The sequence below is a fragment of the Larus michahellis genome, chromosome 1 (assembly GCF_964199755.1).
Source record: "Larus michahellis chromosome 1, bLarMic1.1, whole genome shotgun sequence".
Classification (NCBI taxonomy): domain Eukaryota; kingdom Metazoa; phylum Chordata; class Aves; order Charadriiformes; family Laridae; genus Larus; species Larus michahellis.
Genome location: NC_133896.1, coordinates 153,977,931 through 154,122,109, shown reverse-complemented (window position 1 = coordinate 154,122,109; position 144,179 = coordinate 153,977,931). Strand labels below are relative to the sequence as shown.

General features: G+C 42.3%; 3 protein-coding genes across 5 annotated transcripts; 2 read left to right on the top strand and 1 right to left on the bottom strand.

Moving 5' to 3' along the window:
• Nucleotides 1-25,645: 25,645 nt before the first annotated feature.
• On the top strand, nucleotides 25,646-69,342 carry FHL2 (four and a half LIM domains 2). Of its 2 annotated transcripts, none has more exons than XM_074560296.1 (6): nucleotides 25,646-25,974; nucleotides 53,809-53,988; nucleotides 62,320-62,494; nucleotides 65,397-65,566; nucleotides 66,767-66,953; nucleotides 68,459-69,342. In XM_074560296.1, exons 2-6 carry the CDS (start codon nucleotides 53,833-53,835, stop codon nucleotides 68,608-68,610), a joined length of 840 nt encoding a protein of 279 aa, XP_074416397.1. In that variant the 5' UTR covers nucleotides 25,646-25,974; nucleotides 53,809-53,832; the 3' UTR covers nucleotides 68,611-69,342. The 2 variants fall into 2 exon arrangements, with proteins under 2 accessions (XP_074416397.1, XP_074416407.1); XM_074560306.1 differs by lacking the exon at nucleotides 25,646-25,974 and adding an exon at nucleotides 42,103-42,483.
• A 155-nt stretch (nucleotides 69,343-69,497) lies between these two features.
• C1H2orf49 (chromosome 1 C2orf49 homolog) lies at nucleotides 69,498-84,621 on the bottom strand. The gene is made up of 4 exons (XM_074560320.1): nucleotides 84,285-84,621; nucleotides 82,274-82,440; nucleotides 76,232-76,604; nucleotides 69,498-72,526 (listed from the first exon to the last, which is right to left on the bottom strand). The coding sequence occupies exons 1-4, from the start codon at nucleotides 84,423-84,425 to the stop codon at nucleotides 72,470-72,472; spliced, it is 738 nt and encodes a 245-aa protein (XP_074416421.1). The 5' UTR covers nucleotides 84,426-84,621; the 3' UTR covers nucleotides 69,498-72,469.
• A 1,520-nt stretch (nucleotides 84,622-86,141) lies between these two features.
• Nucleotides 86,142-124,487, top strand: TGFBRAP1 (transforming growth factor beta receptor associated protein 1). 2 transcript variants are annotated; one of them, XM_074560274.1, is made up of 12 exons: nucleotides 86,142-86,333; nucleotides 89,260-89,961; nucleotides 98,549-98,743; nucleotides 99,726-99,880; nucleotides 105,493-105,575; nucleotides 111,717-112,058; nucleotides 113,025-113,082; nucleotides 114,436-114,579; nucleotides 115,585-115,731; nucleotides 117,298-117,457; nucleotides 118,535-118,968; nucleotides 119,830-124,487. In XM_074560274.1, the coding sequence occupies exons 2-12, from the start codon at nucleotides 89,277-89,279 to the stop codon at nucleotides 120,016-120,018; spliced, it is 2,592 nt and encodes an 863-aa protein (XP_074416375.1). In that variant the 5' UTR covers nucleotides 86,142-86,333; nucleotides 89,260-89,276; the 3' UTR covers nucleotides 120,019-124,487. The 2 variants fall into 2 exon arrangements, with proteins under 2 accessions (XP_074416375.1, XP_074416385.1); XM_074560284.1 differs by having other exon boundaries at nucleotides 86,194-86,349.
• Nucleotides 124,488-144,179: the final 19,692 nt, after the last annotated feature.

The window sequence follows — 144,179 nt, the reverse complement described above, 5'->3', positions numbered from 1 at the left end:
AATTTCCCAAGAATGCCTATATCAAAAATAAACTCTAAACTCAACTAACACTTGCTGAGGCTGCTGTCTGAACAGCAAATAACAGGAGATGTTCCTGCTTCTGGGGACAAGATCCCTCTCCTCCCTGCCTGCCTTTGATGCTGATGTCTCAGTGAAGAGGAACAGCATGGCCCGAAAAGAGATGCTTGACTTTTAGACATTAGAGTAATGGTCACTGGTACTAGAAGAGACCCTGCTGACACAGCAGCAGAAAGCCAGAGAAAGACAGACCCTCTGGTAGGGACCGAGTAGGGATACTTCTCCATGTCTGGACACAAGCAGATGGATCATGTGGTGATGGCTCACCTGCAAAAATACTCAACCATCCTCTGACTCCTGGAATGGATGGGCAGAGACATTGGAACATTAGCAGAGGTCTGAGTGAGAACCAGGCTAGAAAGCAAAATCCATGCAGTGCCAGCACTGCCACCCACATATCCTGGCTCAGTCTCTGCTGCCATGGGCACCTCCGCACTCAGGGACTGGAGGCAACGGGTGAGGATCAGAGTAACAAGCAGCTCAGCTGGAAGGTTCTCCTGTGGGCATGTGCCTATGTCCAGTCTGTTCCCAAAGGGTTCCTGCAGCCTAGGAACCCCTGAGAGCCATCACAGGTGCTGCAGGAGGGGTGAGGAGCAGCGGCTGTGGGGTAAGCCCCATGCCGGCCAAAATATGCATTTGGCTTCAGGGCCGAGAAGATTGGCCAGCACTGATACAAATAATGCACTGTATCAACCTACAAAGGGTTTTCCTGGAAATCCTTTTCAGACCCTCAGATGACTCCCAGATGACTCCCAGACAACTTTAGTTGCCATTATTGGTGTAGACTGACAGTAGGCAGGTTTCTAAATATTGGACACAGCATAAAATTTCGGCCGTGCCAGAAGCACAACGACATTCTCCAAATTAAGAGCAAATACTGTTTGACACATATAGCCAAGACACTAAGAGCTACTTAACTTGCTTTCTGCAGATGCTGGGGTATGGATATACATTAAGAGCAAATTCTTAATGCCTGGGGATGGCTCCTAAAGCCAATGTTTATCTTTAACTTAGCTTAATTAATAGCTAATGACAGACACATGATGACAGATAACCACGGTGTGTCTTAATCAATGTCAAAGCCTTACACAGCTCCTCCTTGTTTGTTTGGCTGACTTGAAGAGGACTATCAGCAGCAACTCATCGCCTCTGAAGAGGGTCTGATAGGCAGCAGTGAGCGTTCTCAGAAACTCGGCTCCTGGGGAGGGACAGCAAAATTTGGCTCTGCATGAGCAGCCCTGAGGTCAGGAGCAGTAGTCAGGGGGGCATTTCGGAGGCCAATGCTGTCACGCTGGGGGAGCCGCTGTAAGATACAGGGGAATAGCACGGCAGAGCCTGTCTCCAGGATGAACTCAGTGAAAAGGTACCACTTCACTCTCCTGATCTTTCACACAGGATTCCAGGCACTTCAGGAGGATATTCACCATTCTGGACTCGTCTTTTATTTGATTCAAGTTTACCAATAAGAGATCTTGCCTTCTTGACCCTTTGGAGGCCTTCAAGACTCGACCATGAGAAGAAGTAATAGCCAGCTGTTCAGAGACCCTGATGGTAACCAGAAGAATAGGCTGGGCCCAAAGTGGTGTGCTTCCCTGGACTGAACTGGTCAGGACGTGAAAGGGGATAGCAATCCCCTGATGCCAGAGGTTTGGAATGGCAGACCCTGCTCTGCACAAAGCCATTTCGCAGTTTAATGGTAGCCCCCTACATTTGCCGATGTATGAAAGCATGAGGTATCGAAGGCGTAAATAAGGAGAATTAACATTCTTTAACTATCTAACAGGGAAATTTTTAAGCAAGGATTCATTTTCACTAATAAGTGTGATAATAATTCTTCAGCATAAAAAAAAAGAAATATTTCAGGAGCTTTTCCACAGTACATGAGACTATGCTGAAATAATTTATGCTAACTGGAATCCTCTTAAAAGCAATAGCCACATACATTTTTAAACAAATATTTTTAATTACTGCAGCAGTCGTGAACTGGCCAGGTCAATGGCTCAGTAGTGCTGCGTGCTGTGTAAAAACAAATCTAAAAGGAGTATTTAAAATCCCATCGCACAGTTCAATGCCAGCCTGTTTAGCGTTTTAAGCTAGGGATAACCATCCCTCTGTAGTAATCCTGTGGTTTGCATTCATTTAAAAAATATCTCCTGTTATGTGCCTTGGTTAAAATTATGAAGGAAAGACTTTAGAGGAAAGACTCCTGTATTCTTTTTCGGGGTTTCCTTCCTCCATACACCTCCTGATTCTCTTCTGAAGAATGAATCAAATCTTCATCTGAAAGCTTCTTCACCGACTGACTTATCTCTTAACTGAACAAGCACTCTCCCACACTGTGCTCAACATAGTATTGTTCCCCATACACAGATTATTCCCAAGACTTTGCTCCCCTTAATCATGAAACTAAACTCTTCTTGTTACTTGCGTCTCTCAGGCGGATTACATGTCCTCTTATCAAGAGAAAAAAAAAAGTGGAATAAGGATCATGTTACAACCCAAATGTAGCAGGAGGCTTCCGTTGAGCTCTTCTGTTTACTGTAGTCATTTGGCCACCTTCCCACACCAGATAATGCTGATCTGAGGTGTAAGCTGTGGGCTCTGTGTGGTGTTAGAGAGACACTAGACAAGAAACTCTTTTTGGGGAAAAGCCCACAGATACAAATCATGCAGAAAATTCTCTGGCCACCTCCGTTAACCTGTGCTGCTGCTTTTGCCTTCTGATCTCTTGGGAGTGGATGGTTGCAAACACAGAGACTTAGCCTGAAACCTTCTGACCATGGCAGCTTCCCACAGTGCAGGCAGCTTTCTGTGATACCACGGACTTTCATTCTGTGGCCACTTCAGCCAGAAGATCCTCTGCCAACCTCCCCACCTCCACCAATGGTTTCCAATGCCATGTCCCCACGTTACTTGCACTGCTAGGTTTGCTTGTGGGGAGCGCACGCTGAACCAAGCAGGGGAACTGCTTGAGGACTGTATTTTTTTAAGAGTATTTTTAGGTGGCTCAGTTCTCTCAGTACAGACTCAGGCGGAGCTGTATCAGCCCAGCTGAGCCAGCTGTGCTCTGTGTTGGGGTAGGGGAGGGTGAGCATTTGGGGGGCTCAAGCAGAGGGAGAAATAGAGTGGGTTTTGCTGACAGTGGCATGGCCATGGGGAGAGTTATCTGTGGAAACACACCAGACTGAAGAGATCAGCTAGATTTGCCACCTGCGAATGTTGCTTTCTGAAGGGAAATGAATGTGAATGGATTTAGGAGACTGGAAAAATGCAAACGAATTACCTCAGGAAAACCTCCTCAAAGCTTTGCTTTTCGGAAATCTAGATTTACCAAGTAGGGGTGTCTAGGCTTGCACAAATAATAGGTACAAGCCTTTGAGGTAGCGAGCCCTAGCAGTATGTCTTCATGCAAGGGCAAGGTGTGATGCTGACATGAGCCTGTATACCTGTACTTGCTTAATCCAGCCAGCTTCCTACACAGAGTCAGGGGAGACTGTGATGTACAGCTTCATCTAGAGCACATCCCTGGAGAAATTAAGCACTGGCACTCCATCTAACCTTCAGGCTACCTTGTACCTACACTGCTTATCTCCACATGGGACAGAGTGAGCTGACAAACGCCACAGTCACACCTTCACTGCATTTTTTAATGACAATTTGGCCCATTCCTTTTTCTTGATTTGATAGTCATGGAAAGTGCTTGATGCCTCAGGCACTTGGTCACTAGGAGGGCTCAAGGCTGCATTTCTGGATGCAGAAGGCAGGGCAACTGAGGCAGCTAGACAGTATGGCAGATTACTGCAGACAGACTAGGTTACAGCTGCCTTAAGAGACAGTACCCGTTGGCCCCAGATAAGACAGATGAAGCCTGACAGGTTAGACCAGGGTCACAAGTTGCTGCTACAAACTCTTTCATTTGTCTGTGGGGGTGAAGTCGTGCTATCATAATTTACAAATGCCATATGTGACCTGCTATATATCTCAAGTCTCCTCACACTCTTGCTCCCCGTCACGTGCCTGTAGCTATAACTTCAGTTTTAAAGTGCTGAAGAGCTGTAACAGGCATTTCTGTGACACATACATATGTCTGAAAGCCTGGGCCCCAAAGTTGTTTATTTATAGGCTACTAGACATGGTCGACTCCTATTTCTGAATTAGGCACTTCCCCGTCACATTTGTGACCATCGTGATCCATGCTCAGCTCACACAGCTTAGGTTTTCTGCTCTCTTGTGCCACCCCTTAATATAAGGCCTAAGGTAGTGGAACAAAAATGAGCTTCTCCAGCAGAGGAAAACCTTGAGCAGAGGGTTAGCTCTCATACAGGAGAGAGAGTTGTAAGGGCAGGGACTCAGCCATCAACAGTAGGTGGCTGAGCCTAATGCCAAGGCTTAAGCTCTGGGAAAGGAGGGGCCTTTGCAGGCAGGAGCAGAGCTATAAAGTGCACAGCAAAGTAATAGATCAAGGAAAGGTATGTAAGGCAGTCCCTGAGCAGAGGCTTTGTGGGTTTTTTGGATCACTGTTTTGAACCGATTGTATGGACAGCGTGTCTCCGGATCAAAAGGGACTGAAAAACACACCAAAACCAGCTCCAAACCTCTCTCAGGTACTCCAGTATTTTCAATGGCCTTCTGTGAAATGAAGTAAAAAAGCAAAAAATAAAATACAGAGAGCCAAAACGGAGGGTCCACATAATTCTCCAAATATGGGCTGCCTCACGGATGGCATTTCCCAAGCCAACCCATGTTTCACTAGCAAAAACACGAGTGAGCAACAGTGGCCTCTTTGCAAGTGTGTGGGTGAAAATCCTGCTGCCTCTTCTCTCTCTGCCTAGCAGGCCAGGCGGTGGGATCACCCCTGTGAACACTGGAGTCACTTCACCCAGACCTGTCAGGGGTGGCCCCAGCCATAACCTTTGTTCCCTGCCTGCACACGGCCATGCCTTCACGGGGTCACAGGGGAGAGGGGTGCAGGCAGCTCCCTCTGCAAGAGCCTGGCTTGCCACCCTGCTGTGTGCTTATAAAATGGTATCGCGGCTACAGGCAGCTAGTCATTGCAGGGCTAATGGCTGGTGAAAAATGCAGACTTTTTTCCTAGAATAGGAAATCTTGTACAGTATTAACTGACTGTTCAGATAACGTAAAAACACATTTTAAAACCACCTAAGCATATAGGTGGAAGTGTTTTAATTTCTTTCAAAATAAAATGCACTGAAGGTTGCTAACATTCCCCGGTAAAAGGCTAAAACCACCGGCAGAGGCCTGAGGGTTGTTAAATCACCTTTAAAGGTGATGTGTGCCCATGGGTGAGGGGTTGACATGGCGGTGCTGCTGTGAGTGGGGCAGCAGGATGATGTCCTCTCGAGCTGGGCTGAAGACCTCCTGCCAGGAGACACCTTGCTGTGGAGAGACACCTCCCTCTGCTCTGAAAGGAAAAGGGCTGCAAGCCAAATATGAACATCCCAGTGCCTGCTGCCCCCCCACCCCACCCCACCCCCAGTTGCATCTTTCATACTTCCCCAAACTTGTACCTGACAGTCCTCATCAGGCTGGGTATTGATAACTCAGGGAGAACAAATATCCAAGTTGTTCTGGGAAGCGGCTTCCAGATTATGAAACTGATTGCCCTGGAACCGATCCCTAAACACTAAGCATGTGCTTAAGACGCTTGGCTCAGAAAAAGATTTAAATGGGTGCAAATGTCCATCCTCCCTGAGACATGCCACAAGCATGTACAGTTCTCATGGCTGAGCAGAGGTTTAGGTGTCTTCCTGGAGCTGTGGATCTTGAAAGCCAGGGTTGGGAGCTCGTCCAAGAGGGGCAAGTGGGGTGGGCATGGTTCCAGGTACCGAGAATATAGTGTGCCCCTTGTCCTGCAAACAGTAGATGTTTCCTCCCACCTCCCTCACCCCTCTGGGCTGATCCCTGGCACCTCTTGCCCACTGTAACAGGGGGAAGACGCAGATTTAATCTTGGAGAGGGTGGAGGAGAAGGAAGACCCATGAGAGCAATGGACTCTCTGGGGCAACAACGCCTGTTCACAGCACAGACTGCCCATCTGATATCTACATTGACATTTACCAAAGCCCCATTGCACGTGGCTGCATAACACAAAACGCAGCTCCAGCTTGAGGGAGATGAGCTGAAGAAGAGGATGGCACCCAGAGCAGCCTTACCATGACTCCCAAAGCGATGCACCTGGCTTCCATCCAGACCTGGCTTCGCGAGCTGCCTTCCCCAAAGGCAGGGCCTTCTCCTGCCCCAGAGATGGGGCCCGGCCACCCTTGCAGAAGGAGAAACCACAGGCGAGTCACAGGGCACCTGGCTGGGGCCGGTTGAGCCCTATGTGGTAAAGGAGGCCACCACCGTCCGCAGGGACAGCAGTGACGCAGATGGAGAAGGAGGGCGTCCTTGCAGGGAGATGTGCCTGCCGGTCTGGTAAGCTTGTGGCAGTGCTTTCCTGTTAAATCCTGATTAACTCAGCCTTAAAGGCTCAGCCCAGGCAAGAGTGTGATATAGAAGGACTCCTCGAGGCAGCTCAGGTAAACTATATGCTTTATAACCTCTGCTGTTACTGTCTTATTTTAGAGTCTGTTAACTTAGTGTATAAATCACATCTTTTAATACAGAGAAGTGAGATAGGTTTGAATTGGAAAATGCCTGGAAATTTGGGTTTTGATTACTATTTTTCCTCTGTACTTCAAATTTAGAGTGGGCTATTAATGGCAACATGGAAGTTCCTGAGTAATGCAGTTTAAGACGGATGCTTTAAACCACTTAAACATAAAGGACCAGATTCTTCTTTATACAAAGGCCCTAAAGTGATAGAAAATAATATTTAAATCCTCTTTCAGACCTAAACATTTTCATTAAGAGTAATTTTTACAGTATGTGTCTAATCCAATCTAATCTTGCAAAAGCTGGTTTAGTGCATTTAGTACAAAGTATTTACATGATAACAGATAAAGTGAATACATCATTTTGCCAGCTATTAAAAAATACTTAATAATTCCAGTTGGAGCACTCAGCTGTAAGAGCTGCTTTCCATTTCAGTGAACTTTCTGCTACGGAGAGGAAAGAAATGACTCCTCCACATGGCTGAGCATCAGGTTTCTTTGAGCATGAAAGCAGGCTTGTAAACAGTTGGTGTTTATGGCTGCTTGTTTCCACCAGGAGTGGTTTCTGACATGCAAATAACCTGCCATCCGCTAGCACGCTCCGCTTTAAAACCTTCTTCTGTAAGCCTGTGTCAGCCCAGCCCAGCCTGTGCATGGATTATCTTCATTTTAGGAGGTAGTGTAGTAGTTCCTTTGGTGCTGTGCTGCTGCAGCTGCTACAGCTGTGTGAAAAGCACTCAGTGGCAAAAGGGAAAAAATTGACAAAAGGTATTCGTGGATCACAGGAGGGCCCTCCTGCCCTTCTCCCTCTCTGAATCCAGCTCTCAAGACAATCTTTGCTAACTCGGGACAACACCAGGGGCTGATTTCCGACTGGAGGTTGACTTGGAGCAGCTCTTTTTCTGAACTAGTCTGTACAGCTAATAGCTGGGGTTTTGTCTTGTTTTGTTTTAGCAGTGCTCGCTGTTTAAACAAGTGAGGATGTTTAAAAAAGTGAGGATGTTTAAACAAATGAGGATGTCCTCCTACTTTTGGGTAAGCTGAATGGTGCTCTGGGCTCCACAGGCTGAACGTGGTGCCTAAGGAGGCTCACTCCGATGTAGGTATTTAAGCTGTAGCATCCACGTGCCTTCAGCTGGTACCCTGCCTTCTGTATATATGTGCCTTTGACTTTACATCGCAGGAAATAAACCGACTGCATTGCACAACTAAACCTATGCCATGCAAAATCCACTTTTGTGTCTGGTATCTCAAGCTGAAGCCAGAGCCTCCCTACGTGTTTGACATACTTAGGTACAACACTGCTTTTACGCTCGGTCAGCAGAGAGGGGTGGGCGAAGGGGTCCCCTCAGCCCATCACGTTGCTGACCAGGGCAATGCTTTCCACATGTGGCAGCCCTGTCTCTCCCTGTTCCCACAGCTCTGCTGCTGCTGTCATGCCAGACCAAGCAACAAATCTGGATGGAAAAAACAAACAAACAAACAAACAAACAAAAAAAACTAGAAAATTTTTTTTAAAAAGCCACTTTATTTCATCCTAGCCCGGGAAGTAGTTTGTGGGTAAGAATGAGCAGCCAAGACCAGGGCAAGGCAATAGTTGTCTAAGTCATCTGATAACAGTAAGCTAAAAGGTGCCTGGCAGATGACACATTAAAACTGGCCAGACTGTAGCCTGGAGTGAAGGGCGAGGGAGGAGAGAAAGGCCAAAAGCAAGGGCAGGAAGGAGAGGAATTGTACCCATCTGGAGTTTCGCCCTGGGTGGAGGACCATGGCCGAGACCCTCTTTCTTAGGCAGCCACATGCATCCCTGCTCCGTGGAGGCTCTGCAGTAAAACATGACTTACCCGGGGCACATGGGGAGCAGCCCCCAGATGCCCTGCACTCCGGTCACACCTGCAGTACTTCTGCCATGTCACTATTCATCCATGCAAAAATAACTGAGTGGAGGTTTTTGGGGGCAGCTAATGTCACGGCACTTTTCTGAAAGGCAATCTACCCACGGCAGCGTTGCATAGTTGAACATCAGGCTCCCATAAATAATTAGTATCGCAAATCTTCGCCTTGCCTTTTATCTTTGTCACAGCGACTGGAATGCACCCCACTACCATCTGTGATTATAATTCATGCGTCACTAAAACCACAAGGTATGCTTTTTGCACGCCTAATGTCCACCCTTCCACCCACCAGCACTGCCCATAAATCTCCTTTTTTTTCCCGAAGATGCTAGGACCTGCTGGCAAAATCTGAAGACTTGCCAAGTATTTGCTTGAAATATTAATATATTGTTAAAAACAGGAGCTCTTCAGAAAAGACATATCTGACATTTCCAAGGAGTGTCTGATGAGCTAGAATATCTGGAAAGTGTCTGTTGTGAGCGTAATGGAAGAAGCGGTTCAGAATAATCTTTTGCAGCAGGGACCTTGTTTCACTAAGAAGGGAGATGCTGATAGAAGCTAACCTGAAACAGCTACTATATTTATTGCCATTGTTAAAAGTATTGATAATAATAGTAAAAACAACAACAACAATAATAATAACAGTAATTAATCAATGCAGAATGGGGTGCACAGGGCAGTCTCACCGCCCCACAGCCTTACCTGCTTGTTTACTGTGCTGTGTGATCCCTGAAAGTGGCTGCATATTAAAGAAAAAAAAAGAAAAAAATAAAAAAACAGCTCTGCATATTTTTAAGATCCACTGCAAAGTCTGTGTAGGCTATGAAAACATGTACAGCCTAAGTAGTGAAATCATAATTGAAAAAAATAAACCCCCTCAGACAATGCAAACCAAGAGCCTTTCCCTGAGTACACAGAAATGATCCTAAACAAAGCCAGAGACACCACTTAGGGCAGAGGCTTTTTGTGCCATGGCACTATGGAGAAACAGACCATTCCCCAAGGGATTGACACCATTTCCACAGATAGCTCACTTGTCTGGGTACACCTACAGGCTGACAAAATGTTTTATTCTGAAAATTATTTCACATTATGAAATATTTAGCTCAGTGTGGTCCTCTACGATGCTGCCAACTTGTTGGAAAAACATGGTACCCCAGCAAGTAGTTTGCAAAATCATTGCCTAGGAGTTTTTTTTTTTTTTCGCCTCTGCCACAATGATGCAGCTGTAGTTAACCCATCCACCAAGAAGTCACGGTTACTTTGTCTGAAATGGTCAGCATTAGCACTGTAACGAGAAAAGGACAATCATTCTTCTGCCATACGATGCAGCCCCGAGTTTGATAGCAGGGAAGGGAAGATGTAAGGTGACTGAGGAAGAGCCCTAGATGAGACTCTCACTTTCTTGTGTGCTGTGGTATGTGTGTATGGGCAGCTTTCATAATAACTGTTACCAAGAACAGGAATTTTGACAAACAGCTTTCAAAAAAAAAAAACAACTCTTCTTACTTATCTTTGCATGTCTCCACCTGTGGTGCCACCACTGGTCACCCTCTCTGAGCACCCACGGCACAGCTGGCAGATGTGCTTCACCCCTTCGGCCTTTACCACACCATGGGGATTGGGAGAAGATCCTTAGAAGAGTTTAATTCCAAATCAGTCTGGTACACTACAGAAATGCACATAGCTGGGTATTCACATTGCCTAACCTCACCTGCCCAAGACACTTGTACCACCACCTGAACCACCTCTGGTCAGCAGCCTCCAGGGCCTCCACTGACCACAGGAGAACTCAGGAGTTTTTATTGATGGGTTGATCTAAAGGCTGGAGTCAGGCACGAGTAAAAAAGGCTGAAGCACTTCAGGAAGGCTGCTGAATATCGCACAGGTGCTATTGGTGTTTAAGAATGAGCTAACATTGTGTCAGAAACGACACGTCTGCAGCTGATCGTGCCCAGGGGCAGAGGATTCAGCCCTGCTCTTCTGTGGCTCTGTGGTATTCAGTGAGTCCCACGGTCAGGAGAAGGGAAGCTGGAGGAAGCCACAGAGACCCCAAATTTCTCAGGAAGCTGTAACAGCTTAGAAAAAAAAGTTTGGGGAAATGTGAGCAGTATCGGAAATTTAAATTTTGAAACTTGCCTGAGGCATCGCTTCTGGAAAAATCAAGCTACTATAACAAGTAGTGGCTTGACGTGGAATTTTCCTTACAGCTACGTGATGTTAATTTTCATTAGAAAATGGTGCTAAGTGAGGAAGGGAGAGTGTGGTTTTTGCTACAAGATTCAGAGCCTTTGTGAAAGAGCCTGGTGAGAGGCTTTGGCTAATGTTGTCCCAAGCTGGGTGCACAAACTGTACCAAACAGAGCTTATAAAGTCACTGGTAAGTCTTTAGCCTCCACCTCAGTTGTTCGCAAAGTAAGCTCTGGGAAGCAGAGCTGGTCTAACTCATAGTAGTTCGAATGAATCAGAGGGTTTAAAGCAGTTCTCACCATCTCAGCCTCTACCCTTCTGCCTGTCTGCCTGTGGGACTATTTGTATGGCAAAATTCTCATCTGGCCTCTTTAATAGCTTTGGTACAAGAGCTCACATCAGTAGGCTCTCAAATCTACAAGTTTATCTGTCTGTGGCACCAGCCAATGTCTCGTCTATTAGGCTGACTCTGAAAATTTTCGATCTAAGGTTGTTTTCATATCAGAGAGTATAATTTAAAGGCTGACCATTAAAACACAAATGTCCTGAGCCAAATGGATAGTTTGGTGACTATTTGCAGAAATCGTGTAGAGTTCTTCAGCCCAACCTGAAGCAGACGGTGCGTCTTCCGGAGACCTACAGTGTTACTAGGTAAAAGTGTCATTGGACACAAAAGTGTCAAGGACCAGGAGAAGGACCTCTCCTGTGGCGTGCAGCTCAATTGTTAATGGCAACTCCATTGCTAGAAGGGAGCCAGGCCTGTCCTTTCTAAGAGGTTCAACTACCATATCACCAGAGACCTGTTCGTGTGCTGGAGAAACAGGGAAAGGGAGAGGACCGCTTACAGAGCACTAACATGTGACACCTGTAGGACATGTGTGTTTTCGCCCTGAGTGTAAGGCAGGATGCTCACACTTTCTACCACCCTGCATTTGGGGCCTGATTCAGAGACCTTGAAAACTTCCCATTGACTACAGTGGAGTTTGGATCATGCCTTAAAGCCACCCCACAGCCTGGAAGGGGGAAAAGATAAATGGACTTTTTTCCCTGGAAAGATCCAGGAAGACAGTTCAGGCAGAGAGAAGTAGGATATTGTGGGGTTTGGGGTTTTGTTGGGTTTTTTTTGTTGTTTGGTTGGGTTTTTCTTCCCTACAGCAACTCAATCTAATGCCAGGATTATTTGTAATGTTACATTCTTCTTGGTTTTGTAGTTTCTAAAGAGAACAGCCTGCAGGGCCTTTGGCTGCAAGGCCCGGCAGGCAGCTGAAACAGAGCGTCAGGAGCTCCTGCAGGGAAACATGGTCCACGACCCATCTGGCAGCCGGGGCTCCCAAAGGGACGGGGAACGGGGGGACACCAGGGCAGGATGAGGTTGCAGAGCCACGTTCAGATGTCCTCTCCCCAGAGCTGTGCTGGGCAGATGCTGCTGTGTGGGGCAGAAGGTGACCAGCGGCCGCTGCAGCAGCACCAGGTAACGGGGTGACCCCTGAGCCCATGGATTCAACAGCAGAGTTTACAAACCCATCGCAGCCCTTGTGACTGTCCCAGGGGCTGGTGAACAAGCTCCGGAAAAGACAGGTTTGATTTGGGCTAACGTGAGCCATGCTCTTGTTTAGTTTGGGCCTGGTCCAAAGTCAGTCTTAATGCTCTGGTTTGTGTTCTGGCTGAACTAAGTTTCGCTTTTCCATTTTTGAGAGATCCTGGAGAGCGGGCTCCCAGTGTGAAAGCCCTATCAGCCAGGCTGCTGATGTGAAACAAAAGTCTCACATTTGTTTCCTTTCACAACCTTTTGGTTTAGGAGCACGTAGATATATTTAACAGAAACACACACCCTAAAAATAACGTCTTCAGAGCAGTTGGAAAATCAAGGTTTTTACTTTTTCATGATTACCTTAAGCAGCTCCGCTTTACAATCTGGCCTTGGAACTGACATGGTGCAACCGATCAGCCTTACAAACAAAAACAGTTTTCACACCTTGCTACTTTTAAGATAAAATGCCTTTTAATGGCTTTTCTACTAATTAGCTGCCATAACTCCCAATCTCTTGGCACAGGCTCTTTTTAATGTGTGTCAATAAACCCACCAAGGATTATGGTCTTTTATCCAAAGTATGTCGATAAGGGATAAACCAGCATAACAGCGCTGCTTTCTCCCCACTAATGGCCACCTCCAGCTGTGTCCCTCCAAACATCAGACCTCCTGCACCACCCACCTGCCTGGGCAGGACTCGCCAGGAGAGGTTGAGGATGGGGAGATCCCTCAGTAGGGCTGAAGTGGCGAGGAGGACAGAGCAGAAGGCTATCACTGCAGCCCTGTCACAGGTTTCTCTGCTGCTAAAGCAAAGTGCAAACCCCAGAGGAAACCACACAGAGCAGCCCCCTGACCCGGGATACAGGGGATTGAGAAACCTGGTGGCTTTTTCACAGGCGGAGAGTGTTGTGCAGCTGCTGCGATGCTCCCTTACAGCTCTCCTCTTTCTCACGGGAGAGCTCTTCAGTCTGAGCGATGTGCCAATAAACATAATGTCAGTAAAGAAAAAAGCCACCTGAGTATAAATAAAAGGGGCCAAAGCCTCCTGAGCTGTGGTTAGTCTCTAATCATCTCCGTGATCTAGATGCTGCCAACAGTAAGTCCAGCTCTTGTGCTCTCCCTCTTACAAATGGCTTTGCTCAAGCAGTATCAAGCGCTGGCTGGGCTAATATCAATAGCAGATATTAAGGGAATACACACAATCACACTAAGGAGTAACAAATGATCCGGAACACGCCCTTGGATGCCCATTTTAAAATAAACATTTACAGTCTCAGTTCTTCAGCAGTCCTCAACAGGAGGAGCCTAATGCCATAATCTCAGGATTTGTCAGCTTGGATCACACTGAACATTGGCCTTTCTAGTCTTACACTGCCAGCTGTTTTGTTACTCCTAGCTAACACAATTATCTGGGCTCATATTTTCCACATAATCTCAATACAACACTCAGCCATTTCAAACCGATAGCTTAATTAAATTACGACAACTGGGGTTATTTTAGTTCCAGGAATACCTGAGGCAGAGATGCTGAGGGTAAACATGGCACTTGTGCTTTCAGAGAAGGGGATACACTCTGTTCTGGGTGAAGATGAAGCTTTCAAAGGACTGAATTTCATTAGCACCTGAATCCTCTAGAAATCATGCTCCTTTCACGGATTTCAAGTTGGATGCTCCAAGATGGAAGCCATCAAGATCACTTCTGGAAATTTTGTCTCATGCATGCAGGGAGAATTGCAGATCCAGATATTCCTCTGTGCTAAAGAAGAATTTTTAAGTGGTTTAGACGTCTTCCATGCAGCCAGGCTTGCCAAGAGACCATGGCTCCCTATGGGAAGCTCTGATCATCCTCTACTTTTACCAGCCACCCAAAGAGCAACGTTAGGTTTCTATGTGTTAAGTTATGTGACTAAAGGGCAACCATAGCACGCAGTAAGACTAGCAAGGATCAATGGCAAATGGAGGCAGCCTAGTGACCTGAGCAGTGAATATAGGGCCTACTGAATTGGCAACTCCCCATGACCATCAATGGAGAAGGATTAGACCATTACCAGCATGAAACCCCCCATGACGGGACAGCCAAATGGGTCAGACGGCCACACACAGGAAAGGGAGATACTGCCTAAGAGGATGCAGGATGCACAGGAAGGAGAATTTGAGGATTGTATTAAATTCTTATGGGAGGTTTTCAGGGGACTGTGGGAACGTGTGGGTCTCAGTAAGGGATGCTTACAGGAAGGACCAGAGTTGGAAAAATGGAGGCATCAAGGTGAACTGGGGGATAACAAACATGAGACAATGGAGAGGAAAAGGAGACTAGAAGACCCAGTGGAGCATACACTTGACCGACTGAGTCCTGCTCTTCATCGCCACCATCTATCCTATATTATCACTATATCCGATTTCTAACTGGCTTCTGTGAGGGTGCATTCTCTGTCCTGAGTCATGTTGTGTGAGTGCTACCAAGCTGCAAAACAGACTATTAGGATTAGAGACTACCAGCACCCAGAGGGGGACCACAAATATCTGTGGCTCATAGGCCCAAGTGCCAGAAGCTGGAGGAGACCAGGAGGTAGGTGCCAACTAGAGGACAGAGTGTCTCTGACCACACATTATGTGTATATCCCAGTGGCGGATTTCAATCCTGATCCCTCAGAGAGGGGGAACAGGATCGGGCTGTCTGTGTTGTTCATGTTTGTGTGAGAGCTGGCTGTGTTGATAAGGGCACTGATTCCTCTTTGTCCTGATCCAGGTGACCAGTGATGGGCATGTGTGTGTGTTTGTGTGTGTTTGCCTATCAGGAATACATGCTCAGCCTTGCTACAGGCTGGACCCCTGAGCATGGAGCTGCAGCAGCTTCACCTATATCCCAAAGTTCACCAGATTCAGCCACCACTAGCACCATGAACTTGCTGGAGATTCCATGTTGAGGCACTCTCCTAGCTTTCCAGAGGCAGATGCTGTCCCAAGAAAACTTCATTTCCAAGCCTCATTATCAACTTTCAAAATGTCCTATGCAAGTCAGGGAGAAACATCTGGCTACCTCTGGCTTTGTATCTTTTGTAGGGGCACAGTCCAACACCCCTCTTTACTGAACAGTCGCTTCTTTGGGAATGGAATGACAGTCGTTTGCCAGTTATCCTTAAATCACTCCTACCACCAGACAGGCTTGAAGATAAAGTAAGGAATGAATTTATTCAGGAATCCAAAGATCAGCAGCACAATCTCCTTATTTAGAGGCAGCTGTGCAGAAATAAAAGAAAACTTACAGCTGCAGACAGATTACTCTAACTCTGTTCTCTGTTTTATCCAGCTAAAACGCTTTCAGCATGCTTACATACCTTTCAGCTAGAAACTTGTCTTTAAGCAAGACCCAGTCCAGAGCATGTATTTTATTGAAGGGATGTTGATTCAGGGGTATGTATGTTCTTGCACATCTCTTTTCTTCCCTGGTATGTTTCAGATCCCCTCACACCTCTCCCATTCATGCCATCACCTGACCTGAGAAGTGTTGGTGCCTGCTGGATAGGTGGGATCTTCTGTCTTGACCGGGAAAAAATATCACCATCCTGGTCCTTACCTTACCATGCTGTGCATGTCAAGGAAAGCTCCTCGAAGGCAAAGGATTCAAGTCTCCTTGCATTAATTCTTTATACACTCAAAACACCAGCTCATATATATGCATAAGCTAACAATCATAGTAGATATAAACATGAAAACAGTGATAATGTAGGTAGTTAATTAGATCTTGGCTGCATCGAGACAAGAATTAATGGTAACCAAATTATTTCAGGCTGACAATTACATGAACATGCTTGGCATGAACAACACCCCTGCAATACCCCATGAGGGCATTCTCCTTCTTTGAAGATATGGATGTAGTGGATGAGAGATTTTTGGAAAACATTAAACACAAAAGTCATTTATCATATTCCATATTCTATTAACACAGTTTTATTTTCCATCTGTTCTCCCAAATCCAGGATCCTCACTAGCCAATGTTTTGCATCAAGCAGTCCCGGTGTTTAGATTTCATATGTGATGCTAGTGCTCATCCTCACTTGCAAAGTTTCCAAACCTCCTAGTGATGGCAAAAGTTTTTTCTTCTTTTGTAAGGACTGTAGGCATACCTGCCACTGCCACATTAACGCCAGGAGGAATGACCTTGGGTTGTTTGGCATTGACCTGATCTCACTCCTGTGGAGAGTGATTTTGACCTACAGGTTGTTTTGCTTTGCACAAGCACTCCTGGCTAGCCACTGTTATGCAGGAGGGTTGTCCTTGATGAGATTCTGGCATTCAAATCTACCGAGCTAGCAAGAAAAAGCAGAGCAAATTGAGCTGCTAGCACAATACCGTGTTTGAAAAGGAGCAGCAATGCTGTTATTCACAGTCACACTGAGAGATGATGCCAATCATTTTCTGTCATCGCAGCAACAGGTCACACATTTGAAAGGCTTCTCTATTCAGTCCTTTAACACAACTGTCCCAGAAAGGAGACATTGGGAGCTGTGTGTCTGGGATCTCCTGGCCCTCCCTTACCACACCTTCCTCCTCCCTTGAGCCACGGTGCCCTGCAGCATGTATAATGGAGGTGGTGTAACTCTTTTATACACAGGGAAGTGTTTTTACATCACATTTGGTGGCAGATGGCTATGAGTGCAGAGTAGCTCCTCCTGGGAGTGAAGCTGCAGCAGAGGTTGGGGAATGAGGGTTTTCTCCTGCCAGGTCTGGGGCAGTGGGAGGCCCCATGGCAAAGGCTTTAGGGGGGCCCCTTGCAGAGCTTAGCTTTCAGTCATTAATCTTGTCAGGTCAGGTCTGGATGCCATAAACCAGGGGAATGAAAAGAGCAGCTGAGCTGGTCCAGCGCCCAGATGAGCTCCTACCAATGCTCTTCCATGGCTCTGCACAAGCCATCCTGGAGACATCCTGCAGCTCTTCAAAGGAGCAGGCAGTTGTGGTACCCAGCTGTAGAGTAGATAGAGATTCACACCTCCTCTGCAGCACTCAGGTTTTTCTTTTTCTTTAAGATATAACCTCCCTCAACCTATTAGATTCTGTTAATGAAATTACCGTGTTTCTATACAATTCAATATTTGTTTTTCTAAAAATTTGATCTCCAGAAGGTAAGGTTGTCTCTGGAGCCCTTCCTGGACGCAAGGATAGATCAGGACCAAAGCAGGATCAGAGCAAGAGGCGCCACAGATCCCACAGGGATCTGGTGTCATTTTAGGATTTGTTGTGATGATGCACATGGTTGAATGCACTAAAAGCATTTCAGCGTGCAAGGCAGAGATAACAACTTCTCTTTCGTCTCCCTTTGTTCTAGACTCTTCAATGCCAAGAAGCCTTTCTTTTTATACTGCTTTAGCTTTGGCAGCTATCGAACCTCTTCAGGCCCAAGCTCAATTGCAAGCCATGAGTGATGCCCCTGGCTCATGCAGGGACTCGGAAAAATGCCTTCTTCTCAATACGCTCTTGCAAAGGAGCACATTCTTCCTAAAAGTTAGAAAGAAGCACTGCTGTCTGCTGAGCAGGAGCCAAGCTTAGTGCAATCACAGATCAAAGAGAGGTGTGAACCTCTCGTCTCTATCTTGGCAGCGCATTCTCCAGAATATTTAATGCTCGTGCCCAAAAATCAAATGTCAGATTTGTTTACAGAAGTGTTTTCCAAGAGATGCTTGGGCTACGCTCAGCAGCTGCCCTTATCGCCTGTGCTGGGCATACCTTGCGTGTCTGGGTGATTTATCGATTTGAACTGCTTTCCGCCAGACTCCTGCTTGCGAGGTGGGGGCGCGCTCCAGCATCACCGTGGAGCCGTAAAACAACAGCTGCAACAGATGGCTTCAGCTCTCCTCTTGGTTTGGCGTGCCCTGCCAAAACGGTGCCAGACGCACACGCTTGTGCGGGGCTTGATGAATGCAGAATAACGCAAGAACATTTGTCAACTGCAAACGAAGAGGACTCATGTGCCGCAGGGAGCTGAAGTTAAACAGGGAGATATGGGGAATGAGGTGAAGGGGAAAAACTGCAGGTGTTTTGAGGAAGCACCTGCTCATCCTTGAGGGGAAAGAAGTGGTGGCAAGGATGCTAAGGAGGCGGAGATTGAGAGGATTAGTTTGTGGGTTTCGTGGTTTGAGGAGAGAGAGGAGGTTGTCAGACCATGCTGCTGACACTGCAGGTGCCCGGGACAGAAAGGAAGCAGGGGAGAGATGTGGCGTGCCAACCCTAGCAGCTGAGAGGAGAAGAGATGATGGAACATGGGGAAAAAATGGAAAGAAAATTATGGCAGTGCTAAGGTGGTCTAGTGTTACATTGGATGATGGTTTTATAAGGCATACAGGTGGCCATTAGAAAAAGATCAGCAAATTTATAGTCAGGATGCAGATTTTGCATGATAAAGACTCTAATTTCACTATCCTTCAGTTATATTGTATGTAAGTGTATCTTTTTAAAGCATGAAAAAGGTGCTGTATTTTTTCCCCAACAACCTGAACATCAGATTTCTTTGTGTATTTTGATCAGTGTGTAACTAACAATTTAGATAGTCTCAGCTGACAAGACACACGTAGCAAAGACCTGTCGCTTCCTTGTTCAGCGTGCTTTGGTTTTGCTTGCTGCGCTCTGACAACTTAATGGCTAAACATGTCTGTCAAGACTCAAACTAATGCATGGCCATAGAACTCACTATTTGTCTTTGAATCGTTTTTGAAAAATCTGGGCAGCTCCGATGATGATAGAAGTAGCTGTGTTGTTTAACTGAGGTACTATAAAGAGCTGTTCTCCTGGTAAATATCATGCTCTCTGTCGAAATTGGCCATAAAATTAGGGTGCCAGTTTTAAAGTACATACAGATTTTTTCAGCCACCAGCAAAATCACTGTGAGTTCTCACAAAAGGTGTCACTGAAACAGATAAAGTATTAGTATATTAATATATATTTTGTTATTATATTATATCTTTTCATGTTATGGATGAGAATAGAGGCAAATCAGTGACTGAACAAAGACGGGAAACAAGCATTTGAGGATCACTTTAGTCATGCGTGTGGCCTGGGTAAGGGGAAACAGTAAGTGTCGGGTTTGACATTAACTTTGGCACTTGGATCCATGTTAATCTAGGCTCCCAGTGAAATTTTTCACATTGTGCTAAATGGCCTAAAAGGTATATAGTAGCCCCGGGCTGCACTTCTATCAGCAACACAACAAACCGCTAGCAAAGATTGAGTTACCAGTTACACCGTTCATTATGTCTCCAGGGGAAGGATATACACCGTAACAACAACAGCTGCTCTGTACCAACATAACTTTTCAATATTGCTGAGTTTGTTTCAAATTGCACACGATGGCCTTCAGCAGGATGACCTGAGCCACGAGGCTTACACCAAGGCAATGCCAAACGGGGGGACATTGCCCTATTCCACGCTGAGCAGAGACATTGCAAGGCTCGAACATTTTGTGGAAGATTTTAGATTTATCACCACTGCCAGCTGCATTATCCTAGTTTCTATTTCTGCACTGGTTTAGGAAGTGCTTTTGAAGGTAGTATAATGTCATACTAGTTTTACAACTGAAGTCCTACTTAATATGTCCTATTGATTGCGATGTAGTGCATGCAGACAGGATGATTTTGGGGTGCCAGAGCACCCCTGTTTGAGACTATGTGCCCCCCACCCAGCAAGGACCCTGAGGCAGAAGATGTAGGGGAAGTGCTATCACAGCCAGTCTTGGGGATTTTTGCTGGGATAGGTGGTCCTGCCAGAAGGATCCTTCTAATGGAGGTCTGGGAAATTCTTAGTCCTCTAAGGGTTGGGGTTTTTTTGTGATCTCAGCGTATTTTTCAGATCCTGTTCTCAGCTCTGATCTCTTTCATAGTTTCCCCTGCCAGTAGGAAACCTGAGCCCCAGGGAGTTCAATTTGATTTTTTTTAAGTGCTTGGCACTTGCAGCTCCTCTGTCCTTCAGTGGGACTTGCATGCACTTGCCAGGTTTGATAACGTGGATATGAGTGTCATGTCCAAGGTCACACAATGAATTAATGCCAGAGCTGGGATTATTATTACTTATTATGTGTGGGCTGGTGATTATACCTATGCTTCAGGCAATCTACAGCTTCTATTACAAAACTCTGCTTTAGTCATCTTATGCATGCCAAAATAAAACTGCTTCGGCTGAAATTCCTTATCCATCCAAGCACCCTTGTACTTGCAGGGGGGCAAAGCAGACTGGGCTCTCACTTGCTTAATTTCGCTAGTGGCAATTCCTGACTCTCGCTGCTGGATTCACAGCACTGTACCTCTCTCAGATAACAGTTATCTCCTGAAAAAATACCTTTCTCCTAAAAGGAGTCCTGAAAGCTTCTTTTACAGTGCACTCATACTCACTGGCAGAGTTAAGTACAGTGTGGTAAGGACATTAATTCAAGCAGGCAGGCAAATGTGCTAATGGGGCACTGAAATTCAGTGTTACTGGGATTGCTTCTCCCATCTGCTTTGAGCTCAGGTAATCACTTGGATCCCTTTGTCATTGCAACCCACAAACAGTTATATCTCAGCTTGTTGTTAAGTGAAGCCTGCTTAGCTTTATCAGGACTTAGTTTGTTGGATTATGAGGGTAGGTTTAGTTTTGGACAGAAGAAGCCTTAGCATTGTCCAAAAACAGCAGCTACAGTGGAGCGAACGAGTATTTCAGCCAAAATGGGAAAGGGCAGAGGTGGGACCATGAAACAGCTGCAAAGAGCAGTGTCCTTTTGTGAGCTGTAACATTTGCTGGGCAGATAAATGGTGGAGTGAAGAAGAAATGATTCCACTTTTCCAACCTTGTTTGCACTCTGAAAATAAATCCAGAGCTCCCTGTGACTAAAGAGGCACCACCTGGTCCTCTCTTTACTCAGGACATTTGCCAGTGCTGTGTCACTAGATTTGCAAAGTGAACCCTCAAATATAAGGTCTCTCTCAGTGTGAGTGGGGCAGGGGATGGAGAGGGGGAGAAAGGGGAAAGCTCCCTAGGTTCTCCATGCAAAGTTTGGGTTTAGAGGTGTTGGAGACTTGGGTATCTGAATTTTCAAACTAAGGCTCATCTGCACCATTTTCCCGAATGTGGTATTGTTTGTGCTGGAGGGAAAGAGAGCTCCTGCCTCTGCTCTGAGTCTCTGCCAGCCCCCAGGCCTTGGGGGGTGCAAGCTGCAGAGACTGGGCATGAGGGTGGGGGGGACCAAACACCCTGACCGTGTGGCTGCAGAAATAGCTGGAGAAGTTCACCGAAAGAAAAGAAAAAAAGAAATCCGTCAAGGTCATTAAATATAGTTCGCTTCTGTCTCAGAGAGTCCCCAAACCAAAACCTGTGGGAATTCAGGAAATTGTTCCGGGGAATATATGAACTACTGGCCATCTCTGGGGGCAAGAAAATGGACTAAGCTAACCTATATCTGGCCCAAGACAGGCATTTTTGCCACACGCTACACACAGCAAGGGCATCTCAGCTGAGTGAGGCACATTTCCCATAACTTCAGTCAGCAGAAGTTGGCTGTCTGGGGTGAGTCATCTCCTCTCCCCCTGCAGTCCGCAGCGGGAGATAGGCACCACCACTCACTAAAGAAAGCACGCCGATAACCGGCTTACGCTAGATGCCAGCTTTCGATGGCAAAAAGTAGGTGAGGTGAACTGCTGATGACAGCGCCTGTGGAAAACAGAGAGGTCACAGAGCTCCGAGCGTTTCAGCCTGCCCTCAAGCCTGCACCTAGCTTTGCAGCGATGACATCTTCTTGGAACCTCGGCTCAAAACACAGGGCAGGAGGGGAAGACGAGCAGAAATGAAGCCCTTGGAAATCATGCACGCTTTGCTGCTTCATATGAAGCAGCCTCCACCTCATTGGCGCTCCAGAGCCTGGGCACGGTGGTGGCAGCGAGGACAGCTGCCCACCAGGAGGGAGCTGGGGTTGGGGTCCTCCAGGTGCTTCATCCCCAGGGACCTGAATGTCACTGGTGTCCATAAGGCCACCGCAGATGGAGCCCAAACACTGCCTTCCACAAGCATTTTCACAGGTGTGGGAAGGCCTTAAGATGTGCACTGCTCCTGTGCCTCCTGGCAAAAGGCTGTGGACCCCTGGCTTTGAATGGGGGTCAGCGTTTGTGCATGCTCTTCCTCCAAGTGTCGGGTAGATAGGTTTGGGGTTTTATGTGCAAATGTCTAATTTGGGACGTACTGGTGTGATCTATGGCTGTGAAGGGTGAGAAGAAGCCGGCAGGCTGATGGCTTGCTGGCACTGCCGAATCCCGGGTTCATAGCGGCAAATGCTAATCCCATCTTCTTCACCGCGAGGGCCTGAGTGTAAAGTGTTTGCAAAATATTGACTACCGGCAAAATCTCCACAGGCTCCCTCTTACCCCCGGCTCTGCTGCTAAGTCTCTGACAGTCAATATCATACGTACAGAACCTGCCTCTAAATCCCCCAAATTAGATTAAAGGCTCAACAATATCATAACGCTCTTTTAATCCCTATGCTACCTACCGTGAACACAAATGTCAGGACAGCAAGGTCAGATTCCCGTGAATATCTGTCGGTAGAGCTCTTCCTTTAGAAAAGGCAGTACCGTTGCAAGCTGGTGAGATTTTGTTTGTTAAAGCTAACCTTCTTGGATGCCCACACCCTGGCATCTTCTGTGACTTGCAGACAACAGTGGGGAGAATCCTGATTGTGGGGGATCAATGGTAAAACTTCTAACCTCAGTGTAACAAATGGGTACCAGGACCTTGGTACGGTTTCCACAGGGGGCTGTGCTTTAAAGCTTGCAGCATTTCCTTTGCTTTTCAAAAGCACAGTTGGACTCAATGATCTTAAAGGCCTTTTCCAACCTAAATGATTCTATGACTCTAACACAACTCTTCTAGCACACGCGCCTCCCATCAGCTTGGAGTAGAGAATTGGCTGAAATTCTTGCTTTGCTTCCTCTCTGTGCCTTAGTCGTGGGAACAGCAGGGCTGGCTCTGGTGCCGCAGACCCATGGACATGGCAAAGGGCCCCACCATGCCACTGCTGCTTTGAGCCACAGAGCTTCAGCCCCTGACCCACTTTTTAAAGGGCTAAATTCCAATGCCACTATAAAGCTGAGAAGCCTGGACATGTCTCTGCTCCCAGACAACATCCACAGGAGTACCTCTCCTCCATCATTAGCCTGCCACCCTTCTGTATCTCAGAAGTGCTGGTACCCTGAGCACGAGGACTTTTCCCTGCCTGTCTCAGGGGAGCAGCTCAGATCGTACCTGCTGCAGGGAGGTCAGGATCAGGCCCAGCAGCTTGACTTGTCAGGGATGCTGTAGCCTTCTGATGGCGTCCTTTTTCAAGAAGGCATCCTTTCCCCAGTGAGCCTCATCAAAGAGTAAAGCAATACCCAAAACGAGAGCAGGACAGTTTAGTTAAAGAGGTAGTGTGGGGCAGCTAGCCTTACATTTGCTTTTTTCAGAGAGAAAAGCAGTAATGTTTGTCTTAACCGATCTGTAATCCACCTTCTCAAGTAGTTAGATGAACTGTGTCGGGAGGCCACGTTTACCCCAAGCTGGTTCCCAGTTGCTCGATGTTTACACCCGATCCAAACGTGCTCCATAATCAGGCTGACACCTGGGGATTAAACATGTTATCGGCACCCAGTATAGCCTGGAGTGAGGGTGGGGATGGCCATCTTTTATCCAGGTTGTTTCTACAACATCACCGGGACCTTTGAGTCATGCAAACAAAAACATTGGCTAACATGAAAAGGTTGAGGCTTTCCAGAGCTGTCCAAATATATGTCCTAACTACCACATTTTTGCTGCTTATACAGGTTTTCATAACTGTTTATTGTTCTGGGAAATGAGAAAGGGCTGTTTACATGGTAGCTGAAGGAACATGTGGCAAAAGGCCTCTAACTTTAGGATAAAAAATATTTTCATCAGGAATCTGCGGGACATTTCTTTTATCTCCCTAATCTAAGTCTCCAGGCCATGTTCCTCCTGCACAGCACTTGGAAGTTGGGCATTTCTGCACGGACAAAGGAGAGATGTGTGAAAGCCATTTGTTCTAAGAGACTTGACTCTGGCTTTCAAATCCTGTTGCTTGGCAGGGACTGAGGACATGCTGTTATGAGCTTTCTTTGTGTTAGGATGAACCCTTCAGATGCTAACTTCTCATTGGATTGGAGTTAAAACCATAAAACCTGACTGGGCTCCATGTCAAACCATAAATCAGTTTGTCATGTCAGAAAGCCTGGCACATGATTTGTGTTAGTATCTAGTCTCCACAGCTTGACCCATGCTTGCTATCCAAACGGACTACCCAGAGACAAGCTGGGAGGTGACACTATCTCCTAAAGACTACTCCTTGACCAGCACTCCAAAGAGAAGAGAAAGAAGAGGGAGATGAAGGGAATGGGGGGTTTCTTCACGACTGTGGAAGTAATAAATCCAGCAAAGAAATTGAATCCCTCAGCAAATTCTCCTGCTTCAGCCAGGAAGAAGAAACAACAGGCGATCTCCGTGCAACAGCACAGTACTTCTTCAGAGAAGTATGCTGCTGTGTAAAGGAGAGAAGTCTGCCTCTCATGGAGGCTACCCGATGCTATTTCTTCACCTCCCTGTCTTAAAGAGAAGTTTTCCTTTTCTCCCCTTGAAAAACACCCACCTTAAAATAGTTCCAACTTCATATCAGGGGCCACATCTCTGCTGCAACTTTCTCTGCAGAAGTACACTGAAATGCAGGGCTGGACGCAGCATTGGCAAGGAGGTAGGGAGGTTGTGACCCCACCTCTGCACTGAACCTTGCTCGGACAGGTTTTCCTCTGGAGCCAGCAAGACGCTGCCCACGGGAGCTGCTGGAAGAGGTTCTTTTCACCTCTAATCTCTCACCCCTTCTATGTACGAGTGTCCTCCTCACCCAGCATCAAACCTGCGAGGCAGCGGGAAGGGAGCCTTGAGCAGAAAGCTTGCTCCTGACCTATGGCCTGACAGCCCACATAGATTTATTTCATGACCTCAGGCTAGTCTCTGTCTTTTTTGCTGTGAAACGGTAGCACTGGCACTACCTCCCCCCCACACGAGGCAGTGCAGGGGTAAAACAAGGCAGGGCACGAGGCACAGACTCCCCTGCAACAAGACTGCACCCCTGGAATGGACGGACAGACAGACAGACAGACAGACAGACGAAGGAGTGTGTTACATCCACAGAGCAGTCGACATTCCCTGGGGTGTTTCTGTCAGTCCCGGAGCCCTGACAGATAATCTGATTGAGAAATTCGACTTGCTTCTAGCTCGGCCAAAATGTCACACCCTGAAACAACGCCGGCTCCTTGGGGTCCCCCGCAGGACCTCCCTGCAGCAGGCGAGTGTGTTTTAAGACCAGGCACTGCCAAACGGAGCAGAGCGAAGGGCCGGGGCTGCTCGGGAGCGTGGCACCCCTTTCCATCGTGCCGCTCTAGCTATGATGCCTTAAAAGGCTGGTGGCACAGAGGTGCTGCGGTCCTTATCTCCTGACGATGGCTGGTACTTTGGCGATATTATATTTATAGCTCATCTGAAGCACGAATGCCTAGCTGTCTAATTACTAAACACACAGTTCGGGCAATCCAATAAAGCAGCGAGTCTGTCCCCGTCCTCTCTCGTTCGCAGACTCACAAGCAGAGGCAGCACCGAGCTGCAGCAAGGTAAGACCGTGACTTATTTTGGTTTTCACTGTCCTTTTGGGCCCTTTTCTCCTTTTCACCTTCCCTTTGCAAAGGGCTCCGGCAATTTCTCAGGGCTCTGTGCAGACATCCTGAAGGGAGCGCTTGTTTCTCAGGGGAAGAGCGGATTTTAACATGTTTGTTCCCTTCTTGCTGCCAGGGCACATGCAGAGCGCCTCTCTTTGTATTTCCAGTCTGCCGTTGGGAACCAGGTGCTAACTAACAGCTGCTCTTTAGTTTCTGCGCTAATAATACGCTGTCATGTTTTCGTGTTCTCAAGGAACACAACCATGTCTAACTATAGACACTTTCCTGGTTTGAATAGCAAACTGAATGACTTCAGGCAGAAAGATTTTGATTAGGTTGTGGTTTTTTCCCCCTCTATCAGCATTTTCTTCTTTATGATGAATATTTGGAAAATGAATAGATAGTGAAAAAAAAAAAGAGGACAGAAGGAACATTTTACTTTTTTTCTTCTCTTTCAGACCATTTCCTAATGGCCATGAAAGAAAGAAAGGCAAATTACAAGCGATGCTTGCTGATTTAATGTTTAAACAATTACTTGTTATGGATTACAGCAGCTGTGGGGAAAGGGAAAAGAAAGCAAAGCACTGAAACATAACTGGGTGTCAAAGCAGGAATTCGTCAGAACCAGCCTGTAAAATAGCATAAGCAATAACTGCCAAATGCCAATTATCAGGCTATTGTTACATTAAATTACTTTTAACCTCATCTCATGAGAGCGTTAATTTTCAAATGAATCCAATAAAAGAAGACCTATTTGGAAAAATAAGATTGTTTGTGCATATGTGTACATTTGTTTGGATGCATTTACACATGCATTTTTAATATAAATATAACGAAAGGCTTTTGAATCCGAGGATCACAAAGTATGACACAAAGGTAAGGAATATTAATGTCCTTATAGCCTGAGAAAAAAAGATATCACATTTTGCACCAGAGTTTGTTTACTATTCCATTATTTAGGAAATTAAATGAAAGAAGACTTCTTTTCAAAATGCTGAGCAAGCATTGCTCCATGGGCTTTGGCAGGATCCTGGGTCCCTGGAACCCCTGGGGAGCAGGACTCCTTAGACCTGACCAAACCCAAGGCTTGTAGGAATGGTCATCCCACTTCAAAGTGGTTGGGACTGTGCTCAGTCCCTAAGTCAGGATTTCAAAGGCAAAAGGGTAGGTCCTCAGTTGCTCCAAAGCTGCTGGAGATCCACTGACCTTACCTGAGAGGTGGTTGTTTACTTCAGGTGCTGATCGGGCTGGTGGACGTGGAGAAGTTGGGTCTGGTCCCAGGGTGGTCTCTCCAGCTTTATCATGGCAATGCATGCAATACACTCAGCAATTAGCAGGAGATGTGGCCCTGGGGGGCTATGCCTGGGCCATTATACACTCCTGGCCTCTGAAACCAAGTGGCCACATCCAAAACATGTCCTAGGGACAGGATTTGCTCCCAAGCCATGCCCAGGCGGGAGAGCCCTAGCCAGCATCTGTACAACCAACCAGGGTGGTTGACTGAGTCTCAGCACCTGGGGGCATCCTGTAGTTCTGCTCAATATATGAGCACAGACGCAGGCTTGGCTGGTGCCCTGACATGTTCAACCTCACCTGGGATGGGGACCCACTCCTGTGGTGGATGTCCTCAGTTAACATGTCTCATCCAGCTGAGCTCCCCAGGCTTAAGCTGGCAGGAGCCCACAACTGTCAGTGCAGATGGCGTCGAGACAGTGCGCTAAGGAACAGGCTTGCTCCACCTTTTATGTGAAGACCAGCACATAACGTAAGTGGAATAAAATAGGAATGTAAAATACCAAACCGTCTGCACACACGCATATCTTATCTCCAGGCTTAGTATCCCTGCACGGATGCCTTGGAAGGCTTAACTGCAGCTGGTGTCTCTGCACATCTCTCTGTTCTCCAGCAGTAATGGTTCACCGCTAGACCGTGGTCTGCCCTGTTCACATCTGCACAGAGCTCTGATGTTCTGCTCCCCAGCACTGGCAAGATGAGTTTTGTAAGGTGGCTGGAGCCCAAAGGTAGTGCGTCCCACCGGAGCGTGCAGCATTGACCCTTAACAGGCCACCAGCGGGAGCTGGCAGCTGCTTTAGCTGGACGCGCTGCTCCAACTTGGTCTGATTTTTCCGAGATCTTGCTATTAATCTAAACTGATGTGCCTCTGCAGTGAGTTGTGCAATAAAGAAATCATGTTCAAAACTATTATGTTTTTATAGAGTAGTCTCACTTCTCCCATACTAGAAATTTTCTCATGTCCTCAAATTCTTTGTCTGTCATCCAAGCCTCAAGATAAAACAGTAAAAAATAACAAAATCGTTCTCGTTGGGCACTTAGCATTAAAGTATCGCCACTGGTGTATTGACAGTATTCCCTCTTAAAAACAAGAAGCAGAAGCAGCATTCCAATCACATGCAGCAAAACACTAGTTTGGTTTTTTTAAAAAAATATGTTGGCCAAAGATCTTTAGCTTGAAAAATGCAGGAACGTACATACTAATGCAGTAATTTTTCACTGGATTTTAATTTAAAAGTGAAATAAAACAAAAAGACCCAAAGCCTGTTCCCAAAGTGAGCCCATTCTAAAGGCAGCCTTTCCAACAATAATACTTTATTCTTACCTAGCATTTGAAAATATGATTAACGGATGAATAACTTTACTTTTTCCCTTCCAAACAGCAAGCCATCAGAACAAGGCAGACCTTTGATTGCAGCTGGCAAGAGGCTGGGAGGGGGCAGACTCATTCAAACACTTCTTTAATACAGAAAATGTAAAAGGCCATTTTACAAGGAAGAAAATCAGGGAAGGAAAGGAATGCAAAGACTGGCTTGGGGGTGAAATCCGGGCCCCACTGAAATCAATGGGAGTTTTCTCAGAAACATCCACTGATTTTAGTAAAACCCAGATCTCCTTCTTTTCCTTTTAATTTTGATAGTGACAAACTTGTGCAGATTTGCACCACCAAAGCACATTTTCACATTTTTCCTTACCAGTTTTCCTTTTTTGCAGCTGTGTATTGTCTAACCAGAGCACAGGCACTCTGACACTGTTGTTTTTCAGTGAGATGAATTATTACCGGCTGCAATATTTTATCTTTGGCGTTATATCACGGCGAGTACAGTTTCATGCTGATAAATCTCAGGCTGTTTCAACACTGTTCATCATCTAACACTGATTAGCTTTGAGAAGCATAGGTCATATTACACAGTTTTTCTGAAAGCAGTTGGAGCAATTCTGCCTGGTTTTGCTCAGCTTGCTCTGACACAAACATGGAAGGAGCACTACCATACACATTTTAAAGGGATCCATCAACTTCATAAAACCCCAAGTATTTCTGCTGCAGGTTGATTTACTGGCTACCGTTACACGTGCCACCAAGAAGTAATGAAACTGAAGGAGCTAGAAGAAAAAATATTTTCCCCCAATTTCACTTTATATTTTCAGTAACATTTTGTGTGAAGCCAGTTGTACAGGTTCTCTTTTATAATATTTTTTTCCTGCTGTCTCTGTGGAACTTCCATATCACAATGAATGAGAGGAAAACTCTCCTTAAAAAAAAGGAAAATAAGTACATTTTCAAACCACATTGTCTTGGGAGTAGAATGGGCATAGACGTGAGGACAGAAATTATTTCACATGCTTCATACACAAAGCCAGTGGGCTTTCAGCTCAGCATATTCCCTGTCACGCTTCACAGATTTCCACCAAAGTCTCACTAGAAATTTGCATGCTGGAGGGAAGTAGGTAACACTGACTAGTGCTCCTTTTTGGTAGTCTGCAGCAAAGCCCTGTATGCCTAGAGATTACCATACGAAAACAGGAATACCTGCAGTCCAGAGATGCCAGCACACAGAAGCCCATTATTCTATTATTTATCCCATTTTTTAGATGCTGAGAATCTTAATTTCCTATGCAGGAAGGCCATTGACTGCAACATGCCCCACAGCCTCCAGTGTTGGGTGCAGAAGGCAACAGGACTCTCAAGGGGTTAGGACACCACTTATAATGCAAGAAAGGCGTGCTAACACCGTATATAGCATGGCATTCCTGATACAGAACAATAAAACAGAGGAAGCTATCAGAATAAACTCTATTTGTGGTAGCTTTCAACTTCTGGGTGTAAGCCCCAGCTCAGGAATTCACATGAGGACAGGTCAAACACATTGTGTGTTATGTACTCATACGGCCCGTATTTCATATCGTTGAGTATTTCTTCTCTCAACATCCTTTTAGGGGAGAAAAGTAGCACTTTTTCCTAATTCAGAAAGGAGAGTAAGGGCCAGATCTGAGGGCAGACTCAAGTGCTGAAGTGCAGCAAGGATTGGCAGAGGCTGTGAGACCCATCTCAGGGCCACAGTGACCCAGAGATCCAAGAACTAAGTCTTGGAGAGAGACCTTCCCCTCTCTTCCTTTCATCTGCCTTAAAAATCCTCCAGCCAACACGTGGGACGTTGTGCCCAGCTCTGCTCAATTAAGCAGGGGGGAATATAGCATCTGAATTCAGGTGTGTGAATTCTGACAGGACGTATCTGCCCCATTTTAGCTACCCAAGGTCAGGTGTCTGTCTGAACTAGACAGCTGGATTTCCTCTAGATGCAATGTGGAGAGAAAAACGCATCTATAGGGAAGTTCATTTCACTCAATAGGTGTGTAACGAATCACCCCTCCCAAATGCCTCTCTTTCTCCACCCACTAGAGTGGGATCATGGATGGCTTGTTTGGGTCAGCTAACATTTTGTCAGTTAAAATGAGGTGAGATGGATGCCACTACAGTTTTTTTGCCCCAATTACACAAAGCATTTTGTTGATTGAGAACACGGTGTTACCACAAGTCCTACCTGCAAACTCTCCTTTCTACTGTTATGAACCAGGGTGTTTTAGTAGTGTAGACTCTCTGTAGTAAGAACGGGGTTGTGCTTACTTCTCATCTTTCTCCTTGGTAATTTTTACGTCTTGTATTGGTTTTCCTGTATATCGATGCATTCTGGGGCGTTCCCTGGAGATTCGTGTGGTAAACCAAGGCTATTCTGGTGCTGTAGGAACGCTTGAAAGTCTGCTTCCAGGTGCAAAGTGGGACCAAAGTGGGACCCAGAGCACAGAAGGAGCATGTCAGATGAACGGGAAGTGCTTCTGGCGGAAACAAGAATCTGTGTAGGAAGCGGAAATATTTTGTTAGGAATTTTTCCTCGCTTGATGGGGCTGTAACAGAGAGCAATAGTCTGCAGAAATGGTGTTGACTCTCAAAACAAAAGGGTGTGAAAGAGTTTATTCGGGAATGAAGGGTTATGAAAGAGCATAGAGATTTAGGAGGAGAGACTGAACAGTGATTATTTTCTAAACCATCCATTCTCATCTGCAGGGAGAAAATGACACAAACCTATTTGAAAATTTGTAATGGCAACAGTCTTTGCAGCCAACATTGCCTAAAAAAGTTTCAATCCAATGCACCTTTTGGTGTCGGAAAAATTGGAGATTGCAATGGAAACATTAACAGTCCTTTGTAGAAAACTTGAATGGAAAGAAGACGTTTTGCGTGAGATTGGTACTTTCCTGATCTGATGCTATGAGTTAGACTTGTATTCCTAATTATCTTTACTGAACTACTTCCAAAAAACATCGGTGTGACTGTGGTAACGATGACAATTAGACAGCTAGGACACTGGTGTCACTCATTTTACATGGACTACTTAAAATAAGAAAAAGAACAGAGCTTTTCCTAATAGTGGAAGGTGCTTATGTAAGTTTGTTAGTTAGGCAACCAATGGGAAAATATTCAATCATTATAAATAACCTATTATAAAAGACAATTGTAACTACTTATCAAAACTGATACCAAGGTCATTCATTTGTAAATTGTTTCGCCCTCCATCTCATCAAATGCAGTAAGAGTTTTATTTTGAGGTCTCCAAGACTGGCCGCAGAAACATTTCTGAGCTTCATGGTAATAATATTCCCATTTCTTTGTAGACCACAACCTTAAATAAAGCCATGGTGATAAAGCCATCTTACTTAAATTTTACATTTCAATAACTTGCAGGTTCATAACCTAAGGAGGATATGGATTTATTAGTGCAACTAGTGTCTTAGGATACAATTATTGGTTGCTGTGGAATACTGGTGGCTAAGCAGAGGGTATAATTATATGGATACTTGGTTTGATTACACAAACAGAGTATATGATGTGCACAGTAAGAAGACATATTGTGCTCCTTAAGAAGATCTTTAGCAGACAGAAGTGAGGAAGACACTGTCTGCAGATGTTGGCACTTCAGCACACAATTGAAAAGCAACCAGCAAAGCTGTCTGCTTCAAGGGTCTTACATCCACACTCCACCAGGTCTGAAGACCAAGGGACCACAGAACTGTAAGCAGCAAAGGATTCAAGAAAGAGGAACTAGAGAAGGCCAAAAAGGCTTTTTCCTGACCCTGAGGAACAAATGGTGCATGAGACAGAGGAACAGACAACATCAATCAAACCATAGAAATCTCAGGAATGGGTTTTCTAAGGACATCCTTGTTGAAAATTGTGAAAATTGGTAGATTTGATTTACTGTCATGTCAACTAGCATGGCACAGCTGGTGTCCATACAGTTATACTGTCTTACCAGGCAAAAAGAGACAGACACATCCACCCTCCTCTTCGAAGCAGTCCTTTGAGCAGGCCAGCCCTTGGGCCATGCCAGAGACCCCTTGGGAGAGCGATGGAGGCTTTGGCTCAGCCAGGCCAGGGACCGCACTCACAGTTGAGCAGCGTGGACCATTCTCTGCTGTGTTTGGGCCAACACAAGCTATGGGTATAGATGCAGACAGGGAAGGCAGTGAGGCCAGAGGAATGAGTGACGTGGTCACCCTGAAAAGGTCTTCCTGTAATTGGCACAAGGAGGTTGCAGTATGTGAGGGCAGTTTGTTTGTCCATCCTTTTCTCCTCATCAGCCCTCACTTTGATTCCAGTGGCAAAATGCACGCACAGGGGTGGAATGGCTGGGCCACCCTCGCCCACCATCGCAAGCAGGAGCACCCAGCTGGCATGCTGGGGATCATTTGGGTCCATGCATGGTCTTCTCCATTCCTCCCCCTGTTATCATTGCTTCCTACTGGAGTCTGACACTCTCCTGGTTGACTGGTTTTGGTAATGGTTTCCTCATTTGTTGAATGAGGTGGTTGGGTTAGCAGAAACTTGAAGGGCACGGGCACTTCCATCTCATCGTGCCTGGGAATGGGTTAGGGTTCATTTACGCAGGTGGTTGTGCTGGCTGCTGGGAGAGGATTTGTGACCAGACTCTCAGCCTGGATTCCTGCCCAAGTACCTACAGCCATGCCTCCTTTCTACCTTTTCCCCTTGTGCTTACAAATGCAAATGCAGGATGGATATGCAGCTTACTAAAGGAAATAGCAAACAGTTCTGGGTCCAAGGCATGCTCTCGTTGAAAGACCATAGGAGAAACAGTGTGGGCATGGCTGTAGAAAAGCTGTGAGTGCCCGAGCAGAGCAGCCTGCCTTCCTACCACGTCTTCCTCTGCCCTCTCCTGCAAGTGAAGTTTCTGCTGCCTGCCAGTGCTGTGTCTGCCGCCAGACAAGCCAGCCTCTTCCCCGCATGTTTTTCTGGATATCCCAACATTAGGGACTCTTCCTTGCAAATGAGGAGTTTGGATTCCTGGAAATCCTTCTGGATATAAGGATGAGTCATCATCCCTGTGGACTGTCTCTTTGGGGAGCAGCTAAGGCATTGGTATTGTAGCAACCCAGCAAGGATGCGCTAGACTTTATGGTTAGCCATTAGGGATATATGCAAGGACTAGCACTACTTCATGATGGGTTTTCTGAGTCTTCTCTAATGATTAAAAAAAATTACTTATCTTCCAGCATGAGACACATTATCTTCAAGACAAGCTATTGTTACAAGTCTTTATTTAATTTTACTCACAACATTTGAATTTCATTCACATTAAGTAGACAGCCATGTGAATATAAACTTGGCAAAGGCAAACACAACCCATATGTCTATCAGGCTGACAATGGATGGTATATTTTTTCAGGTCTATGTGAAGTGTTAGACGTGAAGTTCACATCAGCAACTAAATGATTACTTTAATCCCATTATTTAAAGGGCCTGAGCACTTACAGAGTTCAAAGCAAGCACAGGCCTAAGAGGATCAGCAGCAAGGTCTCTACTTCAAAGTGCACAATCTAAGCTCATATTTTCAATCATAATATACGTCGGAGCCTACATCTCTGACCCTCTCAGTTTATCTGTAGTATATAGAAACAGTAGTTGAGCAGAAAAATAACTGTTGCCATACAGAAGGATCTTTCGGCAAAACAGGATGTGCCCAATCATATTCAGATCACAGACAGTGACTGTTTCTACTTACATCAAAATATCAGGAGTCTGAAGTAATCTGGGAAGTGATTTACAACTTTATGCTTCTTTTGAATACTAGGCAAGTTGAACGGTTTGGGGAACGGTAGGGCCAATAGGGTACAAAAAGAGTCCTCAGGGAAGAGACGGCTGTAACAGAAAAAGCTAAATGAATTTTTTTTTGCTCCTGTGTTCACTGTGAGGAACTTGGAGAGCTTCCCACAGCAGAACACTTCCTTATGGGGATCGTCAGAGGATCTATTTCAAGCCGAAGTGTCTGTAGAAGAGGTATGGAACAAATAAACAAAATTAATAGGAAGAAAATGTTAGAACCAGATGGTGTTCACCCAAGAGATCTAAAGGGATTCAAGGATGAATTAGCTGAAATAATAATAGTGCATGGCCTCTTATTTAAAACAGGCTTAGAACTGAGCACCTGAAAGTAGCTCATACGCTGCCAACCTTTTTAAATGGTTCCAAGAGAAACTGGGAGAATTACATCCTGGTAAGTTTGATAAATTTAGTAGAAATTACTAAGCAGGGTAGAGAAAATGGATAAATATGATACATTGGGAGAAATTCAATACAGCTTTGTAAAGAGAAATCATGCCTTACAAATACATTGGGTTCCTGCAAGATGATAAGAAGCATGCAGATACAGGAGATCTTTGGTTGGCAGCATCTGCTTATTTGTACTTTTCCACGTATTCAACATCAAACACCCTTAAAAACACATAAGCTGCCACAGGATAAGAGGGAAGATCTTTGCATGTATTGCATAAAATCAGTTGAAAGATAAACAAGCACTCCTTACAGTGAAGGGAGATTAATAGGAGATTATTAGCGGAAATTCTACTAAGACTGAGAAACAGAAGGATTTTAGTCAACAGGATGAGTGGGCCCTGGAACAGCATCTTAAACTGGGTGTAGATAAGCACAAAGCAGTGCACATGAGGGAAAATGTAACTTTGGCTATGAAGTAATGGTTCTGAGCTAACCAGCTGGATGTGAAATTTGGGGGTTATATAGGTCTACAAAAAAACCCAAACTGCTCAGTGGTCAAAAAAAGCCAAAAAGCAAATTGAATGTTAAAGTTCTGGCCACTTCTGATGAAAAAATAAACTGTCATATTGGAAAAAGTTTGGGAAAGGATGACAAAACATGGGGAGTAGCTTTCGTACAGAGTGGCTAAGTAGGCTGAGACTCTCCAGCCTGGGAGAGAGATGATAGAGATTGAAAAAGACATGAAAAGCCTGTAGCATATGAATAAAGATCAGTTGCTCATTATCTCTCCAAACGTAAGACCTAGGAGGCATCAGATGAAGCTAGTGGGTAATATGTTCAAAATTAACACAAGGAGATGGTTCTTCAACAACACAGAGTAGAGCTACCCGTTACAGGAAACTGTGAATTTCCTTTCAAGGGATCAGGAGGGAACTGTGCAAGTTCACGGAAGTGATATTCAGTATACATACTGCCTCCAGGTTGAGAAATCCCTGAGCCAAAAGTTGTTGGAGGCTGGGAGAGTATTATGAGGAGATATCATTATAGGCTATTCACACTTTCTTCCCAAGACACTTCTTAGCCCCCAAGAACAGGATCACAAGTTGGAGGAACCCTTCTGCTCAAGGATTCTCATACTACTGTGGCACGATCCGAATACCTGCAAATTACAGGTTCTGCCTGACACTAGTCATCCTTTACAGGCATGAATGTTAGACTGAAAACTCTAGTCCAAATGTCTTTTTCCTTCTTTCTGCCTTTTTAAGTGTGTGTTGGACTGACAAAACTTATGCTCATTTGACTTTGTAGGTTGTGGAGTCCTAACATTAATTTTTAAGGGCAAATTAGACAAAGATCTGCCAGGAATGAGTTAGATATTGTCATCCCTGTCTTGGGAATGACTTAGATAAGTTCCTGAGGTGTCTGCCAACTGCTCAGTTTTACAAATCTCTCTTTGCTCAGAAGCTCCCAGGGCCTCTGGCTGGCTGATAAGGCAAAATGGCAGTTACAAATGCTGCTGTTGGCTATTTCTAGAGGGTCATAAGAGATGTCAGGGATGCAGGCAGACAAAGCGTTAAAGGGAGCAGAAGGAAATTATTCACACAGAAGTAACATTTTGGAGAAGAAGCCATGAACAGCGGGGCAGTGGCAGGGGGAGGAATCTGGAAAGGGGACTTTGCCTAAAAACAGTGGAGCATGCTGGGAACACTGTGGGGAATACTAGGTATGTGAGCTATTTTGTACAGAATTGCACGTCTCGTGTGCTATCAGAAACACACAGTGATTAGTTTTTTGGAACAATCACAGTGTGCTTGTTTCATGTGTCTGAAACAGGGAACGATAAATCATGATTATACTAAAATGAATAAATCCTAAATTAAGGGGTAGTATTTGCCAATTCAGAAGACCAGCAATTACTGCAAACTCTGTAGTAATTTGACATCCCAGGTTCCACCCGCAGGGGTAGGAAACCCAAAAGCCTCTTCCCATCTGTCATACTCAGGGCCCCACACAGGAATCAAGCTGAATCCGCAGGAAAGAAAAGAAGCAACAGCTCTTCCATATAGGTCTCTGCACTGTCATCATTTAGAGTCAGCGTTTCTAAAGACAACTCACCTCTTGTCAGAGGTTGCCTCTGGATCCCAAAGCATGTCCCAAGACGTGTCACCAGGCTCCCTATCTTTGTTTACAGATGAACAGACTATGGAGCCAAGGGGTTTAGGGAATGCTTGGAGCCCAAAGAGGTGTGAGAACGGCAAAGATCAAAATGTGTCACTCTGGTTTCTCTAAAAGTAGAGGCACCATCTGTTCCCTAGTGAGGGGAAAGAAGCAGGAAGAATGGTAGGGAAAGCAAGGAAGGAGAAGACCATATTCAACAAGAATTGTTGCTTTCTACTCACTTCATTACAACTCTTCTCCACTTGGTTAGCATCCTGCTAAGGGCTCTCCAGGGTAGTTGGCCCACATGGCCCAGATACCTGCAGCTTGGGGTACTGTTTGGTGAGCTTCCTTTATCTGCAATGGATTTTATAGCTTCTTTTAATCCATGAGGACCTGTGATGGCTCTTCTGATGATGCTGCTTGTCCAGTGAAAGACTTGTTAGTCCTGTAACATGGTGTCGCAGCTTTCCAAAATGTTGAAAACTCAACTCAAGAGGGCTTTTCCTTAGCAGATAACAGTTCCTTAAAACCCTGGCTTGCTCCTTGAAGCTTGCTCTCATGTGCTGTCTGCTCCTTCCTCGAGCACCACTACCCTTCTCCCCTGTGATCCCTTCAATTCATGCTCCACTGCTCATCAGTGTCAGGAGCTGTTTGTCTGCTCAGCTGAGATAGAGGAAAGCAGCAACAGAAGGGACATAGCTGTCTTTCTGTCTGGGTCATCCATTGAAAACCGTCTCTACATCTCAATTGTCCATGGAGAAAGGGGCATAGGAGCAATTACATAGACAGTGGCAAACCATATGTTGACCAGTTGACCACTGCCACATTCACTTTGAGATCTCTTTTTCAGGAGACACATTTCTCTGAATGAAACTGGGGCTAACAGGATAGTAAAGGACGTCCTGGCTAACTTTAAAAACTGAATGAAATCTTTAAACAAACTGACCATAATGGTCTAAACTGCTTTTAACTCCATCTCAGACCATGCTATCACAGAAACAGCCTTCAACTTGAGTCAGTATCATCTATCCTATCAAATAGAAATATATCATCCTTCTGAAGATAACTTTTCTTATACAAAACCAGAAGTTCTTCAGTGCTACTGAGCCATGGCACTTTTCTCTAAATTCTCTGAAGAAAATTGTTTAAGACTGTATGTGAAAACTATCCAAACACATTAAGAAAGCAAACAAGGAAACATTATTTTCCGGATTAGATTGGAGTTTCTAAAACACCAGCTTTTCACACTAACTTAGGCTAAACACCTTCCCCAAAATCGAAGAAGTCTTGCATCAGCCCAAACCAGATAGAATTTCACATCATGTTAAGTTCCCCATCTGCCTTGGCTGCAGTGGTTTTAATGGATAGTCCAAAGGTATCTGTGATTCCTTCATCAGGATCTGTGAAAATCTGGTATTTCTTACTTGCTGAGTATTTCTACCTGAGGATCAAGTCACCTAGGGGAAGAAAGGGAGATCAGAATTTTGCAAAAAGCCTTGTGACCGGAAGACAGAATGGGGAGAGAAGACACACATTAAAAAATATCTATTTACACTTTACATATTCCTCATATGCTTGGGGAAAGCTACATAATAGAGACCATCTTATGAGAATGAAATTTCAGGAAGATTTAATATTGCCTGGCTGTTCTTTTAGGTTTAATGAACTAAAATGCAACGTCTGCATGAGTCTATACTACTTCCTAAAGAGTAACACCAAAAACATCAGTTGTCCTAAATGCACCCTCTCGTATTTGATGGAAGTTTGCATTAAACAGGTTCCAGCATCGGAAAGGGATTTGTTGAATTCTGATAACGTAACTTAACAGTTTCCAGGATAAAATAGCAGTGGAAGGAATCAGTCATTAGATTAGCCATTTTCAAACCAAAAAGTGTAGCTTTCCACCTCCCCTGACCTCTCAGAGACATTAAATTTCTCTGTAACTCAAACTAGGGGAAATAGAAGTATTCCACTTCCAGCTGTCTCTTTCTACTGTTTTTCTTTGTTCATCCTTTTCATCCAGCAAAGGAGGTAAGTGCTGAAATGGTAGTTATTCCGGCATCAACCCAGTAGCTGAAGTGAGATTTCCGAAGGATTAGTTAAATCATTGAGAAGTCCTGCTATGAAAATGATACTTTTTCCATCTTATTTCCCATACGTGAGGTATGGCCTTCTCCACATAGAATCAAACCCATTAAAGCACACAGACCACTGAAGAACAAGCAATATATGCTACGTAAATGATACATATATGAGGAATATATAAACCATAGGGTATGTTTCTAAATCACAGGAAGGCACTGAATGGTACTTGTATTTTCAACCTTAAATTTAGGCACCCGATTAGAAACGTCGCCCCCTGTTTTCATTGCATTGTCTCCTCTGGAGCCTTGAAGATGGCTGATCTATACTGGGCTAATCTGAGAACCAATGAAGTAAAAATAAAGTAAAATAATACAAAGTGAGTCACTTAAACATCACATTTGCCAGTGAAAAAAGCCCCTGCTTTTTCCTCTCCATCTCCCTTTCCTTAATTACCATTAAGGAAAATTGGTTTTCTTCCCCTCGGTGGATTTGATGGTGGTGGGAAAGAGGGTGTGGGGGGTTTTGCCAATTACTTGATTGATGAATATTTATTCATCAGACAAAAAGTTGAAGTGAGCAGGGGTGGGCCAACTGAAGGAGGATAAGAGGTCAGAGGATCCCCCTGCCATGCCTTGCAGCGTTTGATGGAGTGCACGCACCACATCCTGGCATGAGGGAAGGAGCTGCCCCTTAACGCTCCCTCATCCCTTTCGCAGCTCCGTGCAGTCTTGATGAGGCTGCTGAGCATCAAGTCCCATAGTGAGCCCACAGATCGTCGGGCTTTAAATTGGCAGAGGCTCTTCTGTCTTCAAGGAGCCAGAGATGTTAGATTAAATCGGTCAAAAATGAACTTATCTTCCTAAAGTCAGCCCATGACCTGCAACAGTTAAACTGAACCATTTCAGCTGGAGCCAGTATATCGTTCAATTTGAAATTGTGGAAAACACTTGTATTCCAGCAGGTCACATCAAAAAATCTCTGGCAGAGTTGCTGTAGTGGCTGTCAATGGACAGATAGGGAGATGAAAATATCATGGAAATTAAAAAAAAAAAAAAAGATTGAATAACGTGTTTGGAATATTTAATTTGTTTTAGAAAGGTTTGGAAATAAACTGACTCAAATAGCCCAAATCTAATCACCTTCAGGGCCCATTTTTCTTCTTTACATGCACTTCTAAATCAGAGCTGAGGCAAGAACTGTAACTAAGATGGAAATTAATGATTATTGTTGCACTGTGCGATAGTTTAATATAAAAGAAAGAAACATCATTATTGTTATTATTATTGTTGTTGTTTTTATTATTATGATTATTATGATTATGCGCTAACTATCCCTTTGTATATTTGCTAACAACTCACACAAGTGTTTGGCTGTCCTGAGCTCTATATTTACAGACACTGAAACTAAAGAACAGAAAGATGCCATGTCTTGTCCAAGGGCAACAAGCAAGCCAGCGTTGGGGCGGGAAACCCAACCAGCAGCTCTTCCAAGACATTGGTGCAGCTCCATGGTAGCTAAAGGGGTCACGGAAAATTGCTCACTGTCTGGTTAACTCATCTTCCAGTGCCAGTGAAAATGCAAGGGAGGAGCCAGGGACGTGTGGCTGGGGAGTGCAGCAGCTTTGATTTAAATAAGATTCAATTGCCATAGAATCAAACTCCTTAATCCCACACGTACATGTTTGGTCCTCCGGGGCACAATGCCTGTGTTTTCAGAAAACACAACTGCAAAGGCTGCAGCATCAGACAGATCAATCCACAAGCATTGCTAGTCATCAAAATAACTCACATCTGTAAAGGAGGTTTTGCTCCTTGTAGAAGAACTAGGAATGGCCCTTTCCCACCACTTTATCCTGCCTGTGCTTTTGTAGATTTTGAGTAGCACTGAGACCAACTAACACATTTCATCCCCATTCCAAATGAATGAATGATTAACATTTGAGTGCACAAGGGGACAGTAAGTACAGGTCAGGGCTCTGGCACACATTTGTTTTGCGGGAGAAACTCTTAGCCAACCCATACGCACACCTGCACCATTGCCCAAATACCACCACCCCGTGTCCAACGCAGAAGGACGTTGGACTACCTTGCATTGTCTGGAAGCTAAACAAGACCAACACTGCCTCGCGCTAATGGGCTTTACTTTTTTTATCCTACTGGTTCCTCTTAAGACTGAAAGCATTCAAATTAAAGCACCTCCCTTTGGCAAGCGCCAGTCGTTACTGAAGCATCACCCTGAATTGCCTCCCCACCCTACCCCTCAAATGGCAGTGAGCAGACATCTCCCGTGTGCTTCTGGTCCAAATTCTTCCTTCTGGGAAGTTTCCCAAGACCCTCACTGTTTTGGTTAGCAGAATGTGTTTCTGTTAGAATGGCTGATAGATGAAATTGGATTTTGTAGCAGAAAAATTAGTTCCTGGTTAGAGGAGGATTAATGGTTCCCCCTGTCTTTAACATGTGCCCACTGGCAGGGCTCTCCGCTGGGTCCCGAGCGTGTGCTAAGACAACCTGTTCCTTTAGGTTTCTCTTGCACAAGGGGATTTTTTTGTTTGTTTCATTGATTTTCCCTGCTTTTCTTCTTTTTCCTCCTCACTATGGGGGGAACTTGGAAAGAAAGAAGGGTGGGTGGAGAGAAACAAGAATGGGCTCTGAACACTTGTGAAGAAATGCCTGCACACTTGCTCCTCAGAAAAACGTGTGCACCTCTCCACGAAGGAGTAGAGACAGACAGCTTGTGTCACTCTTCTCTGGGCAGGGCAGTAAGCAAGCAAAACAGCCAAAGCGAATAAAGCCTCCTACCAATTTTAATCAAACACTTTATTCTCTCAGACAGGTGAAGAGCCTTTACAAACGTTTGGGTTTGAGTTGCTGTACAACCTTTCCCTCTGTAAAGCGCGATCCCTCGGGTTTAGCAAAGCTACGTTATTAATAAGCATCAGGGGCTTAGAGAAACAAAGGCTGGAGGAGGGAGGGGCGGGGGGGGCTCCTTTTAGGAAGGGGGCCAAGAAAGACAAGATGTTTAGGAGGGGGAAGTATCGACACCCTTGGACTAGAGAAAGTGTCGAATGCCAGCTGCAGAGCGCCTAAAAGAATGAGTGTCTCCGATGCTTTTGTCTCCTTATATGGTAAAATGATAGAGAGGGGTTTCACTAGGCTGGGGAAGGCAGCAGCCTCTTTCCACACAACACCGACTGCGGAGCTGAAATGGGAAGAGCCGCTCTTCGCAGGCGGTAGAAAGCCCCCGGCCGGCTGTACAGCTCTCCTCTGCAAGCAGGCCGGTGTGCTCCTTACACATTTGTTAATGGATGTGACCCCCTGTCCCTGGTCCAGGAGGTGACATTAACTGCCCGCCACTGCTCTGTAAGTAAATATGCCTTTTTTTCCCCCTCCCCACTACCCACGGAATATATATCTGAAGGTGTCGCTTGAGACAAAGGGTGCAGAGAGGAGGAGAGGGTTGTTTAATGCCCCAGTGGGTTGTTGGGTAAGGATGCGAGGAGAGAGGTTGCCGGTCCCCCCTTTCTCCTGAGCACACAACGAGGGGCGTGAAGAGGAGAAAAAGACAAATTTCTGATCAGAGCAATTACTGCTGCATGTCCGTCCATAAAGTGACACATCAGCGAGCTGATGAGGCGCTGGGTCATTTCATGTGTAACTATTTTTAATGACTGTATTGTGCTGCGTGTGTAATCCACTGGGGAGGCGATAAAAAGTAGAAGCTGAGGTCTGAGATTCCTTACACCTCCGTGCACACTCCTGCTGCCGAGCTCAACAAAGGAGGATTTTTGCATTGTAGCGAGAGCAGATGCACATGAAACAAAGGTAGCCTTTCCTCTTTGTGGGCAAACACTGTGGACAGATTGTGTACGGGAAAAACAGGGAGCCATCAGCATCCTATTTCTTCTCTATATGTGGAGACAATAAATTAGAACACAAATCACAATTAATAGCTCTGAATTCCTTCCTTCCCTGCTTCTCTCTGTGTGCATGTGTGTGAAGCCACAATAACCCAGGTCCTTAATGTATGCCATCTAACATGGATTTCTCTGTGTACACAATAAAGGAAATACTAACTTTCATTGTCTGCATTAATGGCTGTTCTAAACTTTCTACTTCCCTAAAGGGATATGGCTTTTATTTAGTTCACCAGATACCTGCATATTTCAGCTTTGCTGTGTAGAGAGACACACATAGTCACAAGAAACCAAATGTTATAAAATCTACATACCAGCGGCAGTCAGTCTGTTATTGTTACTCCCGTGACTCCTATCTAGAGGCGCATTAACTGAGATTGCTGATTGACACTGAGATTGCCATGGTCAGTAGCTATAACACTTATTGTTGGCTATACATATTTGTATGCTGTCTTAAATAGGAATTGTCCTAGAAGGGACCAACAGAAGGGCGTGTGTTATTACATACCCACATGCATCTGAATGTGAAGGAATGTTATAACTAAGGTTGCCATTTGGTTCCTGTTATGAACCCTATTTTCATCAGTTCATACATTTATGGGACTCCCCGCTTCCTGGCTGTAATCTTCTGTGCCTTTTATCAGCCAGATGGTAAACTTGCCAGATGGCATTTACATTTGGAAGGCAGAAAAATAGTCTCTCTTTTTTATTTTTTAATTTTGGAAAAATTTCTCTTTGTTTCTGCCCCTGTACATGTAACTGGGAAAGGATGCACTCTAAAGGCTGCTGTCTACAGAGCCTGTGTATATTCTTGACTACATTTGGAGAAAATTAAAAGAAAGGATATGAGGTACTATGTTTATTGAAAATTCAGTTCCAAACACTGTTATAGTGGCACTACTGTAACCACAGTCTGACCAGAACACCAATAAACCTACCTTTTACCCTAGCCATAATGGAGATAATGATCTTTGCCTTCCGAGCCAGCACGTGGTTGAAGTGAGGGGGCAGCTGAAAGGACACAAATGGCTGCTGCTGAGAAATCGTATTTGTGAAAGTCACCTGGGGTTCCCACCTCAGATCTCCACCTGGCTAGTGGGCCTGAGGCTGGGGCACGGACCAGTTCTTGAGGCCTTTTGAGAAAGCTTAAAAGATCCCAAGATGGCAGAAGTGCTGGGGTAGAATATACTTATTTTCAGTTCTCACCATTCTGCCTAATATGCCCCCATGGGAATCAGCAGTGCTACAGATGCAAATACCAAGTAGTCACTTCCAGGTGGCTGGGATTTATAGCAAAATATTACTAATTTTTGTGAGATCACTGTTATCACATAGCAGCAGCTATACTGTGTCAGATATTGTTTGTATATGCAAAACTCCTGCCATGAAGAGCACGTAATGGTGATTCCCAACTAAAGTACTTGGGTACAGATAAGGCTCTGTTTCCTATCTACGATTATATGGTTTCTTAAGGAGGTCTAGGGAAGCTCGTTCCCTGAAATCACTTCTTTCCTGTCCATACAGACATCAGCACTCCTAGCTGGCACACTTTGCATTAGAAAAAAATAAGACAACTCTTCAACCACACACAATACAGTCCTCCGGGATCTCATCACGCTTTAAGCATCAGGAGCCAAAAAACCCCCAAAAGTTGGTGACAAAGTGCAACTCATGCAATTGTAAGGGCAGGTGATATTTTCTGCATTGCACTTCAAATTCCAGCTTTCATCCAAAAAAGAAAGGGCTGAGGAGGGCTGTAAAGACCTATATTCACATGAGCGACTCTTGGCTCAGTTCTCCAGGGCATTGAGCCCTGAGCCTGAGAGCCGAGTCCTACCTGCTGTTGTCCTCACCTCCTTGACTCACCTCACAGGGGTCAGGGACACTCAGAATTAAGGGAGGGTCAGGTAAATTTTGACACGGTCAGCCAGAAGAAATGGTTTCTTCTCCATGAAAATCAGGCTGAAAACTGAAGTAGTGGCCATTGCTGCTGGCCAGCATGCTGCCGATCTCTCAAGGTCCCCACAGACTGGTTACATGCAGGTCTGAGGCTCATTCATGTTTCTCTGATGGATAAATCAGTCCTCAGCATCTTCAGAGAAACTCTGGATGGTGTAGTGTTGTAGGCAGTCACCTTCCCTCGCTTGGGTACTGCTTCAGAGATTGGGGATCTCATAATTTGCATTTTTAGACTGATTAATTCTAATTGTGTAATTTTAATGTTTCATTTACATATGCACAGTTATTTGTGATGCAGATTGACCCCAAGTGAGGGTGTGAAATGGCAGGGTAATGACAGGTTTCATGGAAATAAATCTTGGATACTCTGACAGCCACTGAAACATTAACATTTCAACAATACTAATTAGCTATATATAGAGAAAGTGTTTGATTAAAAACCACTAGAGGCTTCTTTTAAGGCTGAGCATCAAAACACTCATGCCAGGTGAAAAAGTTATGGTCCTAATTATCCTTTTCACATACCCTTCTATATTATGTTGAATAATATTAACTACAATGCTAAATGGGTACTGTACTTATAGCGTATGCTGTAAGAGGAATGTAGGTGAGCATAACACTGATGTAAGAATATTCATCTCTCCCTTTCACAGCAAACTTTCAACTTTAAAGTTGCAAATACAACCACCACAGCAGAGCCAGGCCTAAGGTTGCACTTTTGGTGGTGGGAGGTAGTTCTAGACCCTTGGCAAGCACAGGCACAAGGGCTCAAAACCTACCACCCTTTACTTCATATTGCGTAATAAAAGTAGCGAGTTGCATAAAACTGTAGAGTACCTGTAAGCATTTACCTAGCTCTATTTTGTCATTGCTCTGAGACTTCAGAGATTGAGATTTCGACCAAAATTATCTTCAGAGACCAGGGTCCCACCTCTGATGAATCCCCCTCTCCATGCTATGCTGCGCATCCCTGTGCATGCTGGACCCAACACCTTCCTTCTTCAGTCAGAAAGGATCTCACCCACAAAAAGATTGCCTGTGTCCATGTCCCCAGGCTCTCTGTGTCTTTCTGTGCTTGCTCCTGCATCTCTCATGCACCGCAGGTCCTTGGACTCAACATTAATAGCTGATCTCTTTGCTCTCTGTGCCCAGTCTCCATTCCGAAACCCCAGCAAACAAGTTGGACCGAACTGGTTTCACCCAGGTGTAATCGATCTATTTTGCTAAGATGGGCCCAGCTGAACGGGTACCTCTAAGGTTTAAGCAGCCACCTCTGCCACATTTTGGAAAGCCAATGGCACAGCAGCTGAGCGGAGAAGTACGGAGGCCCCACAGCCCTGAGGCATTTGCTGCTACAGTAGTTTTATATGGTAGCTGAAAGACGTACATTAACTGATCCTCCAAATCACCACGCATGGCAATTATCTTAGACAGAAAGGGGCTTTGTGGTCCTGCCTCTGTAAACCAGACGGAGAGACCCAGAGCTGTTCTGCGAGAGGCCAGGACAAATAACAAAGTATTTTTCCTCCATGGGGTCCTCCCAGTTTTGCTTCTGTTCTTTCTAGAAAGAAGGAAACATAGAATATTTGGGACATTGTTCTAGTTTTGTGCCCTGGATTACATTACGCAGGATTTCAAAAATATAGGAGAATTCAGAAATGTCATTGCATGGTAGCACGTGGCATTTTCTAGGTATTTTTATCTTCGGATCTAATTTCTCTAGGATTAAACTCCATTGGAGTTTAGTGTCTGCAGTCATTTAGCTTTTACATTATTTCTGTAGGGTAGGGCTAGAGATAACAATCGGTTTTATTAACCTTATATTATTTTTCTCCTCTGTCATTTTCTGTTATGTGCTTAAATGCTCTTATTAGATGTACAAATTCCTATGCTTAAGTGATACCAAGTATTTGAACTTTCTCTTTGAGTAAGCCTTTGCTTATTTTGCAAGAGAAAGAACGAAAACAGCAGTTTCAAGAGGCTTTAAAATAGAAAATAAGAGCAAGCCTTTCCGCTTGAACTGTGCTCTTCCTTGCTATGGTAGATTTAAGAGTCATGCTCTGTGCTATTTTAATAGGCGCCTTTTGTAATTGAAATGTATGCAGGAATGTTGGTAAGACCATACATCCTCCAGTCATTTCAATATCAGCCTCAGATAATCATAGTGTAAATCGTGTGGGGGACACTTTCAAAGTGTCAATGCTCAGTTCTTCTGTGGCCTCTGAAGTCACTACCACCGGTGCTTGCTCTACCACTGTTGGAGGGGCTCTAAACTGGAGCGGGTCCTTATTGACTGCCAAACACAACAAACCACGCAGAAACCACAACTGGAGCGTTCCTTCTCCACTACTGTAACTGGGATTACTTTAGCCAGGCGCATGAGGAGCCTTACCACATGAGAAACATTTTCAGTTGTTATTAATATTATGTTAAGGAAAACAATCTTAAATAGCAGACTATCCACTTCCCAATTCATGATAGGCTGACTGTGCAATCCAGACAGGAACCAGGTATGCTTTGGTTATCTACACATGTTAATGCAGTCCGTCTGCTTAGAAAATTGCTCTGAAGTACTTAAAAAAGAGACATTGGAATGTTATACCATAGGCAAAGTAAGTCAGCCATGCACAAGGAAGCTGAGTAGCTGGAAAAACCTCACTGTGATTTTGAAGAACGTTTTAAGGTAACTTTAAAAAGTCCAATAAAGATTTTTATAAATCGTTTTTAATATTTAGCATGTATACAGAAGGGCCTGAATGGGATACTTAGGAAGAGGTTTCTTTATTGGGGTTTGATTTTTATTGTTTTTCATTTTTACTATTACTTTCAAACATCAAACCAGGTTTTCCTGGCTTTTGCTGGGGAGCTTCTAGGAGATCTATGAATATCTAGTCTGAGTCTAAAACCTTCAGAAGCAGCAATGAACACCTCTGCAATTAGATACTTCCAATATCCTAACCTTAATGTGGACACTGATAAAGCAGTCTGGGCTTGTTAACAGGGCTGCTCTGAGAGAGCAATGACATATTATGTTATAAGGCCTTGATTTCTTGAAGACAAAGTGCCAAATTCTTTTGAATCGTTCTTCCGCAGCAGCAGCAAGAGAAAAAGGCTGTCACTTTCTTCTCAATTTTAAAAAAATTAAAAAGCACAGCCGCATCTGTCTAAGCATCCTTGTTTTATTTACAAGCTTCGCATAAACCCCACATCACAGGATACAGGGATACCCAACAACTTGTTCCTTAAAGTAATCATGACTCCCCTTTTTAAGGACCTGTGCAAAGATGATGGTATGAACAAGTCATAGTAATAAGGTTCAGTGTCTCAATAACCTTGCAAAAGTATTTTCGATTTCTTCTCTTTAATTGAGAAATGCACCTTCATGCAGCAGTAACCCAGTAGCCACTGGCTGGGACAGAGGTCCTGTGGAAGGGAAGAGCGGCTGGCTGGGCTTCCCACAGGATGAGCTGGGCACCACTTGCCTCTCAGCACCTGGTTAGCTTTTGCATTGGCCATCTTTAAGCATAAGGAAGCAAACATCTTCCTGTGGCCCATGGAGGGAGACCTGGCTGTTCTGCATCCATCCCATGGCCAGGAGCCTGCTGCTGGGGGGTCAGGGATCCAAGTAACACCTGCCCTATGGCCAGCTAGACCTCCAAGTACTCACGTTCCCTTTGCTCTCCCTCTGCTCTGTCACGGTGTCTGCGGGCACTCATGCCATGAAGAAAAGCATAAGCTATACCTACCCAGACAAAGAAAGAGCGCTACTGCCTCTTAATGTGTTTTATAAAACTAAACACACAGGCTGTATGCTTTGGGTGTTTCTGGTGTTCATCTACTCCAGCTAACTCCTCAAGTTCAGGTGGACTCTGACTGTATGTTACTTCATTTTTCTTCTTGTTAGTGTTACTGGCAAATGGTCATTTCTTCTTTTCCTAAAGTAAATTAAAAAGAAATAAAATTAGCTTTCCCCTCTCTCTGCTTGCATGGCACTATGGCCTGGTCTGCAAAAATGATTAGTTGCTGAAACAAGATGATAGATAACAAATGTGGCAATAGCTGCTAAGTTACAGGAAAATAACCGCCTCTTGCCAGAAAGACCAGCATAGTTTGAACTGCTAGTTCATAGTTGCAAAGGATATCATAAATCTTTGCATTTTAGCCTTTGGAACATCAGCATAAATTGTTTCCAAATGCTCTAGACCTGCATGGCTTATGTCACTGGAGTTGCCAGACACAAATCTTCCTTTCTCGGAGGAAGGAAAATAAATAGAGAGAAAATTCTCCATGTGCACAGTTCTTCTGGAAAAAAGTCAGGTGAGAGAAATGTGTGTACATCTTGGAGGAAGATGGGTTTCGCTGAAGACCTTTTATTTCCTGCGCAGGTGACCAACAGAACATCCTGCTGCAGGGGCACACAGGTAGACCCCCCCCAGTCCTAATGACCTAACTGAGGTCAGTAGCAAGTCCCCCTTTGGCCTCTACAGGGGCTTAAATCTGTGTCTCCGGATACTGTTACAAGAGATGAGAGCTTCACTTCACTGAGTAAACTAAACAACTCCTACATTTTTTAGACAGTTTCCCTTGGCTTCTTTCTCTCTCTTGTGCTCAGTGTTCAACACCGCCTAAGAGGGGTTGAAAGAAAAGATGCGCAGAACATCTGAGACTTGCAGACGGAGTTGAAAAAGCAGGCAAGGTCTGTGGCAGCTAGTCCTCTTTCGAGTAGCCAACACTGTCACGGGATGGGGCAACACCAGATGATTTCATAATGACATTATGAGCCCTAATAATATAACTTTAACAATTAATATGATAACTTTAAGATAACTTTTAACTTTATGATAACAAGTAATATGATAACTTTAACAATTACTGCTAGTAAAATGAGACTGTGTGAGCAAACAGGAGAAGTGGAAAGAAGCATAGTTTTTAAGTCAGCCTACTAACTTTTTGGTAATTTTCACACCAATTCTTACTTTCTGGAAGACACAACGTGGGTAGTGCTAACATTTGGCATAGGCTGTAACTTCTTTTTTGGGCGTGCAATGGAAAGCTCTTTTCCCTTTGGAGATGTACTTGTTATATCTAATGTTGTAGGAGGGAGACTGTATGGCAGAAAAATCAATTTCTCCTTCATGATAATATTGAGCGCAATCTGAAAAAGCATAAGTATAAAATGACCACTGCAATAAAATCTAAAGACCTTGTGGTACCGCAAAGAGGTATAATAAAAACGAGCTGCTGGCTGACAAAGCTTTACAGTCAACAAGCATCAAACACAAGAGGAAGAAACAGATCAATGGCAGGGAGGTTGAGTTGCAATTTGTGTCCATCCACAACTGTAAGAGTCTTTTGTTGCTGTTTTTTTCTTAAAGCCCAAAGCAGTGCATAAAATCTGCACTGAAGCTAAGCAGGATTTTTGCATATGACAGGAACCAACAAACTGGCAATGTAGAGGACCACGTGGCACCAAGTGACAGGCAAAAACATTTCTCAGTATGATTTCAGATTTCTTGTTTGTAAGACAAAAGTGAAACGATTTGTTTGACATTCCTGCTAATTCTTCAGTAGATAGGTCCCATGATTACTTTACATGTAATTTCTTCTCTCCAGAGAAGGAAAGAAAAAAGTTAAATACCCTCAAAATATCACATAGCAGATTGTGAGATCCAATCCAAGGCCCAAATCTAAGCAGCCTGGAATTTGGGATGCTTCACCCTGAATTCCAGCTTTCTGAATGAAACCACATGAACCCGAATTCCTAACTTTAAGAGATATTGGATCTGAAATTTGTGCCAGATGCAATAAAAGATTCACACGACTTTAAAACCAAAATGCAGATCTTGGAAACTTGCCTTTCTTGTCCTTTAATTTCTCAGATCTCTGTAGCTGTGCCTCGAACCCCATCCAGAGCTGCCCCTTCAGTGCCTTCACAGAGTAGAGTTCACCCCTAAATCTGTTTGGGACACAGAAATCAGGTCTGCTTCTCCCTGCTCAGGGAAACAATCTTCAAGCACATTTAACAAAATTAGATCCCTTTCAGGAAAGGGAAGAAAATGCCCAGTTATTTTCTAAAACGGTGTCAGTGGCTGTTCCATTAAATAGTGCTTGCCTCTGCTCCTGTGAAAAGCACCCAGAAAATAATACAGCACTCAAGAAGAAATCTCCTGTGACCAAGAGACTAGAACATCCACCTCTGAGTCTTTCTTCCAGTCACAAACCACTTCTATATTTTAAATTTAATAGCTTTGGATGAAGGATAGAAATAGTATAAACCTGTAAAGGAATCACACTTTTATGTTGTTTTGCTTTTACACATCTTGATGGCAGAGAAATTTTTCACTTTTCAGTATTGCACATCTACTTCTAATTCACAGCTAGAAAGAACTAATTCTGAAGAAAGTTGCAAAATGCAAGTTCATATATGGTCCCTGCTCACACTTTAACTTAGTAATAATGCAAATCAACTGTGCAACCAGTTCCTGTCATTTGGAAAAAAATATCTAATAAAGTCTGGTAAAAAATACAGATTTCACAACACAAACTGTTTGGACAAAGCTATCACTCCTCTCAGACTCAGACATACACACATACACGTACCAGTTTATACTGCTCTGACTCCATTCATTTTGCTGAAATTAGTCCTTGAAGGAAATTAAGTCCTCTCTAGTTCTTTCATGGGAAGCACAAATGCATTATGTAGGCTGGGGGTGTAAACAGTCTCAAAATGGAGGGGAAAATAAATCCATCATCACCTTTTAAACATGTTGGTAAAGACTGCACCTCTGCTTCAAGAGGAGACTAACTTGCTGGAAGCAGTTATTAAGGAAAGGTCGCTCTGTACCGGCCCTGTTCTCCTCCCTTGCACTTTCATTGCTAGCCACTGCTCTTGGAGACAGGCTGGAGGGGAACTTTGCGTTGTCATTGAGCTTCTCTCTCCAGCCTTCTTACTCTCCTTCTTTTTGCTATCAGTCCCTATGATCCTCTTTACTCCTTAAGGACCAAAAGCATCTAACATACTCTTAGCTCCTCTTTGGGATAAGGAAGTTAATTAGTTCCTAGAGCATCTGTAGGGTCAAAACAGCTGGACTGCTACTCCTTCTGGGTTGTCCATAGCACAGACGACCAGCAGTCAGAATTTTTCCTCCAAGCACGTTTTGGGGGTTCGGTAGTTTGTCTCTCTTTCTTCTTTAGTAGTTAGTTGGAGTTCAAAAGACTTACCAGCAGCTGAGCCATCACTTACCTACTTCACACACATAGAAAAGCACTCACCCCTTAGTCTGTGCTAGCCACAGCACAGTTCAGCAGCTGACTGAGCATCGAAAAAAAAAAAAAGGAAAAAATCTTTCTAGCCATCAAAACAAACTTTGTCTATTTTGCCCATTCAGACTACCATAAAACCTTAATCAAACCCCAGCTATGGGGAATAAAAGATAATAATAAAAACTGAAATCCTGGAGAACTCAGGATTTCAGTATGCCCTAAGGGTGAATCCTACCACCAGAAGGAGAGGACAAACTCCAGAATCAAGCAACCTCTGCCAAGAACATTAAGCGAGTAACGATTTTTTGTTTAAAACTGAGAGCTGAAGTTGGCAAAAGGACTGCCGCTGCTGTAAATGTCACTTGTGTGTGAATGACAGAGGTAGTCACTTAAGCCATTAGTACCCAAAACATTTAAGGCTTTATAGTTCAAATGTGGCTTAAAGAGGAGATCAGGCCTGGCAGGCAGTGAAGATCATGCAGTCCAGGTGGAATGTGCTTTCCTCCTGGGAAATTCCCCTTCCTAAGCAGGCAGCTATGCCCTGCTCCAGCTGTAACCTCCAAACAGATTTCAGGTGCAACACACACTGCAAGCTTCAGGTTAAGAGAGAAGCTGATGACTCCAATGAAACCCAAAATAAATTGTCCCAGGCAATAACGAGCATTCATTGAAGTAATCAAAGTCATTTGTGTCATCATTGCTTGTGTGTGCATCCAAAAAATGCTGAAGACTTAACAAGACCTGAGGAGCAAATAGCAGTTGTCCCTAATTCAGATAAGGTGATATATCATTTGCAGTTCCTCCTACTTGCTTCTCCCCACCTGTAATCATTGTTTGACTTTTGCCTGAACCAGGGTAGCTAGCTCTCATTTGTGTCCCCATACGCCACAGCCATTGGATAACTCATTCAGCTGTATCAGAGAAGAATCAGATGTACAATCACCACCCCCACATCTCCGGCTGTTAACAGTGCCCATAGTCCCATGCATGAGCGGAGATGGAGGGTTGGTGTCTCACTGGAGGGCAATGATTGCCAGACATTGTCTCATTGGGAATGTAGAGAAGGAAGGAGCAGAAGCTGGTGCCCAATAGCCTATGCCTGACCAAAGTCTACCAGCAATGCAAACCTTTGTATTGCCTTCTGGAGAAGATGCTGCTCCTTCTGAAGATTAGCTGGCTCATCCTCTTAATGTAGTTGGCTCCCTCCATCCCCTACAGAGACAGCTTCCTGCTTTGGACCTATCGGTCAAAACACATTCACAAATTCCTTGTGAATTCTTCAAACTCGGGAATTATTCCTCTGTCTTGTCTCTAACACTAGCTCTGGTCAAAGATGGATCAGTGGGTGGCTAAAGTAGAGGTGCTACTGTCATTATCCAGCACTGCAAAATTTATAGTGCAGTTTCTTCCTATTGTGTTCCTTAATCTGGCTGAAAGTTGAATTAAAATTGAGGTAAATTGTGATAAACAAGAATTGGCAAACCTTTCTTGGGGGACTGGGTCAAGAGTAGCTCAGTCTGACAGGCACCTCTTTCTGTCTTCCTAACAGGATAGCTGGACTCCAGACACCAACATGACTGAACGCTTTGACTGCCACTACTGCAAAGAGTCCCTGTTTGGTAAGAAGTACATCCTGAGGGAGGACAGCCCCTACTGCGTGAAATGCTACGAAAACCTTTATTCCAACACCTGCGAGGAATGCAAAAAACCTATTGGTGCTGACTGCAAGGTATGCAAGATTTGTGTCTTGTTACAGAAATCTTGAAAGAGTAGCCTGGATACATAGGTCTCAGACACGGTCTTATCACCTGGAAGGGTACATTAGTCCAGCTTAACAGCTACCTAGGGGTTTCTTTTGGTGGGAAAGCATGCTTTCTGGATCCCTGTATGTGTTCTTCACCACTTCATTTGGCAAACCCTTCTTTACCAAGCACATTAATAGAAATGGAAGAACACCCCTCTCTTCCCATAAGGCATAGGATGATCTGATGATCTGACGCTAGGAAGAACCTCTAACCCATTAGGATAACCCAACTGCCTCTGGGGCCATCTGGGATCTGGAAAGCTGGCAGAAGCTGATTTTGCCTACCTTTGGGTCAGAGGGAAGTAAGCCACTGCTGGCTTTGCAGTGACCAAAACTCAGTTGTCATCAAGAGACAAGACATGCCCAAGAAAAGCTGCCATATCATGGACCACAAAAATTTGGCTACCGCTGACCCAAGTAATAAGTCAGTTAGAAGACAGAATAAATACAGAATGATGATAGTGGAGTCTAACTAAAGGTTGCAAAGAAAAGAGCACAGAGACCTTGCTTGAGCTATGCACTGCTGCACCACATGGAAACACCTACCTGACATAAATAAGGTGTGACCACCTGCGTTTCTTTTAAATTAACCAAAACAACTGGAGTTCATGCCAGATTTACTCTGAGTGAATGAAGACAGATGATATTTGAGCCATCCAGTGAAGTGTCTGTTGGACTACTACAGAGAGACTTCATCCTATATACATCCTCCTTGCCCAAAAGTGACCTGTTCAAAGTGGGACAAAAGTTTCACTGGCAGAGTGAGTTTGCACTAGAACAGCAACTCTCATTGCATGGCCACAGGATTTTTTACTGGTATGAGGAGGTCTGAGGTTTGATTTCCTACATTGCTGGTCCATACCTCTAGAAGTACCAATTACTGATATTACTGTTACTGATACTACCGCTCTATCACTAGGTCAGAGATATAAAAATATATATTTACTCAGATTGGGAGAAATAAATGTCTCATATCTTCCAAAGTGATCTATCTCACTCTGCTGGCAAATCAGTAGGAAAGCCCCTTTCAGAAGCCTTAAAAAGGTGAGAATGTTTCATCATCATGACAGGGAACTGGCAATAATCTGTACAAGGGTATAAAACTGCCAGCTTTCCTACAGCTTATAAATATTCAGATTAGAGAAGAGATACAGCTGGCCTGACCTGAAAAAGAATAATATTTCTGCCCCATTCCAGAATGTGCTTTTGTTTTAAGGTCTCTTTCTAATCCCCTGAGAAGATATTTCCATGTGTTGATATTCAAGAATTTAAAAACTTGGACCAGCTTCAACAGATCTCAGACAAAGTATTCAGGAATTAATCAGGCTGAACTTTTCAACCCAGATTTATGGATTAAGGGAGTGTGGGTGTTATCCGATATACTGCTCTTCTGTACTTTTAAGCAAGACACACTCTAATAGCGGATAGAAATAAAAGCCCCTGATTGTCTGCAATATAAGAATATTTCATATATATAAAGAACCAGAACTTTATGTAGAAAACAAAACTAATAAGATAGTAAACAAAGATTTCTTTAAGAGCTATAAAGTGTACCGGAAACAAATTTGTCCTTTTTTGTTTCTGTGACTGCTGTTTGTGCCTGTCCATGCTTTATGCTGCAGCTTTTTGATGCGTTGACCAATTTTAAGCAAATTCCGACAGATGGATAAAAGTTGCAAACTTAAATTCCTACAAGTTTTCTGAAAAAAACACGTGGCTGGGTAGAAAAAGAGATCTTATTAATGTTCCCATTGAGAGCAAAAACCAGAGTAGTTCTTCAAAGACAGTAATAGACATACATTTGAACACAATTGAGAATACTTTTGAGAGCGCCCTTGTAAGTGGTCAGCCACAAAATAAGTTTCAGTTGAAGCTTGTGCACTGTATGAATGAGCATAATTCAGTCATGAAACACAAAGTCATGAAAAATCATGCTTCTGCTCCTCATTAAACTGTATATATACATGGGTATATAAACACATAAGAAATACACACATATACACAGACATACACGTATGTATTTTTTTTATATATATCTTTTTACATATTGCATTTGCATTTTCCCCTGAGCAAAGAAGATAAGATGTACTATGTTTGGAAATAAAACCAGTATGTTTACTGGATGTAGAAAAATGGACTCCCTATTTATTTGTATGTTCCAGCATAGCCTTTATACAGCTGTAAAATTTGGGACCTAATGCAGCAACAGTGTTATCAGAAAGGGTCACATCCAGATCTCTGCATCTGTCAGGGACACCCATCCTCACATCAGCATTACAACCTAAAAAGGTCCATGCAGCTCTCGCCTCAGATCCTCCTTTTCAGGTCCCTTCTTGGCCGCTGCTGTTTCTCTGCACCGAGAAGAGATGAACTGAGAATCCACCTGCAGCTGAGATGCTCTTAATTTCCCTCCTACCAGCCCTCCCAATTAAAAGATACCCTCCTGTAGCCGAAAGGGTTACCCCAAAGTAAAAGAGGTGTTGATGAGGGGACAGCCAGCTCTCTGTCATCTCTGACACTACTGTAGTGTATCAGCGCTGCTGCGCAGCATCAACTCACCCGAGTTGAACTTAAGCCTGCTCGGACACTGGTAATTCTCCAACTTTGACAGCACTGGGCTCTGAGAGGATCAAACTGGTGCCAGATTTTCACCTTGTGTTTTAGCTACGGCACAGAGAGCCCACAAGACAACTATCCTGAAGACAAGCTTTCTTTGAATTCAAATCAGGGGAGAATTTGCTTCATATGGTAATTTATGGGTAACTGTGAACGTAACTGAGTAATAACTAACTTGTTCTTTATTTTAAATGCCCCCCTTTTTTTTTTTCTCCACTAAAATACCCTGCATGACAACATGTGTCTGAATGACACCTTTGGACTTAGGCCATTTCATTAACTCTAAACAATTCTAGCTGATGTTTATGAAACTTTCACAGACAGATTAAAAGCTTCATATACTGAGTGGTAGGAGGCACTGGCAGGCAGCAGAAAAACACAATGCCGTTTCTCTCACAGCTATTACGCATTATCCATATGCCAACAGGTTTCAATCAAAACTTATTCTTTCTAAAAAGAATTGGCATTCATCGCCTACGTCCCTGGTGAACGCTCACCACACCTACAGTTCAACGCTTCTTTCTGGAAATTCATCCATTATGTTCTCATTTTCTTGACTGATGAAGCGTGACTTTTGGTTGATTTTGGCTTTTTTAATAGTTTCCTTGCAGGCCCTATGGCACAGAAACCGTCACAAATACGGGAAATACCTACAGTAATCCTATGTTTAATGCAGTCCACAAGCTGTCCTTGGCAAGCAGGAGCGGGTGAAAACTGTCTGCAAAATGTGAATCATAGGATCACCTAAGTTGGAAGGGACCTTTCAGATCATCAAGTCCAACCATCAACCTAACTCTGATAAAAACCGTCACTAAACCATATCTCTAAGAACTGTGTCTACCCGTCTTTTAAAAACCTACAGGGATGGTGATTCCACCACTTCCCTGGGCAGCCTGTTCCAATGCTTGATAACCCTTTCAGTGTAAAAAATTTTCCTAATATCCAGTCTAAACCTCCCCTGGTGCAACTTGAGGCTGTTTCTTCTAGTCCTATCGCCTGTTACTTTGGGAGAAGAGACCGACCCCCACCTGTCTACAGCCTCCTTTCAGGCAGTTGCAGAGAGCGATAAGGTCTCCCCTCAGCCTCCTTTTCTCCAGGCTGAACAACCCCAGCTCCCTCAGCTGCTCCTCATAGGGCTTGTTCTCCAGACCCCTCACCAGCTTCGTTGCCCTTCTCTGGACCCACTCCAGCACCTCAATGTCTTTTTTTGTGGTGAGGGGCCCAAAACTGGACACAGTACTCGAGGCGGGGCCTCACCAGTGCCGAAGAATGTGAGAATGAAATTAAAAGCGGATTGTGAGATAAAGCTTCTATGTCAGCACGCAGGCCAAAAATTAATCAAAAGGGTCAGTCTTACACTCAAACTAAACAAAAAAATAAAGCCTCTAGTAATGTGGATCAAGAAAGGGAGAAAATATTTGCTTTTAATGTTTAAACCTTGTCCTGAATTGCAACACTTTTTCGGTGCGTTACTGAACATCAGAATAGTTGTTGTGAATTGGAATAGTAAAAGAAACAGACACCTTCATCTCTTCCCACGTCACTAAGGTGCTGGCTTCAGCACGAGATTGCTTATTTTTACCTTTTCTAAATGTACTTTTGTTAAGGAAGTAGCAGTCTAACGTATTTAAGCATTTTACTACAGGGTGTGCATGGCTAAAATCTGTACAGCATTTTGTGGTCATACCCCTTTTCCTCTGTTCAACCTTCTGAAAAGAGCATTGCGGCAAGCATATAGTTACCCTGCCGGTAATAATCTCTCTAATCTCTTTCTTCCTGTTGGGTCCCTGTTGAAAGCCAGTTCAGGAGAAAAGGTAATACAAAATGGCTTAAATTCACTTAGACTTATAAAGCCAGAGTAGAAGACAATACAGTTGCAGGATATGAGCGGTCTGTCCTTAACCCAGTTACCTGGTAACTCTAGTCTTAGGGCTTTTCTAGTTAAAAAAACAGAAGTCACAAGCAGCCCCATCCTAGAGGCCCAATGAGCCACGCTGGATCGAAAGTATACAGAACTACGGAGGAATTATCAAATGTGATTTTGCCAATGTTGAAAACAGTTATCTTGACAAAGCCTTCTTTGGGGATGACATAATGAAAATAAGTGAAAATACAAAAGCACATAATAGCTTTTCAGAACCACAAATTCCAAATCCAGTTTGCAAGGGATGACTCTAAATAACTTTGAATACAAATAGGATCTGCATTAAGTTTTGCTTGCACCATATTCTTACAGTCAGTTACCTGAGTGCGTACAAAGGACCTCCACTTGGCCCACTCTCTGACCCCTGTTTGAGAAACATCCCAGGATTCACTGTTCATCTGATTGTCCCAAAGAATGCTGACCAGAAATTTTCAGCTGAGGTTTATTCTCAGATAAAGCTTAGAAAGGCACCCATTCACATTTGAGTAGCTTCAGGGGCTGCTAATCTGATTATTTTTTATGTTCGAATGAAACCAGATAAGGAAAGGGTTATTTTCCATGTTCAGAAGAAATGCAGCAGAGTGAAGTGTTAAATATTTCTCCCTGTAAATTCTGCTGCAAAATTTATCTCTGCGGAGACAGGCATTGCCCTCCTCCCCTTCTCTTTTCACTTGTAGCACATCTGGAACTGGTCTGGAGCTCTCTGCACTTCAGCTGCAAAACACACATATAGGACAGACCATGTCCATGAGCATCTGTGCATGCATCTCTGTATATGTTAATGCTCTCCCACTTCTCAAATGACAATCTACGGTAATTCTTCAGTCTCGTCTCTGCTTTATCTAACAAGCCTATTATCAGTGCTTATGTGTGCTTTATCTAACAAGAGCACGTGGCTGCCAGTTTTCATACAGACGCACAGATTGATCGCAAAAAGTCATTCTCCAGATTTCTTTCAGGCAACATAGGAAGCTGCCTTTAAAACTACAGTTAAAATACGTAGCACCAGGGACTCATTTCCCTCAGGCTGCATAAAGCGTCTGAGAAGTCACACTCATCAGTATTTTAAGGATACATTCCAGTTCAGAGTCCACAATAGCAATTTTCTTTATTAGTTCTTCCTGGAAATCCATGCAATAAACAGCAATTTGTTGCGTATCACTTGTACCTTCTGCTGGAACAAATTTGTTTAGGTTACAAATCAGCTAGTGTAAGCTAGAGCCTCACATGCCTGGAATAAACATAATGCTCTGTCAGCTTAACTGAGGACCAGCCTAACAGACAAGCTTGAAGTCAGTTTTGCACTTGCAACTTCTCCAGTGTAGAATTTGTTCCAGATCAATACAGCCACAGCCTATGTACAAGCCAAGTTAAATATGCAACACACTGAAGTAAGCCAAACCTGATTTCTGGTGACTGTATTACACCAACCTAAGAACAATTATGATACAGAAACTGTTTCGTTAGTACCTTGGACTTCTTGCTCCGGATGTGACAGATTCAGAGAGACAAAGCAATATCCATTTCATCGGTCTAATATTCTGCTGCAGGTATGTCAAAGACAGATATCTTAGACTGCCTTTACACTCAGTGACAATATCTGTTATAATCATCCAAGGTAGCTAAAGATTATGCAAGTCAGTCTGTATTTTGGGTACTTGGGTTGTAGTTGCGCTTCATCTCTTTGCCATGATGAAATATCTCCTACTTTCACCTACCCAGCTAGCCTGTATACAAGCTGCCATCATAACTGACTCAAGGATTAAACCTTTCATCATTGACACCTAATCTTTGTCTTCATTACTCCTCATCTAAAAGGCGTGCACCTTCTCCAGGGTATAACGGTATTGATAGAACGAGACAGAACAAAAGCAGATATCGGCATACGGATTTTGGAGATAAAAAATAGCTTGCAGAATATTGCAAAAAGAGAAGGGCATCAAGTGGGAAAGAGACGAGAGAAAGAAAAACATATCTGTTGTCATTCTATTTTCTAGCAGGCTAGTTTCACATTTTGGAAAACTCTGTTGGCTGGATGTTGTATTTTTCTGTTGAAAATATTATTCTCCTCTGAGATCAGATTTAGGCTATCCAACTTAATTTAAAGAGGAAAAAAAATGTAAGTAACTTCCAAAGAAGGGTTTTTTTTTCATTTTGCTATTAGGAAAGACTAACATTTTACAGTTAGAAATTTGGGTTTTTTCAAAAGGAGTTAGCTGAAATGAATAGACAAGCTGAATAAACAACTGTCTGAAAGCCGTAAAGTAGGAGGCTTAGATAATCTATCGCAGAGTGTAACCTCTGAGATGAAAAACACATTGGATACCAATTGTTACTCACAGTGATTTAAGAAATTTAGGTGAGTAGCGAGGTTGTCCAAACAAAAAGTCTTTATTGCATGGTCAAATTCTGATCAAAGTTACTCTAGTTTAACAAGCTATCACACATCAGCTGAGCTAGGCAAAACTATTGCAGTGTTTCCTGTTAGCTACTTAGGAGAACAAGGCTTCTGCAGACATAACGCGTGGTTATTTTAGGTTAACCTAAATACACAGTAGCTTTTGTTTGCTTGGCTAAAATGGCATATTTGGAGTTACCTGTGACTGTACTGACCAACATAGAGTGGTTTAGGCCAGACTATATTTGAAGACTTAGTGATGGTTCCAGTTACACAATTAAAAAATCTGATATTCTACAACTAAATTTTTTCCTTCCAGATTAATTCCTAACCAGATCCTAACCAGATTAAATCCTAACCAGATTAATTCAGTGCTTGTAACTAATACAGTGGATCTTGAGCTAGAACCTGAGAAGTTATTTCTGCTGAATTTTTATACTCCCCATTCATTACAATACTAGCTCCTCACACTCCCACTTCAAACCGAAGCCTATATATTTTGGGGTAAACACCCTTCCTTGTAACGATCTAAGCTGTTTGAAGTCCACAGGCACTGTTCAAGTGTTACATGATTAGGCCACCTTAATTTAAATTTTAAAAGGCACAATCCATCCCTTTAGGTCACAATTTTTAGAAGGACCAGTTTTTTTAAATAATAAAAGTACCACTGTGGAGGGTATTTTAAATACTTAGGTGTCCATACTAATCCCTTGGCCAGAGTGTACTGGATCACTGGCTGCAGGTTTGATGTGGTCTCTCATCTTTCAGTCTGATTCATGTTTGAAACACAGGTAAACCAAAACACAAGAGCCGCTAAAAATCAGTTGCAGCGTGAAAAAAAAAAAAAGGAACAGAGATCAGACCAATTCCACCCTTGGTGTAAATCTGTTGAACTGAATAAATACCAGAAAGTAATTGGGAAAAGGATTTCTGTCCAGGCTGAACAGCTGTGGAATCAACAATAGCTAAGACAAATAGGGGAAGTCCATTATACCTACAAGGTTAACAAGTTTTAATCTGACTCAAAACCAAGGGTTTATTCTCAAAGGAAATATCTAAATGAAACTAGTTGCTTCTCTGACACATACAAAAAATTAAGATTACTTTAAACTGAAACAGGTCGATAATTGTCATGAGCTGTTCTTGGTTATCATAGCAAAATAAGTTCACCTTCACCAGAACATTTTGTTTTCTTGAGCTGTGCAAATTAGCCTCTACTCCTGGCTGTGATTCAGCTTTAGACGTGTTTGCATTCTCTGAATTCCAGTTGTTCCAGAACTGTTCATTCTGCTTACTCTGTGGTTTTGGATTTCTACAGGATCTGTCTTACAAGGACCGCCACTGGCATGAAACCTGCTTCCACTGCTTCCAGTGCAAGAATTCATTGGTGGACAAACCTTTTGCTGCAAAAGAGGAACATCTACTTTGTACTGATTGCTACTCCAATGAATACTCTTCCAAATGTAATGAGTGCAAGAAGACTATTATGCCAGGTTAGGATGCTCACTTTTTGGACTAGAAAAGATTAGGCCAAATATCAAGCCCAAACTCAGCAACATTTATGACAAATGTTTTTCCTTGACTATTTCTGCTAAGTTATGGTGAACTTTGTAGAATACAGTTGATGGTGCATTATAATTTCCATGACCAGAACACATAATTTTCATAATGGAACATGATAGAACTGTTATTCTCACATGAAGCGGATTACTCTTGAAAATTAGCGTTTATTTCATTTAGCATTTTTATTAATGGGATTTATAATTTTCTATAGCAGTACTCATTAAAAGGCTTCCGATGGCTGGACAACTAAAATTGAATCTTTCTGTCCTATCCCAGTTTTGTACTCTGTCTTGATTGGCTGCCACTTCCTGAAAATCAGAGGCAGCTTGCAAATTTAACAGCTTGCTTAATTCACTGTTTAGATTTTTATGTATTTACTCTAAATTTAGCTTCTCTCATAAAAATGAAAAATTGGTCAAAGTGCCACTAAGGTCTTTCTTGAGCACAAAGATATGAAGAAACAGGAAAGAGCTATTTTCTTTTTCTACATGAAACACGAAGTTATAATATTAGATTGCTAAAACCTCAGCTGCTCATGTTAATACTATAGCATTCTGTGATGATTTGAGGGCTTAAAGTGGAAGGAATATTGGTCCAGAAATAAAATATTAAAAGGCAATTTGAAGAATCCACATACATGCTCCATAACTATTACTAGTTAACTTTTTCTGGTAAAATTTTTCATTGTCTGGTTCTCACTTCGGTCAAAAGCCATTTCTAGTTTTAAAGCTGGAACTACATATATGTATGTCTTTCTAAGATTGTTCATCAAATTCACCCCAAAGATCAGTGAGTGTATTTACTAAATGGATCTCTTTTTGCATACTGTGCCAGCTATGGATTGGTAAGTAGTAATGGAAGCTGGATTCAGCAACGCGGAGAATCCCTTCTTCTCTTATAATCTGAAACAGAAGAAATGCATTTTTACGAAGCTTTACAACCACCAACTGGTCTTTAGCTTCTTACTCAAGATAGCTGTGATGTCCCCACGTTCAGAGAGCAGTACACCCAGCACGTATTTTGTACTTGTGCAGCACACCATGTTAGTACAGGAGCTACCCCAGCGCACCATGATCACCAACCGAAGCGTAATTCATTTTGAAAGAACCAGCAAGTGGTTGGATACCCTTTATGGAGACTGTTAATGCTACACTTGCCCTTTGCTTTGCTCCACTAAATGTACAATTTAGATTTAATAAAGCATTATCATGACAAGCCCATTAAATACTAAAGTAATTACAAGCTTGATCTTTCAGTCCTTCTGCAAAGTAAACTCCCACTCACTCCAGTGCAGCAGCTAACAAACAGGGCTCCCCCTGCCTTGAGTTTCAGTGAGAAAACAGTCCCAATGAGAGACAGCTAAAAATGTGAAAATAAAATTCCAGACTATTTAAAAAAAATAAATGTATCCACGTCTCCTTTTCCCAGAATATTATGCCTTCAAGGACTGATTTAGCTGCTCCTTGCTATGATACAGAAAGTTACCAGCACAGAGAGGGCGTAATTCTTAAAATGTGTCCATTAATAAAATGGATCAGAAATATTCAAGCGTGCAAGAATCAGGCAGAAGGATAACTAACAGCTCGCTTACTGCACTGCTGCAAGTCAATTCTTTAAAAAAACCCCAACCTTCTGAAGTATGCTTCTGCACAGAAGTTAATGAGACCAAACAAGAAAAAGAAGAAAAATAAGCAACTAGTAAACAAAGAGAAATTAACACTTGAGAGGGGGAAAATGGTAAAAGTTCACCCTGCAGTAATGGGGGCGGGGAGAGTTGCATCAAAGGAGTTAGTGTGGTTCATCACTAGCCAACATGTGATCAGCTTGTCGCTCTGCCAAGCACCTGACATCATGTTTGTTGCTACAGGCTTCAAAAGTAATACAGAACTGTAGGAGCATCATTTGTTTGTTTTCCCTTCTGGACAGTATCAAATATTCTGACTGAAACTCGTACTTAGGAAATTATACAGTGTGCAAAGAAATTTCTCCATATAATAGGTCATCTCCAATTTCCTAGAAGGGCTCAGAGTCTACCTGTCATACAGCAGACTGAATCTGCAAACTACAGTATCTGTACCCTAAAACTTCATTCTAGAGAAGTATGTTTAGTTCCTAAGTACCGTACCACTTCTCTGATTTCCAGTAAAGGATTGTTTAAAGATTTCTCTTCCTTTCACATAGCAACTATGGTTTAAATACAACTGAAGACAGTGAGAAAGCTTCTCTCTCACTGAAAGTTTTGAAAGACACAAAAACATTTAGGACAGGTGTTGCAGAGCTGGAAACCATTGCAAAGTTTTAGTGGACTTCAATGAGGACAGGAACAAGGCCACAGAGCAGACACGAAATCATCCTTTTTCTCAGACAAGAGAAAATTGGGAAAAGGAGGCAAGAAGCTTGCCAGGAATTAACCAGATAGCTTGCAGCTGTCTAAAAAAAGAAGGAAAAGGGACTTGGAATGAACAAAGTCCAACTTTAATGAGGAATGGTCTTCCCTTCACTCAGCACTAGCAGCAGCTTATATTGATGTCTCCCCAATTCCCCAGAATCTTCCTCTTAGAATTCATTAACTCTAATAATACTACAAAAATGTGTCCCAAAGCCTTCATTATAAGCAAGAAATGATTCTCTTCTTTATAGAAAAACCACTCAGTCTCCAAAAAAATTAAAATGGTACCCAACACCATGCAAAGTTCATGGGAACATGAAATAGCCTCTGTCTCATAGCTGCACTGCTTACTGACTGACAGCCAGCTGTTGGGCAAACAAGACCTACGAATTGCACTAGTCTCTGCCAGAAGTTGTTCAGTTGACGCTCTGGTCTCATTACAGGTACTCGGAAGATGGAATACAAGGGCAACAGCTGGCACGAGACCTGCTTTATCTGCTACCGCTGCCAACAGCCTATTGGGACAAAGAGTTTCATCCCTAAGGACAATCAAAACTTTTGCGTTCCCTGCTACGAAAAGCAGTTTGCCATGCAGTGCGTCCAGTGCAAGAAGGTAGTGCTCTTATTTTACTTACCTAAAGCCTAAGGGATTGAAGTCCATCCCATGTAATGTCCAAGTAGGTAGGATATCTTATTTTTCTACCTGTGTTAAAAGATTCAGAATCAACTGATTTCAAGAGACGATGTAATTTCAGTTCCCATTCTGCATCAGGCACAGCATCTACTACAATGAGAATTCTTACACAGGGCTAAAGATTCCTTTGGACTGAAAGCACACACAGAATACATTTTCAAAAACAAAACAAAACAAAACAAAACAAACTCTGTGGTGGAATAACCTCATTCCAATATAACCTATCATAGACCCAAACATTTCAACTGGAAGGAAGATGAGCTAATACTGATCATTTTTTAATATTCTAAGGAAGTTCAAGACAGAGAGATAAGTTTTGCACAGAGCAAATGCTGTTCCTGAAATAAACACTAGTAAACTCAATATGCCCGGGAGTACTACTTTCTAGGCTAAGGACCTTTATTTGTGAATTTCCTAAATTCTATACACATACACTTGGGAAAGAGGCAAAGACATAGGTGAAGAATACGCATACTCAGTAGCATGATCACGTACAAGCTTGATTCTCAGGGAATCTCCTTTAGTGAAGAAAGGAAGAAAAATTAAAGTTACCAATTTTACAGCCTTCTTAGGAACACTCAAAGGAGCAAAAAAGTTAAATTTGTCTAACATCAGGGGAGCTGCTTTTGTAGGCGATGACTTGTTATAAGAGAAAAACCCCAGACAAAGTCCAGAGAAGCAGAAAGCAATTTGAAATAAAACAGTCTTTGCCACGGAAAGGAACAGGCAAGTTGAAACACATAAGGTAGTTCCTTCCCCATGAAGAATGGTACAGGTGAAGAAACCAAGATGAGACGAATCCTAGCACACACATATGAAAAGTGACACACAAAGACTAGCTTTAAAACAAAGAGGACAATTGATAGTGAGATTATACAATATAGGGAGAATAAAGTACTTTTAGTATGGGGCTTCTTTGTATAAATTAAGAAATTATAATAAGTCACTTGCATGCTTTTCTCAAGGTCAACTCCAGCCAAAATGATCATTTTGCTGCTGTTAATCCTTCTTTTCCTCCTCCCACCCACAAAAACCTCATTACCCCTCCTCTCTACCAAATCAAAATACAAACCTGCCACCCTCAAGAAAATTCTTTTCGTCTTACTTTTCATAAAACAGGCTATTACTACAGGAGGTGTTACTTACCGGGAGCAGCCGTGGCATAAGGAGTGCTTCGTTTGCACTGGATGCAAGAAGCAGTTGTCTGGACAACGCTTTACCTCCAGGGATGAGTTTGCGTATTGCCTGAGCTGCTTCTGCAACCTCTATGCCAAGAAGTGTGCTGGATGCACAAACCCAATCAGTGGTAGGTCTCTTTAAACGTTGGGTTTGGTTTTTTCAATGAACTGCTTCTAAGATTAAAAGCAGTTCAATAATTCATTCTGAATAACTTGAGAGACTCAAGACACTACACAATTCAAGATGTGTGAAATTAAATACTTATGATGCCTTTCAAGTGCCTAACGAAAAGAAACAGAAGAGGTCCTTAAATTGAAGTTTCCTCCTTTTCACCAGATCTTCATGGAACATGTTAGACACCATAACAGAGCTATGCGTGTAGCGGGATATTCATGTTCTGTGCATCATTCCACTTGTGTTCATTAGAGGGATCACTGACCTCAGCAACAACAGTTCTTCTGCCAGCAGAAAGTGTCTAACTGCCTTACACCTCATGCTTTAGCACAGGGCATTTCTTCCCCAACTTTTCAGAACAGGAACTGAGAAATCAAAGGCTTTTAGATACTGCTTTCCAGTACAAATGTATTTAAAGGAGCAACTGCTTAGAGCTTTACTATGAAACATCTAGCTTAAAAATATAACCTCCTCTATGAAGTAATCAGCATTTAACAGCGTGATCCATACAGCCCATGAGCGCAAATCTGAGTTCTGTCTGGACCATTTTCTTTCTTGTTACTGCTCTGCCCTTGCACCTGTCCCTCACTAACATATGATTGATTGCATACCTCCTAGAGAAGTCAATGCATGACACCACAGGTACTGTTTTCTCTTCGCAGGAGAGGCATTTCTCTTTTGAATATTGCAGTCCTTTCTATCATATGCTGTTTTTTTCAAATGCTGCTACTAAATGCAAAACAAAACAAAAATACCTCTCATCAGGTACGAGGTATGCCCAACTAAATCTTTTCATGGGCTTACAGCTCATCATTCCAAAGCATCATATTCAAATTGCTTGTCATTTCTGGTGTTAAGCAAGAGATAATTACTACCAAGAGAAATTTGTCCATGTTCTCTTTTTTCCTGTACAACTTCAATATCCACTATGATAACCTCCATAGCCTCAAACTCTTGAATGCTTTTTGCAGTTTGCTAACCTGCTTTCTTGGGGCACTCTTCAAAGCTATGCATCAAGTCATGACAGCACCTGTCAGACTTCTTTTTTAAGATCTAAATGCAGTTTTACAAAACAAAATTAACTTACTCAGATGACACAAAACATTCTGTAAAAAGCCATCAGACTTCTGTTTGGGGGCAGTTGCTTTCCTCTTCTTATGCTGTGTTTCACAGTGCCATTCCTTGAAAGTCCATTTCTGCCATTATTACCAGTGGTAACAATCTAGTTCACTAACTCAGCTGAAAGCAACAGAACAATCTGTGGATGAAAATGTTACTTGCTACAGAACAAGGGCGGCAAAATTAGCACAGCAACAAATAGATTTGTCACAATGGCATTTTTTCATTACTGTACGTCGGATATCCATAGCAATCCCTGAGGGGAGTCAGAAATAGCACCACTTGACAGCTGAAATGCTATTCTTTTCTTCTAACAGAATGCTTTTGGTTTTCAAACAGGACTCGGAGGAACCAAGTACATCTCCTTTGAAGAACGGCAGTGGCATAATGATTGCTTTAACTGTAAGAAGTGCTCTCTCTCGTTAGTGGGTCGCGGCTTCCTCACAGAAAGGGATGACATCCTTTGCCCTGAATGTGGGAAGGATATTTAAAGCTCAAAATAAGAGGTGGGGAGAAGGGAGGAAAGCTGTGCTTGCAATATATAGTCTGAAATACACGGATGTTCAGAACTAGCTTTGCCACTCTGTGTTTTGCTGTACTATTAACATCACTTAACCTCTTTCCTCAAACTCTCCAAATCTGGAGGGAAAACAACTTCAAAATCTCTAGCAGCAGTGTTGGTGTTTAAGATTTCTACAGCTAACCAAAACTAATGCAAAACCTGAGATGTAAAACCATTTGGGTGTTTACTGACATAACATACTCTTTTTTTTGTGTTTTTTTTTTCTTCTGCTAAATATTCCAGTTACAAGCAAGTGATATAGTTCAAGGATTACAATGGCAACACACAATACAACTCATAGATGGATATTCAGGGTGAAACCCTCAGCCCACTGAAATCAATGGCAAACACCACTCTATTTCAATAAGGCTGTGGTCTCGCCTCAATGTTCTTGAGCTATGTGACTAGTGTGTGCTGTCAAGTGTGTAGAAAGACTGCGAACGTAGAGGGTGTTTCAGTGTACAAGGATTTGTGCCATGCCATAAAGAGATAATGAAAAAAACAGTTGAAGTGGGAGTGCTTCATAACAGGTACATATTTTATTGCATGACTAGCTGATCATTGTGTGAAGTACAAGTTCTGATTGACAGTGTCAGTATTACAGTTAGTCGACATTACACTGCAAATTGTACTTTTCAAAATAAAATCATTTAAAACAAAACTGTGATTGTGTTTTAATTGTATTTACACATTAGATATTTACAAATAAACGGTCTGAAGAAACGAAATGTAAGAGCCATACAAACACAACCCTTTTTGCACCCAGTCATGAAACTGTGGAGTCTAGACAATCCTCATACAGGCCTTGCTGATACAGCAGTCTTCTACTAACTGAAATCAGTGGAAAAATTATCAGCAAAACTGAACAACTTTATGAAAATACTGAACTGACTGCAGCCGATAAAAATGTATTCATAGGCTCTAAACTCAAAACCAAAATATTACTGTTCCCAGCAAGCAAGGAGGTCAAGACAAAATACATTTAATCTTTGTGAAAGTCAGAAGTTTAACTTCTATACTAGAGCATGCTTTAATTTTGTTCTGTATTGTAATACACAATACCCTTTGCTCTAGCATCATTTCTGCTACACGTTTGCTGCAAAGGCAACTGTCAGCAACAGCATGCTGGCAGGACAATAAAATCAAGAGGGAAACAATCTAAAGGAAGATAACTTCCCAAAGGAAACTTCAAGAAATATGGCCATATTACGCAATGTATGGTCCTGGTACACCTTCCAGATGCAATTCATTTGTATCCAGCGAAAGGAGGAAAGTATGTCACACTTACAACAGGAATCTTCAGATGTGGAAAGAAAAATTAGGAATATACTTAACTCTGTGTGTAACTGGGTAGGGAACATTTGCTCGTAGTTCTTGCCACCACTCTTGAATTTGTCTCTTTTTGTACCAAGTGTGAATTGCTCTCTCACCAATTTAACACTAATTAGAGGTCATTCCTCTCTCACTAATTTAACAAGCTAAATAGATGCATCAGAGCAGATTTGGTTTACTGTACACCATTTGAAGAACTTGGCTGGCTGACATTTTTGAAGTGCACACCGTGCTAATCTGATCTCACTGAATGACTGAATTCTATCCCTTGGTGACTTCATTCTATAACATAAAGAACAAGCCTAAAATTCACTCTTAAATCCACACCTCCCAAAGGAGGGCAAGTACCTCACTCACTTTCTCCTCTGGGGTATGGCAATTCCCCAGCACACTGCAGCTCTGCTCTAGTACTTTGCAGAGAAGGGGGTAGTGGAAGGTACTAAGAGCGGCATGGCTTGCACCTTGCTCCCCAAGCGCTACAACAGATGGCAAAATGGTCCCAGCTTCAGGGAAAGGTAGGTAAAACATGACAAGGCTGGAAAGCATACTGGCCTGAAAACAAGACTGTTACCATGCAATAGCAGCATCATGCTATTATTCCAGTACAGTTCTGCATATCACTCCTTAACATATACCAACACGCACATGCTCCTAGCAACGGAAACTGCAACAAAATATAGCCTAGACTTTAAACCACCGCCAAGAAGCCACCCACAAAACAGAACTCCTACGAGACTGTCACACTTGAAGTGGAAGGACCAGCACTTCACACAATACTAACTGCTGCTAAAACTCCAAAGTAGCTACTGAGCCTTTTACCCTATAAGCTTTTTCTTAAGTTCTAATAACTTCAAGTCCACTGAAATGTAACTATAAAATGAACAAGCTTAATTACATCACAAAAACAAGTCAGCACTACTTTGTTTGCTTTTAATTGAATTTATTTAAATAGGATAAGGCTACTTAAAAGACAACTCTTTACATACAAAATGTACATTACGTTAGAGTTTGCTATACTCAAGTACAAAAACTGCACAAGTGTTTAGTAAAAGGGAAACAGCACACAGTATTTCAAAACATACACATTCTTACCATTTTACAGCATTCGAGAAGTGCCTTTTATGTCACAACAGTGAATGGAGAACAGCTGTCGGTAATGAGTTAAGCTACAGTTTTTGGTTTCAATATTAACCAATGTTAAAAATGTAAACAAGCTTTCAGATCACTACTGACAGCTTCTTTTAGTGAGTTAACTATGTGGATTCAGAAGTTTATTTTGGTTTTGTTTTACTAAATCTGGGAGCATTATTATTTACCATCCATATGTAAAATAGATCTAAATTGGCTTCACCCTTAGCCACTGAGACTTAATAAAAACATTTCCAGCAACTTGACTAGATCTCTGCCTTATAAGGCACTACCAATAATCCAGACAAAACACCAAGTTTCACAGAAAACCAACATCCATATTAAATTCTCAAAGGAAAGGAAAACAAGTTGGATTCTGGTACGTTTGTTTGGGTTTTTTTGAGAATGTGACTACTTACACTAATGCCCTCAAGATACTTCTTTGTCTTCCTATCCCTGTCCCTCTCCAACTGTTAATAAGTTGAAGAAGCACTAACCTGCATTCTACAGGTTTTTGCCATATTTTATAAGCATGACTGTAACTAGGAAAACAAGCAAATTTGTTGCATCAGCACATTTTTACACTTATGCATGTATAAAATATGCCTGTGTATTTAAGCAAACATGGCACTGCACTAATCCATTCACTACTTCCTCTCAAAGATTCATATCAAACAGTCTAATAACATACTTCCATCCGTGCATTTCTTACTTCATATGCCAATAAGAGAAACTTCAATTTGAAGTAATGCTGTTAAATAGTTCATCTCTTATTATCAACCTAACTCGCACTGTAAATTCTACGCTCCTGTTTTGTGCAACAAAAAGGAAAAAAAAATGTCTCAAGACTATCTTATTAGCAGAATGGTCAGTTTTCTTACCTAAATTAATTACCTTTTTGAAGCCAAGACGACTTCTGGGATCACTCTGAATCTCAATAGCTATTTTAACTATTTAACCAGGAGTGGAACAAAACTGAATCTTACTGAAACAAAACAAAAAAATATTTATATGTGTGAATCATAGGGACATGCAGGAGATGAACTATAATAATCTTGAAAACTAAAAGTGAGGGGGTTAGTATATTGTAACATTACTACCTTTCAAAGAAGTAATGAACTACTTGGTGCACAAGAGTAGACACTCTTAAGGTGACTGGTGATAATGACTCCAGCTTTACAACAGGGAACTTTTAAACTTGTTAAAAACTTCACAGCAATCTAAGTCCCTGTAAGGTTTAAAAAGAGTTGTACTTAAACTGTTTAAATATGACTTATCTGTTTGAAAATACGGAAGTAACATTTATGTTTCAAGCACCATTAGCTACTTCATGGCCACGTAACATGCTGGATTTTCTTCTTTGCTTCTGTAGGCTTTAGGTCATTCTGGAATACAAGAAAATATATGAGTATTCTTAGATACATTGTGCAAGCGGAAGTTAGTAATTAACCTGCCGTGTTCAAATCCAGTACTGACTACTTCTGTACTCAGCTTTATGCTACTACAATGGCTTTCTATTGCCATCTTGTGGAGAAAGTTAAATATCACCGAACTTGTCTAGAGAAGATAAAAATAAATCAAATTAATTTAACCACCTGCAAATCATACGTCTTGCTTCTTCTTAATCCTACAATTAGTTATGCAAATATATCTTTCAATTATGCAGCTTAGAAACAGGTGCATATTGGAGTTTCGAAACATACTTTAAACAAGCAAACCTTATGAAGTTCAACGAGGCCAAGTGAAAGGTCCTACACTTGGGTCGGGTCAACCCTCTTTATCAATACAGGCTGGGGGATGATGTGATAGAGAACAGCCCTGCGGAAAAGGACTTGGGGGTACTTGTGGATGAAAAGCTGGACATGTGCCAACAATGCACGCTTGCAGCCCAGAAGGCCAATTGCATCCTGGGCTGCATCAAAAGAACAGTGGCCAGCAGATCGAGAGAGGTGATTCTCCCCCTCTACTCTGCTCTCGTGAGACCCCACCTGGAGTACTGTGTCCAGCTCTGGAACATTCAGCACAAGAAGGACATGGACCTGCTGGAGCAGGTCCAGAGGAGGGCCACAGAGATGATGAGAGGGCTGGAGAACCTCTGCTATGAGGACAGGCTGAGAGAGTTGGGGTTGTTCAGCCTGGAGAAGAGAAGGCTCCGGGGGGACCTTATAGCAGCCTTCCAGTACCTGAAGGGGGCCTATAAGAAAGCCGGGGAGGGGCTGTTTGCAAGGGCATGTAGCAATAGGACGAGGGGCAATGGTTTTGAAGTAGAGCAGGGCAGGTTTAGATTAGACATTAGGAAAAAGTTCTTTACAATGAGGGTGGTGAGACACTGGAAGAGGTTGCCCAGAGAGGTGGTGGAGGCCCCATCCCTGGAGACATTCAAGGCCAGGCTTGATGGGGCTCTGAGCAACCTGATGTAGTTGAAGATGTCCCTGCTCACTGCAGGGGGGTAGGACTAGGTAACCTTTAAAGGTCCCTTCCAACCTAACAGATTCTATGATTCTACAATTTCAGATTGCCTTCTTATAATACTTGTTGAAATGGGATTGTATAAGAAAAAATAAACATACAACTAGGAATTCAATTTACTTTTGACAAATAGTAAAAATGTTAGAAAAAGAGAAAGAAAAGTAGATCTTCCTTTGTAATGACCTGTATAAAAAAGTGAAACAATTGCCAAAGCCTCAGATGAACTCATCCTTCAAGCCCTACCCCAAGAAACCAGAAAAACACAAGCAAGCCCAAAGTAAAACAATGAGAGATCAAAGTGGTGAAATAATTACCTTCCACCATCTAAAATGAGAAAAAAACCTGAGAAATTAGAGCTTCAACAGTTTACATGGGGTAAAGACAGGTATATGAGTTTTCGAGAACATTCTGCACCACAGTGGTTTGGGGAACACAATCTACAGAGATCTCTCCTCCTTAAGAGTTTAAATACTATTTTATTTACATCAATCCTGTGGATTGCAACCACTGAAAGGTTGAAGGGAATTAGACTCAAAGATCAGAAGGACAGTTCTGTGCTATTCAGCACAAGAACTTCAGTTTTTCTTGAAAAGTCAAAGAACAGTCACTTGCTTGAAATTGTCACTACTGTCATTATACTAAAAATACATCAGGCTTTACAGACATCTGCCAAGTGTACTGATTCTTGCTGGCTACATGACTTACTCAATACCACGATCTTTAATTTCAGACAGTAAAGTAACATCCATACAATACATTTGCCTAACTTCAAACATGTCTGACCAATGTTAACCAAGGCATGACTGAACTTAACAGGTATTAACTTGAACAACGTAAACTGTGGCTAAGATAGAAAGTCAAGTATTGGAATTCATAGCTTCCGAGTGTCACTTAAAAGTGTTCATCATCTTGTCTACAAAACATTTAAATTAAACATAAAGAAATTGTGAGGTGTATACTAAACAAGTTTCAAAAGCTAGTTTCAGATCTGACAAATACTTGGAAGAGTTCTAAATACTGAAATAAATTAGTGATACTGTTAGTAGGAAACGCGCCTCTCCAGCATGAATTTGATTCAGGGCCTCAGCCATGATTCTTGTAAAAGTTGCTAAAGCTGTCTATTGGAACTGACACATGTTTAAGTGCTCATGTTTAACAAAAGTCTGATAGAACCTACCAATCCATGCAGCAAGGATACTACCTGCGTTCTTTCATGAAAGGATTTTAAGGATTTTTATTTTTTAAAAAAAGAAGATAAATAGAAAGCATTTTGTGACACTATACTGAGAAAACACAAGTTAGATCTGGTGTCCTGGGAAAATGTTAATCTATGTAATTGCTAAAGCTCCCCCTGCAGTTCAACTGAGAACAGGTATTTCTATTTCTTCCTTTGAAAAGCCTGGACTTATCCAGATATTCCCATATTCCAATGGAAATGTGAAAATTCCTTCATTTGTACCATGAAGGAATATAACACAAATATAAAACTTATCTCTACCTCACGGGATGTTTTAAAGAGGTGATGGCCCATTCCTCCTTGCTCACTGACAAGCTCTTAAAGACTAATCACTGTCAAAATTAACCACTGCTCTCTCTCCCCAACTAGCAGCTACATTCAGCACCATTACCTACACTTTCAAATATATGTCCTCCTGAATTCATATATCCTGCCTTATCTCTTCTCTCATCACTTCAGCTCATCAGCCTCATTCTGCCCCTATCTGTAGTATAGTTCTGTTCTCTACAGAAAATTTGTTTGCAGCTGAATCTAACTTGCAGAAAGAAAATAACTATTTGTCTTTGTGGTTAACAGATCAGTCACTAGTCCTCCACTTGAGAACAGCACTCTTCTGTTCAAGATCTCAGCAAGTCTTTCTCATCATCTTATAGAAGTCCAGGTACCCGATTAAGATCGCCATGGCTCAAAATGAGCATTTGACCTTTGGCCTCTCGCTTCAACTAGTATGGTTTGTTGTTATGGCTTCTCATTCAGACCCACAATCTAGGCAGCTCTCCAGATTTTCACATCCAGCTTCTTCCTCTAGCTTGCCAATTCCTACATGAGATTTAGAACAGATGGCTTTCTTTCTCTAAGGATATATTCTACAGCTCTCAGCATCTCACTTCAGTTCTCATAATATCTCTTCCTTCAATTTGACAAATGAAAGCTTGTCCTACTCAACCAGTCAAGTGTGTTTGTTACAAATGTTATCGTTCCATTTTTTTCTTCCCTACTACAGAAAACAGACCACTTGTCCTCCCTTTGAGGCTGTTCATATTTTTCTAATACCTGTTCTCTCTCTCAGACCTACCAGTGGGATTATTTTGTTTGTTTTATTTGACTGCTACCAGCACCACCTTAAGTACCACCTACTTACATGCATGTTTTCTACAAAGCTGCCTCTCTCACACAGGAGTTTCCCATAAACAAGTACAAAGTACTTCTTTTCTTTGCTTCTAATCTTTCCTAAACCAGCTACTCCCTTGTTTCTAAATAAAGGCTCTATTATTAATCCAAAGTAAAATAAACCTAGAAAGTCTTACAATGGTCTAACTTTGGTTCCTGCAAGTTTCAACTAAAAAAAAAAAAAGCTGCAAAACAAGATATTGAATGTACATACCGGCAAATCAGATTCTTCTTTTGGAACAGCTCTCTTTAGCTTCACAACAGTAGTTCCTGCTACTGGAGACAAAGGGTACACCTTCAGACTAGCCAATACGCTGCTGTTAGTCTTTGAAATATTGTTCTGCTTAGCCTCATTGTTCCTCATTCCTGGCTTAGCGTCCTCTGATAAACTGGAGGCTGAAATGTATGTTGGGGCATTTGAAGGAACTGATAATCTTCTAACAGTGTTGGTGGTGCTTCCAGCTGGAGGAGGTTTTAGGCGATCAGCAGCTCCGTTCTCTGTCTTCTTCACCTTTATGCTTGTACTTGTTGAATTGCCGTCAAATACAATTAACGGCCGTTTCCTTAAACCTTCCACTGTTGTAACGCTGAAAAAAAAATTGTAAAATTCTCAAAAACACAAGCTAAATGATCCAAAAATAGTATATCTAAGACATGAGTAATGAAAATGAATTTAATCTTGCTTAAGTAAAAACGTATCCCAAAATACTAACCTTAAACTCTTAGCTGCTCCGAACTTACACAATAGAAATTGCTTCCAAAATATACAGGGGGAAAGGGGCCAGGGGTTGTGTGAGAAACAGTGCTCCTCAGCAAAGAGGGTTGTGTGAGGAGCTTTCTAGGCAGAGAATTACAGTTGTACAACCAAAGACTGCATGCTTATACCACTGCAACTATTCCAGGGTAATTAAATAGATAACAGCTAAGTATTTCAAAAGGTGAATATTGGAGAAAGTGTCTGCCACCTCACCTACAAAACCAGCATCTAATATTCTGATGCTTCTCAATCTCCCTGTTTCCACTCTTATTCAAAATCATAATATTAAGATAGTCCAAAGGACTGTTAGACAAGGAATTAAAACATTAAGCAGGAAAAACATACCTGTTTTTGAAATAAGACATCCTTGAATAGGAACCCTAAGCTGATTTAATCACTTTTTTTTTTATAGTTTGTGCCTTTAAGCCTACGAGTAGTCAGAGCTGCCCAATTTACTATCAACTGATTTATGCAAAAGAATGCTATCAAGCTAATATCAAAACAGTAATATCAGAAAACATCCTGACTGACAAAAAATAAAGCACAAAGTTATCATAGCTCACTCTACATGAGTTTAGAGTTTTAAAAAAAGCATTGCTCCAGAATGGCAAAGAGAAAGCGTAGGTTAAACAAATAAAACAACCAAACCACCATCAAGTTATATAATATTCCTGTTTAGACACTTCAGTTTTCAGTACATGCTTACGATTTAATCAGGAATAAAAGCTGAATTATAGTGTTTTCAACAAGTAAAAATATTCATTAATTTGTAATGAATTAATTTGACAATACTGATGTTAGGTACCTCAACAGACTTTAAAATAAGACACTAGCAGAGACTCCATTCTTTTGACTTGGAACAACATTAGATCAGCAGTTGCTGAAAAACCTCACATAATAAGAAATTATACATCACCTGCACAATTTCTGTCAAGACCAGGGGGTTCTTTAAAAAAAAACAAACAAAAAAACCCAAAAAAACCCCCAAAAAAACCTGAAGGAGTCGCGATTTAAGAGCCCACAGAGCAAGAGAAAGTTCATCTCTTATTCAGATTTGCTTCGACATTACTATCTGTGCACAACATGTGTCACATAATCCTCCTCTTTTTCTATTCATCGGGTTCCCGGAACTGATAGAGACAAACTTGTTTGCCAAGAGACCAGACACAACTCTTTGGCTTCTATCTACAGTAGATGCAGTTTCTAGGAGAGCTTATGCAGAATGACATTAGCTTCCAAGCTCAGGAGCGTTCAGCCAGGTTATGTTGTTTCAGCTAAATATTACTGAAAAAACAGTAGTATTTAACACATCCATTAAATTAAGGAGTATAACTTCACTTGAAAAGCCTAAAAAGCTGGCACACACTTAAAAAATAAAACACAATACTTTTTGCTCAGTTTGGTTCCGTCAAAGAATTTATTCAACGTTCCTGACAAGGAACACATTCCCCAGCAGCCTTTTTGGAAAGTCAGTTTACAAGCTATGTGAAAGAAAAAAAAGATACGTTTTTTCAACCACCTTCCTTAACATCAGAAGTCTGCTTTTCCTATGGAGATTTTTTTTTTTTTTTGATTCAGCTTGATGAGGACTGGTAAGTCAGGAAATCACTGCAATCCTAGGAGGATTGTTGTCTATTCTAAACTAATTTTTAGAACTGTAACACTTGAATAAATGACGACATGCCACAATACAGATAACATTTCCAAAGAAACACTTTGGGAAAGTTACAAAAGAAATTTGGATGCTGTGCTGTTAAGAACTGTCACATCTAACTGCTAGATATGTGGCTCACAGAACACCACAGAACCTTGGGTGTTACGTTCATTTTCTTTATATACAGTACAGGCAGCTTAAAAGCTTCAGAGCAAGACTCGTTAGCCAGCACTCTTTTGAGGGAGGACACTGACACTAGCTAACAGATGAAAAGAACCATTTGGGGATCATGTCCCCTCCTGCAGGACACTCTCTGTGAAAACTAGATTTCAATGTGCATCTCCTACATCCTAGAGAAATGTCCTAGCCACGCTTTCAGCCCGGCTGGATGGAGAGGATGCTCTAATCCTGCTGTTTACTTTGTAGCGCATGGTAAAAGATACAAGATTTCCTAGAGGAAGCAAAAGCTTCTCTACACGAGCAATCTGGGTTTCCTCTGTTTCACGTGATTACTCATGTAGTCAGGATGCCTCTGAGCAACTCACCATTATAAGGACAATTTAATGAAAAATGCTCCTAGTCATATGTAGCTTACCTTGGTACTTAAGATAGCACCCTAAATCCAGGGAGAAGTATAGGTTTTAGTTCCCACCCCCTGATTATCCTAGTCACCTGTTACTAAAACAGGCAGGTGATCACCTCTCTGTGAATATCTGAAACTGGTCAGAATTACCATGTTTTACACTGAACTCAGTATTATCAGTACATTAGCAGTTCTCAGAGGATGCCAATGCCACCTCTCAGGTGATTAAAGAGAAATGATGAGCTCTACCAAGGCCACAGCTCTGAACATGCACAGCCACAGCGCTCCTGGAGGCAGAGAATTCGCAGGTGAGAGTATTCAGACTCAATGGCACTTCAAAAACTACACGTATATTTTGAGATTCATACCATCCTCTTTCTTCCAGCAGCCAAAATGATCTTCTAGATCTACAAAACTAACTATCTCTGAGCACAAATACTTTCTGAAATGTTTGAAGTTGGATAGACTGCATTTGGTTTTATTTGGTATGATCATCTGCAAGCTCAAATATTCAGTAATAAGATATATAAACCATCATCTGTGACCTCACATATTTCATTGTATTATTGAGGTTATGGCACATTATGGCAACTCAGATGATATACAGCAAGTCTTTTAGGACATACCATCAACCACCAGCAGTAAAACTAAACATGATACTCAACACTGACTTTTAAATTTCAGTATGTTTTTGCCTCCTATTTGCAACTACCAGAGGCATGCAAACACACACTGAGCTGTGCTAATCAAGTCTCCGAGCCTCATATTAATTCCAGCACACGTTGTAAAGCTGTTATTTTCACAGAGGAACTCATCAGAAAGCTCCTGTTTTTCATGCAATCGATCAGTTCATCTGATTTCTAAGCCGAACTAACAGCACACTTAGTTCCCATCTCTGACTTGCACGTAACGTACAGCCTCACAATACCTAGGAATTTTGTTTTGTTTTTAAAAGAGAAACACCAAGTTCTACTTCCTCCTCTGCACAATGGCATCGTGCCAGTTCTACTTAAACACTACGTGCAACCATGAGAAAAAGTGTAATATTTTAACATCCAAAAAGATGATTGAACTTCCTTGATTACTCCCATTAATATACTAAAACCGAAGTTCTCCCTGTGCAATTTTTACTTACTGAAGGTACTGAAAGCCTATTTCCCCCATTTCTCTGGGGTTAGTAATACTATCAGTAAAAGATTAACTTTTTTTAGGCAGTATTTTTCCAGCAGATTTTTTAAGTGTGAAAGACGTAACACAATCAAAAACAGTAACTGCTGGAAAATCTTAAAACTGTCTTAACAACAGCACAAAAGACTAAGCCTAGTATGCTAGATGTTAAGTGCTAAGGGCAGCTGATAAAGAAAATCAGACTGGTAGGTTAAATGCATCCCCTTTTACTTATTATTTTCCCAGCAAATGCTAAATAGGTTTAACCATTACTGAATTTGTACCAAAATAAGGGCACCTAAACTTATTCTATGTATAAACTCTGGATGAAGACATTCTCTCATCTAAAAATTAATATTGCCTCCTCCTCTCAAAAACATCCAGCCTGCTATCTTTATTTTTTTTGGTAAAAAATTCTTTTGCACCCATTTCAGCACACCAACAGTTTCTTATTTTTAAAACACTAACCTCGTGCCTTCATCCTCAAGTTGCAAGTTGTAAACAAACCGAGTTTTATGCACGTGGAAAAAAACCCCTGACATAACAGGATAACTCAGTGTCCTAGACACTAACAATTCAAAAAAAAAAAAAAAACAAAGAAACAACCAAACAAAAACTGCTTGACAGAATTTCTTTAGCTCTTCCCAGTTAGAAATCTCAATAAAGTTAGAACAGGCTCATGAAATCAACAAGCTGTAACATTACAAAACAATAATGAGCATTTCCATTCACCTTTCCTTCAGCATTTACTGCCGAGGCTAAATCAGAGTGCCGCCCATGCCCATCACGCATCAAAGTCTTGGGCAGGGGGAAGGTCAGGAGGAGAAGAGACTCAGTAAAGTAAACTTTTGAGGATGATTTTGCAAACAGCAAGATTTTAAAAACAATGCAGTATGTTTCTTTCAGAAAGTAGATGTTAGTTTTGAACTGGACACACAAAACTGCTGCAGCATATACCCCTAACTCTGAAGTAGGCCAACCCTGTCCAGGGAGCAAGCGTAATTATACATGCTTTTGGTACTTTTCTAAAACACTGTAAATATGATTATTATATAACAATTATAAGGTGAAAAAAAAATTTACTTTTTCTTCATTATTAAGTATCTCAAAATGTAACCCGGTATCTGTACAGGCTGGGGGATGAAAGGGACGGAGAGCAGTCCTGCCAAGAAAGACTTTGGGGTACTGGTGGATGAGAAGCTGGATATAAGCTAACAATGTGCACTCACAGCCCAGTGGGCAAACTGTATTCTGGGCTGCATCAAAAGAAGCGTGACCAACAGGTTGAGAGAGGTGATTCTGCCCCTCTCCTTTGCTCTGGTGAGACCCCACCTGGAATACTGTGTTCAGCTCTCGGGTCCTCAACACAAGGAAGACACGGACCTGCTAGAGCGAGTCCAGAGGAGGGCCACAAAAATGGCCAGAGGGCTGGAGCACCTCTCCTACGAGGACAGGCTGAGAGAATTGGGGTTGTTCAGCCTGGAGAAGAGAAGGCTCTGGGGAGGCCTTATTGAGGGCTTTCAGTAATTAAAGGGGGCTTATAAGAAAGATGGGGACAAACTTTTTAGTAGGCCCTGTAGCAAAAGAATAAGTGGTAATGGTTTTCAACTGAAGGAGGGTAGATTCAGACTAGATATAATGAAGAAATTGTTTTACAGTAAGTGGTGAAACACCGGCACAGGTTGCCCAGAGAGGTGGCAGATGCCCCATCCCTGGAAACACTCACGGTCAGGTTGGACAGGGCTCTGAGCAACCTGATCTAGTCGAAGATGTCCCTGCTCACTGCAGGGAATAGATGGCCTTTAAAGATCCGTTACAATCCAAACCATTTTATGATTCCATGAAAAGAAGCACTATAAACAGATACCATTAATAACATTCGGATGACAAAAAAAAATTATATTTTCTTCCCCTTTTTCCTATTATTGCAGTAGTAGAATCTAACACTTCTGATACAGGAGATCTGACATGCCATTTTCTGTAAATTGTAACAATGTCCAAAAGCTGTACAAGTTTCATTAATCACGCAAACAAAGATTAAACTAAATGCATTGCCCTAAATTTTCCAAGTCTAGCCCAATAAAAGCTAAATTACCTTTTATTCTCACTTTTTGACTCATTTTGCTGTCTTTTCTTTTCCATCATTTTCCCCCATCTACTTTTTGGTAAGTCACGCTGAGGCAGGGGAATGGCATGTTGAATATAGAGATCAGTGAGACCATCTTTGTCCATCTTTACATCATTTTCGACTAGTATATTCTTCTGTGGGGAACAGAAAAAAAAAAATTGTTATTACTATAACAAAGTCAAAGCACCAGCATCTTAGTGGCATAATTTCTTTTTTTCAAAAGCCACTTTAAGATAGTGTACAGGGCATGAACGCCAGGGTTTCAGAAGTGAGGGGGCTGCAAGGGTAACCAGTGTGGAGAGGCCACGAACTGCTCTGTGCCAATGACAGCCTGATCTCCTGCCTTCCTACTGTCAACTTCCCTTGTTTCCCATTCCCTCCTTTCAGTGAGGCAATGGGAAACACAGGATATTGGGTCACTGCACAGAAGTTTCTTTTTCCACTACCTGTAAGCACGTCTCTTCACATATCTCCTCATGTGCCTCTTTCTGCGTGTCCTTTTGTGTCTCCTGCCCCTGGTGGCTGACGCTTTGGTTCAGCATGTTTGACCACAAGTGCCATGAGCTCCACTGCTTGAAATTTTGGTGCGTGATGGGTTGTTTTCATCACCGTCAGTGACAGCCAGATCCAGCTGCGACCAGTACCAGGCAGTTCAACACCTTTGCCCACACAGGTCAACCCTGCAGCCCCTCCCTATCCAAAACCCCACAATTTTTCCCAATAAAAATAGTAGCAAGACATAAAAGGAAAAAGTTACGATAGACAAGCTGGTGATGACTGACATTTTCATGAACTCTTAAACAGATTTCCCTGAATCCAACTACAATACCAGAGCTCTTCTTCACAGTTCTTAAAAAAAGGCAACTAGAACATAACACAGTTCAAACTTATAGATGTAGAGCTGTGCTCCCTTGCCCAGTTCCCAAAGAATAAGTTGCAAAGGGAGGTTTCTAGTAACTGTCAGTTATAACAGAACAAGTTTTCTTTCTAAACATGAATAGAGTGTTGAAAACAAAAGTTTTTGGTACCTCTTGCCAAATTTATGAAAAGCGAAAAAACCCCACTAACTTCTTACAAACTAGACGTCACTGAAAGCAGCTCAAGTCTTTGTCACTACTGTTTTAGCAACGCTTTGTGACTTCTGATGTGGGCCTAAAACCTGTACGTTTTTGACCACATAAACTACACAGACAAGAGCATACAAAAATTTAGCGAGCTCATACAAACACCTAAAACTTTGACTGCTGTTGTTTCATGCACCTAAAATTTTCAGGCAAGGCAGTAACAAGTATTCCAAATCACATCAGCTGAAGCTTCATACAGTCCAAAACTGTTTAGCACTCACTTTTGAACTCAGTTCTTTTCAATTATGCACACTTAAGCATTAGCCAGACTGATTACGTAGGATGCATTTCCTTAATTCACTGGGTATGACCGTGGCAACTTTAACAGAGTAAATATCATCTTCCCACAGATAATTCTACTGTAGGCAAATGTTGTCTCAGAGACAAGCTGATGTGGGTAAATCGTTCTTTAGCAGCGGCAGTGTTCAAACACAGCCCCTTCGCAAACACGGAGGCATCTATCACCCTACAGGCCCCTTCTAAGCAAGTATCCAGCCTACAGAGCACAGACATGAGGTTTGGTTGTTGGGTTTTTTTCCCCTAAACGCCTCTTGCGCGCCCGTTAAGGGCAGTACAAAGACTGGGAACGGCAGGAAAACTGGGAGAAAACTTCCCGTGTAGGTGATGGAGGGGTAGAAGTTTCCCTGCAGAATAAAGCATAGAAACAAACAGGGTGGGTCTAACGCGGAAGGGGGACACGACCACAAGCAGGGCCGCAGACCCAGGCCTCCCGGCCTCCACCTCCCCTCCCGCCAGGCTGGGCAGGCGCCAGGCCCTCCCCACCCCCACCCCGCCTGAGGGGCCGGCTGGGTGCGGGGCCGGCGGCTGGGCCCCCCGGCGGCGCCCGGGCGCACCTGCTCCAGCGTGAGCAGCAGGAACTCCTCCGAGAGCAGCTCCGGGTGCAGCAGCAGCTCCGCCGCCGGGCGGCCCGGCCCACACCGCTCCTTCTCCTCACCGACACCGCAGCCGGCCCGACCCTTTCCCCGCGCCGCCATCTTCTTCCCCCGGCCTCCCACAATGCCGCGCAGGAAGTGACGCAAGACGCCTGACGTCAGGGCGGCGCAGGGTCAGGGATTTTTTTCCCCATTTTTCCTCTTTTTCCCATCGGTGCTTGCGTGCGGCGTAGGCCCGGCCAGGCCTGAGCGGAGGGGCTGGGAAGGGGTTTCCGGAGCAGCTCCCTCAGCGCCGCGCGCTGCTTTTGCGTCACGTCCTGGCGCGGGCAGGCGGTGTGTGACGTGAGCAGCCTGGCAGGAGCTGCGTCGTCTGGAAGTGCAGTTTCCCCAGGCATTAGGGGAGACCTTACTGAAAAGTAAAATTAGTGAAAGAGAAGTTAGCCCTGCGTCGCACGAACCGGGACATATGTTTTGCTACAGTTCTGTCACCGTGTGAAAGCACGAGCCGTTGATGCTGCGACACGCGGGACCTTCGCCGCCAAACGAAACAGGATCCAGAGTTTTGCCCGTACAAGTGGTAGCTGCTGGTTAGCGCTTCTTGATCTGCAGTAACAGATGCTGCTTCCTCATTCCAAAGGAAAACAACTTGGCAACCCGCTTATGTGTTTAAAAGTAGAATAGGGAATTACAAGTGATTGTTAACATCAACTATGTTGTCGTTACAACGTAAAATAGCACTGCGATTTGAAGTATTTGATGTATTTTGCAGGACTCAGAGGCACAGGCAGCATGTAACGTCACACGACTAACGTAAGAAAAATGCACGCACATGGAACAAGCGGCGTATGTGCGGCTATGTAACGTCATTGCTAAATATATGCAGCACCTCTAAGAATAGGAATTCAAATTTTGAATATTTAAAAATTGTCTTGAGTGCCTGCTCTGGTGAGCTCCGCCCCACCTAGAGCACTGCATCCAGCTTTGGAGTTCTCAGCACAAGAAGGACACGGACCTGTTGGAGCGAGTCCAGACGAGGGCCATGAAGGTGCTGTAGCACCTCTTCTGTGAGGACAGGCTGAGAGAATTAGGGCTGTTCAGCCTGGAGAAGAGAAGGCTCCAGGGAGACCTTATAGAGGCCTTCCGGTACCTAAAGGGGGCCTACAGGAAGGATGGAGAGGGACTCTTTATCAGGGAGCGTAGTGATAGGATGAGGGGTGACGGTTTTAAACTGAAAGAGGGGAGATTTTGATTAGATATCAGGAATAAATTTTTCACCATGATGGTGATAAGGCACTGGAACAGGTTGCCCAGGGAGGCTGTGGCTGCCCCATCCCTGGAAGTGTTCAAGGCCAGGCTGGATGGGGCTTTGAGCAGCCTGGTCTAGTGGGAGGTGTCCCTGCCCATGGCAGGGGGTTGGAACTAGATGGTCTTTAAGGTCCCTTCCAACCTGAACCGTTCTGTGATTCTGTGGTCCTGTGTATTCGTGTTATTTCAGATGACGCCCTCAATCAAACCCATTTGTTTCCCGCTGCTCCCCCACTCCCCCTCCGCCCCAGCCGGCCGCTGCTCCTCGGGCCGTCCCGGAAGAGTCGCTTTTCCCGCCTACTCTCATCTCCCGTACGTCACGCCTGGAGCCGGTCCCTAACTAACTATAACACACCTACGACCTCTCAGGACCCGCCCAGCTCACGAGTGACGTCTGCCGTCCGCGCCGTCGGGTTTGCACACGGCCCCAGCCACGCCTCCCTCGGTGGGCGGGGTCCGGAGAGGCTCCACCCCCTGACGCCGTCAGCGCCGGGAAGCGGTGACGCTCGGGGCGGGGCGGGGCGGGGCCGGGCCTGCGCCACACCGGAAGCGGCGCGTCCCCGTCCGTCCCCCATTCCCCTCCCCGCCCGCTGGCGGAGCCCCGCGCGCCGCGAGGCCTGGGCGCTGACAGCGCGGCCTGAGGCGGCGCCCGGCCCGGCTCCGGCTGCCCACACCGAGGCCTGGAAGCGGCGGGCACGGCTCCCGGTGCGGCGACTGGCAGGTGGCTGGGAGAGGGCGAGCAGGGGGAGAGGCTCTATCGCCTGCCGGGGCGGAGGCGGGTGGACCGGGGGCCGCGGGGGGCCGGTCGCTGCCTGGTTTGCCTCATGAATCCCTCACACCCCAGGCAGGGTGCGGGCTGAAGCGCGGCCCCGTCCTCCCGTGGGGCGGGGGAGCTGGTGGCAACACTTCGGGTCTGCGGAGTTGTATGCAGAGGTTAATTAGGGCTCGTGCGCAGTTAATTGGGTGGGGTGTACGTAGGGGTATGTCTGGGTGAGTGGGTGGATGGGGTGCTGGTTTGCAGGGCAGCATCCGACAAAACGTAAAGGCAAAGCGAGATACCGCTGAACAAAAGCGGGGCAGAGCGGGTTGCCACTTGTTACCGGAAATGAGTGCGTGCAGGGTTATTAGTGCGACCACGAAAACAAAATTTAGTCGGTTGAGAATTTGCTTGTCTGTCGGTGGTTGTTTTTTTTTTTTAATGTTTTCTTTTGGACAGCAGACATCCCCATTATCTTGTTTTTCCGGAGTTCTAAACATCTACAGTACGTTTCTGGCATACTGACTTCTGTTTGTAACTCTGGGGCGGCCTCTTGCACTTTAAAGGGAGAGCGCGTTCTGCACAGCCTGTTCCTTTGCAGTGCGTGTAGGCCCCTGAGCTCTTATAAATGAGAACAAAATAAATGTTGAAAAAAATAATCGTACGCAGATGATGTGCGTTGACATTGGTTGTTCTTAATAGCTTTTTTACAGCTTTTGTCTGGCGTGAATGTTTTAATCTCTTTGCTACTAGGCTAATGTAGCACTACGTTCTATTTTTTTGTTCTTTCTGCTCAGGGATTTATGTCTATGGGATTTTTTTCCTTCAGTGCCTTAGGCATATTGTGTATCTATTTTGATTTCTTTTATACATTTACTTTTTATGTATTTTCATTTTGGAAGTTTTTTTGGTGAAGAACAAAATTCAGTAGTTCTCCCAATGGCATGCATTAACATTTTTACCTTGAGCTACAGGAACGTTAAGTTGTTGACAACTTCAGGTGTGAAAGCTGCCTAGGCTCTCCGATAACTTATCAGTTCAGGCTACACACAGGCTCCTAAAAGTGATTGGGGTTTTTTTGGCAGTCAACCTTTGGGCAGCCCTCTTTAACTTTAATGTGCTGTGTTTCCTTTGATAAAGTTGGAGGATAGCATGGCTGTGTTGCCGGAGACTTGCGTTATCATTTTACCTTAGGCTATTTCTTTAGTACTTTCTGGGTTTGGGGTTTTTTTGTTGAAGGTCAGAACACTAATTCACACCCCAGATGAGGATGCAGTTTGAAAATGTCATGGAAGCCCAAACTAAAATCTGTTTAGCTTCTGGAAAAAAAAAAAAGGCAGTTCTTGGCGTAAAAGACCACTACAATATCTTTGTAGCATTGTTTGCTTCTGGCTATATTCTTAGTTTGATATGGTTTTATTTAGTGTTTACTTGTGAGTTGCATACCTTTTTCTCACTCAGTTTTGGAAATTTTTGCCGTGGTTTTCAGTGTTCCCTTGCAAAAGCAAAGGGGTTTTTTAGATGTAATAATTTGAAACTAAATTCCTTTTGACTATTTTTAGTTTCAGGTTTGTTCACAGGAGCATTTTGTTGATATTGGTCTCTCTGGTCCATAGAAATTTCATTTGATGTTTTATATCTCCACTGTACACGTGGACTAGAAGTAATCATATGTTATTTCTCAAATCTGTTCAAGACGTGTAGTGTTGCATCTTCAGCCTGTGTTGGCTAAGTGGTCATTACAGACCAGTCATGACAAACTAAAAGGTGATTAAACAAAGTCAGCAGTTTCTCATCTGCCCTTCTTTGGAGTGTTGAGGGCAGTTGTCTGCTGGCTTCTTATAAAAATAACACAAGTCTGGAGTACAGTAAAATTACATGGATAGTTTTGAAAACACTGTTAACTGCTTTGTAAATTGCATCTGTCCCTTGACAGTGCTTGATTGTAAAAGGGTAGGTATAGTTTGCAGAATACGAAGATCAGAAGTGCTGCTTAGCACTTGAAGACAGTCTTTTGGAATGTTTGGGATGTTAATGAACAGAAACTCTTAAGTTCAATGACATTCCATCTTGAGCTTAATGAATGCTTTACGGACCATGCTTCCAAATTGTCTGTGTGAATGTGTCTTATAATTGCTGGTGCATAAAGTCCAATACAGAGAATGTGTAAGTAGCACTGAATAAACAAATAATATTTAAAAAAACCCACCCCAAAAAAAACCCACACCCCACCAAAACCAGACCACACCTACAGCTTTTATTATGAGCTATATGATACCTTGCGTAACTGATTATTTAAGTGGCTTGGAAGCTACATATTTCTGATTGCTGGAGAGTAAGGAATGCAGAGTATGTGTTAAAATGGAATATGCCTATGATATTTCGGTAAGAGACTATCTACTAATAGACCTAGATTGAGTGTAAAGCACCATGTTAACTTGTAGCTCTAAATGCCTTATGGCTTCTTCAGAAATCTGAGAGCTGAAGCGTGTATATTTTCATGTACAGGTGACAGAAACTTTTATGTGACAGGTTTATAAATCACTAAGTACTAGTAGGAACCACTTGTAGTACCAGAGTGTCTGAGAGAGCCAGCAATATGCTGGTTACTTGTGAAGAAAGCATCACTTCAAAATAGCTGAGTGCTGTTGTGAATCTGCTTCAGAATAGACTTGAAGTGGAAGTATACAATTTGATTCATTTCTGTGGTTATTAATGTGCTCATTCTGGCTTGTGTAATCAGGTTGGAAATAGAGCACAGACTATTAAAAAATGCAACAGTGAAGTTCTTGTATTGGTGAATGTTAAATTGCTACTTCTGATATTTGATTATGTGTGTGGAGGTAAATAGTGGTTCTTTTTCTCTTTAATCAGATCACCTAGAAGACACAATGAGTGTTAAAGCTTTCAAGCTCGTTTCTGCTGTTGAGCGGGAGATGTTAATGGGAGACAAAAATTACATCAACATCGAATGCATTGAGTGCTGTGGAAAGAACCTTTATGTTGGAACCAACGACTGCTTTATCTATCACTTTCTGTTGGATGAAAAGATATCAACAGCGGGAAAAATAACTTTTGCTGCCACTAAGCAACTACATAAATACCTGGGCTTGAAGAAGCCTGTGAGTGAGTTAAAAGCAGCCTCTGCCCTCACCAGGCTTCTTGTGCTTTGCGACAACACAATAACACTAGTTAACATGATGAACTTGGAACCTGTCCCCACTGGTGCTAAAATCAAAGGAGCTGTGACATTTGCAGTAAATGAAAACCCTGTGAGCGGGGATCCTTTCTGCGTTGAAGTCTGCATTATCTCGGTCAAGCGGCGGACCATTCAAATGTTCATGGTGTTTGAAGACAGAGTCCAGATAGTGAAGGAAGTGTTTACTCCAGAGCAACCCTGTGCTGTGGCTGTAGATGGTTATTACTTATGTCTTGCACTTACTACGCAGTATATCATTTTAAATTACAATACTGGCGTCTCCCAGGATCTATTTCCTTATTGCAGTGATGAGAAACGACCAATTGTGAAAAGGATAGGCAGACAAGAGTTTCTGTTGGCTGGCCCCGGAGGCCTAGGTGAGATGAAGGACTGTAATTTTTTTTTGCAATTTTTTTTAACTTTTCCCTCTTGATTTCTCTCAATTTGGGAAGCAAAGCTTAAATAATTAAGTGTTGTGAACAATAATGATATTTTCTTCACAGGGCTATACTGGAACATTGAGATAAAAAGGTAGATGGTAAATTTTTGTCACTAAGTATTACTGTAACTCTCCTACTTTTTGAATGCATAAAAATCTCGTTGTTTGTATTTTAATCCTGTCTGTAGAAAGCTTCATTTCTGTATAGACAGGTAACAGTAGCAGTATCTTGGACCCCAGAGTAACAAAAAACTTGTTTGGTACCAAGTGAAACTTCAGAGGCTGATAGCCTCTCTGTAGTGACTAGCCAGACTGGGTTTGAGGAGCCCCATGTTGCTATAAAATTGTTAAATTAGTGTAGATGAGTTAATTTTTTTCCTCACATGCTGTTAAGAGTTCATACGAAGTCCATTTTATAGATTGTAACAGATTCAAGTAGGTATGTTGTACTACAGTGCTAGTAAGAAATGTCAGTGGAAGTAAAATGTGTCCTAGCTCCTGTAGAAGTGAACTCTGTCCTAACTGTAGATGTTGTCAGACATGACCCAGTTTTTATGCTTCCATTTGCATAATTTTTAATAGTATTTTTCAGCTCCGTGTTACAGAAAATGATAGTTTAAGTATTGCAAAACCAAAGTTATATCAGGTGAAATAATCCTCTTGTCTAATAGACAAATGACTGTATGGACTACTGCTGCTGTAATCTGTCTAAATCAACAATATGCTGTGAGGTTAGTAGTCTTGAGCTTTTCTTGGAAAGCTGCAATATGCCAGAGCTGACAGACCACAGGCACAGTGCTTTCATGCTGTTTGACATATGACTCTCCATTAAGGAAATGCAGTTTATGTATCTTCCCTGACATATTAGGAACAGCATGGCACAAGTGTCACAAATATTTAGGCCCTTAATTCAGGGATCTGTATGGGGTTTGGGTTTTTAATATAAATTCCAAAGAAAAGCAAGAGTACAGTCAGTTGTTTGTATTGAAGTTTTGTCATATGACTAGAATGTGAGGTGTACATCCACTCAGTAGTTTTTCTTGAAAGAAGTAGAGACTCATTAGAATATCAGTTTATGCAGATTACAGAAATTCCAAAATGAACTTGTTTTTTCAGACACAGAGCTTTTCTAAATCATCTTGGCTGCCCACTTCTTATTCAAACTGTTAGTTGCTTTAAATGTGGATGTGTATTTGTGGATATTAATCATTTTAGTAGTGCTGTGAAAGTTAAAATATGTGCATTGACTGTCTGAAAGTATTGCCTTTTGACATGTTCCTAAGGAGGTCTCATTCATAATTTAATCTTTATTTATCTTTTTAGGAATGTCAAACCAGATTCTGTTCAACTGTTTCATCTCTTTTTTGGTTTAAGAAGAATAGGTACACTTTCAAAAGCATGATTGTATTTAGTCAGAAAGCAGAATTTTATTTAGTCTGACTTTTGCTTTTATCTGGTGTCCTAGAAGAGAGCTATACCATAAGACCTTTACTTGTAAAATCCATCATCCTTGTGTACGTAATTGTCCTATGGTTAAAATATCAGATATATGATATCTTAAGCAAATGCACTTCTGCAGCTCTAAACATGCTACAAACTTCTCTTTTTTCCCCATAATACAGGCAAAGTCTACCTTGTACTAGCTCAGACACTTTACAAAGACTGCTTGCTATGAAATGTATTGGTTTTCCTTCCCTAATTCAGCTTGTGGGTGTTTTCTTAATCATCTGTTCTCTATTCCCTCCCCACTGTTGTTTTGATTAGTATTATCCATCTTACTGTTCTTCCTTGGTAAAATTCTTAGTGTCTTTAACACTTGTCTTTGAAATTGTGAAGTTGTTGAGCACCTTTATAACATCTAAGCATTGTGTATCTTGGCATTTGAGGTAGGCCTCTGCTGTAAAAGGCTTGATGTAAATCTTCACTTCTAATTTTGGTTTGCTTTTGTACATCTTATTGGTTAAGACATGTTTGTTTGGCACTTGGTAGAGCATCTATGCTTATTAAGCCTGTTTTCTGAGGTAGATGTATTTTGCATTAATGTATTTGGCTTTATAGTGTTTAAAGTGACATTTATCTAGATTAATTTGCTTTCGGGTTAAAACTGTAATTTAGAATGGCAGAAAGCAACTGCTTGAAATGGTAATCATAAAGTAAAACATCTGGAGTTTCTTGAGTATGTAACCTTTATTGTTACCTGGACTCTTTGCATTTAAAATTGATTGTTAAAATTGTTCATAGTTGGTCCATAGGCTTAGCCATTCGGTACTTTGTTGTCTCTACTTGCAATTAGTTAGCTCATTCTTTCAAAGGGAGGAGGAACTTAATTTTTGATGCACGTTCATTCTGTCCAGTAATTAGTTCATTCAGAATTGAAAATCAATTATTTCTGATTATGTATGAAACTAAGCTTACCAAAATTCATTTTTTCATTTCTTGAAGCTCTTGTTGCATGTTTCTAACCATATTTCCTGTTGTACAGAAGCTTTAAGTTTTTAAAATTTCAGTGAACAGTTGTTGCATATTGGCACAGGGCACGCTTTCTACCACCAGCTGGAGCAACTTTCCCAAAACATCAGAGGCCTCAACTCAGACCGAGCTTCCAAGGCACGGTGCAGTTCTTCAGGTCTTGAGCTGAAAGGAGCGCCTGGTGCCTCTTCCTGAGACTGGGGCAGGGAGAAGTTTTGCCTGCAGGAGATGAGTGCCTGGTTGAGGATTTGTGTTGCCAAGTAAAGGAGATGCAGGAGAAGGTCAGCGGAGTGCACAGCATCAGAGATGACAAAAAGGAAATTGAATCTTCTCCAGAACCCAGGCATGAGCCTGAACCCCGAGCTGTACTGAGGGGAAGGCAGGCTGAATCTTTGCCATCACAGAACAAGCAAAGGCTGGAAGCTTGTGACTTCTTGTAAAAGGAAGAACCCTTCTTCTCTGCCTGCAGATCTGCGTCTGTAGAATATGTTCAGTGTTCTGGTAGCAGATGAGGAGCTGGAAGCTCTGTCCAACAAATCATCTGAGCCTGTACAATCCAGTAGCAGCAGGAAGAATTAGTGAGTAATACTAGTGGGAGGCTCCCTCATATTGGAGATGGAGGTTTTCTCATCAATCCGTCTAGTGAGGAAGAACAGCTTGAGGAGGAGTGAGTAGATCGTGCAGGTCACCAACTGGTTGCACAGCTTGTGGTGACAAGGGATTTGGCTTTTATGACTATGGATCCCTATTTAATGAAGAGATGGGATCCACTAAGCCGGGTGAGGCAAAAGTGGTTTTGCCAACAGGCTGACCAGCCTGGTGAGGAGGATTTAAAGTAGGAATGGTGGTTGTAGGCTTAGTTAGCCAGCTCAGGTTGATGTTTTAGTGATGGTTTTTGTCAGAGTTAGGTTGATGGTTGGACTAGATGATCTGAAAGGTCCCTTCCAACCTAGGCAATTCTGTGCTTCTATGATGTGGACGAAAGAGTTAATAATAAACAAACAGGGATGAAGAGGTCCTACTTTAGGCATATGCACACAAAGAAGTGTGTACAAAAACAACATGACAGTGAAAGCTCTCACTTTTTCTGGGAAATCAGCACAGTTGAGGTAGGGGTTACCCATTACATGAGAGCACGAGGAAGGTGTGATGTTGTGCCTTGGGACGAAGGAGGCGGCAGCTGAGAGTTTATGGATTAGGGTTAGAGGGCAGACTAACACGGGTGACATTGTGGTGAGTGTCTGCTACAGACTACCTTATCAGGAAGAAAACATAAGTGAGGCCTTCTTCAGAGCACAGGAAGAAACATGTATTTGCCTGGTTCTTATGGGGCACTTGAACCACTCCGTTACCTGCTAGACTGGCAGTGCAGCGGTGCACAAGCAGTCTGGGAGATTTCTGGAGTGTATTGGTGCTTGTTTCTTGACACAGGTGACTGAGGAGCTGATGAGAGGATATGTTCTGTTGAACCTGGTTAGGGATGTGAACAACAGGGGAGCAGCCTTGCTGCAGTGTCCATGAGATGGTGAAGTTCAGGATCTTGAGAGAAAGGAACAAGGCAAAAAGATCACAGCCTGGACAGCAGACTTTGGTTTGTTCGGGATCCTGCTTAAAAGAATCCCACAGGATATGGTCCTGGAGAGAAGGACTACCTCCTCCAAGTTCAAGAGTGGTCCATCCCAATGAGCAGGAAAACAAGCAAAGGTGGCAGGAGGTCTGCATTAATGAACAAGCAGCTCTTGATTAAACTCAAATAAACAAAGGAAGCAAATGAGGTTATAGCAGGGCCAGATGACCTGGGAGGGATATAGAGACACTGTCCAAGCATGTGGGGACAGGGCTAAGGAGGCCAAAGTCCATCTGGCATTGACTCTGCTGAGCACCATTAAGGGCAATAAAAAGAGCTTCTACAAGCATTATCATTAGCAAAGGAAGGCTAATGAATGCCCACTGATTAATGGGATGGGGGACTTGATGGCAAAGGACTTGGAAAAGGCTGAGGTGCTTAATGCCTTCTTTACCTCAGTTGTTACTGGTATGACCTTCCTTCAGGAATCCTCAGCCCCTAGGACCAGTGGGAAAATGAGGAGCAACAAAAACCTACCTTCAGCAGAGAAGGATCGGGCTGCGGAACATTTAAATAAACTGGACAGACAAATCCATGGGACCTAACAGGGACGCACCTATGAATGCTTGAGAGTGGTGATCAATGTCATTGCAAGGCCATTCTTGATTATCTTTGAAAGGTCATGATGATGATTGGGGAATGTTCCTCAGGACTGGAAGAAAACAAGTGTCTTCGGTCCTGTCATAGATAAGCAAGAGAAGGGATCCAGGGAGCTACAGGCTGGCCAGCTTTACTTTGATCTGCAGAAAGATGATGAAGAAAATCCTGGAAGCTGTTTCAAAATATATGAAGGACAAGAATATGATTTGGAGCAATCAACATGGATTTAAAAAAGGGAAGTTTCCTGACCAGCTTGATAGTCTTCTGTGATTAGATGCCTAGCTTGATGGATGAGGGGAGAGCAGTGACATTGTGAATTTCAACAAGACTTTTGATGCTATCTCCCATAACGTCCTTGTAGACAAACAGATGAAGAATGAACTACAGAAACAGGTGCATTAAAAGCCTGGCTCAAAGGTTTGTAGTTAGCAGCACCAAGTCTAGCTGGAGGCCAGTCGCTAGTCATGTCCCCCAGGGTGTCGATTAATGAGGCCCATACTAACATCTTCATTAATAACATGGATGGTGGGGCAGAGTGCACCCTCAGCAAGTTTGCAGATGATACAAAAGTGGGAGGAGTGGCTGATACATTAGGGGGTTGTGTTGTCATTCAGAGGAACAATGATAGGCTGGAGAAATGAACTGACAGGAACCTCATGAAGTTCAACAAAGGGAAACATCGAGTCCTGCACCTGGGGAGGGACAGCCCCAGGTAGCAGTACAGGCTGGGGGCTGACTGGCTTTGCAGGGAGGGACCTGGGGGCTCAAGTGGGCAAAGTGACCATGAGCATACAATGTGCCCTTGTGGCAAAGAAGTCCAAAAGCCTACTAGGCCACATTTCATGGTGGACTTGGCAGTGTTAGGTTAACAGTTGGACTCAATGGTCTTAAGGGTCTTTTCCAACCTAAATGATTCTATTAGGAAAAGTGCTGCCAGCAGGTTGAGAAAGGCAATTTTTCCCCTCAGTCGTAGTGAGACTGCATTTGGAGTGTTGGGTGCAGTTCTGGGCTCCCCAGAATACCATGGACATGCTGGAGTAAATCCACTGAAGGACCAGAAAGACAGCTGAGTGATTGGAGCACTTCATATGTGGAGAGGCTGAGAACGCTGTGACTGTTCAATCTGAAAAAGAAAATGCTTGCAGAGATCTTATCAACGTGTATGGGGAGGGTAAAGAAGACAGATGACTGCTCAGTGGTATTGTATCCAGTGAAAGGATGAGAGGCAGTCAGTACAAACTGAAATACAGGAAGTTCTACGTAAACATGAGAAAACAAATTCCTCATTGTGATGATGGTCAAACCAGGAAATGGGTCTTGGAAAGGATGTGGAGTCTCTGTTCTTAAAGATACTCAAAACCTGACTGGGTGAGGTCTTGAGCAACATGTTCTCATTGACCCTGCTTAGAGCAGGGAAGATGGACTAGACGAAGTCTCCAGAGATCCAAAAAATAGGAATTTTAAATACCTAATTTTAGTTTATTCCTTTTGCTTTTCCAGAAAAAGCTCATTTCAGTGGTGCTTGGTTTGAACAGTTGTACAGTGATTGAGTAGACTACAAATGGAGTTGGATAACTGAGCTTTATAAATTTATAACAAGCACACAGGTGCTAAGCAGAACGATCCATAGAAGATTTTGCAGTGCCTTTTCTCATAGCTGATGACACTGAATAAATCAGGGTGGTCAACAGTAATCAGCATGTTCCGTTGTTGTTTTCACCCACAAAGTCCTGAGTAACATGATCTAAGTTGGTCCCACTTTGAGGTGGGGAGGCTGGACTGGATGTCCTTCAGAAACCCTTTCTGACTTAAATTATTCTATGATTCTATACATTTCTAGATCTTTTGGTGCTGAAAACAGTGTAGCTGTGTTTTGGGGAACTCTTGTAACCTTTGGATAGCGTATGCATTTTTAATATGGAATTGATTACTGGCCTCATCTCAATTTTGTCAAACGCTTTCCAGTACTATAAAAAGGCCATGGTGTCTTATTGTAGTTGTCATGTTTATTGTTATCCTTAGGTGAGAGGTAGGTGAAGACAGAAGATGCATCATTCTACCACAGAAGCTCTAGCTATTGAGGGTAGACAGATGTAGAGATAAATTGACTTGGAAAAGTACTGTGCATTGCTCTTCATACCCTTTCACTTCCATAAAGAATTTTTTTAAATTACCTAAAAAAGTGATCTTTAGTTTAAAAAATAAGTTTTTAAAATCAGGTTTTTGTAATATTTTTAAAGAGTGTCAAGAGAAATAGAAAATTCTAGGAATGACTATTTCAAATATAATTAGCCCTGAGTTTACTACTGGTTAGTATGTATTTAACTGAAGTTTTCTCCCACTTTTTGAAATTGGATTATAGCACAGAGTAATAACTCAAAGGCACTAAAAATGTATAGTGCAGTCTCCCTGGCATAAAATTCCACTTCTGATACATAAGAACATCAAGATCTATAGAGGAAATGGTGAATTACATATTACGCCAAAAAAAGTATTTTCTGTAACGCGCTCTGATTGAAAACCCGATCATTGTAGTGAAAAAGGAAATAGCATTACTTGTTAATAGTCAGATATGGAAGTTTTATTTTGTGTTGCACCCTTAGTCAAGCAAAAGGGCTGATCATTTCAAAGCTGCTACAAAGGATCCAGAAGCTTAGTCTCTACACTGTAGTTCTGTAAAAATGTACAACCTTCTGTTTTTCTTTTTTTTGTTGTTGTTTTTTTTTTTTTCCCTACCCAGCTACCCTTACCTCATTATCCCCTGTTTGGAAGAGATTTTTGTAAATTGAATAACGTAATCTTTTAATCTCCTCTGTCCTTTAGAGCTCAGACTTATTCTACCAGCTGTCAAGTGGCTCATTCCTGCCGAAGAACAATTTTCATGTGCTTGTCTTTCTAATGGCATGAGAATACTGGTTTTAAGGGGTATGAATTCATGTTTAGAACAGAAGTTTACATAGTGCTTCAGTAGGGCTCAGCTGGCCAAGGGTTACTGAACTAGGTTTGAAAACTTTTGACTGGAGTATTTTCTTCAATTAATGTCTCAGAAGAATTAGGGAATACCAAGTAGCATAAATAGAACCAGTGGTGTGTGATCCAAAAGGAAGTCAAACTTCTATTAAACTAGAAGAAGGAAGGAGGACAGAATAGACAGAAGGAAAGATAGTGGCAAAGAAAAACACAAAGTAGCTGAAGATTTAATATGGTTATTTTGAAGACAGCATTTTTTCAAATGATTGCAAGCACAGGTGCCTCACAGGAAGTGACTTGTCCCAAGGAGCCAGACCCTCCATCTGTAAAAATTTTGCTGTAGCAAAAGTGAAGAAGTATAAGGAAGTTATTGTCTGTTGACTAAAATGCTCTTTAGACATTTGACACTACAAGGAAAAAATATGCCTATATTACCAGATAGGTTGGGCAGCGCAAGTCTGCAGCTCCTACTAAGGCAGTGTCATTTGAACGCTAGGTCTCACTAAATATTAGAGTTTTGAAATTAATTCAAACTACTTGGCATAATTCTTATTTAAAAAAATCTGAAACTTACTAAACTTGAATAATTCTTTCTAGTTTCTTTTAGTATTCCTCTCTTTTCAGTTTTTGGTGTTGTCTGTTTCTGTGGTGAAGGAGAAAGAAGAAAAATTGTTTTTGAACTGAACTAATCAACAGGTCTATAAAATCCATGAATGCGTGATGTGCTGTTGTGATGCCATCTGATACTGCATCTGTTCTTCTGAGACTATTTCTGTACCTTGGTACTCGTGCTTTGTATTGGGAAAACAATAGTCTTTGACTAGCATGAGCCTCAGGCTTTGTTTTTCCCTTTTTGTAGGCATGTTTGCAACTGTAGACGGCATTTCTCAGCGTGCCCCTGTGCACTGGTCAGAGAACGTGATTGGAGCAGCTTTGTGCTTTCCTTACGTGGTTGCTCTCGATGATGAGTTCATTACAGTGCACAGCATGCTGGACCAGCAGCAAAAGCAAACGTTGCCTTTTAAAGAAGGTCACATTCTACAGGACTTTGAAGGTATTAAAAAGGATGCTTTTTTGCATCAGTAATTCTGGAACAACTACCACTGTGGGTACAGTCACTTTAATTTGGTGTTTTTTTAAAGAAAATATCTAGCAAGCATGTTAATTGTTGAAACTTCTATTGCAAATGCTTTCCTGATTAGATTCTTCCAGGCTATGATAGGAAAACTTCAGTCATCCAAAATTCCACGCTTCTAACAAAACATATGCTCATTAAATGTGCTTTAATTGTCAAATTAATTGTTGGGTAGGAGTCTGTGGGGTTAGAGCTTTTTCTTGTAACTTAATTATTTCTTTCAAAGGAGCAATGTTATTTAATGCTGCAGGTCAATAATTGTGAGCTACAGGTCAATAATTGTGAGCCACAGGTATTTGTCCATTGGCTATCCTGACAAAGTTCTAACATCTTAAAAATTGTTCTTTCTTATTCCTTTCTAAAATACCTCTGTAAGAGGTATTTAAAAGGGGATATTTCATAAAAAATAGTTAAACCGAAAATACAAAAAATTCTTTTATCTATTCTTCCATTAAGAACTCTTAAGTGTGCAATATATTGTGTTGCTATTTTTTTCCAGGAGAGCTCCAAACTCTAGCACTATGAACTGTATGTTACTTGCTACCTTTAATGTACGACTTACAATTTTGTAATGTAAGCCTGTGGAAATATCTGGCAGTTAAAAGTCCCTGTTCTCTGGAATCTGAGCAATAGTGTCAGTCATGGCATTTACAGCTTAATTAATCATGAGAGATTGTAGCCAGTTTAATTTACGCATAGTGGAACAAAATCTGCTGTAAAGAAATAAATTTACCATTATCTCTGTATTTCTGAGGTAAATATGTCAATGACAAAGATGAGTTTTAGAACTTTAACACTGTTCAGGTTCTTGTATCTTAAATAGTAAATCTTAAAGCTTATTTTTGAAATGTGTTTTTTCTGTAGAGAGTGTAAGCTGAGTATGTCTGTTTCCCCTGTCCAGGAAAGGTGATTGTTGCTACTAATAAGGGTGTGTATATCTTGGTGCCACTACCTTTGGAAAAACAGATTCAAGATCTTCTAGCTAGCCACAGAGTGGAAGAAGCCCTTATTCTAGCAAAAGGAGCTCGAAGGAATATTCCAAAAGAGAAATTTCAGGTCTGTCCTTCCTTTAATTTTCATGAAAATGCAAATTTCACAGTGGGGCCAGGTGTGCCAATGGTCAAGTGACTAGAGAGTGTGGGGGAGGAATTTACATTGAAGAGAAAACTGATACCTTTTATGGTTTCAGCCTGAGGAAATAGAAGTGCTGCTGAATTGGCATATGTTTGTAAAGGCTGTGTTCTGCTGGGGTTTTGGTGTTGGTTTTTTTTCAAGTGTGTAACTTGAAAAAATTGAAAACAAAAAAAACCCTGAAAAACTAGTGATAGAGAATACACTGCAATGCTTCCTTCTTACTAGGTTCAGCTATTACTGTCTTTAAAAGTATGAATTTCAAATCAGAATTTTTAAGTTTTAGTTTTTTTATCAGAGATTCTCACCATATCCTAAACTCCACAGTAGTACAACTTTGAAGTTAAGTTATGGGAAATCTAAAGCAAGTGCATCCTACTTCCAAACTCGTACAAGTAGTACTTGTACTGATGTGTAACAATATTTAAGATTTTTGTGTGGCAAAGTATCTTAGTAACTCTTTGATTACAGTGTTGATTAGAGATTTGTACTCATTTCCTTCTACCTCTGCATTATATTACAATACATATTCTACTTCCTATTTGTCATTTAGAGACTGAAACTTGGAAAAAGTAGCTTGAAATCTCTACTCACCAAATAGGTGAATGAATATTTGATTTCGTTTCTTTCCCTTTTTAAAAGCAAAATTTGATCTGTAACATGTATAAAACCTGGTTTGTTTTTTTAAACATACTTTGGAACATTTTGTTGCTATTAAAATAGTAACTGTTACATTATTTTGGTTTGTTTAAGAAGATAGAAAGTTTGGAACATGATTGTGGAAATTACAGAATTGCAGTCTGTCCAGATTTTTTTTTAATTTCAAGAAGCTTCTAATTCCTTGGCATTTAGATTGTGGTCAAGGCCCTTGAAAAGCAGTCATTAAAGTAAATTAAATTTGTATCAGCTTTCATTTTGATCCTTAACTCCTCCATTGAATGAACAGCTTGGAGGCTGCTAGAAGTGAAAAGCTTGGCTAGGAAAGTATTTCCGTCCTTTTGCTAAGGTACAACTATCTGGAAGTACTTGAAGCTGAAAAGTATTTAGACGACCTCTAATTCTCCAGTTATTTTGTTCCAGTTTATGTAGATTTAGTGTGGGAGATGTCTTTCTGTGTGTTTCCCTCCAAGATGAACTGCAATTCATTATCAAAATATGTGATGTAGAACCTAAGTTTTCTTGCATTTAGGAGTTTTCTATCCTTAGGATAAGTTAGTTTCTGTTCACATGTGTGCACAATGTCTGTCTTCCTGAAATTACTGTTTCCGAGATTATTTTAAGTTCTTTCTAACTTAATGTGCTTTTAAGGGTGTTCAATTACAGTTCATGCTGCAGCTGAAAAACAGAAAACATATTGCTTGCAAGCGAAATAGCCTCTTCTAGTTCTGGGCTGTATATACGAACTGATAGTAACTAGCTTAAATTGATGGAGTCTCCCACTGACTCATATTAAAATGACTCAACTTGGCTTAGGTGTTGAGACTCTAGTCCAATTTTTCAGAGTTTATCTGTAGTTGAAAATGTAACATGTTCAGCTTGCTTTCTGATGTGCCTCTGATACTTAATGCTGTCATGACAGGTTTGTTACAAGCGCATCAGGCTTTCTTTTTCTGTAGTATAGCATAATATAAATTGGATGGGTTCAACCAAATTACATGCCTTACATATGTCTTTTGCAACATTTCTTTGGCATGCTTTAACAGATCACATAGTCACTCCTTTCTAACTCTTGTTTAAGAGAGATCTTCAGATAATAGATATTAAATAGATAGATAATAGGTATCTTCTAAGATAGATAATAGGTATCTTCTAATAGATATATTCAGATATCTATTTTGCAAGCTTTACTGATTCTTGAGTAGCCAACATTTTCAAGGCCTTATTTTGCCATTTTATATAAGCAGGGGCAGAAATGCGTAGGTTTGGCGTTAAGGCACTTGATCCAGCAACTGTAATTTATCCATGCAGAAGAGTGATAGTAATTGTCTGATATATGTAGTGTAGTGCCCCATTTTCCACATGCTGCTTTTATTTCTGCAGTTTGCAATGGGTGTTGCCATCTCACATGTGAGGTGAACTCAGTCATGGCATTATAGGACAGATCTTGATGACATGGGTTTTTTTCCTGCAGTTCAATACTGCATTGTCATTGCATGCATACACAGGTGCACGCTTTCTCTTTTTTATGTCAGCAGTATTATATCAGCATAAATATATATATATTTTTATATATATATGTATGCTGGTAATACAGAATGATAGTGGGATTGACACAGTAAAGTCCTGTACTCATAATTATTAGTACAGACAATATTTAGTTATTGGAAAGAAGCACATCATGCGTTAGATGCTCTATGCTCTAACCTGTTACTTAATCCATGGTCACTGCAGACTGCAAATTTATTTCTGCCATATTAGATGAAAACTCCTTTGCGCATCAAGAGTTAGTGCTAGGTAAGAAAAGCTAAGCAAAGGTGTTGCAAGGAGATGGCTTTGCTGGATGTAGTTTTTGGTAGAAGAATACAAAGGCCTTTCTACCATGCTACCATGAAATGACTGAATACTACTTATTAATTTTTCAGGACAGCTGAAGTTTGCAGAAATCATGGTTGATGGTAGTGAAGACCTTGGTTAGATTGACACACATCTTGCATAGGTATCTCTCTTTTTTCTTTTTTTTTTTCTTTTTCCCCTCCCTCATTTCTTTTTAGTTTCAAAAAACATTAACTGCACCCAAAACTGATCAAGAGCTAAAATGACTTTCTAGAAAAAGTCTTTTTGGCAATCTAGTTGGTAATTCTGACCATTTTAGAAAGACTTTTTACTAGCAGTTGAGAGAATTAAGGCTTCAGTATAGCTATCGCAGCTTCAGCAGTCATCTTTCTGTTTTCTAACACTTTTGCGGATGCAAATTAATACAAATCATATTTCATGTTTTTGTAGCTAGTTTTTTAGCATGAATTCAGTCAACAATATAGAATTTGCCTAAAGCACTTCAAGTTCTATTGTGGTTCTTCAAAAATGATAGGGAAATACACAGTGCGTTGAGTTTTGACTGGGTGTAACTTAGTACCTTTTAAAAAGAAGTCTGTTGTGCTATTCTGGCAAATGTGTCTGGAAAAGCTCAAGATGTTTTTTCTATCATAAACAAAATTTAACTGTATGTGGTGGGCATATAGGTCTAGCCCATTTTTAAAACCCAGTGAGAAAGAGGAAATACTGAGTTTTCCACAGACAGTCTGGTCTGTTGCTTCCATAATCTTTACCATAGGATGTCTTAATGTCTAGTGTTTATCTTGTCAGCTAAAAGTCAACCTGGATGCCCCCTATCCCATCACTGCATCTTTAAAAATTTGGGAAAGCATCTGTCTGTAGACATTCTACAGCTTTTTTTGTTGTGTGGCTTTAAGGGACAAGTGAAGATATGGCAACGTTTAAATGAGAAAGTGAATACCACGTAATTAGTTCAAACTTAAAACTGATTCCGTGCATCTATACTTACTTACACTATCGACGAGTTGATAGACTAAGCCGTACAATTAAAGCAGTATTTTCAGTGTCTTAGATCAACTCAAATGTAATTCCAATATCCTAATTCACTAAATATGTAAATATTAGTGGTCACTCCATTGTAAAGATTGAAAACAAACTTTTTTTTAAAAAAAAAAAAACAACCAACAAATAGACAACTTATTTTGATACTAGTTAGCAGGGTGAGAAATTTTTTTATTTCAACCCTCCCTGGGAAGTCTGAGGCCAGAATTTTAAGTTTTTCTGGTGCCACAAGATGCAGAGAGTTGCAGATGGAAATCTTTTACCAACATCCTTAAGAACACCTTAAGACAGGTGTTCATCAGTTCATAGATTAGCATTTATTGATGTAATAATACAATCAGAAATCCAAAATATTTTGGATATTTTGGGACTTAATCACTTGAGGTAGTTTTACTTTATTACTGCAATTAAATTCCCTTTTAGCTTTATTTAAGTGTATTTTGAATTAGTACACTTGGATGTAAAGCATAGTAACATTAATATAAAGATGTCATGAAGTATTGTTTGTTTATTTTTATATTGTTATGTTTGTCTGAAAAGGTATGCCAGGTAGCATTTCCCTCTGTTTCTCCTCTCCCCTACACTGAGGAGGCAAGAGAAGTCCCACAACCTTACAAATCAATACGTTTTAATGGCTTGCTAATGATCAAGATTAAGTATTTCCTTAAAATGAACCATTAGTAAAGCATGCACAGACTGAATGGACTTAAGCCAAGCTTTTCTCTTGGTAAATCCACGATCTTTAATCAAGGTGAAAAATCACCAATTAGAATATCAGTCTATCCTACTTGAATTGCTAATGAGTGTCAGGCCTCCTGCCTGGAATATGTTTCTAATGTATTGCAGATTGTCTGGGTATTTTCATTGAAAAGGGGAGTCTGTTACTAGTAACAACATTCATGTACACTGTTAAACATTAGAGTGCTGTATATTCATGAGAAAGTTGAAGGGAAAAACTGAGGGCATGTGGATGTAGCTAAGTGTATTTGCAAAATACCAGTGTTTTCACAAACAGTGGATGCTTTGCAGAGCACAGGTTAGGTTCCTTGCTTTTAGTAATTCTCTTTTGCCATTGGAAATATTCTGGGCACAAGGGTTTCGTTTAATCTTGTGGTAACTAATTGACCATTCAGATTAAATAAATACCCAACATTTAAAGTAGTTTTGTGTTCTTTTTCTAGTGAACTTCTTGTAAGCTTTTTTCTGTCTAGGCATGACCTTAACAGTAAAACTTCATAACACATATCTTCTCATATGGTTTACTTGTGCTCCTCTTTTTATCTATATTTTTACGTACATTCCATAATGTACTGGATGTTGGAGAAGTTGAACTGCCTTGAAAGTATTTTTGTTTAAAAAAAAAAAACAAAACCAAAAACAACAACAAACAAAAAAGCCGACAAAACAAACCCCAAACTGGCAGTCAGAAATATAGTTATCAGCTAGGGATGAGACTATGAGAATCAACAGCAAGGTTGGCGCAGAAGTGAGGTGAGACGGGGAGAAAGTTGGTTGTGTGTGATCAAGTGGGACCACCCTTGAGTTAAATCATTATTATTTTTTTTTTTTTGTGCCTGGTGAATCATGGGGCACTTCAAAGATGGCCATTGGCTTTCACGCTTGCAAATACCGTGAGCAAAAACTTGAGGCAAGTCAGACTGATCTCAGATAAGTCATTATTTGAATAAGAAAACTTAAACTTGCTATTTGTTGACTTTGCTTTTAGTAAGTCCTCGTGAACAGTGTTGCTTTCACACACTTTTGTGTAAGATACTGAGTCTGGGCAGCAGATTCAGTATATTCAGGTACATACAATTTAAAATGTAGAGGATCAAGGCTTTATTTTGCATGTAACTTGACAAGGCTGGTTGAATATCGTATGTTCAGTGTTTTGGGTAGGTAGTTATTGCAGTAGTGACTAGCGCTACATAAATAACTCCTTATAAATATAATAAACCTTTTTCCCCCCTTCTCTTTCATAGGTAATGTACAAACGAATCCTGCAGCAAGCAGGTTTTATACAGTTTGCACAGCTTCAGTTCCTTGAAGCAAAAGAACTTTTCAGGTAATTGTGTGACAAGAACTTTATTAATTTATCTTCTTTAAATAAGGAGCTAGTGTTCTTCGTTTTAAAAACTTAGTTGTTTGAGTGTGTTTTGATACAGATGTTAGTTCACTGTGATAAAATGGTTTTGTTGGGGGGTAAAAACAGTAACATTGAAACAACTTTATAACTGCAGAGTTAATGCCACTGCTTTTTTTTGGTATGCTAATATACAGTAGCATTAAGGCTGTAATCCTGTAATCTGAGTGTTGTATATGTGGAGATTTTTTAACTTTATGCCCATGAAGGTCAAAGCTTTATTACTGAGCCTGTGCTGTGATTTCCAGCATTAAAATTGCCTGGTTCTTTTTTCTTTTTTTTTAAGAAAAAAAAAAAACTTTTAGCAAAAGTTACAATTTAAAAGTTAGTTTCAATTTAAATATTATTGACACAATTGCACTATTTTTTTGGAGGATGCTGTTAGTGAATTTGTTTTAACACTTGCTCTGCTAGGTCTTTTCCAGAAGACAGATTATTTGTCCTTGAAGTCTGCACTAACCTTCCCGATTTAGCTGTTTCAGCAGTCACTTGTTTACAAATTGACCTTGGTATTCCACATCCATTCAAAAAATGCTGCTTGTTATCTTTACTTTACCTGATAATTTCATTTCTGCTAGCCATGCCTCATTCTGTGATGGGGCACTGTCTAGAGTTAGTGTAATCCATGCTGACCACGTAAAATAACTCTCCATGTTATCTGCTGAAATTCACTTTAAATCAGTTTAGAGTCTATGGAATAGGATTAAGGTTAGACAATTTTCTATATATTTTATGTGTGTACAGTATAGGAAAGAAGTTGTCCTTGGGTTTATGGAAATGTATCAAGGGAAGTAAAGCTTTGGGAATGTTACTGCTGATGAGGGACACTGCCATTTTGCCTCCTGCTCACCAGGATAATGGGAGACACTGGGCTTGAATGGGCAGTGTACGCTGAGTGAAGATTAGGGTATGACAGGAACAGCCTAAACAGCATTTAGGGGCAATTTGTTTTGACCACAACCACTGTCTGTATCACCTTGTAATTTTTGGCAAGTGAGCAATTTGCAATCTTCTTCCTTCCTGTAATCTTCCAAACACTAGACTGAATTGCTGCTGTGTTGTTTATCTGAAGTAGAAGCACCAGCTGTACAGAGTTAAGAATCCTTTACAACAATTCCACAAAGCCCTTCCATGTGGCTTTCCAATGGACCCTTTTTTCAGTTTTTCCAGTGTGGCCAGCTTTGGTAAAATAGCTTGTTGAGATTATACTGGCTACGAAGTGTCTTCATTGTCTAGGTGTGGTTAGGTGGCCAGACTTGTATAGCTCTGCAGCTGTCTTGACTATGGCTGACACTTCAACTTCTTTCAGCTTTATTCCACCCTGCCTGTCAATAATTCTTTGTGGGGGCTAATGTGGGGGCCCTGCTTTGCTGGTAGTGGCCTGGGGATCTTTTAAAAGCAGTGAAATGGGGAAAATATATCCTGTGGGGAGCTCCAGCACCTTGTGGAAGGAGCCAAGATCAGTTATGCAGCCTCTATCCAACTAGCAGTCCGTCTGACAAATGAGCTGTAACAAACAGAATTCTGGGAGCTCCTCTGCAGAAAGAAACATGCTTCATGAGAAAACGTGCTGCCCAGGCATGAATTTTGGAGCTGAGTAAGCATCCCAAGGTGTTCCCTCCCTCTAAAAGATGCAGCTCCAGAGTAGAACAACTGTTCATGAAGTCTGTTGGGGGGAGAAAGCAAAGATAAGCTTTCTGTGCTTTTCTTCTGGCCAGCCATACATAAGCTATTCAGAGTATTTTGGTGACTCCAGGGGAAAAAAAAAAAAACCTCTCCATGGAATCTAGATTCTCTGATTTTCAGCCCTAGTAAACACACCCAGTTTGAGTAATATCTGTTTGCGTCCCAATATACACTCAAACAGTCTTGGTCATTTTAGACTTACTGATGCTCATAGGAAAAATGGGAAAGGTAACAGCAGTCTATGGAAACACTTCCTCCCATCCCCATGTGTTGCTCTGCAGGGTTTCAAGCTAGTGTTAGTCAGAAATAACTTCATTCCCTTCATGCCAAGGGAAGACTTGGTACCCGTCTGAGAAAAGATGGATTTAGAGTGATACACAGAGTGGTAGCCGTACCTCCAAGAACTTGGTGTGATGTGGGCATACTTCTGGCCAAGTACGAAGTGAGATTGTTTCACCCTCAGAAAATATCTCTTAGTTACAGGCTAGTAGGGAAAATCATTATATTGGACTAAAGGTGTTGTTTTCTTGCATCAGTAATCCTTCTTGGATAACCTTGTCATGATACAGTTATATCTTGTGCTTAACTTGATATTTCTTAAATACTGAAACTTTTAAGAGGAATACTTTCCTGCTAAGTTCCTCTTGATTATACTGATACTTCTGAATACTGAAGAAGGCTGACAAAAGGGAAGGAAGTGGTAGATTTATTGACAACTTTCTTCAGCTGGATCTGTTCATCTTAAACTGAGTGAGCTGTCACAGTGAGGCTTCTTTGGTCTGACACATTCTGTTGTAAGCACGAGCAGAGTTGTGATTGTATTATATAGTTGTGATTTATCTATTACATTTTTGCTATTTCATATTGCTATCATTGGAGGCTTGCATGCAGTTAAACCAAATAGTGGCATTTGGCAGGCCGTTTACTGAATTCTGAATGTCCTGCCGAGATGTTGGTAGCTGTCACAGTGAAACCATTTCTCCCCAGTGTGTTGGATTATGTCCTTTCACTGGTTAGGTGTTGCTTCCAGTCTGACACACCAGATATTGGAACTTTTCTAAACTTTGCTCTTTTTAACAAATCAAAATGTTAACTCTTTTCACAATGTTGTCTCACCTGGAAAAGGCTATAGAGAGACTTAAAGCTAAAGTCTCTCCTACACTGGAAAGGTTAAAAAATTGCTCATACTTATACTTGGAGACATAAGAAGTAGGACTCTGTGTGAGATTTGCCTCTTAAATGTGTTTCAAGAATATAAGCTTCTATTGCAGCCAGTGGGATCTAGGCAAAACAGCTAAATCATGTCGGCTTCTTTGACGTCTCTGCTATCTGTAAATTCAGGGGTGTGAATTTAGACCTAAGTTTTTTGAAAACTTGTAGATTCTCCCTGTTGCGTTGTTTGTATATATGAAGCCCAAAAAAATTAATGCAGAATTACTCAAAGGGAAGTTGCCTCTTATCATTGACAAGCTTGACTTAAGAGCCTGTTTTCTACTTCGGAGTAAATTGCTAGCTGTATTTTGCTAAACCCAAGATACTAGAAGCTGAAGACTCAAATGTGTTTTTCAAGGGAGATGAGGTCCTTTGTAACTGCTCCTAAACTGTTTCCTCCAAATGCGATGAAAAGAGCCAAAGCCAAAAGGCATCCACAGTTCCCAGGAGCCATAAGCCTTGAGGTAAACATTAATCACTCGTGCAGGTGGGGTCATTGTTTAGTATTTGGTATTCTTCTGAAGTTTGTTCTGGATGATACTGTGCTTTTAAAGGAGGCTGCTTGATTGCTGACTACCATTGCAGTGGGGAGAGCAAAACTGTACAACATGAGTTTGAGTCAGACTTGAGAGAACCACTAGTGATTCACAGCCCAGGGTTTGGGCTAGCCTGAGTTGGAAGCTGGTTTTGCTTCTTCTTTTGGAAACAGATGGTCATTAAGGCCAAACTCCATGAAGTTCAGATGTGAAGTAGCTCACTACTTCCTTATCTAGGAAAAGTTGGATGGTAAGATGAAGAGACGCAGAAACTACTGTAGAAGTTGGAAGTTGTTTTAAAACTTATTAAAAGTGGCATGTTAAATATAGCATTTTTAACTTCTTATCCATCTCCATAGTCATAGTCTACATCTCAGCTTAGGCCATCTCCAAATAGTTGACAGCATAGCCAGCAAGGGAACCAATGTTTATACTTGAATTTCTGCAGATTTATCAACTCTTTGCTTCTGCACTAATTTTGAGTGTACTGTTCGTGTTCTTTAAGTTATAGGTTAGCTTTTGTTCTAAAACAAATTAGTGAAGAACCTTGGAGGGGGAAAAAAATTCTTTCTTTAAATAGGGTTAATTTTCTAGTGTAATACATCTCACATAATATATTTTATCTCATGCTCCTCAAGTCTTAAACTTTCACAAGTAGTTGGGCTAGCTGAAGCTGCAGTTAGATTACTGTAATGAGTTTGTATTGAAACCCCCAATGCTCTTCAAACTGTCAGGTCGCACCACTTGCTGCTACTTGTTTATTCTGCCTCTTAAAAAAAAAAATCATCTGCTTGTGAGTTCCATCATAATGTAGATTTAAGAATTTCAAAACCAAATATCAAGTCATAAAAGAGGGATTAAAAGGAAATCTCAACTGCAGAAATCTAAAAGTAAGCATGAACACTTTACTCCTGGTTAGAGGCTGGCCTTTGTAGTGTAGAGGTGTTTCTTAGGCAGTAGGAGCACTGCGTACAAATCAGAAAATCTTGCTATTCAAACCTCTTCTTATGGGAAGGCTTCCCATGTTCAGATTTTTCTTTGTTGTGGCTCCTCTATTTTTTGTGTTGCTCTTCCCATGCTTTGCCGAAACTAGGTTCTGGAACAGGATACTTGCTGCTTTTAAATTTGCTGTTGCTGCTGTCTCCCAGAACTTAATTCTTCTGGTATAGATTGTTGTAGCCAAAGGACAGTATTTACTTTTTTTAAAAGTTCTGAATAGGTGTTGCCACAGCGATGCTTCCTACTAGTTCATATTTCCTAGATGGTTTTGGAACTGTGTCTCTGGCAAGAAGTGAACAATTCAAGGCATGTCCCACTGCTTTACTTCACAACAGTAGGGAAGGGGTGAGCCTACTTGTAAGCATCTTTCACAATTTATTGCCTGCAGAAATCTGCTTTGTCTACTTCCGTGGCTATAACTTGTTTCTTCTTGGAATTCTTTCCAGTCAGGGTTGTGAAGGAAAAGTCTTTTTGAGATTGCTGATCACTGGATATATAAGAACTATTTTTTAAAAATTTTATTTGCAACAAAATAGTAACTAAACAGGGTTTCTTTTAGAGAACTGTCAGTTCATTTTGATTTTTTTCAGCAACATCTCCTGCATTTCAGGAATGCTTGTCTTTAAAGATGAATTCTGAATAATGACTTTGATAGTGAAATAAAATATAAATCCTGATTTCTTGCTGTTCTTCCAAAGCAAGGCCTGGGAGGAGGAGTGATTCTAGCTGTGAAAACTGGGGAGTTGTTCACCGTGTGTGAAAAAACTTCTCATTTTATTCTTCTGTCACAATACACATTCTTCAAATGCTTGAAAAATTTCTTCAATCTAAGCTGAAAGAAAAAATGTCTTGTGTAATGTATTGGTCTTACAACTTGCTCCTGGATAAAGTATAGATGCTCTTCACATATGAAGTGGAAGAACCGTCCATAGTATCCAACATAGATGTACACCCAAGACCTATGTCTGTACAATAGATTACTACTTATTGTTTAGATGGATGCATATTCAGTCTACACAGTTTGTTTTCAGAACCTCCTTAAGAAGTGAGCCAAAGGAGGTATTTGGTGCATTTCAGGGTTGGGCAAAAACGTTTTCATCATCCAAATAAGTGTTCTGAAAGCTTTAGCGTTCTACAGGAAGTTGCTGTTTTCTACAGTACTGGACTGGCACAGTCTTAATGGCTTGCCTGAAAGGGTTCACTTGCTCCATTTTTTTACCTCCATCAGAAGAGTAGCTCCCATAATGCATGGATGAAGTCTAGGACAGTCCTAGGAACTGCAGTGAGGCTATTCAGCTGATTTTTGTATAAGCCACAGAACAAGCTGTGGGATGTCAAAAGGAAAAGGCTGGCCAGTCTCCAAGTTCTCAGAGCTTTCAATGTCTATAGGAGGAAAAAGAATGATAAACAAGTTTGGATAGAAATAGCAAAAAAAAAAAAAATAATCCAGACTTGTTCTGAATATATTTTCTCCAGCATGGAACTAGGCAATAACTTCCAGAAACTGACAACCCGTTAGTTTCCTGACTCTAAGCATATGTGAGCACACATTCCCAGTATGTTATTTTTTTGTGCCTATGTATACTTTTTCTTTCTTTTTGCTTCATCTAGTTTGACACTGTAATTGCAGAAGCGGCCAGCTTGATGTCCGGGAGCTGATCTCTCTCTACCCCTTCCTGTTGCCTACTTCCTCTTCATTTATACGGTCTCATCCCCCTCTGCATGAGTACGCGGACTTAAACCAGCTGACCCAAGGGGACCAGGAGAAGATGACAAAGTGCAAACGATTCCTCATGAGTTACTTGAATGAAGTCCGCAGCACTGAGGTTGCGAATGGCTACAAGGAAGATATTGACACGGCTTTACTCAAGCTCTATGCCGAGGCAAATCATGAAAGTCTGCTGGATCTGCTGGTTTCAGAGAACTTTTGTCTTTTAACAGATAGCGCCGCCTGGCTGGAAAAACACAAAAAGTGAGTGCATTTTTTGAGTATTGCACCTTTGAGACCAGAGGGAAAATTGTCTTAAATACACTTGGCTTCTAGAGCAGTGTGTTCAAATCCTTGTAGTTTCTGTGCTTTCAGGTCCAAAAGACAACTTGGCCTGACTTGTAACTTAAAAATGTTGTTGAAAAGGTATTAATTGACAGTCTGAGGTAAAGGAAATGCATTCTGTCTTATGCTGGTAAATACAGAGTTCTTCCTGAAAGTTTCTGTGTCCAACACAAAAAATAAAGGATTGGTACAGATTTTTGGGGGGGGAAAAAAGACCATGATTTATTTGCCCTTGTGACAATGTGAGAGTTGAACGGACACCGTAGTGGTATTCAGACAGAATGAAAAGATGCCTTAAAGCATGTACTATCTTAGGTAGAAGCTATTAACTTCAGAGCCACTTAAGTGGCTTTAAAATTGTAGTTGCTTATTTAGGCTGTATTTTTATTACAGTACACAAAAACCCCTCTGTAATGGCATTGTACAGAACTCTTCCTTGCCTGACTTGATTTCATGCTGCAGTAAAGAAAGAAATGTTTTTGACAGTAAAACAGAGTTTTAAGTAAAATCATCATAAAAATTTGATTTAATGATACCTGATTAACTATTGGAGGAATATTTCTTATTTTAAGCTGTGTGTTAAGTCTGTATATAAAATTCAACGAGTGGCATGGGAATCATCTCTAATGTGACACATACTTTGTTTAAGTTGGATCTAGTAACTAGAAACTGCCTTAGAGACAGGAAAGACACAGATATGTTTCTAGGACAGAACTTCTCTCCTATGATTCTGAAAAAGAGCCTACAGACATTTGTTCTAGTGTAGATATGGCTGTCTACATGTCACTGTAAGCAATTATTTGTTGTATTCTGTGCTAATCAAACCATCATGAAATTGGTAGGAAAGATCTAGCGATTTTAATATTATTTTCTCTTTCTATACAGGTATTTTGCTCTTGGTCTCCTGTATCACTACAATGGTCAGGATGCTGCAGCACTTCAGGTTAGAATAAAGCTTTTAATATCACCTGCAAACGATTCCAAAATACCAGTTTACCTCTGAGATAAATATCTGAGGTGCAAATTTATCTGTTTGAAAAGTAGTGATGTGTATATATAGGAAAAACTTGTGCTAAGACTTCTTTGAATAAATTAACATGCTGGATGTGAAAAACCTGAAGAGCTTAGTGAAGATGAGCTATTTAGATGCTTGTATGCTATTTTTTAATCAAAACTGTGCGTAACAGAACGTATGTTTGTACTTTTAAAAGATGGACAGGAGTGCTAAAATGATCAAGAGATCACTTTAGAAGTTCGAGAGACTTCAGGAACAGATCTTGTGCTAATTAGTCTGTATACACACAGCAAAGCAGTATTGTAATCTCATGGCAGACACTGACAGCAACCGAGAGTTTATTTCCTTATCTGATGGTGGACAGTGAACACATTCTGCAAGATCTGTGGGTTTCAGTTGGGTTAGTTAATCCCTTTGGGGACCCCCCGCTTCTGATGTCACCAAGACTAGCAGAGGTCTGTAGACTGCAGACTATATGATTATATTATTCCTGTCCGCAAAGCTTCATGTAGAAAAATTAGCATGTTCTTAATCACTAAATAGCATGTAAGTCTCAGACCATATCCAATACCTGAAGTAGTTTGCTGTACTGTGTGCCTTTTTGAGTACGTTCATCACAGTAACACTGTTGAATGCATTCAGGTCAGTTACGTAAAAAGTAATTTCCCAAGCAGAAAACCAGTGAGGACAACAAAAGCAGTATGTACCTTTGTCATGTGCAAGATATTTTTCTTTGTTTCAAGGAACAAGGTTTATTGCTAAACTGGTCTGCCAGATATGGCACCTTTTAATCCCAATTACAATTTATATAAAAATAATCTCACATGGTACTTTTAAGTTCTTCAGGCAAAATGAAAGAGCTGCAAAAAAATCAGGTTTTCTTCTAACTTGTTTATATCATTTGCTTTTAATCTTGCATGCACAGAACACATGAAAATTATACCATGCACTGCAAAAAAAGGACTTTTATCAACAGCATTCTTTGTGATTAGCGTACCTCCTCCTGAAGTATTTGGCCAGTCGCTCTCAGAGTGCGAGAACCCACATGATACAGAGTCTGAATTAGTTGAATATGGCAGGTGCAAGAAAAGCCTATGATGGAGAGGAAGCATGAATTTAGTGACCAGTGAGACCCCTTGCAATTGCAGGTCCTGAGAGCTCTTTCTAATTCTGCAAGTATCAATGACTAATACTAAGTGTTGTAGTAGCTCATGTAAATTTTGAGTTGGAAGAGCTAATACATGTTTTAAGCACTTTAATCTTTGTGTGGTTTTGTTGCAGTTATGGGTGAAAATAGTTGATGGAGACATTCAAGATTCTACACGTTCAGATCTCTATGAATATATAGTAGACTTCCTTATATTCTGCTCAGACCAAGATCTAGTGTGGAAATACTCTGAATGGGTTTTACAGAAAAATGAAGAGGTTTGTGATCGGTGTACTTTTCCAAGAACATCATAAATATAAAGTATTTCCCTGCAGTGGTGTTTGGTTGTTCATTAATGTTGTTCCATTTTGATTAACGAAGTGGACCGTTTTTGCAGAATATTTTAATGCCAGTTAACTAGTGATCAACCGAAGAAAACTTCCAGGTTTTTCAGTTCTTTAAAGTCCCTCTGTTAAAAAGTGCTTCTGAAAACAAAGTTTAGGTCATTCTGTACAATGAAAGATACAACATGTGTTTTGGTTTTCTTCATACTAAGCAAGATAGTGTTCAGATCTTAAAAGAAGTTTACTGTTGCTACTATTTCTTTTTTAAAAGGATTTCAGGGTTGGGTGATATCTGTATGCTAGGATGTGGAATAAATAGCCTTCGTTCAAGACAAAACTTCATCGCTAGAATTAACTTCATCCACAAGAATTAAAAAAAAAAAAAAAATAATTTTGGAGCAACCATTAATGTGGTGTGCTGTGAAATGGGATGCTTTACACTGTATCAGACGGTCTGTGCCGTTGGAGCTTGTCACTGCCTAATTTGTATTAATTTAAAGCTTGGTTATTATATGCAATGACAGATTTCTAAGTTTTTGTTTTGGTCGTTATAGAAGTCTCTTAAATGAGATGATATACACAGCGATAAGGCTGTAAACATTCTGATCTCTAACTTATACTTTCTTGCTGCAAAGGGCTGAAGTATCTTGTTCTGCTGTCATGCAGATCTTTTTGTGGAGGTTGTGGCTCCACAAGAACACAAGGTTTGTAGGCTGGACAATGTATAAACTACAAATTGGGGTGATGGAGATAGGCATGAGTGAGATCACGGTAAGCACTGAGTAGTGTAATCTTAGTGGTGTTGAGCAGTGTTTTGTGGTGTTTATCTTCCTGAATACTGTACTAACTAATCTGATAGTGCTATTAAATAAGTATTTAAAATAAAAATGTAATAAAATGGTTGCCATTGAGTTCCTAAATGCAATTAACTCTTTCTAGGTTGGCGTACAGATATTCACCAAAAGGCCTTTGGAAGAACAGGAGAAAAATAACATTAATCCAGATGATATCATCAGTTGCCTTAACAAATATCCTAAAGCACGTGTTAAATACCTAGAACATCTAGTGTTGGAAAGAAAAATAGAGGTGAGTCCTACAAGAATACTAAAAATAGGCCAAGGGTTCAGAATGTGGACTATGATGAACAACTCTGAAAAAAGCCAAAGTCTAGAAGAAATGAACATAACTTAAAGGCTTTCAGATGTACTCAGAGTAGTGAAGGGGTGGTTTTAAGATTAAAGCAGAAGATGAGGAGCAGATATCTGCATTATTTTAAACTTTTCAACTCTTGTGATAGCAAGACAGTTGCTTACTCCCCTCAGAGTTTTGTGGGGTTTCTTTTACATCTGATTATTGCACGCTTTTCTGTTTCACTGGTGAGGCTCAAATCTGTCTGGTAAGATTATAGAAAACTGGTTAAGCAAGTGCTAATCCTGTTGCACTGTGGCAGCTACTAAAATTGCTAATTCAGTGTTTTACAAGTAGGTATGTTTTATTCTGTCCTTCTGGAGAGATTTGAGCAATTAATGATAGAATTAAACTATATACCTCTTGCTGTAGAATTCCAAATCACTCTAGATGTTCACAAGTCATAAATGACAGTGTATTCTACCCTTGCGTTTTCAAGCATAATACAGAAGCAGCCAAACATTATCATACTTGGATATGAGTTATTTTAAGCACAGGAGAAGTTACTTTAACCTGCAAATAAATGAATATTGAAAGAACTCAGTAGATCTGCTGACCAGTTCACTAATTTACATTCTTCGAATACACATGCTAGATCAATGGTTTCTCTCTGTTGTTATCGCAAATACATCAAGGTGTGTGACACCATAACAGAATACTATTCTAGTTTCTGATCTCATTAACATTTTCAAACCAACTTTTTGAGTTAAGCATAGTGCCTTGTAGAATACTTGTAACAAAAATAATGTATAATTAAATCTGCCCTACCTGCTAGTAAAAGCTGGATTATAAATTGATTTGCTCTTTAGAAACTACTACATTATTGTAAATGCTTTAGTGAGAGTGTTTCAAACAGTCAAATCATCAACTTGTTTTGATGAATATTGGATAGTGAATAACAGAAAAAGCACTTGCCTTCAGAGTGCCTGTCGGCCTTTGGTGGCTTTCTCAAATTTTATTGCAGAAATAGGAAAGGTCAAAGAACATACCTGAATATGAAGTAGAATGAATTAGATAAAAATTACTCATTTTACAAGGGAAATGAAAGGAGAGGACACAGTGGGGATCATACTTGTATTCAAAGGAGAGAGATCTGCTTTACTGCATTGACTTTCATTAGGTGAACTTTCAAAAGGAAATGATTTTTGCACAAGAAAAAATATTTCTAGTTCTTGCTTATTTAAGGTAAAGAGGGGTTCAGAAATAAGATGTTTCATATTTACATTTTGGAAATAGCTGTATTAATGAAATAGAGAATACCATATGATAGGTATAGTATATCTTGTGAAGTTGGTCTGAATAAGTTGTCTATCTGCATGAACAAAAGACTTTCTAATTAATTTGAATTAGATAAATGAATTTAAACACATTTCTATGTAATTATGTAAATATTCATCACTGTTCTTGCTGGGGAGAAGGGGTTATCTTTGTAAACTGATCTAACGTTGTTCTTTTCCTCTGTAGAAAGAAAAGTACCATACTCATCTAGCTGTCTTGTACTTGGAGGCAATACTTCAGCTAAAATCTGTGACCACGGATAAGTGTACGGAAACAACTGAACTGCTGTTGAAACTACGCAGTCTTCTTCAGAAATCTGATCTTTACAGAATTCACTTTATTTTGGGTAAGATGCATGTTGTCTATTACAAATGCTGTACGCCAGTTCCAGCAGGAAACAACCGAAAAAAGGCTTCATAAGGATAGAAAATTAAAAGATCTGAGGTTTCTAGGTATATTTGGTTGATAAGCTTACCATCTGTATTTCTAACACACACAAGTCAATTTAAAAAGCGTATTTGTTAGTGTTGTCTTCGCTCATGAGGTACTGTGGTATGTTTGCCACTGCAGCAAAGACAGAATACTGTAATTAGCTAGAAAAAATATCTTCATACAATTGTCATCTTAATTTATAGTCAGTTTCAATTTAATGATGAGCATTTAACTTGTGACAGTCGTTTGCAAAGGGAAGAGTTACAAGTTTATTTGTTAAGCAGTCTGTTTTCTCAGTGAACTGAAGTGAAGCTTTGAGGAATCTGAGTACCAAGGACTTGTTTGTTGACCGTAACACACTCTCACCCCGAAAGCTGGGGTTCATGCTAAGCAAAAATATGAGCATTGGGCCTATGCCCGATCTTTATCACCTTTATAATCAGTAGAGGATTTTCTACTTTATCTTGAAATACCAAATGAACTTGCCATTCCTTCTGCCTGTTGCTGACACTTTAAACTTACAGACTGGGTTAAGGATTTGTAGTGCCCTTTTCTTAAAGGGAAATACTGTTTGATCTTTAGTGTCTTCCACGGACTTCAAACTATTCTGTAATTTTCTGTAATACTGGGAGAAGCAGAGGTTAAAAATATTGCAGCTTCATCTTACAGTTTATCATACATGGTAGCAGTGTGCGCAGAAACATGCAAGACTGGCATGCTAGAATTTAAGATTGTCAGTGATGCTGGTTTTATCACCTGTTATTCAGTAATCTCTTTTTTCTTTTTTTTTTTGTGGTGCATTTTTGTTGGAGATGTGTTTCCATACATCTAGGCATTCTTGTACTTAAAAATATCTGTCCTCTTTATAGCTGCCAGCACCCCTGCAAAAGTAGCAGGAGTTGAATTCTTTGGGCTTGTTTGCACTGATGCTGTGAGAGCAAGTAGTAGTCTTCTCCACTAAGCAAATATTGCATTATTTCTCATTTAACAGACAAAATCCAGGGCACAGACCTTCATATGGAAAGTGCAATTTTATATGGAAAACTAGAAGAACATGAGAAGGCTTTGCATATCCTTGTCCATGAATTAAAGGACTTCCATGCTGCTGAAGAATACTGTATATGGAACTCTGAGAACAGAGACATGCAGTACAGACGGAGGCTTTTCCATATGCTGCTGTCAGTGTATCTAAATCCAGGCGCTCCGGATTGTGCACTAGTCATGGCTGCTGTGGATCTCTTGAATAACCATGCTGCTGAGTTTGATGCGGCTGTAGTTTTGCAGCTAGTGCCTGACAGCTGGTCAGTGCAGCTCCTCTCCCCGTTCCTGGCTGGAGCAGTGAGGCAAAGCATTCATACAAAAAGAATGACGCAGGTTGCACTTGGGTTAGCACAAGCTGAAAACTTAATCTACAAATACGAGAAGGTAGGTTGGTTGGTTGTTGATTGTTTTTTATTTTAAATAGAGGCAATTTGAAGCTTTACAGTTACATCCTTTGATATATTATAATCAAAAGAAATTTGAAGAATTAGGACAAAGTTGTCTTCTATGTCCTTGGCAATTTTACTTGCTGCTTTTATTAAGTTTTTGCCATGGTTGCTAGATTCAAACTTCCCTTTTTCTGTAAAACAAAAGGGAAAGTGGGGGCCTCGAAACAGGAACAACTTTGGTGAATGTCTGGGCTGACTGAAAGTGAATCTGGGATTTACAGATTAATGAAGTTCTTGCAGAAACTTTAACAAATGTGACTTAGCATTTTTTCACTATGATTGAGATCTGTCAGAATTTGCAAAAAAGTTTACCCAGCACTTAGTATTAATTGAAGCTTGTTAGTAGCTTTTGTCAGTGGTAAATTCACTTGTGAAGCTTTCTTCTATTCCTAGATAGACCTGTGTTGCTTAAAGGTCCCAGCAGATTCTTAAATCTGTTTAGTTCTAACAACAGTATATCCAGCAGAACCCATCTGAAATAAAAATGCATCAGTGCTCAGTTTGCTGTGGAGTTGTCCTGTGACCTTGTTTAGGAAGTTGCATCGGATTTTTAGCATTAAATGTGTAAGTGCTTTTCTTTATTAAACAAAGGAGAGGAAAAAAAAAAAGGCAGTACTTAAGAAGCAGCATGAATATGAATGTGGAAATTGAATTCAAGTTAAATAGTTCAGGCTATTCCTACTGCCTCTGTCATTGACCAGGTTTGTCCATTTTATATGGTTGAAATTGTATGCCTCATAATTTCCCTTCCTTTCTTCCTAGATTCATATTTGGATTTTTTTTCCCTTCTCTTTAGGTTAAGCAAAAAGGAACCCCAATTCTTCTTTCGGACAAAATGGTCTGTCAGGTGTGCCAGAATCCTTTCTGCGAGCCTGTATTTGTAAGATACCCAAATGGGGGTATGGTCCACACACACTGTGCTGCAAACAGACATCTGAATTCAAACACAACTCATCACTCCTCCAGCTCCAGCAATCAGACTTGAAGTATGTTCCGGTCCCACAGGTTCCCATGGCTTATACCCCGTGGAAAGTGGGCTGGAAAAAAGAACAAAGTGCAGCTACTCTAGGTATAAATCAAGATGAACAGCTAGTCTTTGGGTTAATGGGAAGACTTCCAGTAAATATGAAATACCGCCACTTATCTTTTTCATTTCTAATGAATGTATATAGAGAAGAAAAATCACTACCAGAAATGGAGAGGTGCGAATATAGGCTCTTCTGTATATAGTAATAATAAACAGTTAAAGAAAATGAGCCTTTTCTTCACAGTAAGAATGAATGTTATGGAGACAAGGCAAACAATTACTTTAAGAAATGTCACTTTGCACTGAATGTGGTGTTGATAAATTTGTAGAGGTTGGACATGGCATCTATTGGAGTTGGAATTCTTGGAACACTACGTGACAAGACTGGCATCATGCAGCTTACTATCAAGACAAAAATGTGTGTTGGTTATAATGTTTGCTGCAGCATTGTCCTCTTTTGAGCTGGATTCTCTTCCCCAGGATCACATTATGAACTTGGTTTTTGCTCTACAAATTGTTGGCTTTTGATGCACTTTTTAGTATTTCCTCCCCCCCGCTATATAGAATTTAAATGTAAGCACTGGTCCGTTAGGTTTCTACTCCTACAATTACTGTAATAAACCGAGTGGAAACTGATAGTCACACAGCTGTGCTTGGAAGAAAAAAAAGTTGATTGTCTGGTCAGTCCGTAGTCACTTTTATATGGAGGAAGAGACCTTAACTTTAATATTGATTTATTTATTAATATGCAAATATAACTGTACATACAATTGAATAAATTGATCTTATATCATTCTAGAGTTTCTTGGGAGGATAAAGATGTAGCTGATGTATAAGTGTACAGGTTATGTGCTAAATGTTTGCTATAACATAACTTAGGCAGATTGGAACTCCACAAAAACAGGTTTTAGTACTTGTGGATGACTTTGTGCAGTCAAAATCATGGAAAGAAGGTATAATTGGGTAGAAATCTGCAAAGGTGCACTACAGGGCTACTGGTTTTGTTATATTCTGCAAAACGTTCTGTAAACTAAGGTTTTTCAAATAACAATAAAACCCCTTTATTTAACTGCCCTGATAAATACTCACATGGCTATTTAACCATTTTCAAGCAAATTAGTTTAAAAGCAGCAGCTTCCCACAGTAGATGTTCAAAAATGATGACTTTTTAAATAAAAGTTAAGTATTTCAAAGTCAAAGCATTTCTTTTAATTCCGTAAAGCTGTAATAAATGACAGGCTTACTGACCAGCATGCCATTGAGTTAGTACGACTGCTCAGTCTTTTAGCATTCCAAATCAGACTGGAGACTTTCAGCAAAAGTGGGATACCTGCGTGGTATCTTCTAGGTGCTGTCTCAGAAGAGGTCTTCTGTTACAGAAAGGCTGGCTTATGAAACAGCCTTGTAAGCGTAGTGCTGCCTCCAGGAAGGGGCAACCAGACTACATCTGGGGGTGAAAAAAATAGCCATTTCTTTGTCTTTGAAGCAGAAGACCTTTGGATCTTTTTCTGTTTCCTGAGTTCGAAAGTAGAAAAGTACAGCTGTTGTGTTGGGTTTTGAAAAATAAATCCAAGTAAGGAATTTTGTAGCACTTTCTACTAAGACATGTAAGCCACATCTTGTGAAAGACACCTTCAAAAAAGACAAACGTGAGTGTTTACGCCTTAATTCTGGCATGAGGGATTCTCCTGTGTTGGCGCTGGTATGAGCAGATTCTTCTGTATCTTGCATTCACGGTTTTCAAACATTATGTATACAACTGGCAATGGTAACAGACAACTTTGTAGTTCCCTGTTCTCAAAATACTTGCTGATAGAGAGGAAGTGAGTTTACCAGGATCTAATAAGCCTTTTGTGCACAGTAGCATGTGATTCATAAGAAATACTTTCTTTTGCTGCAAGCATCCTCAGTATACTTTTGTTCCTATCTAATAAGGAGGTACTAAAACAAATATCAGTAGCCACTAGGTAGTGATGAACTTAGTCTTGTCAACTAGTGTTGCAATGGAATAGAGGATCATTTCATTCCAGACCGCAAGACAGTTCTTAATCGTTATTGCATGAAAAGGTATGGCTATAAAAGATTAAACAATTCTTTATTAATACTTCATATGTTTCAGATTTGTACTTTGGCTAAAATGCAGCAGTAACAGTAATTGTACGTACAGGACAAATACAGGAATCGGAGTAACGCAAGGTGGCATATTTGCAATCATAGATGACCAAAATGGTAATTTAATATTAAAGTTGGGGGATTCACCTCCTGAAACGTGGACTGGAAAAATACTGACATTTGATTCATACATTATTACCTGTTTCTTTGTTAAATTTGATACTAGAACTCATTTGGATGAATTAATATGGAAGTCTCACGATAACAGAAAAAGCAAAAAAAAAAAAAAAAGCCAAACAAAAAAAAACCCCAGTGTGGGGCTGAGGTAGAACAAGAGCTCATAAGGGAGGTGGCAGGTGGAGGATGCTCTTCCAGTGTGCCTACAGCGCGTGAGCAGTCGGGATAACACTCGACCAGAGGAGATGACAGCCTATGTCACAGTGGTGCGTGGTAATTCTGTACCTTATCACCAGGTCTGCATTCATATTCCCTTAGGTAGGACAACTGCAACACCCCTTGGGTAAGAGAACTTCACACTGGAGAACCTGAGTTCGCTCCTTTTCTTTTGGCACTGTCAGTTTGCTCATTCCTCTCTTGTGTACCTGAAGTCCTGGGACAGCATTGCTACTGTGCAAAGTTCTTCTGGTATGGCTGCAGCAGCAAGCAGGGAATGAATGGGGATCTGGTTATTAACAGATATGTGAAGGAGGAAAGGTAGGAAAGTGGAATATTTCTTTGACCATCCTTCTAGTTTGGAAATTAAGCGGGTTTTGGGAGTTTAAGCTTGATGCAATTGTTTTCTCTCCAGTTAGGGAATGTGGCGTCTTAGACCTGCCCTTGGAGAGAGGAGATTCTGTCAGAATAGTTCTTCTTAATTTGGCTCTTGCTAAATTTGTGTTTATAACTCATCTCTCACTCTCTCACTCTTCTTTTTTTTTTTTTAAACTGACAGCGCGTTTGTGATTCAGGACTTAATAAATGAGACTAGCCTCTCACAGATGCTTTTGCAGGTATTGAGGCACGTTTGCCTAACATGTAGCTTCTAATTACAGAAATATTGCAGCTCTGACACGTTTTTAGCCATCCTCTGTTAACAGTCACTGCTTCATACAAAAAGCACTCCCTAAATGCTTTTCTACTCTTTCGTATCTCCATGCTTCCTCACAAAAATTACCTATGATGTGTCTATGTCATCATGTGCAGTTTTTCCCCTCTCTAAGTCAAAAAGAGAAGAAAAATACTAATGAGAAAAAATTGCCCAGAATCTGGCACTTTGTTTGAAATAAGTTTTATGGTTGTACATTTATGAGAAAGAATGCGGTTAGATCTTTCTGTGCTTTAAAGGGATAACTTACTACATTGATAATATTACAAGAATGCTGATCTCAAAACCTGGAGAAAATAAGCAATTGGTTTGTTGCACAGAGTGCACCACGGGTACCTGGGAAGTGTGGTCTGCAGGCAGCCCACTCCGCGGTGGCTCAGGCGTGCACGGGAGGCCGGGTTACCATGAGAACTTGCTCCCCCCACTCCCAGTCTCCAAAAACTTTCCAGCCTTTGTTACCTGATTAATATCACTCTCCTATAGCACTCAGTTGACAGGGGTGTAAATCTTGAGTTCTGGGTGGACTCCTGAGCACAGCTGTCTTTGTTCAATAAAATGTCACTTTCTTACATCAACCACGTGAAACCCAAAGAATGTCAATCGCGGAAAGGCGGTGGTAGGGGTGGAGTACGTGTATGTTTTCCGAGACCTTTATTACATGTTTGAACACACAAGCATTATCCAGACTTTGCTGAATCTTTATAACAATGTCTGTTCTTTGCAGGACTCCCATCCTGAATGACATTAAAAAATATTTTATTTTATACAGTTGTATCAAGAAGTAACATTTTATCGCTCTTCCCATTTTGCTGCAGTCTCTGTTTGGCAGAGCTCTAAGTGTTTTATTAACATCCTGCTGTTTGTAACAGGCAGCAACTAATACATTTTCATTGTGAGCTCTCCTATTGCCTGTATTTACTAATTAATTTTTCTCTTGCTGTACAACACTTTGGGGCATATGCCTTGCAAACACTGATAATTAAATGCGCTGCTACTTTTAAAGGGAAAAGAAGAAAAGAAGTTAATGACATTCGGTAATATCTGGTTGATTACAAAACTGAAGTTCCCCTGCAGTAAATTTGTTCAGATGGAGATCTGTACTGTTCATGCTTTCTGACTTAATGGTTATGTTGGTGAACATACACAGCAGTATGTGGAATGTACAAATGTATAAATCTGTTGATTTTTAATAAAAAAAATCTTTTAATTATGTTTCTGCCATTTGTTCCTAGATATATATATATAAACCCTGGGATGTGAATGGCCAAGTGAAGGAGAAAGATTCTTCAGTGGTAAACAGAGGATTCATCTGGGTGACTGACAGAGGTGGTCAGATGAAAAGGCTGAATTAAGCAAGTGCAGGGTGCTAATGAACAGGTGACTTTTACTTTTGGAAAGAAGTTTGCCGTTGTTTTTACCTCTTGCTTGACTGAATCTGGGTTTTTGCAGATTCAGACAAAAGCAGCTACTGCCATTAGAGATTTGAAAGATCTTGCTCTGCCTCTGTGTAGCCAAAGCAATCCCTTCCGTGGTTAAAGCTGGCGTTTACATGGGGGGTCTGGTCAGTTCTGGGTGCGTGGACATCCTGGAGCAATACAAACAGAAGTACTAAAAGGTTCTGAGGGGAGGACCTCGAAACAGGGCCAGTGTTGATCTGGGAGCTGGTGGTTGAGAGCAGTAGAAGTGGATGTTGTTTGCAGAGGCACCTCCGGGACCAGGTAGGAAGTGACTGTTACCTGCAGCTTCCCTACTGGGGCACTCTAGTAAAACCACAAATTTAGAGAAAACAAAGATGTAAGTGCTACCAAGGTTGGATTTATGTGGGGTTTTTTAATTGCTAGGGATCCCTAATTTGACCTTAAGGGGCCACCATCAAATTTACTGCCAGAGCCTGGCCCATGTCCCCAGGAAAAAGGGATTATTATATCCCTGCAATGTAGGAATGTGGCTGGTGTGTCTACGGCACACCCCTACAGCAGGGAGCCTCCTGCCTGCTCAGGAGTAGTGCCCCTGGCTCAGAGCAAGCTTCAGGGCCAAAGGGCCACGTGTCCCCTGCTTCCACCAGAAGCGACCAGGGCCACCACAGTTGGCACTATAGGACCCACTGATGAGGAGATCCCAGGAAAGGAGGGGTGGTAAGGAGGCTGTGGTAAGCCAAGGAAACTGGTGTTGTCTCCAAGGGGGAGCAGTGAGGGAGGAAGGCAAAGGACAAGTACAGAAAAGGGAGGAATCCTTGTTTAGGACATGCAGGTGCAACCTAATTCAACTGGTCTCCAGCCCAACTCTGCACGTGCTCGGGTCTCTTCTCCCTGCGTCTTCCCTGCCCGTGATACAGGGGAGATCCTGTGCGTCTCCTAAATGTACTGAGGGTGCTGGCTGGGAAGCGTAGGCAAGTAGTGGCCTTTGGGTCATGAGATATAGAGAAACTGGATGAAATGTCTCTCAGCCCTGGAAAACCATCACCGGAAGGAATTTAAGAGAATGTGGCAGTAACCAGGCAGGGGGAGAAGTGGTCACTACTAGGTTTATGTATTGGCATCCGGAGGGGGTGGTATGTCCTTTGCCTGCCACATCCCTCTCTGTCCCTCTCACGTGCAGTTTGTGGATGTGATGGTTGTCCTGGCAAACTATAAAATGGTTGGGTGTCACTGAAACCATGGTTTAACTTTGGTATGAATGAATCTGTCACCTCAATATTTTACTGCTCTTGTGCTAAAAATCGTTTGGCTCTTTGCAAAGGCTGTTTAACAGCCAGGACTTGCTGCTTGTTTCAAGTTCGTGCAAACAATATTCTCACAATATTTTGTTGATGTGTTTTTTAGCCAAAAGTAAGTTTATATAAAGAAGTAATATCATAAAGACTGTTAAGCAGTAGCTATGTGCCGTTCAGTCAGCTTGGGTTTAGTTGCAAGCGTGGCTTTGACAGTATTGCACTGCTATGGTTTTATTTGATGTCTCAAAGCCAAATAATAAATGGGAACGCGCTCATTCTCCAGTTTGGTTTGTGCGTTAAGAATTCATGGGATGGTCAGAAAGAAAGATGTAGAGGCAAAATTTGTGGAGTTTGGCTAGTTCTTCCCTGATTTTTCAGCTACTTCTCTGAAACAGCTGCTTAGACGGTTGAGTGGCACTCATCCAAAGCACAGGTTGTATTATTTTCCCTCATTCAGGCACTTTGGGGAGAATCCTGGATGTCTTAATGCCTGAGCTCAGCTCAAACCTTTGAAGCATCTTGGTGCTCAGGCAGTAGAGGACAGGGCCAGCCCTCAGCCAGGCCATGTAGGCGCTGGTGACGCTGCACGCATCTACTGGATGCTGAAAGGCGGGTTGTGCACTGCGCAGCTGGGGAGCCAGCAGGGTAAAAATCCAACAGAGCGTGAACTGTAGTGAAGGGCTCATGTTTTGAAGCTCAGGTCTACGTTCACCTGACAAGGTTTCTACAGCCCTATCAGGACAACTTTGTTCCTTTGGCTGAAGAAAAGGCCGTGGGAGTGTTGGTGGATGCTCTGGATGCCCCTGCAAGAGGGTGTTTGGGATGCACAGGTTGGAGTGCAGCCCGATGCTGAAAGGAATGAAAAACGTTACCGCAACAAGCATCGCTTCGTTAGCTCAGCCAGCAGGAAGCGCACCCTGGAGAGCCCTGATTTGCATTTCCCCAACCATCCATCCAGTCAGTGGAGAAAAGGCAATGCAGAGAGCATCCAAAAAAAAAAAAAAGCAGTTGTGGCTTTGGCACGGTGGGAGTTCAGCTAGTTTTGCCTCTAGACAGCGGTTTGAAAATTGTCCACGCTAATCATCCAGATGGCAACTCCCTCCAAGACAAATAATCAATAGAGCATAGCTGAGTTTTGGCAGAAATGAGCCCCAAAGGCCCAGTTCACTGCGACAACCGTAGCTGCAGGACAGCACAGGGTCAAAGAGGCCAGGGCTGCCAACAGAAAGTTGATGGCTGCACACACAGCAGGTTTTCAGTAGGTAATGAGGCTGATAATAATAGTGCCTAAAAACCCAATAGCGGTCACGAACAACATTACCATTGCCTATAATTGCCAATAACCCCCTGAAGATACTGCCTTGTCAACATCGTACTCGCGTGGAGTGGGACCTGACCATCTCAGTGTGTGTTAAAATCCTTAGAAAATTTAGACTGGCCAGGTTCCCTGAAGAGAGAAGCCCAACTTGCAACAGGATCAGCCTGTGTCAGGTTGGTTGTGTTGTTCTAGACCGGTGCTGACAAGCTTGAAACCAGACTGGGAAGGGTCCGAATGTCTTCTGGTCAGCTCTTTGCCAGAGGAACGTGTTGCTTAAGCATCCGCAGGACTCTGTGGTGGGTAAATGGCTAAAAGGTGCGTCTGTCTTGGAGGAATTGTTTGGGGTTTGTTTTTTCAGATATTCCAGAAGGACTGAATAAACAGGGGATTTCTAGAAAATAACAAGCTACTGATGACAGTTTCAGAGTGTCTGCTTGGTGCTTCTCTGACCTGGAGAAGTCTATTCAAATAAAATGCAAGTTCTTTATATCTGTTTGAAAGTCACAGACTGCGCGCAAAGATGATTCAATCCCTTTAGTCCTTGTGACATACAAAGTTACCCTGCCATGTCATGCCAGAAAGCTGCCAGAGTTTGACAGAGCTGTGGGTTTTTTCCTACTTGAACCACAAGCAGTTGAAGGTGGGGAGGGAGGAGCAGAGGATGGATTTGTATCTGCTTTTTTTTTTTTTAATGTTATGCACTGGGGATTTATAGTTGCGAAGAGGAGAGGAGGTTTTCAATTCTCTACTCGTTTGATCCATCTTTAGGTTTTAACTTGTCATATCTCATTTCAAAGCATCTCTGTGGCTTGTGGTGACACGCTCATTTGTCAAGCAGAAGGTTTAGTGGTCCTCCCTTGAAACCTTCCTGAAAGCTCTTGTTCTGGATAACAGCCGCTCAGTACATCACCCCCGGATACTCCGGTGACTGTGCCAGGACTAGAAATGTTTCTGGCAGCACTTGATCATTCTGTAATGCTCAATGGCAATAGGAATATGATGGTCAAAACTAAAAACGACAACCTAAAGGACTCTCAATCCTGGAGGAGGGAGGAATTCTCTTGTTCTCTTGAATTATTGATACCTCGATATCCTACACTTTTGGTTTTTGCACCTGCCTGATACCAAGTCACTTACAAGCGTGCATAGTGTTTCGTACAAATAATCCCTCGTGCTGATAACTTACCTGCCTGCGGGAGGAAAAATGGAAAGGCTTTCTTGACTGAAGCCATGCCGTCATAGGATTCGAAGGCAGCCAAAAAGATCTGCCAGGGCATTTTTTCAAAGTGAATACCCCCAAAAGCACCAAGAGGGCTCTGAATGCAAAAGCCAGGCTTCGGGCAGTCATGAGCTAGAACAATTTTAAAATGGGAAAAGCTTGGGTAGAGGAGGAAGTTTTAAAGGTTTGCAAACAAATCCCCCACTTTGTGTCTTGTCAGGTCAGGCTTTGACTTTGCGTTAGGCTTCAGAACAGACTTTGGTGGCTTCCTAAATTTCAAACCCCCCTCCACCCAGCCCCTTCTCGCTCCCTTGGGGATGAGCCCTGCTGCTCCTGCTCTCAGGGGCTGCCGGTCTCTCCTGTGCCCGCTGGCTCCTGTCGGTCCCTGGCCGGCTTGTTCGCTTGCCTCCCTTGCTTGGGTGCACCTTGTCCCCCCGGGCGTCCGCCCTGGCTGAAGGGCTGCGTGGCTCTCTGGGTGGTGCAGGCTCTGCCTTGCCCGGGAGGGCTCCCTCCGCCCAGGTTTGACCATTTTCCCCTCCAGACTTGTATCAAAACTCTGCGCAGTGTGATGTTAAGCTTCACTAAAATGCTAGAAAATAAAAATAAACAGAGGTTCCTGACTTTATTAAGCTGTGTCGCGTTAAATAAAGAGCAAAGCTGTGCTCTAGCACAAGAATTCAAGGTCTCTTGACCAGGCAGCAATATCTTTTTGTGTTGAAACGTTTTCGTACACCTGCTATTTTAATGAAGTATCTACAGTGAAATGTCAGCTTTAATGGTTTTTCTAAGGAAACAATGGCTATTAAGTCAACTTACTCTTTTAATACTGAAAGAAGTCTGAAGGCATTGGTAAGCAGCCCTGCCACATTCAGCCCAGCTGTATCTGCAGAAGGCTGAGGAAGCCAAGGGGACAGCCCTGCTGCACACGGGCTTATGGCATGCAATAAATCGCAAGTGCTGATTTCATGCAAAACGAGTGTCACAGACAAGATCATCTGAATCAAAAATTGTGAATCCTGAAGATATCCTTGTCTTCCGAACTGAAGGAAATGGAGTTGAACCTGCTATAAGTTTTGCTTCATTTTACTCTCTAGTAGCAAGATTTGGGCTGAGAGGAGTGGGGTGAGGACTGACAGTGCTTAATTGCTGAACAGTTCTTACAGGAATAATATTTGTGACATACCTTCAGCTTCATTTTCATTCTTCCTCGTCTCTGAAACCCCAAACCAATGACCCCTCCACACCAGAGCGCGTTGGATATTTGGCAAATGCACAGGGAGCTGGGCTGTTTCTCTTTTCTTATGCCCAAGCTCCTCTGGATCTAGCCTGAGGCCCTGGCAGCGGGGTGACAGAGTAGCGAGTAGTAACATTTGGTAACAGAGGTGACAACTACATCTGAACTTTCTCATTTCTTTCATGCCACCAACACAACATCAAAACTGTCCAGTTTTAAGAAGGACAGGGAACTACTGGGAAGAGTCCAGCAGAGGGCTACAGAGATGATCAAGGGAATGGAGCACCTCTCTTACGAGGAAAGGCTGAGAGATCTGGATTGGTTTAGCCTGGGGAAGAGAAGACTGAGAGGGGATCTCTGAGGGGGTCATCACACAGGTGACCCTGCTCTGTCAGGGGGGTTGGACTAGATGATCTCCAGAGGTCCCTTCCAACCCCTGTCATTCTGTGATCTTATCAAGGCTTATAAACATCTAAAGGGTGGGTGTCAAGAGGATGGGGCCAGGCTCTTCTCAGTTGTGCCCAGTGACAGGACAAGAGGCAACAGGCACAAGCTGGAACACAGGAAATTCTGTCTCAACATGAGGAGGAACTTCTTTACTTTGAGGGTGGCAGAGCCCTGGCACAGGCTGCCCAGAGAGGTGGTGGAGTCTCCATCTCTAGAGACATTCCAAACCCACCTGGACGCGTTCCTGTGTAACCTGCTGTAGGTGACCCTGCTCTGGCAGGGGGGTTGAACTAGATGATCTCCAGAGGTCCCTGCCAACCCCTACCATCCTGTGATTCTTTGAAAACGCAAAAGCTACTCAGCCTGTTTGGGAGGTTCTGTTTTCATTTCATATTTTCCTAAATAAGAGAACCTTTTCTTTTTTCAGCCTAATGTTTTGAGGGTGAAGTTCATGCCCGTTTCAGGCAACAAATTTTGTGGGCTGTGGGTTTCTCAGCCCATTTGGGCTGATGCGTATCTGTGGCAGAGGTTAGCTGAGGGAGGTGGAGGCAAAGTTAAGCACTCTCCATATTTTTCCATCATGTCATCACATCTTATCTAGATACTTTAGTTCTGGTGTAACATGGCACCTAAGTGTTGTGTGCTCCCTGCAGCATGGGGTCACACCCATCACAGAAAACTTGTAAAGTGACTTGTTGAGGTAGTCCCAGCAATGGAAATCATAAAAAAAACAGCAACTTTGATACGCTCATTTTATGCATCATTACTTGCCGTCGCTTTACACGACTGTCCTCCTGCCATCAGAGCGCTGGGAACGCTCTGGCATACAAAGAACTTTTTTTTCCTGTTCTTTGTAACATTTGAGGAGAAGAAAACTGTAACCAAGGTAGAAGAGGACCTCATTTATCCTTGAACACCGGCATGCTCTACCAGCGAAGTGATGGTGGGGGTGCTAAAACTGTGCTTGTGCTGACTGTACTTCCCAGTAGGTAATGTAACCAGGCTGTAATGAAAGCAGGAGGCACCAGTACAAGCATAAGTCCTCACCAGTATAACTTTGCCAGCTGCGGGTCCATGGTGCTGTGGAGAGAGAGAACCAGCTCTCTGTGGTGGGCACATAAGTTGGAGGCAACCGTGGCCACGTCCTCAGCTGTACAGCAAAACGTGCTGTTTGCAAGGCTGTCCTTCACTTGGTCTTTTCCAGTGGAGGTTTTCTTTCAGCCAAGTCCCACAGGGAAGCAGGGCAGCCAAGGGGAGACCCATACAACAAATACGCTGCTCTTCTTGAAGCACACGGGCAAAGAGACGCACCAAAGACCAATACAAACTTGAGAGGCCCATGTGCCCCACGGAAGAACAATAGCAATAGTGTATTTAAAAAAAAGATTGACTCACAGCATCCAGCCTACCTGGTGATGCCCACAGCCAGCTGCTCTTGCAATTGGCTTCTTTGCTCCATCGAATTACCCACCCTGGCCTCAGGAGCAACAGGTTTCTGCTTGTTCTGATAGCACCTGTAAAGGTGACTGAGCAAATCCACATAGAGGGAGCTGGGGTTGTTCAGCCTGGAGAAGAGGAGGCTGAGGGGAGACCTTATCGCTCTCTGCAACTACCTGAAAGGAGGCTGTAGCCAGGTGGGGGTCGGTCTCTTCTCCCAAGTAACAGGCGATAGGACAAGAGGAAACGGCCTCAGGTTGCGCCAGGGGAGGTTTAGACTGGATATTTGGAAAAATTTTTACACTGAAAGGGTTATTAAGCAGTGGAACAGGCTGCCCAGGGAAGGGGTTGAGGCACCATCCCTGGAGGTATTTAAAAGACGGGTGGACACAGTGCTTAGAGATATGGTTTAATGATGGTTTTTGTCAGTGTTAGGTTGATGGTTGGACTCGATGATCTGAACGGTCCCTTCCAACCTGGGCGATTCTATGAATTCAAAAAAGACTGGCAGCTTTATCTTTTGCAGCATAAAGAGGTGCGTAGCACACAGAAGCAACGTTTATCCAGGTCCATGCTTGTCACTCTACGTGCTTTCTTACAAGAAAATTTTCAAACCTGTGTATGTGCCTTCCAAAAGATGGGTATGTTTTTCCTCTAGTGTAATCATGGAGAGTAAATTTTCAGCCTTAGCTAGTGCTGGGAAGAGCACTAACACTGTGGAGTTATGCTATGAAGAAGCTCCTCTTCTTCCTCCCTGCTCCTCACCCTAGTTCACCTTTGGGGCATTTCTATTATGTTTGCCGTCTTCCATTACAGTATTTAAAGTGAGTGGTCTGTATTCATGCAAGCTCCACTCCCACACACCCGTCACATAAAGCTGATTAATTCACCCTTTCTGAAATTATGCACTCTGCATCAATATGATATCTAGTGTTTCACCCCTTAAATAGTGTTATAAAAAGGTCACATTACATTCTTCCCTTAATAGTACTTTAGAAACACTGAAAAAACCCTGTGCCCACAGAAAATGTCAGGGATCTCATCCAAGTGGCCTGAGCTCACAAGCCTGAGTTTAAAAACAAACTTGTTGCTGAATAATTTGAGTGTTTTAAGTATTCATATTTATTATTTAAGGTTCAGGATGGTTCGGCTCCACTTTTACAGAGCTGATGCAAGAGACCAGCTACAAGAGAGCAGGAGTCCCAGGCGTGTCTGTGCCTGGTCGGTATGTACAAGCAATCAGAAAGGGAGGGAGAGGGAGAAACACTCCAAAGGAAAACTAAGGAAGGAATCAGCATCGTGTGCCTTAGCAGATAAATTATAGAAATGGCGTAAAAAATCCAGAGATAAGGCTGGAGGGGGCTGGCAGGATGGGGAAAGGAACAACAGCCAAGGTGAAAGAAAAGGAAAGGGAGAGGAAAAATAAGATTATGGAGGTATTCCCCAGCGCCCACTCCGATTTTAGGACTACCTTTCTGGCTGGAGACCCCCACACACGTTCTCGCGGCTTTGGGAATGTTACCCCGAATAGTCAAACAAAATCTCTGTTCTGCTGCCCTCCTCCTTCCCTCGCCTCGGCTCATCCTGCCTGCGAGGCTTATGCCCCATTCTCAAATGCAGGGGTTCTCTTTTCCCCCCGACCTCTCTGTTGCTGGAAAGGGCCAGGGACTGTACCTAACTCGAGACATTTCTTTGTACAACCACAGCAGCGCTAGCTCGGCGATACATCAAAGTTTTACCGGGCGGATTCTTTAGAAAGGTGACTTATTTACAACTTCAAATATATACAAAAAGGACAATAATGAGCCTACTTAATGATCGTGAAACCGACTTAATGCCATTTAATTACTGCACCTGTACCAAAAGGCAGAAGGAAAAATATAATTAAACTCCAGAATTAGAAAGAGGGAGGGGGGGAAAAACACTCTAATAATAGCTACTTCACCAATAAACATAAAGGTTATAAGTGGAATCCCCAGAATTTCAAAGTCAAAATAAATTTGTAAAAGTGAAAAGGTTAGAGGCAGAAAAAATAATAATCAGGCAGCAAAAAGTAAATAATCCATTAATCATGCACATCTGCCAAAGCGACCGAGCGAGCGGGATGCTCTCCTGCCTGCCGAGCAGCGAAGGCGACCCCCGGCAGCATCCGCCCGGGGCGCCGGGTCCCACCTTTGCCTCCGGCCGCCGGCTCCATCGCTACCCGACAAGTCCACCGAAACAGAGTAATTGGAAATAGGCACTGGACACAGCTCCCGTAGGAAATGCTGTGCCCGAAGGGGAGAAGCGTATGGTAACAGACGGAACTCAGCGGGTTATGGCTAGACATATGCCTGTGGAAAATCAAGCACGGCTGCAATGGTGAAAAACTGTAGGCAACGGAGCGTTGGCCAGCCTCGTCACAACTGACACAGCAGCTTCTCTTTTTCACTGACCTTTTCCCATTTCCTTCTGGAGAAAAAATAATAAAATTGGCAGGGTCCCAACATGCATGAAAAAGAAGGATGTTGTCTTTGCGTTGGGGTTAGCAGTTTAAAGGCAGCTTGCTGCATTTACTTTGGATAAGTTTAGTTTTTAGGTCTGTCCAGACAATAAATGACCAAAATGCTTTCAGTTCTTCAGAACGTGACTGCGCCTTGACCCGCCGCGGGTGTGCAGTTAGCCAGCCAGTGTATCACCCTGATGCCCTGAGAGACGGGGGCTCACCACGTGCAAGCCCCTTGGCTTTGCGAGATGCTGCCAGGCACCTGGTGCTGGCTTTGTTTTAGGGAACGGGGAGGGGACGCTGGTGGATCCTATGAGCTTCTACGCAGGTAAGGATGAGGCTTCTGTATTCACAGCATTGAAAGCTTATGAACCCAACACACAGCAGAGCAGAACAAAACTGGGGCTGCAGTCCTTACACGGCAGTTTTAATACTTCGAAAAGGAAAGGCACAGGACCCACCATATATAATGGCTGTTGCAGCTCTGCAGTAGTTGAAGCTGAGGAGGACCTGGAGCTGTAGCACTTTACTGGCGGAAGAGTTGAGGTCACGCAATTTTAGCACTGGACAAGCCAAAATCCATCCCAGACTACCACTGGAGCCTATGTTGATTCCTGTAGAAGGTACGCTACCCAGTTTTGTCTTTAGACCACTTTTTCCCCTGATAATAACTCACATTAGGACACTTTCCCCGCTGTTATTGATGGTTACTTATAAGCTGAAGGGTCTCCTGATGAGCTTGTTTTCTCTGTCTTGGAGTAGAGGATACATAGAATCATAGAATGGCCTAGGTTGGAAGGGACCTTTCAGGTCATCTAGTCCAACCATCAACCTAACACTGACAAAAACCATCACTAAACCATATCTCTAAGCACTATGTCTACCTGTCTTTTAAATACCTCCGGGGATGGTACCTCAACCGCTTCCCTGAGCAGCCTGTTCCAATGCTTGATAACCCTTTCAGTGTAAAAAATTTTCCTAATATCCAGTCTCTATCCTGGGCTAAACAAGCTGTGTCTGTCCCAGATGTTCACAACTTCCACACTCTCTGTTTCACACTCTGCTGTCACAATTATTCAGCCAAAGGAGTCCATTTAGTTTATTTTCAAAAGCTAACTGTTGAGTTCAGTAAATCAACTTCTTAGGTGTGGAGGCAGCCAAAATTAAAAGAGATTTAGCAACCTTCAGATACACACAGGAATGGCAGAAAACAACGTTACAACAAGACATAAGCAGGGAACTTTCAAACCAGAAGGACTCTGGGAAGGGCATTACATTGATCCAGAGCCCAGAGAGGAAATCCATGATAGTAAGTAACTATACACAGCTCCTCAGCACCACAAAGTTCCCTTTTTTTCAGTGAGCGTAAGGTCAAGGAGTGGATCACATTGCAAGGAGAGAGTCTACTTTCACACAAGGGACTCATTAGTGGCTTCTGAGGTCTCCTTCAACCTTTTGGGCTTTTCATAGTCAAATAGACATGAAAAGGTGAAAAAAAAAAAGCTAATCTTCTGAGGAAATCTGTTTCAGAGGATGAGACACAACACGGAGAAACTTTTTTTCTGCAGGGTAGTGCAGTTAAGCATTGCAAGAACCTGTGGAGGCATGAAAGTGTTGGGTTTTGACACAAATTTAGCAACTCCTCCCCTGTCAACTGCTACTGAGAGGTGCCAATGGGCAAACGTTTTCACATCCGTGGAGCAGACAGACTCCAGCGCCACTTCAGGCTTCAGCGCAGCATCGCCTGGCCCCATGTGGCACAGGGCATGATAAAAGAAGCTGTCTCACATCTGGGAACAGCTACTGCCCTGGTGCAGGCATCAGTGCAGCCCTAAGTGATGACCTCAAAGATGATGAGAGGGCTAGAGCACCTCTCCTATGAGGACAGGCTGAGAGAATTAGGGCTGTTCAGCCTGGAGAAGAGAAGGCTCCGGGGAGACCTTACAGCGGCCTTCCAGTACCTAAAGGGGGCCTACAGGAGAGATGGGGAGGGACTCTTTATCAGGGAGTGAGTGTAGCAATAGGACATGGGGTAATGGCCTCAAACTGAAAGAGGGGAGATTTAGATTAGATGTTAGGAAGAAATTCTTTCCTGTGAGGGTGGTGAGGCACTGGCACAGGTTGCCCAGAGAAGCTGTGGCTGCCCCATCCCTGGAGGTGTTCAAGGCCAGGCTGGATGGGGCTTTGAGCAGCCTGGTCTAGTGGGAGGTGTCCCTGCCCATGGCAGGGGGTTGGAACTAGATCATCTCTAAGGTCCCTTCCGACCCGAACCATTCTGTGATTCTATGATTTGTCTATTGAGGCAGGCTATCGAAAAGTGTCTGTTGAAATGAGCCATTTTATTTTACGTTGCTCTGAAGCAGAGGAGGTCCATGCTCCACTGTGGGTGTACCTTTTGCTCACCCCTTCCTTGGTGTCTCTCCTGAAGCAGTCCTGAGGGTGTGAAGGAACGTGTGTTCCCTTGTCATGTAAAGAGCACGCAGTGGTGACACAGGTGAACATTTAGCGTTGGCCACAGGTGAACATTTAGCGTTACACTCTGCCATAGGCTGATAAAGCCACTACAGTGAATATGGAAAAAAAAAAAAAAAGAAAAAAAGGCTGATTAAATTGCAACAGCCATGTTTTTCCTGCGAGGTTCAAAAGCCAGCTTCACAAACTGATCCCGTGCTGGAAAGCAGCAAAACATGACTGCATGGCTTTGATGTGCACTTGTGTTCCCCTTCTCAACAAACAAATAGAAAAAGATGTGGTGAACTAATTTACTAGAAATCTGCTTTTTACTGAAAAAACTCATTCAAAGAACTGAGAGTTCAGCATAACCAAAGTGACATGGAGGCTTTTTCATCTTAGAAATATTTTTTTTCCATTTTTATGACCACATGTCACAAAGAGTTTATATCACTAACGGTAGCGTAGCAGAAACTTGTTTCCATGGTGCTTTACTAGTACACAGCCACTATAGTTTTATACTGAACAATAATTCTTAAGCCTACTCCTCTACCTGTGTGAACACATAGCAAGTCTCTTCTGGTAACTCTGGTAACCTCTTCTAGCTCTATTAACTTTGCCCACTTTTCTGTCACTTCCCCCCAAGTCCTTTGCCTCTAATGCAAATAATTCCCAGCGGAAGATGGCCTATGCTCAAAACTGCCTTTTCATCCCTGAACAAGGGTCCATGCAAATTAGATGCTCAGCTGAGTAAAATCCAACTTGCTAAATACCAGTAAAATTATGTCATGGTAACAGACCCCCATAACCTCCCTTTGCTTTTACCCGCCACTTGTCAGACGTGATCACAACAATAGCAAATTAACTTTAGGAAAAAAAAAGAAAAAAAAAACCCCTGACAGGGCAAAGATACTCGGGCAATATTCAAATGAACCACTTAACCTTTTGGTACTAACAGCTTCCTGCAATAATGAAACATTAGTCATTAACTCAATGTGCTTTGTTAAATATTAGACGAGCGCACATTCAATTTAGCACTCACATACACTTAGCGACAAAGAGCCATCTGTGTTGACTACAATCTCCAGGCCGGGAAGTGTGCTGTGAATGGCACTCCAGCCGAGTAAGGCCCTGGTGTACGGGGAAAAACACACAACAGCCAGTACATCATGGGAAAAGGTGAGCCAGAAAGGAGAATAATCCTGCTCATGAGGTTATTTCTTCACTAAAGGGGTTATCAAGCGCTGGAACGGGCTGCCCAGGGAAGAGGTTGAGTCACCATCCCTGGAGCTATTTAAAAAACACGTAGATGTGGCACTTAGGGACATGGACTTAGGCTTAGGGACTTACACTAGATATAAGGAAGACATTTTTTACAATGAGGGTGGTGAAACACTGGAACAGGTTGCCCAGAGGGTTGGTAGATGCCCCATCCCTGGAAACATTCTATGATTCTATGGTTTAATGGTGGACTTGGCAGTTTCACGTTTATGGTTGGACTCGATGTTCTTAAAGGTCTTTTCCAACCTAAATGATTCTTATTCCCCCTCCTCAGTGCTATCCATCCTCGGCAAGCACAGAGGAGAACTGAAGTAAAAGAGCTCCACCTAACTAGTGGGCAGACAAGGAAAACCCTACCCAAAGTAGGGCACTGCTCAAGCTCTCTGTGTGTTTTCATGAACGGGTTGCATCATCTCGCTCCTTAAATTGACAGTTACAATTCCCTGGCCAGCCCCAGGCTGGCCACCTAGGTCACTGGATGGCACGAGCATTGTAACAGGAGCAGTGCGGGCAGAAGCCCCTGAAGCATTGACTCAGGTGCGCTGGAGAGAAGGAGGTGAAGAGAACTAGGACTTCAAAATATATGCCCAAGCACGTGGACGCAAGTGAATGGCACCTGTATGTGTAGTGTCCTGAGTTCCATCCCGAGTAAAGGGAAAAAAAGAAGATTAGATTTATTGTCTGTCAAAAATTCAATTTTGTCTTCTTGCATCCAATCCAGAAAATGGCTGTGTCCTCCCCTTCCCCACTGGCCTGTGTCAGCCCTTACTGGCTCCCCGTTGTCCTTGACTGAAGGGCAGTTGCTGGTTGGTAGCGAATGTCAGTGGGGCTCCGTTTATTCTCCAACATTTGCTATGAGGGATAAAACATCCTGACAGACCTCTGCGGGTCACCTGACAAGCACAGATGTTAGCCCAGAGTGCGTTAATAGGTCCTCAAACAAAGGTTCTTCAAAATATCTGAGTTTCATTTACTGTATGATAAATAAAAAAAATTCAAGACGAGCTTCTGAGCTGTAAACCACTCCATTTTTTCCTTTTAAACATGCATATTAATATACCCATAAATTCATGTTAAAACAAGAAACACTATTTGGCTGGCATCACATGTATTTCAATTGCCTGAAATTTTTCTTCTCGTTTCCACAAGAATTCAGAAAGTGCTTTCGACAGCTCCAGACCAAGACACAGTACAAGTGTCATCTTGTTTAGCTTTAATGATATTGCTCTGGGCAAGGTCAACTATTTCATATTGTTCTGTCAAGAGAAGAAAACATATAAGCAATAAGATCTGAAAGGCTTCAGGCCTTCTGGGAATCTTCCCTGTAAGGATCACTGCAGCAGAAATCTCAACAGGAACGGCTACGAAAAATGTGGCGAGAGGAACAAGGTTCTACAGCACAAATTTGTATTTTCAGCTGTTTCCATGTCCTTTAGACTCAGAGAAGTGCTTTTACAGCTTCCACTGAGCCCTATAGAGGGCTTCTCATCAGCGCTTGAAAACTCAGGGTATTCTTTAGCTTTACAAGTTCCTTATTTATCACATATATCCAAGCCCATAACGAACTAGGTCATATTTGGACAACAATGCAATTAAGTTTCTGGAAGCAAACCAGGTTTTACAAACAAAATCCCTCTACTGTGAGCCATGAATTCTGTATATTTAGGGGTTTTATGTGAGCTAGTTGACCCCTTCTTTCCGAAGACAGAGATGTTCTTTACTAAATCTCGGAAAGTCTACGGAAACGCTGCAGAGGTGAATCATAGGAGTCTTCAGATGGTGTCTTCTGCTGCAAGGTCCCAGACAAAAACACATGCATGCTAAAAACAACTGAAAAACATTAAGAGAAGATTTGCTACAGTTTGTCCTGAATCTCCTACCACAAAATTTTTTTTCAAATACTTCTCTACAATATTTGCTGCTTAAAGTCACCCTTGGCAGCCATAGTGAAGAGCTGAGAATACATTAAATGCCAAAACGTAAAGCTGAACAGCCCTTGTCACAGTACGTTTTGATATGATGATAGTGCTTTTCCTGAATTGTTCCATTAGAAAAGCTATTCTTAGGGGAAAAAAACCTGGTTAGCAGTCAAAATATTAGGAAGAATTCTTAGTAAATGCCGCCTTTAAAAGTCTGCCAGAATAGCTATGGAGGTTGCACGTATATGGAATAAAAAAAAACCCCAAACAGTTTTATTCTAATACCTATATTTGGCTGGGTTTAACTGAAAAATTCAACCTACATTAGTAATTTACAGTCCGACAGAGCAAAGGGGGGGAAAAGATACTTTTTTTTTAGAAGTATTCATGGCTTTGGCCAGTAATAACTAGTTGTGTTAAAGGTACCACTGAACAGCCTGAAGAATGAGCAGCTGTGGAAACATCGCTCCTACCTCAGCTGCAGCAGCGCAGTTGCATGCAGCGCGGAGACAGGACTTCTGACCTCAAACAAATTTTAATCGGAAAGGTTGCAGTGGAGGGCAACGTGGAGGCGAGGAACGAGCAGAGCTGGTTCTAAGAGCTCACGCTGCCTCGTGCCTGCAAGTTATTTGGGTTACGGTGACTGGTTTTACAGATGCATGAGTCTCCGCGCTCTGTGACTGTAGCACATGGCGTCGAGTTCAGAATCCCAAATATTGAGGTTCATAGACAATTCAGATCCCAACAGATTTCTCTGCTACCTGCAGATGTCCTCTCCTTTCTGCAAGAAAAAAGGAAAGCAAAGCTGTACTGTCCGAGCCATCACGGGGCAGTTCTTGCGTGCAGAACTGCTGCAGAAATGGATGCCAGAGTGTCTACAGACAGCTTCCCTCTGCATCGCTGATGACGATTTAATCCTTTGGGAAGCTCTCGGGGGGTGCTGCCAGTGTAAAGGTTAAGGTCTGGTCAGGGAGCTTCAGGGGTGCGAAATACTGAGACTTGGAAGCGAAACATGGGACTCTCCTGGCAGAGCGCTGTTGCCACCACTGCTGTGGGACATGGCTGGTCAGCAAATGCAGCTGACGTCCTACCGTCAACCCTCTTCAGAAGTATGTTATTTCAAGTGAGGGGAATGGATCAGGATTCTGGTTCATTACTGACGTTCTGGGTATTTTCCCCATTTAACAAATCAACACCCTCCCCACCCCACCCCCAAATCTCGTTGGTTTAATGCAAGACCAAGAAGCAGACCGTAAGTCCGGGGTGCTTCCCTCCACATTCTGCTTTCCTTACTCTACAGCACCCTCTCCCCAAGTTTCCAAAACCGATTTTTAAGGCTCACTGGCAGCTGCTTACTTGCTTTTCTCACTGAATTGCAGACCACCATTTCTGTTATTAATTCGCACTTATGTATAATGAGGGAGGTGATTCTCCCCCTCTAGTCTGCTCTCGTGAGACCCCACCTGGAGTACTGTGTCCAGTTCTGGAACGTTCAGCACAAGAAGGACATGGACCTGTTGGAGCAGGTCCAGAGGAGGGCCACAGAGATGATGAGAGGGCTGGAGAACCTCTGCTATGAGGACAGGCTGAGAGAGTTGGGGTTGTTCAGCCTGGAGAAGAGAAGGCTCCGGGGGGACCTTATAGCAGCCTTCCAGTACCTGAAGGGGGCCTATAAGAAAGCCGGGGAGGGGCTGTTTGCAAGGTCATGTAGCGATAGGACGAGGGGCAATGGTTTTGAAGTAGAGCAGGGCAGGTTTAGATTAGACATTAGGAAGAAGTTCTTTACAATGAGGGTGGTGAGACACTGGAACAGGTTGTCCAGAGAAGTGGTGGAGGCCCCATCCCTGGAGACATTCAAGGCCAGGCTTGATGAGGCTCTGAGCAACCTGATCTAGTGAAAGATGTCCCTGCTTACTGCAGGGGGGTTGGACTAGATGACCTTTAAAGGTCCTTCCAACCCAACACATTCTATGATTCTATTCTATTATAATACTTGCAGAAGGGCCTCCCTTTATCTCCTCTTACTTCATCCACATACTTCATCCACAGCTCTGTACTGTTTCCCAGTCCCACTGGACTGGGCATGTGGACTGCACTATGTATCATATTGTTCCTGAGAACCAGTTTGGGCACTGAGCTGAATTTCCACAGGGACTGTCTGTCCAGCGCTTCCCGGCTCCTTTCTGGAGTTACTGGCATTAGATTATGGCAATTGCCTGCAGCCAAACTGCAGGCTGGCATTAGATTATGGCAATTAGTACCAACCGATGCTTTAAATGTTGATGCTACAATTGCATCACCGTTGCAGTGGGGGAATGGCACACAGCAAAGAAACCAGGAGAGCTTAGCTAGAAGGTTGAGGCTGTTTTTTCTCTTCAGAGGTAAAGAATATAAGCTGTGCGTATTCATTATCAGCGAATTTTAGCTCCTGTGGCTCTTCTTTCCTCAGCCTGGTCTGAGCTGGGGACTGACGGGACTGTGGGTGGACCGGGGCACTGCTCCCACCGAATGTGGGTGGGAGAGTGGCCCTAAGCAAGGGCAGGTGAAATGTTCTGTCCCAAACAGGGGTCATGCCTGGATACCTGAACTCACTAAAGAGGAGTAAATACCTCAAGAACCTGGTCCAAGATACTGGATTTGAGGTGCTTTAAAGAGGTTGTAGAAGCCTCTCCGCATGGTTGGGAGCCTCATCAGCTTTAGAAACCAGGACTGGCATTGCCGGTTGCCTTTCAGGTTAGAGGCAGTGTCGTGGCCAGCACATCACTGCAGCTCGGTGTGCTGGATGCCAGGATCCAAAATTCACTGCAGTAATCTCAAACGGGCCCAGAGGGGGATTTTGAACGAGGTTATTCCATGGCTTTGGTATGAGTTTGTTGCTCATTTCTGAGCTGCTCGGAGGTGGTATCCAGTACCAGATGCCCCGCTGGGGACCCGTCCGTGCCCCTTCCCTGCACCGGTGACTCTGGGACACCTGGCTGGGGACAGACCTGGGGAGCATCGGTGGCCATGGGGTTTGGTGGGTGACTTCCACAACAGTCCGCTGGAGGAAAGCAACCTTGTGTATGTACATATGTACATCTACCTGCATGGAGCATTTGGAAAGGATTTCACACCTAACTTGGGACATTCCTGCCAGACTTCAAATCCAAAAAGTCGTTCAACTTTTTAAAAAGGTGGGTTTCAAGTTTGGCTTAAATACGCATTATGGGTTTTATCAATGCATGTTCAACCCATGATGTTGTATTTGCATTTATATATATATACACATATCAACCTATATATAACTATATAATTGTCGTTCTTAATGACTGATTTCTATAGAGCAGTGAAACGGGCATCTTGTGTCTTGTATCATTATAACAAAGTTCTTCCAGACTGGGGAGGGGGGAGCGGGGGGAGAGGAGAGGGAAGGAAGAGAGAAACTGCGTATGAACGTTTTTGTTTGGGGGGATTGAAGGCATTTAAGGGACCTTTACAAAAATCACGTTTAAGAGACCTCTCGTTCATCTTGCGAACAGTACAACAACAGCTTGCAGGAAATGATAATTATCTCCTACTACCACTTGCTGGTACCCTATAAAATATTCTTTTAAAATATCTAATGCGTTGAGGTGTGTCAAGTAGCTTTTTCACCACATGATGTGTGATAAACAGGATATCTCTCATAATCAGAAATCTAAAGCATGCAGAATGTAAAGATTAAAAGAGCAGTGTTTTTCTTTAAATGAATGTAATCAATGCGCTTATTAGTTTGCTGCGGCAGAAGGAGGGAGTGGGTGGGTGTTTCAGAGTTGGCACATGTCTATTTGGCAACAGTGAATAGCCTGAGTGTTTATAGAGAGAGCTCTGTGGAATCCCTAGATTCTGCAGATTTCCTTACCAATTTTGTCTCAGATAATTAAGGATTTTAAATAATAAAAGAAAAAGTTAAAGAGGAAGTACAAGCTCCAGCTGGATCAAATAAAAAATAAATAAAAAAAAATAAAAAAGAAGTGTTTTTAAATTCTCAATATTGCCTTAAAACTAAAAATCAGCACTAAAGCACAATTTGGCTTTTAAAAGTAACTGTGGAAAACTGGCACCTGCTTCCTCAACAGATCTACTCCCTGGATGTATCCAGAGATGTATCTTCTTAAACTAGTGATTAAAAAAAAAGTTTCTACAGCTGTTGGACCTGCAAGACACAACCCATAAATGGGACGGGATTGAGCTGGAGACTTTCTGGTCCATACCTGGCCAAACAGCATCACCGCACTGACCTAAGTGCCCAGCCACAGGTTCAGATGATGATGTTGTCAGCCATGGTGACACGCAAACAACAACCCCAAAGTCTTCAAATCCCACCCTCTCCTTCAAGGAAGGCTATGATGTTACAGCAACCTTCTTTGACTAAAATTA

Excerpts from the sequence above, each read along its gene's own strand:
- FHL2 (XM_074560296.1), top strand. The coding sequence starts at position 53,833 with ATGACTGAACGCTTTGACTGCCACTACTGCAAAGAGTCCCTGTTTGGT. Across the intron at positions 53,989-62,319 it reads CTATTGGTGCTGACTGCAAG|GATCTGTCTTACAAGGACCG; the intron begins GTATGCAAGATT and ends GGATTTCTACAG. Across the intron at positions 66,954-68,458 it reads ATGCACAAACCCAATCAGTG|GACTCGGAGGAACCAAGTAC; the intron begins GTAGGTCTCTTT and ends GTTTTCAAACAG.
- C1H2orf49 (XM_074560320.1), bottom strand. The coding sequence starts at position 84,425 with ATGGCGGCGCGGGGAAAGGGTCGGGCCGGCTGCGGTGTCGGTGAGGAG. Across the intron at positions 82,441-84,284 it reads TGCTGCTCACGCTGGAGCAG|AAGAATATACTAGTCGAAAA; the intron begins GTGCGCCCGGGC and ends TGTTCCCCACAG. Across the intron at positions 72,527-76,231 it reads AAGAAGAATCTGATTTGCCG|AATGACCTAAAGCCTACAGA; the intron begins GTATGTACATTC and ends CTTGTATTCCAG.
- TGFBRAP1 (XM_074560274.1), top strand. The coding sequence starts at position 89,277 with ATGAGTGTTAAAGCTTTCAAGCTCGTTTCTGCTGTTGAGCGGGAGATG. Across the intron at positions 98,744-99,725 it reads CATTCTACAGGACTTTGAAG|GAAAGGTGATTGTTGCTACT; the intron begins GTATTAAAAAGG and ends TCCCCTGTCCAG. Across the intron at positions 118,969-119,829 it reads TAATCTACAAATACGAGAAG|GTTAAGCAAAAAGGAACCCC; the intron begins GTAGGTTGGTTG and ends CCTTCTCTTTAG.